Below are 144179 nucleotides of genomic sequence, written 5' to 3'. Positions count from 1 at the left end.
AGTGTTTCTGCATGATGTTCCCTGGGTGTCCCCAGACTGGCCAGGAGCTCCTCCGTGTGTGTGAGTGGGTGCTGGCTTGGTGGCCCACCACCTGTCCCACCTTGTTCTCTGGTGATTGCGGCGGCACGCTGTTTCGCGTGCCGTATTAGGTCTGTGCCGTGTCGGCGGATCTGCTGGTAGGTGCGGTTGTTGGCACCCACGTTGTTCACCCTCCAGTACATATCCTGCCACACGTCATCTCGCTGCTGTGCTTGCTGTGGCACATGGCTGAATAGTAGCTCGTAGTTGTCGTGGAGCAATGGTGTAATCACGTCATCCTCCTGGCGGCTGAAGGCTGGCAGCCGGGAACGTGGCATTATCTGTAAGACATAATGATGGTGACAGGTCACATTTACACTGATGTACTGGCATACTGCTGGACATACATTGCTATGACATGTATGACATCTGCACAGTAATCTCTGCGATGCATCATGGCAGTGACACAGCTGACGTGTTGCCGTCACACCATTAAGCAGTGGGTATCATATCATATCTGTGTGTCAACTCATCACACTGTACACACACCATGTTGATGGTAACCTGCTGTGGACATGTGTACCTGCCTGCACCTGTGTTCATACCAGTTGGCACATGTCCCAATGTGCACACAGTTCTACTGTTCACCTGGATGCTGTGTATATGTCACTAGGCATCACGTACGCAGCCATTATGAACGTCAGTGGTGGCACTGCACACATACACATGGACACCTGTAAATGCATGTGTTGTGCCATGTACATCTACACAGCACTGTACGGGTGTTGGACAACCTGCCACGGCTCACCTGTATTGCACATGTGATACACATGGGACATTGTGTAACCATGTGACATTAGCAGGGAAGGTCATGCATAGCATGTGCGCGTGCACATTGTGCACACCAACACACAGCACCTGTGACACCACAGGGTGCATCAGTGTCACATTACTGCTGTGGACGGTTGATAGTGCAAGTGCCATTTGTCCATCGCACCATGTATGACTGTGATAGCACGTGCAGCCTTGCTGGGCAGGGCTGCATGGTATGGCAGGGTATGTCACATACATGGCACAGGGATGTGTCCCACCTGGGGGGTACTGATATTGGCAGGGTGGCTGTCCATTCCATATGTCATTGCTATGTGTATATGGACATTACACATGTCTATCATCATAGGTTCATAGGTTCATAGGTTCATACTAGGCTATCTGCCCGAGGGCATTTATAAGCCTAGCCCATTGTTTTGTGGCTTACGCCACCCCTTTAGTATGGGGAACTATACCCATTATTTTGCTGTGCCTCTGTCGAGCAGTGACACTGAGGTAATTCCTGGGGTATATCTGCGATCTCCCATCCATAGGTCAAGATTTCTCTTGAACAAGGCCAGCGAGGTGCTCTGCCTCACATGTACCGGGATTTTGTTCCACAGCATAGGGAGTCTTTGGGTGATGAATCTATCTCTCCAGCACGTCCTATTAATAGCCGTGTCGAGGTTTAAGTCTCCGCCCTTGTGGCTCTGATGGATCTAGATTTTTGAGGTGAAGCATATTCATCAAATCTGGGTTTGACATGGCCTTGTATGTTAGGCAAAGGTCACCTCTGAGCAGCGGTGCGACTGAATAGAGCTGGAGTTCTTTCAGTCGGGCAGCATAGGACAGATTTTGAGACCCTTTATCCTTTTGGTGAGGAACTTTGTGGCCTCTCCAGCTGCTGCAAGTGTCGGGTCAGATACATTCCGAATGGGGCATTGTACTCAATCATTGGTCTGATGAGTGATGAGTAAAGGGAGACTATGACCTCCCTTGATCTAGATGAGAATCCCTTCATGATAAGGTGGGCAATGTAGAAGGACTTCCTAACTACTTTAGCTACATGGGTGTCGAATGACAGACTACTATCAACCTGGGTCCCCAGGTCCCTGATAACTTCTTCTGTGCTCAGTGGATTGCCACCTATTTGGTAGCTAGGGGTAACCTTGTTTTTCCGAAGGGTATGACTATGCATTTTTGGCATTTAACTTTAGGCCGTGGCTCTGGCACCAGTTATCCGTTTCTGTGAGACCCTTCTGAAGGATATCTGTGTCAGATGTGTTTTCTACTATGGCCCAGTTTGCAGTCATCTGCAAACTTTGTCAGCCATAACCCTCCTGTGTTTGCTTGTACTTGGAAAAGTAGATGCCAAACAAGAGTGGGCCCAGGACTGAGCCCTGTGGGACACCACTTGTGACAGGCTTTGAGTCTGACATGGCGCCAGCAACTCTGACCCTGTGGGTTCTGTCACTCAGCCAGTTTGCAACCCATCTTGTGATGTATGGGTTAACATTTAAGCTGATTAGTTTTTCAATGATACCCGAGTGGGGTATTGTATCGAAGGCCTTAGCCAGATCGAGGTAGGCTGTATGGACTGCCTTTCCCTCATCAATGGCTTTGGTGACTGTTTCAAAAGTCAACCAAGTTTAAAGGCATGATCTGCCTTTGACAAAGCCAAACTGGGTTGGATCCAAAGTCTGCAAATTCCCTATGTCTTTATTTATGAGGTCCATTATGATCCTCTCCATGGCTTTGCAGATAAGGCTTGTCAAGCTAATGGGCGGTAATTTCCAGGGTCTGTGGAGGCACCGCCTTTGTGAAGTGGGACCACAGTTGCAGTGCGCCACTCCTGGGTGCGTATCCAGAGGTAAGACTTTGATTAAACAGCTGTCCTAGCTGTGGGTTTAATTCCTCATTGAGTTCGTGGAGCACACAGCCAGGGACACCATCGGGTCCCATGGATGCTGTGTTTTTGCTTTGGAGAGAGCAGTTCTCACTTGGGCTGGAGATGTTTGGGGGCTGCACTCATTTGGTATAGATATCTCTCCTTTGGGGAGGGGAGAAGTTTGCACTGAACCTGTCAGCCAGTATGTTGGCAATGTCTGTAGGATCAGTAATCTTCACATCATTTTGAACTAGTTCTGAGCATATCTGGGAGTTTCCTCCTAGGTTTCTAACATAGCTAAAGAAGGCCTTATGATTGTCTTTTGAGTCTTTAGCTATTTTTCTCTCGAAATTTGCTTTGGATGATTTTATGAGAGCTCTTAGTTTTTACTTATAGTGATCAAGGGTGTCTTACCTTTTAAGGATTTTGCTCTATCTTGTAGTAGCTTCCTCCTTTTGTTGTAGAGTTTGTTTATGGCTGGGGTCCACCAGACTGGACGCTTGCCTTTGGTACAAAGAGTCTTTGTTTTGCTTGGGATTGCCTTATCCATGCAGTCCTGCAGGTGCTGGTAGAAGGCGTTTGTAAGTGATTCAGCGGCTTGAGTATTGTTTTCCGCCCGCTCGGGGGCCTGAAAGGAGACCACACTAGTCTTTAAAAGTGTGAAGTCGGCTTTTGAGAAGTTCTTTACTGTGGTCTTTTTTATTTCAGGTGGGGGTGGGATGAGGACCTCCAGCGAGATTAGTTTGTGATCTGATCTCACCAGTGAGGGGTATACTTCCGGTGTTGAACATTGTGCTCCCATGTTCGTGATGATGAGATCAAGTATGTTATCTCCTCTTGTGGGGATGGTGACTAGTTGTTCCATGGCATTTGAGTTTATGAATTCCAGGAACTTTTGGGCTAGGGTGTTTGGGCTTGAGTAGTGTTCCCAGTCTATATTAGGGTAATTGAAGTCACCTAGTATGATGGTGTTTGGTGATACATTTATCCCCTCTAGTGTTTTCAGGAAGGCCATGTGAGTTTCCTGAGTTTGTGAGGGTGGCCTGTAACATGCTACAATTTGCAGAGCAGTCTTGCCTATGGTTAATTGCACCTGGATGGTCTCCGATGCATCGTGCGTTGCCACCAGTCTTGAGGTGTGGGTGTCCTTGATGAATATGGATACCCCCTCCTTTCTTGGTATTGTCCGGATTTTGGGGCCGGAACGCATGATATGAGGTAAAACCTGATAGCGCTGGGGTGCTCTCAGGAGCCTTGAACCAGGTTTCTGTCACAGCACAGACATCGATGTTCTCCATACTGAGAAGGGCCTCGAGTGCGTGCATTTTGAGATTTAGACTTCTGGCATTGAGCAGCATTACCCTTAGTTTTTTCCTTTTTGTGTTCTAGGGTGGTAGGTTTAGAATTTGAGCCTTGCCTAAAAAGGCACTATGGGGTGGCAAGAGCCTTTGCCAATATCCGGAATCCCAGGGTGACAGGTGCAAGCCGTCCCTTGCGGCAGCGTGGCTTGTCCAGCATGTCATCCCAGGCAGACAGATACTGGATCCCCTTTGAATGACACCAGTGTTTAAGCCAATTGTTAAAGCTGATCATCTTATCTCTGTATTGTGGCATCATTCTTGGTGAAGGTAGGATACTGCTCAAGGTCAGGGTCATACCTGCCTGGGCTACATAATCAGAGAGCTCCTCAATGTCTCTTTTCATGTAGTCCAAGGAGGTGCGTCTCAGGTCGTTTACACCAGCGTGGACAATGACTGAGTCATATTTGTACCTGCTGTTGAGAGACCTGAGTGCTTGCGTTATGTGGCGGATTCTAGCGCCCGACAGGCAGCTTACTGTGACCTTCTCCTTACTCAGTCTGGTGAGCGGGACATCAGTGTGTCTGACTATGGAGTCACCAATGACTAGTGTGTCTGGCATTGTGTTTGGCCTTAAGGGCTGTGACTGTTTGACACTCTGACTGTGAGGTCTATGTGTTGCGGGTGTTGTGTTCTGAGGTGGTGGTTGTTTGGGTGTCTGCTTTGGTGGCCTCTGCTGTTTTGGTAGATTTTTGATCAGAGCCTCCAGTATGTCTTTGTGTGTTTATGTGTATGATTTGAGGTTGTAATGGTACTATGTGAGACTGGGTCTATAGTGTGTGTGGTAACCTTCTCCTCCTGACTGGTCTTGCCAGTCCTATGTTGAGAGCTCAGCCTCCAGTTTGGCCGTATAGTTGCATCTCTCGCATGTATTTGTGTTTTGTGGGAGGAGGAAAGGGTTGTCTGTGTACATGAGGCAATTGAAACATTGCCTCAATATTCCCAGGTTCACCAGCTGAGCAGGAGAGGACACTAGCAACTGATCCCTCGACATGCTAGAAGGGTAGACAAAACTTTAAAAAGATTCCAGGGGACGTGGGTGACCGAGAAATGGGGGGTTGCCTTTTTGGGGTACTATCTATGACAAGAGTGCTGTATCAAGGTAATAAGTACTGTAGGAGCAAGTGCTAGGTTTAATAGATAGAGAATAGTCTACTTGGAGTCAAGTAGAGTTGATCTTTTTAGTTATAGGATACGCTGATTTGATCAGTAGTATAGTTCGAGGAAGGTAGTTTTAAGGGAAAATTTGAAGAGTGGACTTTAGGTAGCCCGAATAGTTTAAACCTGCTTAATCGGCACTGCCCTAGTGTGCAACAGTGGCAGCTCCGCACTAAATCGCTCTAAATGGTGTGGACAATGGCCTTCTGCAAGGTAGGCAGCACGCTGCTTGGTGGGGGTGTGTATGGTGCATGCAGGTATCGCACATCCATGCATACACATTACCCCTGACAGGTGCTATGTGCTGCGATATCATTCAACACAGTGCTGTATGTGCCCACACACTGCTATCCCATGCACATGGATGGTTGCCTGGCCTGACATGGGTACCACATATGTCTACATCCAGTGCCTGCTGCCACCCCCATGTCAGCTGGTGCACCACACAGCGCCATCCCTCCCACAGGGAGCGTGGTGTTGGGCACAGCATAGGTATCCATGTATGGGGACAGGGATGTTCACATAGCAGGGGCACTGATGGTATCATCCATCGGACCATACACGTATGATGTACACCTCACACACACAGCCCATTCAGTATGTTGTTCGCAACACTGACACAGCTATACTGCTAGGCCAGGGACATTCCCAGACATACATACACAGATGCGTGAACATCTGTCTGTGGCATGGGCTACAATAATGGTGGGGTTCAACACATAACGTGTTTGAGTGTGGCTGGCGCAGACGTTCTGTGCACATGTCTACACAGTAAGCCTGTTCTACAGTAGCCAGCGGTGATGTGCTGTGCACATGTCAATGCTGCACATTGTGTTGGTGTCTGTCTGTCCACAGGCCAGTGGTGGGACACACAGTGGTATTAGTGAACATATATGCATGCCACACTGTACTGCTGTACTGCTAGCTTCTCGGGTGCTAATGTGTCATGGACATGCACACCTTACCCGAACAGGTGGTAGTGGGTTGCCACCCGTACCCATCTCCTCTTGTGGGTTGCTATGATCCAGCACCCTCTTTGTATTGTATGTTCAGGCTATGCACCTGTGTGGGGCATGTGGGCATGCAATGCACTACTGCGTACCTTTGCACCCATTGCAGAACATGTCACACAGGTACACTGGCAGCCATACACTTCACAGCTTGATGACGGTACAAAACGTGTTGTACACACATAACACATATCCTGTGGGACATGGTCATATGTACAGGCATGTCCAACAGTCACGTACCACTGCTACACCTACATGACGAATATGCAGTACATGTGGCGGTACAGCAACTGTTACATGTAGTCGTGCAATGCCCCCCTACCTACATGGCGTGGTACTGCCTGTGGGGGATATGCGTCTGCATCCATGCTATGGCCATAGCTGACAGTTGTACATCGATATGTGCAACATACCTCATTTGGTGTTCTCATGGGTGCATGTTCAACATGGCTCTGCATTGTTTGTGTCTGTCACACAGTCATTGTTGTACATGGTTTACATGCCAGCCATGGCGTACTGTGTGTGATTCCATGTACTTCATTGGGATACCAGCATTATACATTATAACAGCATATTCCAGCCATCACATAGCCTTCCTAGCTGACACTGTTAGCCAGCCAGTAGGAGGTGTTCCGCCATCTGCACATAGGTCACACAGTACGAGGCGGCTGACACCCATTCTGGGGACAGGGTTCTGACAGCTGTGGATGGGTGTGATGCTGTCGACAACCATGACTGCGCCTGATGGTCACATCTGGATGGGTAACATTCACAACACACACCTACCTTCACGTAGTAACACATCATCCACAACAATGGGCATTCCTGCCAGAACAATGTGTGCAGTATGTCTGTATGACCACTGCAGGCACCACTGGTGGCCCCAGCATGGCAGCCAACAGCACCAGTGTATATCCCGTGGAACCATGGGTTACACCATTCACAACACACCTGTCTCAGATGACCCTGTTGTGGATCACAGTGCAGTTCCACACATCATGTTACACTAGGCATCATGCACTGATATGTTGCGGATGTGTGAACGGCTGTGCAACTCAACATATGCACACATGACACATCACCTGGTACGACATGTCTGTCATACAACATGTTATTGTGACCGCCCTGTGATGGCATTATACAGGCTACGTGTACTGGGACATGTGATGGCTCACCGGTATATTCACCCTCTGGGTGTGTGTCTAGCCAAGTGTACAGTAGGCAGTGGTCTGAACACAGGGACACTGTACATTGACCTACTCTGTCACTGCAACTGTTGACTATGCTCATACTGTACTTATACAGGCATGTGGTATCTGACCACTATGACAGTCCTGGTCGACAACACTGCTGTGGCACACATGACCTGCGGACATCTGCCTGGGGTGTGGAGCACACATGTACATCTTCACATGCTATACTGCCTCTGTGGCGGTGTCACATGACTGTCTCCAGCAGGGCTGTAACAGGCAGGCACGGCATGGGGTCATGTGGGACAATGCTTGCACCTTCCACTGTGCTGCACACAAGCAAGGCACACACACTAGTGCACCACTCACATTTATCTGCAGTGCCTGGGACCTGCCTCCATGCTCTGCACAGCACACCTGCAAGTACAGATTGTGCACGAATCATACCTCCCAGGCACATACCTGGACTGCAACACACACAGGTGAGGGGATCCCACATCACACAGTGTTTTGCACACATACTGGATATTTGCCGAACACAATGCATCGTAGGTGCTCCATGTTCAGATACCCATGTTTGTGACCGCTAGACACATTGTAACACGCAACAGAGCTTACACTGTGCACCACAGGTTACATGCTGTCTGTGTTGTCATACTGTACATTGGGCCTCAGACAGCTGATACTGCCATGTGCTGACAGCAACCCACACTTCCCTAGAATGGACATCCATGTACCCACACATGCTTGAGGCATGCACTCCACCTAGCTGGGTGACACATTACACAACACATACCATACCTACACTACCCTCAGCATGCACGATACCTCCATGTGTCTGGTGTGTTAAACCTGGGGTTATCCCCCATTTGGTAGATGAACATATGTGCTTCACGGCCCTGCTAGCCACACCCTGGACACACACCCATCGCAGCATACATGGAACATGTGTTCTACAGCCAGTACTACTGACGTCTGCTGACAGGGGTTGTTAATGGCATGGCACCCCGGCAGATGGACAGTGTACATAACTATGCTGACACATACCACAGTGCACTTCCGTAGCATGTACGCAATGGTAGGGACCATGCTATTCCACACAGAGACATGGCGGTACTGGCCTTTTCACAGACGCCACGGTGGTGGTCATGTTCCATGCACATTTGCTGTATGGGCACATGTGCAGGCTGTTGCATGGTGGTGTATATTCACATGTGTGGGGTGCATCACTTGACAGCCATGGTGGGTCCTCATGGTCCATCACATGCTCCAAGGCTAGCTACCTACACATGACTGCCACACATTGCAGTGTGGGTCCTCAGGCAGTGTGGTGGTATGTCTGTGTTGTTTGGCTACATCCACATTTGATGTCGCGTACAACAGTCACCCAGGCATTGCAGACTGAGATAATGTTGGCAACATGCCAGGCAATGGTGTACTTACCAACAATACACACTCACACTCACTACAGGGTTGTAATCCATACATGGACATCGTAGTGTCCCTGTGGACACATACATGGTACTGCCATGCACACGTTATGTCCTAAGACACTGTCCCAATGTCACCTTCCAATCTCCCTAGCTGTTATGTCCCGCCAACCTGTTTGGTATGTGTCTCCACACCAGCCCACTGAATTCACTGCTAGCCTGTTGTCGGACATTGTGTACCTTGACCGTGACACTGCCACATCTATCTCACTACACATGGGTGGCACTGCATTGCACGTGTGGGACTGCATTCGTACACCCATGACTGGACCATTCTGTATGGCACTGGGACACATCCTCACAAACGTGCTTCACGCACTCATTGATGACCTCCATGCCTTTACTGGCACCCTTGTTGGGCTTCTGTGTGCCACAGCACACCACATACACATGCTGGCCACCTGTCATACCATTGCATGGGTGGTTGGTGTGGTACAGAGGGCAACAGATCAGACATTGTCCTCACATTGCCCTTCAGCACCATTCCACATTCTGGTATTGGCAACGTACACATCCACCTGCACATCATACCCTGTGTCTCAGGATGTTAGGCTATATGACTCCTGGACAGGACACACAGTGGTGCAAGCATATCATGCTACCTACTACATGTCAGGTACATATGGCATTACACAGTCCTCAGTCATGGGGCCCCTCATGTTCACTATTTGCTTACATACACAACATGCTGTCACAGAGTACTGTCCATGCCTAGATATCCCACATCTACATACCTGGCACCATTATAGCTCCACCAGCTCATACTGATGACAACCGTATGGGTGTTGGTGTGGCAGATACATCATGTGGGTGTCATGGCATCAGGATGCATGACACATGGTGCATGCACATCACCTTTGCATAGCAACATTCATCCACTGAGTATCACATGGATACTGTCCCCGTACATGCATATCAAATTGTACATGGTTGCTGTACACACAAATGCCCCACATGGTGCTGTGGTTACCGTATTCCACTGTGGCATGGGTACACATCTGCAGGGCCACACCTATCTGTACTGTGTGTGATGCTGGTACATAGGTAGCCATTGTACCTGTGGCATACACACATCTACACACGGGCAAGGTTACAATACCACATTCGTGGTGTACCTTCCACAACGGCTACGACTTTACATGGCACAGCATTGTCATGCCATGATGTGTACCAGGCTCAGACAGTTTACATATGCGGCTGACAGACGGAAAACACATCTGTACACATCTGCATACCGCATACACAGGGGTGTCTTCTGCTCTGACATGGACCATGTCCTCTGCATTACTGATGCATGTAGTACTCATACATGGCAATTGCAGTGGGCAGTGTGAACGGACCACTCATGGATATGTGCACACATGACACATTGCATGGGCTGGGCTTCTGTGTTACTTCCGCAGACACAACACACACCATGCTGTGGAACATAGGTCCTGTGCACATCCCACAGGGACGCACAGTGGCATTGTTCATGTGATAGCTCCCTTGCTGTTTGAGTGACACGTAGTCATGGTACCACCACAGCAGCAGTACTGTGTAGACATGCAGTTGACACCCACCTCTGCTGTTCACTGGACACTACCATGGGGAGGTGACACTACTGTGTACACTGCACATGTGTTTACACATGGACCTGCCGGACTTCATTGTTGCCCACATTGCACCTGCAACAGATCGTTTGGCCATGGTTACTTGGTGTTCCTTCCATTTCGGATGGCTATTATGCTACTACTCTGTCCCATATGTACAGGCCATACGTATTCTGTTATTGTACATACCAATAGGCAATAACTCCATTATGCATGATATGCCTGTGATACTGTGTATGATGTCTGTCATATCCACCATGACAGCTTTACATTACACATAGTTGACATAGTATCCCCTACTGCAAGGCATATGTGCACGTCGGGCACACATTACGTATGACATCAACGGTATATGCCCATACACATGTGTGCTGTGACAGTATACATACATGTCCTATCCCCTGCTATGGCACTTCCTTGTTGGACATTCACTGCCAGCATCAGCGTGTGGTGTGGCATTGTTCTCTGTTATGCCCCCCTGTGGCAGCCCTTGTGTTATCCCGGCTGTGTACATGATGTCCCACTGCTGTGCACACGGTGTCCACAGTCGTTGGTATGCTCAGCAGGATAGCACTACATAACCACCTTTCACCACTCTCTGCATTATGGACAAGTATCATTACTTACAAACACCATTCACATACAATACAGCTTCATCATACACATCATGCGTTACACACCCGCACATATCGTGCGTTCTACATACCTTGTCTTTGTTTCCTTCCGTTTTTCGTTGTGTGTATCACTATTCCGATTTCTTACTCTATCCGTTTTGGAGTACTACTTCGGTATGAGCATACGGTTTGAATATCCTGGGAGTCATCCTTATATCCGTCGATACCTGCGACATGTGGGTTCATCACACCAATAGCTGTTCCTCAGTGTGTACTTGTGCGCATATCACCTGTGCATCTACTCCATTCGTACATTACGCGTCGTAACTAGGGTATGGTTGCATTCCTCACCTGGGCGTTGGCTATTTGCCCTACCTTCGTGGAGATGGTCTGTATTGTGTTATGTTATGTGTAACTGCAGCCGCTATGTGTGGCGACAGGTACATTTCGCAGTGGTGTTAGCCGTGGATTGTGTGTGTTGGGTATGGTATTATGTTCGACATGTGGGTGTCCCTGTCCTGTCTGCGTCTGTTGATGGCGTTTTGCATTCGGATGTGTAACATAGCTGTTGTATTCCTTTAAACAACGGATGCAAGTATGCATCCACTGTTGATAGTGTTTCCCACGCGAGATGTTGCGGTTATGCAGCTGTCATTGACTGTCTGTATGTTTGTGCTGCTATTACGGCTTGTATCTCTTTGATATGTGCGATGGGGAATATCGGAGGTTGTAGGTGACGGATACGGGTTGTGGGCCTTGCATCTCTACATACACGGTATGCTTGTCTGTGTGCTCCATCCCTGCCTGGGGAGTTGACAGTTACTTGTCTGTTGTTCTGGGAGTGTAGGTTGTGTTGCTGTCATGTGGTGTTGGTATCGCCTGCGTGTGTGCTTCCTGCATGTATTCCTCCGTCACATCGGTGGTATATCTGCGGTTGTTTGTACGTGCCGACTATCCCTTGTCATTCTGTCCCGGATATTTACAGTCATTGTGGTCCTGTACTTGGGATAGCCTGTTTGCCAGTGGTTGCCACCTATTCAGGTGGCTATTGCTTGCTTGACACTTGTAGAACACACAGCGGTGTTTACGGGCCGATACGTGGCCACGATCAGTACCGGGGTAGCACATGCATATTTCCACGGTACATACCTATTGCTGTGTAACTTTGCCGACGTATCGTTTTGCAATTAGCATATCGGTGTCATACATACGGTCATGATTAGTACATACGTCCTTTCCATTTCATGTGGGGTATATTCCTGTGGTACATTCTGGGACATTTTCACTTTGCATTGTTATACGTCGCCACACGCCTAGCCAGGGTGGGGCTCTCAGTACTACTTTGGGACTACTGGTGTACATACGCCTGGGGTTACTGTACTGTATGCCTACACATGTTATTCCACTCCTCCTCTCACATGGCACCAACATACAATTTTACAGTGGCACACACATTACACTCGCACAGCGAAACACACGGCACCCTCACCGCACACATACACATACTGCGGCAGTCACAGGGACGGTTGCACACAGTACCTGCGTGGGCTGCATCACCAGCGGCAGTGTCTACCTCCCCCCTCATATCATCATAGTATTACCCGCGCATGTACTGTTACTGTACTGTGGCCTGGCGATCATTCCGACTCGCGGTTATGCATTTCGGTATGTTGACCTTTCCATGGGTGGCGGTTTCCTCTTCTGTTAAACCTCCCGGATGGTCAGGTTGTCTTTCACTATGTTTACTATGTACAGATATCGCGTGTTACTTCTCTGTCACCTTACATCCCTCTGATTCCCTGTCTTACCTGTTGTACTTCTATGTATATGTGTACATATATTTCTATGTATGTAATTATATCTATCTACATATCGGTATATGCACATATCTACATGTCTATATGTATACACCTTGCGTGACGTGGCAGCATACAGCAACGCCGTCTGCTGTAGGACCAGCGTCACGGTTCAGGTGTTGGCGTTCCATGCTCCGCTGGCTGTTGGGTGTGCAGTGTTTGGGTGCTGCCTATGTTGGAGTCACACATGGGGCCACCCATACGGTACACTTTATGGGTGGCCATGTTTGTGTGCCGTCCATTTCACTGTGTGTGCAGGTAGGGAGGTGTCAGTCCATGGGGCCTATGCTGTCAGAGTATGTGCTATCGTTCCCTCTTTGCCAGGGCATAGGCATATTGGGTGCGCCTCCGTCTGCCTACTGGGGCTGGCACAGTGTGTTCATGGTCCTGAACCCTCTGTGCCTGGACTGGCCTTGGCAGTTGTGGTGGGCTTTGTGGCCCTTCACCATTATGTCCCTGCAGCAGCTGCTTCCGCAGGATCATATTATGTAGCATGGCACATACTATGAATATGTGGGCACATGTGCCTGGAGAGTACTGCAGGGCTCCACCGGATGTATCCAAGCACCGGAACCGTGATTTCAGCATCCCAAACACACGCTCTATGATTATTCTGGTTTGTGCGTGTGCCTCATTATGGCGTTCTTGCATGTGTGTGTGTGCATTTCTGATGGGAGTCATCATCCACGGCTCCAGTGCTTAGCCAGCATCCCCCACAAGGTGGCCTTGTGGGATGTCCCCCCTGGCGAATACCTGGTACAGCTGTGAGGCATGCCAGATATGGGAGTCGTGGTAGCTTCCAGGGCTGCCAGCACACACATCCATGATAATGCCCTGCGCATTGCACACGACCTGGCAATTGATGGAGGGGAATCCCTTGCGGTTTATGTAGCATCTACCCTGCTCCCCAGGTGGTGACTTGATTTGTATGTGCGTACAGTCTATCGCACCCAGTACCTCTGGGTATTGTGCCACACGGTGGAAGCGGCACATATTGCTGGCCAACTCCTCCTGAGATCTGGGGAAGTATATATGCTCATTGGCATGTGGTAACATGGCATCCAGAAACTGGTGTAGTACCCTGGATGCTGATGCCTGTGAGATGCCCATTATATCCCCAGTTGGCCTTTGAAAGGTACCTGTGGCCAGTATTCGCAAGCTTACACATACCTTTGTGTCCACTGGGATTGGCTCCCCTCTGTTGTTTCTTGTTCTCAGGCGTGGCCGGCACAGCTCCACTATTTGCTATAAAGTGTCCCTATCCACCCTGTAACGCTCTACTATCTCCAGGTCTTGTAGCCCCTGGTAGGTTACCCTTGGTCTGAACACTCTCCTTCTCCTCTGAAGCCTACGGTAGTTGTCGGCACCCTTCTCCACAACTCCGTCTGTCTCTAACACATGCTGATGGATCATGGCCACGGCGGCACCCAACATGTACATTTTAAAAGTTCCCCGTGTGTTTACACCTATGGTGCGGCATTTGGGAATACACGGCTGTGTGTTGTGTGCATTCACACTTTATACTGTTGTGCTGTACACCCGGTGATGTCATAGGGTGTGTCTGTGCGGCCGTATCTGGGGATTATCTTCTCTGTTTTACCATCGGCACTGCAACGCTGTTGCCTTTGGTGTTGCATTACTCTTGCCTGCAATGGATTAGCTTTCAAACTTACCTTTCTGTTTCTGCACGTTGCACCTACTATTTCCTGGCATGCATCCTGCAGAGCCCTGTCATGTGTAGTTTCTAGGACATGGCATATCGTGCGTTTTGTGTGCCTCCGCCGTTATGCTGCCTGTCTACTTGGCTCTGCTGTGTCAGGTCTTCACTCTTTGCAATCTGCTACCTCCCCTACTTTCTTTGCATTCATATGCCTCCCCTATCCCGTTTTGCAGGTTTCTGCATGCAGAGTTGTCAGCTGCCGCCGATTGGCCTTCGTGGGTTGATTACTGTTGATTGCTCATTACTACTCCAATTACACTGCTTCCGCATTTCCTCATATTCTCAACATCACCTTCCTGTATCCGATGTTGTTTGCGGGGCGAGCGTCACATGACTGGGTTAAGGGAACGTAGTCATCCTCGTGCACATGCACCTCTGCGCGCATTGTGTGCTCTCAGCTCAACTATTTCCCCATACGCCTGTCCTGCAGCTGTGATGTGCAATGTACAGCCCAGGTTTGCTGGGCTCCAATGTGCTTCCTCCTACAGTGGCACACCCCTCTGCAGGTGACATGTATTCCCTCTGAGCCACTCCTCGGTGTATTACCGCTGCACCATTTGGTACAGCCTTACGCCGGCTGGGGGTTTGCGATTCAGTATTATCTGCCTCATTTGCATGGCATTGACTACTAATTCATAGTTACCGCGCCGAACACTGCCGCGACTCCTTGGCAACCCTTGCACCGTGGATGTGGCTTTCCATGCATACCATGGTGTATTGTGGCTGTGAAGCTGATGTGTATTACACTGCTCTTTTATTACATTGTCATATTATTTCATTGTTTAGCACCTTCCGCAGACATGTCCTGGGGTTCTGCTGTGAGTTTCTGTGGACATACCATTTATGTTATTATTTACATGTTGTGCATGTTTTCTTTTGACATTCTCTGTGTCTTTCGCCATTGGCATGTGGCAACAGTGTGATACCTGACATTGACAGCCTTCCGTTACTCCTATGTTATGTTTGGGTAAATGTAAACCGTTTTTTTTTGGTTTACATTGCCGTGCCCTTATGCTACGCCTGCGCCACTTCGTGGATCGCTATATGCCTTCATTTGCATGGTGCAACACCGCACATGGGGTGTTTAGCATACCTACTCCGGAGGCGGCGCAGATCCGGCGCACGCCGGTAGTGCACGTGGAATTGGATCATACCTGAATCGCTCGGCGGCCATATTTGGCGTTGTAACGCCTACGCTATGCGTCCGCCTGGTGCAGCGTTCATGAATCCCGGGGTAGATCATTCCTACACTGTCACAGAATGCAAGCAGGCTGGCAACAGAAGGGATAAGAGCAGACTGTGATTCAGTACTTTCTTGCAGGGGGCAAAAAACCCCCAAGGTAGTTATTGGAACTGTGTGAATTGCCATAGAACGGATACAGACTATACTAGATTGTCAGATTAAAATTTTACGAGCCGATATAATAGGAGCCTGAGAGGTATAACTCTGCTGAATAGTGAGAAGTGTGGTAAATTCTAACACCCAAAGTAACATCTAAGATACAATGGTTAAAAAGCTCTAGTATAGTGTTAAAAGGGAATGATAACATGAATGTATTCTGGTATGACAGTTATACATGCTATAGTACAAGACAAGAATTTCAAGAACAAGTGGGAAAGCAAAATGGGAGGCACAGTGGAGCAGTGGATAACTTTGTTACCTCACAACAGTAGGTTCTCCGGTTCAGTTCTCAAATGGGGTGCCTTCTGTGTGGAGTCTGCATTCCTCCCTGTGTATATCTGGGTTTTCCCCAGGTGTTCCAGTTTCCTCCCACATTCCAAAGATATGTAGTAAGTGGACTGGGTACTCAGTGGACTGGGTACTCTAAATTGACCATAGGTGTGAGTGTGCATGCATATTTGTGGTACAAAACAATAATTGTGGCAGGGCTAGCAATCTGGAGGTGTGAACATTGGCTCTAGATGATGACCACTGTTGATGTGACACTCCAATACCCATACACAAAAATGGGAAAATGGGGGTTATGGATGGATGGATAGGGAAATCTGAATTTAACTGTACAATACAGTATTAGGGAAAGCTATCTGCAACAGTAGGAAAGTAAGAATTTCTAAAAATAGAGAGAGAGAGCTAAATTTAACCTCCACAGTACAGGGGAAACCAAATTTAACCTTTACACCACACTATTAGGAACTAGTTAAAACAGAGTATAAGCCAGTTCTAGGCAATACCTAACTCCCTACAAGACTGTGCCAGCTTCAGGTTATAAGATACACACCAAATCCATAGACAAGTTCTACACAGTTAGCAGTAACCACCATTGTACAACTGACACTAATGAGTTGTACTTGTACCCAGTACTATAGTATTACTGGAGCAGTCACTGGTGCAGGATTGTTCTGTGAGTTGGAGCAAAGGTTAAGTTTGTGAGGTCTGACTCACTTAGCCTTCATTTGCCTACTGTGTGACCTTGGACAATTCACTTAACCAGACATTGCTCCCAGTTCGCCCCTAAAAAGGGACTGTGTGCTCACTGGGCCTACTTGGTTAATAAATAGGATTATTAAAGTAATAATCAGAAAACCATAATGGAGCTTTAGATAACAGCATTGTATAGCTTCACTGTAGAAATGATCACAACAAAATTAAACTGGTTTCAGCAATAACAGAGTAGCATATAACAGCAATAAATTTAATCAAGCTACAAAAACATAAAGAGAAACAAGGCTTATCTTACCTATTATACAGAACTCACATTTTCCCAAGTTTATGGCAGTTCAGATATGTGTTAATAATCCTTTGACATCACTGATGAAGAGTAGAGAAATTCTGCTGTTTGTCCTAGCCAAATTTCCCTCTGATCACTGTGTTGTCCTCATGCTGGGCCGGTAATCAAGGAGCCTGAATCCTCACCACTGATACTGCTGAGAGACGTTCACTTGGAATACAAATGGATGCACTCAAAATTTCCAGATGCAGGCCTCTCTGCATCAAGCACAATTTCCCTTAAGAGCACACAGGGAACACCCTTAGCCCAAGGTCTGGATTTCTCTATATCTGTCTCTTCCCAGGTCCCCAATAAGACTCCCCACTGGTACAGTTGTAGGGTTAGGTCTTCAACTGAGTGTCAAAGCCAAGCCCTCCAGCACCCCCTCTGTGAAACCAGTGCTTTGTGTCCTTGCCCCAAGTAGCTGACACACACACTCCTGGAGATTTAGTCACCCTCCCCCACACAAAACCATGAAAGGCTGGCACAGATTACCCACTCTACCAACTTTGCACAGACTATAAAGTAGATTCACTGCCACCAGTCAGTTACTATAAGGCTCTTAAAAGGGTAATCAGTTGTGACAAAAGGAGGTACTGCCAGCACAGCTAGCTGGAATTTTGTAAATAATTATATGTCATTTGTGAATGTCAAACTAATTTATATAAGATGCTTTTTTGTATTTGTAAAGTGCTTGTGCTTAAAATGTATTCACAGTGTACCATACTAGAAGAGAACAGAAATGTACATGCACTATTGTAACTGTTTAAATGTATATGTTAACAGAGGAAACTGGAGGGTAACCTCAGTCAAGCAAACTTTAGAAAAATATTTGAAATTAAATCACTTTATAGGCTAGGCCATAAAGAGACTATCTCACAGGTTTCAATGCAGCTAGAGACACAAAATCTGTACTAGGAAGCTTTCTGTATTGTCTTTGGGGTGAACTAATTGTTACTTTGGAAGCATAAAGGAATGCAATTGTTTGATGACTTTCAGCACCTGCCAAAGATCTGAGCAAAAGACCTTGTCTATGTATTTTTACAGGTAGATGCTAAATGCTACCACCTGCCAGCAATGGGGGTTTTGCCTGGGAACTAGAAGTCAGATGACCAGAAATGATGTCATTCTGCAAGCTATCTCAGCAATGATATTTTAGATATTATTTTGAGAAGTCTGTCAGTGAAAAAAAAACATTTTGCATTCTGTCTTGGAACTGACAACAACAAGAACCATTCAACACATCTGTTTTGCTCTTTTAGTAAGTTTGTAGGATATAGAAATTCTCTTGGGTACAGTCAGGAATATAGTGAAGCTTAATTTAGGTATTATTTTTATTTATTTATTTGAGACTGTCCTTGTCACTGTGGATATATATCTAGTATTGACTTGTTCTTTTATTATTTATTATTAAATATATTTAAACCATTCATTGTGGCTGATCTGTGTAGAGATATTTAAGTTTTGAGAGTACTTGCATATTTATTTGGTGACACTGTGTGGGCCACTCCTAACAGCCCTGCTCTTGCTGAAACTGCCATTTGTATTAATATTAATATTACACAGTAAGATGGGACACCCTTTGTTAAGGACCCTAAAGTAGCTGATAAGGAGTGACTGGTGGCAGTGGTAGCTACCATATAGTCTGGGCAGAAGGAGGCATAGCTAGTAAACCTGTTCCAAGCTTTACCAGGAGTGTGTGTGTGTGTGTGTGTAAATTAAACCTCAAAATAGTGTGTGTGTCAGTTACCTGAGCAGGGACACAAAGCACTGGTTGGACAGAGAGAGTGCTGGAGGTCTTGGCTTGGTCACTCAGCTGAGATCTCAACTCTATAGCTGTGCCAGTGGGGAATCTTACTGGGGATTAGGAGAAAGAGTGAGGAAACCAGCCCCAGACTGACTGTGGTCTCTATGTGTTCTTAAGTGAAATTGCACATGATGGAGAGAGCTGCATCTGGAAATGTGTGCACCTGTTATCCTCTCAGTGAACATCTCCCACTGTTGCCAGTAGTGAGGATTGAGCCTCCTTGATTACTGGTTAGCAGTGGTGGGTCATCACACCAATTATGCTGAGTGAAGTTAATATTAATAGATATGGTAATATTGACCAAACAACAGGGCTTTCAGGAGTGGCCAGAGTTATCAACAAATAAATATATGCAAATATTCTCAAAGCTTAAGTATTTTCTAAAAGGACCAGCTATAATGAAAAGTTTAAATATATTTAATAATAAATAATAAAAGATCATGAAAATACTGACTATATATTTGCAGCAAACCAGAGAGTTCAAATCAGATGAAATATTGAAAATAACATTGATGGACAGACTCTGGCAAATAAAGAAAAACAATATATAAACTAAGCTTTACTAGATTTTCCTGATTAAATTTAAGAGAATTAGTAAAAAGCCGCGGTGGTACAGCGGTAGCATTTTTGCCTCACAGCAAGAGGTTCGCCTGTTTGATTCTCGGCTGGAGTGCCATCTGTGTGGAGTCTGCATGTCCTCCCCATGGTCGAGTGGCTTCTGAAAGACATGCGTGAATGGGCATGCCTTCGCTGAAGGTTGGGCGTCGGGCTGGCAACTCACCACCATAAAAAATCAAATGCCAATCATTAGCGGACCAGAGTTCCGCTGTGGTGACCCCTAACTGGAAAAAGCCGAAAAGACAAACAAAAAGTATTCCCTACTTATTTAATATAGCAAGGCAGATGATGTGGTGAATGGTCCTTCTTGTTGTCATGCCCAAGGCAGAATACAGAATACTGAGCACTGAGATCAGTCTATCATATAAAATATCATCTTTAGGCTGGCTACCAGATGACATCACAGCTGTACATCTGACTCTTGTTCCCACACCACCCCCTTGAAGCTGAGACAGGAATTTAGGACAGACACACTACAATACACATCTAAATGTTTATGGCAGTGCCCTCATGCCATGAAACAATTACAGTGCATCTCCTCTTCTTTATAGAGGCTATTAAACAATGGCTTCTTCCAGACCTACCATCTCTGGTCCTATTCATCATTGTGGGGTGACATTTTAATGGTTTAACAGCTCATTTCAATTTCCATTATTTTTCTTAAAGTAAGCTAGCTGATTAACCTCTGCTCTTCCAGTGTTCTTGATTACAGTATATGCATTTAATCAGTTACTACCTGCATGTATATTTCCTTCCTGTCTAGCAGGATCCACTGTTGATATATTTTTCAACACTAGCAGCTTTACAAACACATTTTGATATTCAAATGCCATACAGTTCTAATACATTTGTAACATAAGCATCTGTACAATCAGTTTGATATTCAAATGCCATACAGATCTAATACATTTGTAACATAATCATTTATGCAAGTCAGTTTGATGTTCAAATGCCATACAGTTCTAATACATTTGTAACATTAACATTTTGTATAAACCAGTTTAATATTTAAAGGACATATCATTCTTTAAAAAACTCCAGCTGGCTATGCTGGCACTTGCCCATATCATCACAAACACTATGATACGATCATAGGTCTTCCCTAAGTCAACATGATCTACCCAGTCAGAAAATAGGATGGTAGATAGATGGATAGATAGATAGATTGCTAGATAGATAGATAGATAGATAGATAGATAGAAAGAACAAGAGATGGATGGATGCAGAGGCATAGCTAGGGTGGGGCAAAGGGGGCAACTGCTCCAGGTGCAAGGTATTTGGGAGAGAGACTGGCAGATGCAGATCATCTGTTAATTGTGCAGTACCGACATTAATTTCTTTATCAGCATTCAGAAATGAATGCTGATATTGCTTTTAAGGTCATGGCTACACGACAGGACATTTAATTTTGCTTCTCAACCTAAAGCTGTATTGGGCACCAGATTAGCTAGTTATACCTCTAGGTAGGTAGGTAAATGGATAGAAAGATATTCTGTTAGATGCTTTCTCTCACATTAACATCTAGTGCTCCTGTGAAATAAAAAAGAAACTGCAAATGCAGTAATAAACAAACAGACAAATAAATAAATAGCCCTCTGTGCAAATTTCTCATGCTTTAGAATGTACTTGGGTGTGCTCTCTTAGTCAAAACCCACATCTAACCATGTGATAATGCTTGCTTGCTTATATCTTTAAAGTAAAGTGTGTCAAGAATGAAGAGGAAGTCTCCAAGGAGTATACATTTCCTTAAATGGGTAACTGGAGATACTCCAGTATAGTAAATAAGTATCAGGCTGATAATAATGGGTTAAGCAGGCGCTTAAAGAAGCTGAATAATTAGAAATGTAACCAGTTAAGGCCATTAGTATGTTCCTGGGGAGAGTAGAGCTTTTATGCTAATCAAGGTGTCAGTATCAGCTGATTTTCAGCTGTTCACCAACTTTTTGTAATGACAGCTGTATCCTGTCCTAGTGTCTGCCAGCATGTTAAGTTGTTAAAGTCATGATAGTGTGGTGATCAAGCAGGATCAGATAGGAATAGGTAGGGGTTATAAAGGAGACACAACTTGTTCATTGCTCCACCTGGCATGCAGAAAGACAGAACCAGATAGAACTGTAAGCCTACTCTTCAAGGATGATGCATGGCTGAGAAGCTCATGATAGATGGCAGGCAGACGCATGTCACCTCATGGCGAGTAACCTAAGTAGAGAGATTAGAGGATAGGTTTGAGTCTGGTGTAGCTGGAAAGTTTTGAGACTAGATTGTAAACTGGTCTAAAAGAGTGGACAAAGAGTGGACTGGTAACTGGCTTAGGAGTGAACACAGATGACTGACTTGAAATCAGGCTTAAGTGGGAAAGGTTGAAGGGTGGAATAGGACCAGCCCATATGGATAGGGCAGATGACTGGTTAAGATCCAGGCTTGCTACCCAGGAGACAAATAATTGGACTGATTTTAACTGTTTGTCTATTGGCAATAAACACAATTACAGTCATTTCCTTCATTTGACCATTGTATGCGTCTTTGGGAAAACAGAGTGGAGGGGGTCATTCATCAAAGAGATCTGGCATTTTTTACAGTATGACCAACTCCAGTTTCCTGTAGAAAATCACTTGAGGGGTCACACATCAAAGAATATTGCATATTGCCAAGAAGAAGTAGTGAAGCAAAACTAAAGGGTTTGCAGGTACCTAAACAGGTGATTATTTCGAATTATTCAGTGGCCTTTGATTTGGTGGAAGGACATAACCAACTTTGTGGTTCCACAGATCATTTGTTCACAAAGCATAATTCCTGTTTTTGTTCACTGGTGAAAGTCGGGTCTATAGCCATATTGAGCATTGGTAAACAGCATTAAAGCTGCAGCAGTATTTTAGTTTCACAGCAGACAAAAGACTTATCTCTTCCTCAGATGAAGATAGCAGACAAGTTGATGGGTCCTTCTAGGTTAGTGCTAAAGATAAGGAAGGGATAAGTATGCTTGCAGATAACACCTGCTTTAGGATCTTCTGCCATATATTATAATTTTGATTGGCCTAGTGATGGACCTCACTGAGTCTTACTGCCAGGTAAGTAACCCTAAGGACAAGTACATCCAGATCTTTCACTTAATTTCTGACAACTGGTTTTGTTACGGCTACTGAAGATGTTTGGAGTTGTGAGGGGAAATGCCTGCACATTATAGACAATTGGGGATTATCATTCTTCTGATTATCCATTGTGAATGGTGACCATGCTTTAAGAAAATATCTACATGGAGATGTGCATTAAATTTAACTTCCACACTTTCTGTAATGAATTACTACCACCTATACTGAACTATCTAGCAAAGATGCTTTTCTTATCCATTGCACATAACTGCCATATCCATTATGAAGGTGTGTAGTTTGGAGTTACAAGGTTATATTCTGGCTCCTTAACTCTAAATCAAGTTACATTCCTGATCTCTTAACAAGATGAGCATTAACTGAAGATATTTCTGGTAATGGAGCCAATGACATCCTACTTTTGACAACCTGACTGGTTGCACTAAAGATTTCAAGTACATATTAAATGGGCATGGGAAAAGAAGGCATCCCTCTTGGGTTCCACTAGACAATCTGGAGGGAAGAGATAGCAACCAGAGGGTTGACCTCTACTCACACTCCTAGAAAAGGGTCTCTGATCATCTCTATGAAAAGATTTAAAATATAAACCAGGCCATAGTCCACAATGAAAGAAGTCCAGTTGTCTTATTAATTGCCTTCTCTGTATCAACATTGTTTGCCGATAGGGCAGAACATTAGTCTCTTCTAGCATTTTATTCTAATATATGAATTTTTTACTATTGTTTAAAGCTAGTTTGCCTTCTGTAAAGCCAAATCATTTCTCAGGCAAGTTTGACAAAAAAAGTATGAATGGCCTGATAAAACTGTAGTAAAGTGTTGCAGCCATTATTTAATACAGTTGTAGATCTGTAGATGCTTACTACACTAATGTCCCTCCCTGATTTGAAGTTGACTGTGGTTACAGTATTATTCCAAGAATCTGGGAACTCTTTTTTGCCATACCTTGATTTGTTACTTATCAGTAAAGAGGAAGGGATTGTGAATGAATTATTTATAGAGTTCTACCTTCACTCCATCAATGCCGTAGTTTTGCCACTAAACAGATTTATAATCCCAGTTGTACTCCGGGAGACCTGTCTGAAACTTTTAAGGTATATCTGTGAGATTACAGTAGTAGTAGAAGTCAGAGCTTCATCAATTGAACTTTCTTGTGTTTGGGCTTGTGAGGCACCTATCCTTGTAACACCATAAATATTTGAATAAATGGATAGAAAAATCAGATGTAACCCTTTAGGCATCTCTTTAGATCTTCTGGATTCTCCCAGCTTTACCTTTGTGATTAAGCTGTTTACATTTTTCTTCCTTTGCCTACTAGCCAATGACCTGAAGCCATTCAGAGTGGTATCAGATTTCCTGCCTTTAAGTCATATTGATGAACAGTCTGTTTTGTGAATTAGTATATTTTGGATTTGTGGTTTTGCTTGCTAGACTGGCCCTTCTACTCCTAGCATGTGCAAGGACTGTGGATATTACCAGGCAGTCACGCCAGTACATTAGCTCCTTCTTAGCATCTCATACACATGTAGTTTTCTGTGTGCTCCCTGGCTAAAATGTGAATGTTTAGTGTTCAACGCTCATATGTGTGATCACAAAGGACAGTACACAAGATAGTGAGCCAGATGTGAAAGCTGCAAAGCAGTTTAAACAATGATCTTGCAGGGGGACAAACTCCACCCTATGGCCACAATGTAGTGGGGGGGGGGGCTGTACCACCACTAATTATATATACCACCTCTGAGATATTTGTACCTCAGGGAAAAGAGAAATTCCCAATGTGCCACAATCACAATCTTTAAATGCAAACCCCTACAATTCTCACATTACTGATTGCATGGAAGAGTGCTGATCAGTAGTGTGTCAAATAAAAGACTATTCCTGATCCCCTTCTTTAGATGATCCTGAAGAATGTCCTTCATGTTGATCTACTGCAGTCTTTTTATTGGGGGGGGGGGGAGTGGTGTATCTCAAAATTGAAGGAATTATGACATATGATGGTGCCTGAATGCACAGCCTGTAGAATAATATACTTTAAGTTGTCACAGCCTTGGCCATTTCATTGTCCAGTCCATAAATGCAAAGCCTGTAAGACAGTAAATGTCATATTACAGGTCCCCTTCAGATAGTCTAACTTTTAAAAGCACGACTTTCATATGCCTGAGAGACCATATGATCAAGCTTTTAAAAGCTCGACCGGTCTGAATGGAGATCTCCATACAGCATGGAACGGGAAGATTTCCCATTTCTGCATTGTAGTGCGATGTCGGAGATGGTATATTTAAGTAGTGGGGGGTGTGGGGTTGCAGGGGGGCTTTCCCCCCTGCTAGACACATTTAGTTTTCTTTTGATTTTTTTTTTTTTTACATGGTCAATGTTTCAAATATTCGATCATATGGTCTCGGCCATATGAATGTCGAACTTTTGAGATGTCAATCATATAAAGTAGACCCCATATTACCAGAGCCTTGAAATTGCTAGTGGTTCACATTTAATTGTGGATAATATCCATAAAGAGTGAAATCTTCTGTGAATCTGTTTCTGTGGACAAAGCCTGGATATTATAGGACTGTCAGAAAGTTCACTGAAGGGTGTTGTATTAGGGTTTCCTAATCTCAATTGGAATTTCCTTTCGTGAAAACAGATATGGTCAAAGAAGGGGTGGTGGGGCACTCATATTGTTATAGAAACATTTTTGTGCTTATTATTTAAGGGAAAACACATCAGATTGAATACACCCCTGCTGGGTGGTCACAAATCTTACTTTGGGTGATGATACAAAACATCTTGTTATCAGTTGCATATATACTGCCTCTTGCATTCTTATATGCTTTTGAAAAAATTCTGCAAACTATACAAATATGTGGTGCTGCTGGGATATGCATTCCAGCTGTGAAATATTGTGCTCTGGTGAGTGCCCCAGTAAAGAAATACAAAGATTTTAAGAAAGTATTTTTATTTATTTTTTTTCTGTGATCATAGTAATAGATCATGGATAGTCAACCTGTGTGTGTTACTATGCAATGTAAATTCCTGCAGCTGGTTGCCCTTAGCAATTGACTGCATTGCTAACTAAAGAGGCAATCTCTAGTCAATTATTAATATGACAAGAGACTACCATTACATCTGCAGTCCAAGCACTTATGATCTGTTGCTAAGGTTAATTAATCACAGTGCTTTCCCTGCAATCTCTAGTCAATAGTCATATGATTAGAAACTGTTGGGAATTTTAGAACTTTAGGGACCATTTTTCCTTTGCAGGTACATTTTTTTATACTGAATAGTGGCAGAAAGGAAGGAAAACTGTGGGCAATAGTAACAGTAGACCCAAAACAAGTCCAAAATGGCACACATGCTCCCCAGATGTAAAACATATTATAAACCAAACCAAATCAAACTGAAATGTGAAATAAATAATAAAATCAGAGGGGCAGTAGTCAAATAAAACAAGAAATTTTAACACTAATATTTTATTAAATGTTCCGTATTTGTTTGAACATTGTTTCTTTCATTTTATTTTCCACATTTTTAGATGTTTTTATTTGGTAAGAGTCAGTACTGCCAACAGCAGAATATATATGTTTTTTTAAATTTGCTTTTACTGTGATTAACACCAGAGGAGTCCCTCCATATGTGCTCAAGAATTCTGAGCATAGTAAAAAATGATGGAGGAACAAGTTTTGTTCAGGGAAAATTTTTAAATATTGCTGTGATTTAAAAAAAAAAATAATAGTACAACAGGTTTTACATCAACATGATTCTGCTGAACAATAAGAATTATATAGGGGTAGGGAGGGTGGCCTAACGGCTAAGGTGTTTGCCTTCCAAACACAAGGTGCAGGGTTTGAGTTTCACAAGGGATGATTGGCTAGGCTTAAAATGGCTCACAAGGGCAGTTAGCTTAGTACTAATCTATGAATATATGAAACTCTAATGCCTGGCATTACTGAATTGTCTGAAATCCTTTGTGGTTTACCAGAGAATAAGAGAAGGGCAAACATATGAGGCCAAATCAAAGATGATCTGCAAAAGTAGGGACAGTTGAGAGGAATGGTTTAAGAGGTATCATTGTCTGCTGTATACTTCTCAACTTATTTACTCATGAGTTCTGGATATAACCAAAAATAATTTGGAGACAATTTTTAAATACTACCCTAATTCACAAAGAGCATTAATAGAACAACAGGTTTTGCATCACATGCATCTTCTGAACAGCAAGAATTACAAAATTGGAATATCTGACATTACTGTTGCTTCTGTGATCCTCAGTGAATTACCAGAAAATCAGGAACAGGGCAAAATATGATGCAAAATCAGGGATTTTCTGCAAAATCAAGGACAGCTGAGAGGTGTGGTTCACTTTAGTGGCACCTTCAGGCCTCTGTAGTAGCATTATTTATGTGACTATTTTTTGCCATGTTTGGTGATCAGCTGATCACCAGAAATGGCTGTCTGTTTGAGGAGAAGAGGAAGCACTGCTGTCAACTGTACCCTATTATTAGGAAATGTTCTTGTTCTGAATGTTTATTATACCATAGGTTCATAGGTTCATACTAGGCTATCTGCCCAAGGGCATTTATAAGCCTAGCCCATAGTTATGTGGCTTTCGCCACCCCTTTAGTTTGAAGAAAACTATGCCTATTATTTTGCTGTGCCTCTGTCAAGCAGTGACACTGAAGTAATCCCTGGGGTATATCTGCGATCTCCCATCCATTGGTCAAGATTCCTCTTGAACAAGGCCAGCGAGGTGCTCTGCCTCACATGTACCGGGATTTTGTTCCACAGTATAGGGAGTCTCTGGGTGATGAATCTGTCCCTCCAGCACGTTCTATTAATAACCGTGTCAAGGTTTAAGTATCCCGCCCTTGTGGTTCTGAGGGATCTAGATTTTTTGAGGTGAAGCATATTCATCAAATCTGGGTTTGACATGGCCTTATATGTCAGGCACAGGTCACCTCTGAGCAAGCGGTATGCAACTGAATAGAGCTGGAGTTCTTTCAGTCTGGCAGCATAAGACATATTTTTGAGACCCTTTATCCTTTTGGTGAGGAACTTTTGGGGCCTTTCCAGCTGCTGCAGGTGTCGGGTCAGATACATTCCGAATGGGGCATTGTACTCAATCATAGGTCTAATGAGTGATGAGTACAGGGGGGATGATGACCTCCCTAGATCTAGATGTGAATCCCTTCATGATCAGGTGGGCAATGTAGAAGGTTTTCCTAACTACTTTGGCAACATGAGTGTCAAACGAAAGGTTACTGTCAACCTGGGTCCCCAGATCCCTGATGACTTCTTCTGTGCTCAGTGGATTGCCACCTATATGGTAGCTAGGGGTAACCTTGTTTTTCTCGAAGGGTATGACTATGCATTTCTTGGCGTTTAACTTTAGGCCATGGCTCTGGCACCAGTTATCCGTTTCTGTGAGGCCCTTCTGAAGGATATCTGTGTCAGATGTGTTTTCGACTATGGCCCAGTTTGCAGTCATCTGCAAACTTTGTCAGCCATAACCCTCCTGTGTTTGCTTGTACTTCAGAAAAGTAGATGCCGAACAAGAGTGGTCCCAGGACTGAGCCCTGTGGGACACCACTTGTGACAGGCTTTGAGTCTGACATGGCGCCAGCAACTCTGACCCTGTGGGTTCTGTCACTTAGCCAGTTTGCAACCCATCTTGTGATGTATGGGTTTACATTTAAGCTGATGAGTTTTTCGATGATACCTGAGTGGGGTATTGTGTCGAAGGCCTTTGCCAGGTCGAGGTAGGCTGTATGGACTGCCTTGCCCTCATCAATGGCCTTGGTGACTGTTTCAAAAAGTCAACCAAGTTTAAGAGGCATGATCTGCCTTTGACAAAGCCAAACTGGGATGGATCCAAAGTCTGCAAGTTCCCTATGTCTTTATTTATGAGTTCCAATATGATCCTCTCCATGGCTTTGCAGATAAGGCTTGTCAAGCTAATGGGACGGTAATTTCCAGGGTCGGTGGAGGCACCGCCCTTATGAAGTGGGACCACAGTCGCCGTGCGCCACTCCTTGGGTACGTATCCTGAGGTGAGGCTAAGATTAAACAGCTGTCCTAACTGCGGGTTTAATTCCTCATTGAATTCGTGGAGCACACAGCTGGGGACACCATCCGGTCCCATGGATGCTGTGTTTTTTGCCTTGGAGAGAGCAGTTCTCACCTGGGCGTTGGAGATGTTTGGGGGGGCTACAATCCTCTGGTATAGATATCTCTCCTTTTGGGGGGGGGGAAGTTTGCACTGAACCTGTCAGCCAGTATGTTGGCAATGTGTGTAGGTTCAGCAATCTTCACATCATTTTGAACTAATTCTGAGCATATCTGGGAGTTTCCTCCTAGGTTTCTAACATAGCTAAAGTAGGCCTTATGATTGTCTTTTGAGTCCTTGGCGATTTTTCTCTCAAAATTTGCCTTGGATGATTTTATGAGAGCTCTTAGTTTTTTACTTATAATGATCAAAGGTGTCTTACCTTTCAAGGATTTTGCTCTATCTTGTAGTAGCTTCCTCCTTTTGTTGTAGAGCTTGTTTATGGCTGGGGTCCACCAGACTGGACGCTTGCCTTTGGTACAAAGAGTCTTAGTTTTGTTTGGGATTGCCTGATCCATGCAGTCCTGTAGGTGCTGGTAGAAGGCATTTGTAAGTGATTCAGCGGTTTGAGTAATGTTTACCACTGGCTCAAGGGCCTTAAAGGAGACCACACTAGTTTTTAGAAGTGTGAAGTCGGCTTTTGAGAAGTTTTTCACTGTGGTCTTTTTTATTTCAGGTGGGGGCGGCATGAGGACCTCCAGCGAGATTAGTTTATGATCTGATCTCACCAGTAAAGCCTAGCACTTGCTCCTACAGTTTTACAGTTCCACACTGAAGAGGTCTGCCACACTTTCATTGTGATTTTTTTAAAAAATAGCCATGGCTAATAATACTAAATCATATTACCTCATCAAAACAATCTTTTAATATGTATGAAAAAACTGTATTAACTATGCTGCAAATTGCCTAGCTGAATTTGTTAGTAAGTGTGCCTGTGTTCCACAGTCTGTCCATTTGCTCCACACAATGTGAGAGGTAGTGTTCCACAATTTGGAGGTAGAGAGTTTAGAGTTATTGGAGGCAGTTGATGAAAGAAAGCAAAAGGCAGGATACATTTGATCACTTTAAAGTGATAATTGTTATGCCATAGTGGGGACAGAGTTTAATGTCTGAAAGCTCCAAGTTGAAGTTCATTACTGTGAGCTGAAGTTCTTTCACTTTTTCTGGCAGAAAGATAGGTAATTTACACATTTATTATTTAATTTTTATGGCACTGAATGCAGATATTGTACTGGGTGGGAGATGATGTCATGGAGGAAACAGTATCTGACTGTGATGTCCCTCCTCTAGGCCAGGAGTCTTAATTCTCACCATAGATACCAGTGAGGGACATTCACTTAGAACAAAAATAGATACTTACAGTATTTCCAGATGTAGCTCTCTACACCAAGCACAATTTCCCTTAAGAGCACACAGGGAATGCAGTCTCATACTGGGGCTGGGTTTTCCTTTCTCTCAACAGGCCCCAAATAAGACTCCTCACTGACCACAGCTGTAGAGTTGAGTCCTCAGCCAAGTGTTGCAAGCAAAGTCCTCCACCACCCTCTCTGTGAAACCAGTGCTCTGTGTCCCTGCTCCAAGTGACTGACACACACACACACACACACACACACACACACACACACACACACGCACACATACTGTTTGAGATTTGCTTTTCACACACACACACACACACACACACACACACACACACACACACACACACACACACGCACACACACACACACACACCTGAGAAAGGCTGGCACAGACTCACCAGCTATGCCCCCTCTGCTCAGACTATAAGGTAAGTACTGCCACCAGAACACTCCAAAGCTAGCTACTTTAATGCTCTTACAAGGGTACCCAATTGTACTGAGTAAAATTAATACTAATACAAATTGTATTGTTTGACCAATGCAACAAGGCTTTCAGGAGTGGCCACAGTGTCACCAAATAAATAGAAGTACTCTCAAAGGTTAAACTATTCTCTAAAAGACCAGGACAATGACAATATTAAATATATTTAAAAATAATAAATAATAAAAGAACATGCAAATACTAAATATCTATTTACAATAAACACCAGAGTTTTAATCAGAGGAAATATTAAAAATAACACTGATGGATAAATTCACACAGATACAGAAAAAAACAGTACTTAACTAATCTCACTATATTTTTTTGACTGATCTAAAGAATTACTATTCCCTGGTTACTTACTAAAGCAAGGCAATATCAAGTAGGTGAGTGGTCCTTTTTTGTCAGGTTTCAAAAACAGACTGCTGTGAGACTTCTGTCTCATCGAGTATTAAAATATAATTTCAGTGCTGGATTGCAGAATGACATCACATATCTGGTCATCTGACTCTGGTTCCCACACTATCCCCTTTACTAGAAGCTGAACCAGAATCTAGCACATATGTGTTACCATATACACACATAGACCTTTCCTAAGATGTGTTATAGCATCTGGAAGCTACACAACCATTTCAAAACTTTCATTCTTCCAGGGTAGCAATTATTTCACCCCTAAGGACAATACAGTAGGATTCCTAGTCCTGGTGTTCACAGATATTTTGTCTCTGACTGCAATCAGAACTGTAAGATAAAATTTTTATGACCTAAAGCAGGCAATTTAATTTCAGACTGTTTTTCCAAAGTTAGTTGTACCAAGATTAACCTCTAAACTTCTAGTACCCTCTGTTATAATATATTCATTTCAACAGTTAAAATACAGTCTGACATACAGGTGTATTTCTTTTTTGTTCGTCAGGACCCACTGTTAGTACAGTTTTTAAAATGAGCAACTTTACAAATTCATTTTCAACACAGCACCTGTACAAATCAGTTTATTACACAAATGACATATAATTCTTTACAAAACTCCAGCTAGCTATGCTGGCGTATGTTGCACACATGCACTTCCCTAGTCTTTCTGGCATAGCTATCACTACTTCACATTGTCACACTGACAATGAGCAAAGTGGCTAGTATATTTGTGATTCAAAGTCAAATATACTATCTCAGAAGGAGTACATTTTAGTCAGTTACAATGCATGTTTTTTTTACATATGTTTATTAGACGTCCCTGAATGTTTTTATTGTGAACTGCCATCAATGAACTTTTTTACATAAAGCTAGTGAATTCAGCTTTTCAGAGAGCTATAGTTTTTACAGTCTATCAGTATTCTTTGCTTCAGCTTGGTGGCTGTTTGACCTCTGTGCTATGTTTAGTAAGTTCTCACTACATCAGAAGTAAACGTTCTATGTACTTCCCCACAAAAAAAAAGTAGAGAGAGAGAGAGAGAGATTTCCTTTCAGTGACAATATACCATAAATAAAGTGCCATGCTTTAATGTGGATAAAACTGTGGAGTCAGAGACATGCTGCACTGGAAACTGCAAGGTATGAACTGCAGTCTTATGTGTTTTTTTGTAGCTGAATACTTGTTGCTGTTAGTTGCAGGTTTTGTAATGATATCTTAAATTTTGTCAAAGACATAGCCTTTCAAAAACTCACAAAGCAGCCAAGGTGTTGGGAACAAATATCTTGAGAGTGAAAAGTAATAGAATGGGAAGAAGATAAGAAAACATTTGGACTGCAAGCTAGAGACTACCTTCCATAACAGGGACTGATACCTGAATATAGACATAGGGAAAGGGATAGGGGAGCCCTAAGTGAAACCTGCTCTGGTAGAGTTTTTAATTGAATCTAGAAGAGAAGCTGCTGTTAAAATAGGGATAATTAGTAGGGCATATACAATACTACATGATAAATATAGGAACAAGTCAGAGGAGATTAGAAAACATTGGGAAGAGAAAGACTGGATAAGCGGTTCAGAAGGAAACAGTGGGAGGATGTACATATGACTCCCAAATATGCAACAAGGTTGACAAGATTTTTTTTTTTTTTTTTTTTTTGCTTGGAAGTGATTGCATACGGTATTTTTATACCTCAAGTAGTCTCCAAAGACTTTTTCTCAGGTAGATGGCAAATGTTGGAGGTGTAATGGGGAAGAAAGAGATAACTAGAAACATATGATTTGGGAGTGTAATAAGTTGTAAGACTTTGAAAATTCCCTACAGAGTAATCAATCAGAAACACTGGGTAACCAAATGAATGTAGCTTAGGAAATTAAATTTTGAGCTGGGAACTGGGATCTGAATTGGTTAAACATTGTAAGACCTTGTTAAGTTTAATTCTGGTGACTACCAAAAAAGCAATTACTAGGAAATGGAAATCAAAGTCTAATCAAATTGTATTTGAAGTATTGAATACAGTAAAAGAGATAAAAGAACTAGAAGTGGGATCTTGGGAAAAGGATTGGAGCAAATTACATAGAAGAAAAATAGAAATTGTGGGAAAAAAACACATGCAGAATAATGTTTTGGAGGAGGAGGAGTGAGGTTTAAGAGAAGGCAGGAATTGATCAATTTATGTAATATTGAATTGATAATAAATATACAAAAGAATAATTATGATGTATCATGTTTGCAAATGGGAATATGTTAATATGGTTTGTTTTTGTTCATATACAGTGGATATAAAAAGTGTAGGCACACCCCTGTTAAAATGCCAGGTTTTTGTGATATAAAAAATGAGACCACAATAAATTATTTAAAACTATTTCCACCTTTAATCTGACCTATAACCTATATAATTCAATTGAAAAACAAACAAATCTGTTAGGGGAAAAATATAAAAAATGTACAATAAGCTGGTTGCATAAGTGTGCGCACCCTTAAAGTAATACTTTGTTGAAGCACCTTTTGATTTAATTACAACATTCAGTCTTTTTGGGTACACACCTGCCATCAATTAAAGAGACTCTGATTAATCCCAAATAAAGTTCAACTGTCCTAGTAGGATTTTCCTGACATTTACTCAGTTGCCTGCTACAGCAAAAGCCATGGTTCACAGAGAGCTTACAAAGCAAGAAAGGGATCTCATTGTTGAAAGTTATCAGTCAGGAGAAGGGTACAAAAACATTTCCACAGCATTGGATATACCATGGAACACAGTGAAGACAGTCATCAAAAAGTGGAGAAAATATCAGATAACAGTGACATTGCAAAGAAGTGGACATCCCACCAAAATTGATGAAAAGACAAGACAAAACTGGTTAGGGAGGCAGCCATTTCTTACACAGAAGAACATCCAGGTCCAGCTAAAATTTGCAAAACAATACAGCAAGTCTCCCAAAAGGATGTGGTAAAATGTGTTATGGTCTGATGAGACCAAGGTTGAACTTTCTGGCCACAATTCCAAAAGATACATTTGGCACAAAAACAACACTTTGCATCACCAAAAAAACACCATCCCCACAGTGAAGCATGGTGGTGGCAGTATCATACTTTGGGATTGCTTTTCTTCAGCTGGAACTGGGGCTTCAGTCAAGGTGGAGGGATTTATAAACAGCGCCAAATACCAGTCACTTTTGGCCCAAAACCTTCAGGTGTCTGTTAGAAAGCTGAAGATGAAGATGAATTTCATCTTTCAACATGACAATGACCCCAGGCATACATCCAAAATCAACAAAAGAATGGCTTCACCAGAAGAAAATTAAAGTTTTGGGATGGCCCAGCCAAAGCCCAGACCGAAATCCAACAGAAAATCTGTGGGGTGACCTGAAGAGGGCTGTGCAAAAGAGATGCCCTCGCAATCTGACAGATTTGGACCACTTTTGCAAGGAAGAGTGGGCAAATATTGCCAAGTCAGGATGTGCCATGCTGATAGACTCCTACCCAAGAAGACTGAATGCTGTAATTAAATCAAAAGGTGCTTCTACAAAGTATTAGTTTAAGGGTGTGCACACTTATGCAACCAGCTTATTGTATGTTTTTTATTTTTTATATTATTTCCCCTAACAGATTTGTTTGTTTTTCAATTGAATTGTACAGGTTATAGGTCACATTAAAGGTGGGAAAAGTTTTGAAATGATTTATTGTGGTCTCTTGTGGATTTACTGTGATTCTCTTACCTACATTTCATAAAAACTACTAAACTGTACAAAATAAAAACCAAATGAAAGTGGGATTGCCAAGGGGTCTTGTCTGGAAAATTTCATAAGAAATATCTTGAAATAGTAGAAATTCTGGGTCTACTTTAATTAAACGAAAGCGGAATCCATCGAATACGAATCCGTCGACACGTAAACAGTGAAACACGGAAATGTCGAACGCACTAAATAGCAAAATCTGAAATGTCGAATTGTCATAGTTGGCCCGTCTGCGGTATAGCTCCGTAAGGTAAGTGTGCGATAGTTATGGACCTTAGAGTTAGGGTGCAGGTTAAAGTAAGTGCATAGATAGGTAATGTATGTAAGGTTTAGTGTAGGGTTTTGTTAAGTGTATGTGTGTGGAATATTTACTTTGTGTAGGTATAGTTCTGTAGGGTAAGTGTGTGGTAGTTACGGACCTTAGGGTTAGGGAGGGGTTAAGGGTAGTGCATAGATAGTTGTGTATATGGGGTTTAGTGTAGGATTACAAGTGGGGTTTTGGTGCTTTAATTTAGGGTTAGTAGTAGGGTTTTGGTTAGTGTATGTATGTGTTTTTGTTGTTGTGTTTGAGTAGGTAGTATATTACGGGCAGTGGGGTTGGCCGACTATTGCGGTTTCGATGTTTAAATTCCACGGTTTTGCGTGTTCGATGTTATCGCATTTTGCTGTTTATGTGTCGACGTATTCGTATTCGATGGATTCTGCTTTCGTTTAATTAAAGTATACCCGAAATTCTCAATTGAAGTTAGGGTAGTATTTAGGCAAGAACTGCCTTTGTAAATTGACAGAGTAAAACTTTTACAAAATAGTCAACTGAAAACAAATAGCGCTGCTTTCAATTCTCTTCAAACTAAAATAAACAAAATCTACCAAAAACATAAATGTATTATGTTGGTGTGATTTCAGATCCAAAATGAGTATTTTCATATTTGTATATATTGAAGCAGAAAAAGACACTAAACAGCTGATATTTTTTCAGTAAATTTCAACATACATGCACATTTGACTTCTTTGATTGTAACAACCCAAGGCCAATAGTGTTTTACAGATACTTATGCAGTAACATTTCCTAAAACTTTCATGAAGAAATGATGAACCATTCTGGAGATACAGACTTTTAAATTAAAGAACTAAAATAGCCTAAAACAGGGACAGTATTATGGGGACAACTGTTCAGCAATTAAAAGGTTAAATATGCAACCGGTGGTTTGATGACATCTTAGTGTATATATTTAGTCCAAAGTTTTCCATGATTCAGCTGAAGCTGAAGTTGTTCAGACACCAATGAGTATTCTTCTATCTGTGAAGTAAGATATTTGTGTAATTTCTATTTATTCTGTGTTCTAAGTTCCACTGCTTATTTGGTAGTGCTTGGGAAACTGCAGAACTTACATTTCGTGTATTTTCTATGACGTAGACTAGGATTCAGAAACATTACTACCAGTGTGTAAGCCCTTTTTACCACTGGCAGTAACTGCTTCTGATTCTTAGATAGCCCTACCACAGTTTGTACCTCAAAGAGGTGCAGCAACATGGTGGACTGTCCCTCAAATCTACAGCAAATGTTAATGAGGCTTTCTGGAGAGAGGCTTATGATAATTAGCCATGAGTTCTCCTCCAGAAATGCAGATAAGTGCCTTATGTGACCAGGTGATTAATAGACCTCCTCAGCTGCATAAATTGCTACTACCAGTTAGTTACGCTAATCAACTTGGTCAAAAGCTCACTTTAACTCATTACTTTCAATGAGTGATCACATCAGAGGTAAGTGCAGGGGGAATTTTGTTGACAGGTAGTGTTGAGAGGAGTGCATGGCTATGTGCATGAGAATATGCACTGGTATGAGTGGTGTCAGGAGAGAGAGACAGAGTGTGTGTGTGTGTGTGTGTGTGTGTGTGTGTCTGTGTGTGTGTGTCTGTGTGTGTGTGTGTGTGTGTGTGTGTGCGTGTGTGTGTGTGTGTGTGTTTGCGTGCATCCATGCGTGCATGCGTGCATCCGTGTGTGTGTCTGTATGTGTGTGTATATGTATGTGCATGTGAGGGTGGAGGTGCATCCATGCCTTAACTCCCCTTAAACTAACAATCAGTAGATGTAGTACAGGAGGGACATTAAACACTTGGGAACTTTTATTAGTTCTTATTACTGAAAACCATAATAGATGAACAAGTTTGTTGTTGGCGCACTACACACCAGGGACATTCTTGAGTAATACTCTAATCCACTTACAATTTCAGTAAAACACAGGTGTTGGAACATGAACTGCATACTAAGAATTATAAAACTCTAATATTTTGCATTATAGACTTACTGTACTGGTCCGTGGTGTATAGGGCCATATTAAGCTGGGGGAACACTAGACAGCACCACAAGGTCTTTCTAAATATCACTCTAATCCACTTATAAACTTAATAGAGTGACATATCTTGCATCCTGATGTATTTTCTGAATAAGAAGAATGAAATTCTGATGTCTGGCATTACTGACTTGCTATGATAATTTATGATTTATGAGGCACAGTGACAACATCAGGGGCATTCTATAAACACTGGGACTGGTAAGATGTATAGTGTGTGTGTGTGTGTGTGTGTGTGTGTGTGTGTTTGTTTGTGTTTGTGTGTGTGTGTGTGTGTGTGTGTGTGTGTGTGTGTGTGTGTGTGTGTGTGTGCGTGTGTGTGTGTGTGTGTGTGTGTGCGTATCCACAACCACAATAACCAAAAGATAAAATCCAAAAACTACAAAAGCACAGTCCAGATAATCCAAAAAACTGTTAATTTCTCTTTGTGCCTCAGGTCTACAGCATTTGCAGAGTCTAAACACAAGCAGCAAAAAGCACCTTTATATAACAAAAATAATTACCTAATAATTAAACAATTACATAATTAAATAAATAAATCATCCAATAATTATTTAATTCACACAATAATCGAATAAAAGCTTTCCAACTGCATTCTAGATTCAAGCCTCTACAGGTCAACATATCAAATTTAAGTATAAAAACAGATTCTTTATATAATAACCGGCCACACCAAACTTGATCTAAAAATGTGGCATATATATATATATATATGGGTCTACTTTAAAAGCCCGAAACGCTACTTCACCGACACAAAAATCACCGACGCCAGATAACCGACAACGCACAAAACCGACAATGCAAAACACCGAACACCATAACACCGACACACCGAACGTAAACAACACACCACACTACATAACATACCCACTAGCCCTAACCCAAACCCTAACCCTAAGGTCCGACACTATTGCACACTCACCCTACCTGCACCCTAACCCTAACTCACTTAACCCACCCCTAACCCCAAGGTCCGACACTATCGCACACTTCACCTACCTGCACCCTAACCCTAACTCACTTAACCCACCCCTAGCCCAAGGTCCGACACTATCGCACACTTCACCTACCTGCACCCTAACTCACGTAACCCGTCCCTAAACTACAGTCCCTCACTATCACACACTTACCTTACACGAACCCTAACTCTGACACTTACACACACTCACCTTTCCCACAGCCTAACCCGAAATCCCACAATATCGCACACTTACCTCACCGCTCCTAATGCCGTCACTGTCGCACACTTACCGAGTCGCGATCGCACATTACCCTTGTCGGTCTTTCCGCTGTCGGCAAATCGCCCTGTCGGTAAACTTACCTGTCGGTCGTTTGGTCTTCGTTTTCCACGTGTCGGGGAATCGTCGGTTCGGTCTTTAGAAGTAGACCCATATATATATATATATATATAGAGAGAGAGAGAGAGATTTATAGATAGATAGATAGATAGATAGATAGATAGATAGGTATGTCAAGAAAAGCCAAGTGTAAGTTTCTGAAAATGTACTGGGTAGTCTTTTAAATAGAATGTTTGACTCATTATACCTGGCATTACTGTGTAAGTACATTGTGTAGCAGCTGAGAGTCTGGTTACAGTACTATATGTATGTCTCTTCTACACCTTCTACACACTTTACTTTTTCTTTCTTCCTTTTTTCCTTCATGTGACCTACTGGCTAGCTACTGTGCCCATATTGTGCCCCAGCAAGAAAAGGAACATGGAACCCCCACTACCTACATCTAGTGAATTCTAAAAAAAAAAAAAAAAACATCTGTGAGAAAACTTCAGCCAAATTTGAACAAGCTCATTCAATGACCTTATAATAAGTATTAATGCTACACAATTATACACAAGTAATTACAGAACTGATTAGCTCTAATGTAATAACAAGAAATCATACATTGCTGAATGTTCATAGGTTCATAGGTAGATACTAGGCTATCGGCTCTGAAGCCTATACAAGCCCAGCCAAAAAGGTACCCTGACTTTTGCCACCCAAGAAAATGATTTTCCTGTGCCACTGTCGAGCAGAGCCACAGATGTGATCCCCGGGGTGAATTTTCTTTTTCCCATCCAATCATCAAGATTTTTCTTGAAGAGTGCTAATGAGGAGCTTTGTTTGATATAGATAGGTTGTTTGTTCCAGAGTATGGGAAGTCTCTGGGACAGGAATCTATCCCTCTGGCATGTTCTGTTTATTGTGGTGACAAGATTTAGGTCCCTAAAGCGTGTAGCTTGGAGGGATTGGGATTTCTTTAAGTGGAGCATGTCCAACAGCTCTGGGTTTGACATAGCTTTGTATGTTAGGCAGAAATCACCTCTGAGAAGTAGATATGCAATGGAATAAAGCTGGTGTTTTTTGAGACGGTCTGTGTAGAGCATCTGCTTGAGGCCGGTAATCCTCTTTGTGAGGTATTTCTGTGGCCTTTCCAGTTGTTGTAGATGTCTTGTGAGGTACATACCAAAAGGGGCGTTGTACTCTATAATGGGTCTAATGAGTGATGAGAAGAGGGGAACAATGACCTCTTTTTTTCTGGATGAGAAACCTTTTGTGATGAGGTGTGCCACATAGAAGGATTTCCTGACTACTGTGGTGATGTGATTATCAAAGGAGAGACTACTGTCCACCTGTGTCCCAAGGTCTCATCGCATTTTCGGTGTTAAGTATACTACCGCCTATGGTGTAGTTCATAGGTACAGAGTTTTTACCAAAGGGGATGACAATGCACTTTTTGGCATTGAGCTTGAGGCCATGGCTTTGACATCAGGCATCTGTCTCAGTGAGGCCCTTTTGTATGATGTCCACATCGTTAGGAGTTTCGATTATGGCTCCTAGTTTGCAGTCATCTGCGAACTTCGTTAGCCAAAGACCTTCTGTGTTTGCCTGTACTTCAGAGAAGTAGATACCAAACAGGAGAGGACCCAGGACTGAACCCTGTGGTACTCCACTTGTCACTGGTCTGAAGTCGGATTTGGAGTCTGCTAAACATAATTTACTTTCTAGACAACAATGCCAGCCAGGTTTAACCCAACATTATTTAGCAAACATTTAAGAAACCCAGAAGTAGACCATTTCCTTTACTATAGAAACTAATTACTTCATCAAGGGCGAATATACTCCTAGCATGAAATTGTTTTTTAATGTTAAACAAACTATGAGGAAAAATACTTTAGTTTGTCCTTCAGATTTTAAGCGTAAAAGTACTTTTACGCCAGCGTTACCAGCTCAGGTAGAATGTTTCATTAAACTCTGTGAACAAGATTTTTATAAATATATTTTTTACATACTAGAAAGAAATGTATGTTTTTTAATACTTCTAGAGAGGAATGGTGTTCTCTACAAAGTTTAATTCACAATACGGAGCTTACGATTAAGCCAGCTGATAAGGGGGGTGGGGTTGTTATACTGAACACCGCTGACTACAACGCAACAATGTATTCTATGTTGAATGAAGTTACCACATATAGCGAGATAGATAATATAGCGCTAGCAAGAATTATTAAGCATATCCATGAGGGGATTTATGACTTGTTGATGTGTAGACAAATAAGCCAAGAATTGTATGATTATTTTTATGTGGAACAACCTGTGATTCCTTACATCAAAGGACTTCCAAAAGTACATAAGAAGGTGGTTCCGCTACCTATGCATCCCATAGTCTCTGGAGAGGGATGGGCTACGGAGACGATATCTGTATACATTGAGAAGACATTAAGTCCTATGGTTAGATTGGTTTCGACCATACTCAGGGATACTTACCAATTGATAGATATGTTTGAAAAATTTTCTGTTAATTGGAAAATAGACACTTGTCTTTTAGTTACAGTAGATGTAAAAAATCTATTTACATCGATCCCTAATGAATATGGTATAGAAGCCATTAGGGACTTATTGAATCACAATGTTAACTTTAAGCAGGATCAACAGATACTTATATGTGCCTTATTAGATGTAGTTTTAGCTAACAATGTCTTCATGTTTAGGGACAAGTTATATTTGCAGAAATGGGGTGTCGCTATGGGTACCCCATGTGCAAATACGTATGCTAACCTGGTAGTTTACTACTGGGAAAAGAACCACCTCTTTAATAGTAAATATTATGATAAAGTCCTGCTTTACAGAAGGTTTGTGGACGATATCCTTATTTTTTGGAATGGAACTGTAGATGAATTAAAGGATTTCATCTGTTATCTAGAGTCCACGACCAGTTTTCTGAGATTCACGATGGATTATTTTAGTGAAGTGATTAGTTTTCTAGATATCAACATAAGCATAGATAGACATGGTAAGGTTTTAACCTCTTTATACAGGAAACCATGCTGGAAAAATACTCTGCTTCAGTTTAGCAGCATGCATCTCCGCCATATATTCCCCAACATAGTTAGGAGCCAGTTCATGAGACTCATTAGGCTATGTAAAGTGAGCCACGAATTAGAGAAACAGGCTGATATAATGGAATGCCTCTTCGTTGAGAGAGGCTATGATAGAGACATGGTGAAAGATATTAGGAATTTGATATTAAATAAAAACAAAAATAACAATAATAACAATAATAACACTAATACAGGTAGAAAAGGGTACATTGGCTTCAAGAGTCTTACATCAGCTACCAAGGAGATGAATGATAAGAGATTAACTTTTATTACTAGATTCACTAACGATAATAAAGAAATAACAAGGATTATAAGAAAAAATTGGCATGTTTTAACAATAGAGCCACATATTGCAGATATTGTAGGTATAACACCCCGTTTTACTTATAGAAACAGTAAAAACCTGAAGCGGCTACTTTGTATTGAACATGAACAGAGTTCAGTAAAACAATACTCAAATAAAATGAGAATGGGCACATATCCTTGCAAGAAGTGCAATATGTGTGGTTTGATTACTGACACACAAGTATTCATGCATCCGGATATTGATTATGTTTTTGAACCTAGATTTTTTGCTTCTTGCAACAGTACTAACCTCATATATTTAGCTACATACGTACGATGTGAAGTGTTCTACGTTGGTTTAACAAAGAGAAGGCTTAAGGATAGGATGTATAATCATTCTTATGAAATCAAAAAGTCTAACCAACAGAATGCTTTAGCCAGACATATTATGTTAAATGAGGGACATGATTTTAGATTCAGAGTGTTACAATTAGTAACTCGTAGGAGAAGAGGGGGTAGTAATATGAATTATTTGGAGACTCTGGAGCTACAGTGGATTTTTAAACTGAGAGCACATTTATCATCTGGTCTTAATCAGTCCATAAATATTAAGCCCATACTTGAAGCACGTAGTAATAAATGAAGGTTTTTACACTCTATATAAATACATTTATTTATAATTAAAATATCAGTATTTGCCTTAGTAATAAGTATAATGTAGTGTTTCATTGAGTATGGGCATTTTGTCATATATTTATTTATTTAATCATTCATTTATTTATGCATATACATTTTCATATACACACATTCATCTTTATTTTTATGCATTTGGTATGTTTACAATTATATTTGTATCTACATAATATAATAGGCAGTATTTTATGGTAATTAATTAATGAAACTTTGCACATGAATTAATATAGTATATAAGGTATTTTTATTTTTTATTTTTCTCATGTCCTATATTCAACTATTTTTTATATGCGTATATATTATATATGTATTTCTGAAAAATATACGCTAGGAATGATGGGTGTTTGGTGATTTTAAAGTATTGTTATTTCATCATTTCCTTGTATCTATTTTATTTGATTCCACCATTCTGGGAACGCACAGTTACTTGGAGGAACAGGATTTTTAGGCATGTCTTATTCTTTTTGTGCTTTCTACTCGTAGAGCTCACAGAACTATCAGGAAGCTGGTATACTTTATTGTACTGCACTGATTATTTAATTATTTAATTGTTTAATTGTTAAATTGATTGGTTAATTGATCATTTTTGAGTATGAGCCTTTGTATAAAAGTGGTTTTATAAATTTAGATGTTAAGATCTGAAGAAGCGTACTGGTTGGTACGCGAAAGCGCTCATCTGTTCTTTTTTTAATAAATCAGTTGGACTTTTATACAGCAGTATTTTTTCGTGGTGGTTTCACTCGTGTATGTTTTTTGATTTGTTTTGATACTCCTAGCATAATAAGAATCTGTTAACTGTTAACTAATTATGTTGGAAACACAAGTCAGTTTAGCATTTGAAATCTTCATCTGCATTTTAACCAACATTTAATAAGATCCAGTTTCATTCAGAACACTTAAGGGAGATAAGTGCCCCTGGATTTCTACTTTGTGCAAGTGACAATGTGTGGAAAGAATTGAAGAAAAAATGACCTTGGCCTATATGATGCTTATCTTAAGTAGAAGACGGACTGTAAGCTGATAACAAAACAGAGAATACTATGAACTGTAGAAAACAGGCAATACTAGCAAGTCAACTAAAGTGTTACTGAAAAGTAATTAAGGTCATTACATATTCAGCTTTTGCATCCTCATCTAAAATATTTAAATAATTAGTATCAAATCATTGCAAAGGCTTTACATGGCTTAACCGTTTTTGAAACTATTTTGCTGAAGTAATTTTTCTTTGTAGGCACTGCAACTACTGTTTCTAACCTCAGACTACAGTGTTAAACACAAGGGTGTTAAATATCTTCCATTTCAGAGCTGCTTCTATTAAAAGCATCTCAAAGTTGCTCTAACAGCAGCAGGATAAATAAGGACAGTCTGCAGGGGAACTGCACCTGATTTTTCTAAAAATGGCTGTTCCAGTATTTGCAAACATCTGACCCACATTATTAATTGTTCACTTAATCAGGAACTTACACTGTACCTACAGAGCTTAAACATGCAACTGTCTTTCCAATACGCAAGGGAAACTGACCCATGAGGTTATTGTACTGTATCAGGCTGAAGACCTATTGTTAAAATACTCAGGCCCTAGATCTGTTGCAAAGATATTAATGGAAATTGTTTCTAACCAGTTACTAGAATATTATTCAAACTATGGCTTTCTTAACAATGCACAGTAAGGTTTCAGAAATGGTTGCAGCACAAAAAAAATACAATTTGCAGTGCTGCAGGTGTTATTTTTTCAAACATGAAAAGGGACTTCTTACTGCAACACTTAATTTTTAAAACAGCTTTCAAAACCATCAACTGTTTTCAATGTTGGCAAGTTAAAGGAAAAAGAAATAAGATGTTGCTATGGAGAAGAGCCATGCATACAGTTTGACAACTATTTGGAGGAGTGTGCATTCACTGTTAGGGTGGGAAACACTACTCAGATCAGAAAAATCTAAGGGCAGGTGTTACCCATGTATCAGTCTGACACGCTGTTTCCTTCATATTGTTCACCAATGAACTACTACTCATTCTAATTATACATCAGTGTATATGCATATTATCTGTCTATTCCATCTTTAAGAGTCCCAAACTACTGCACAAGTTTAAAAACATCCTCGGCAACATGATAATCTTCTTTGCACCTGTCATACCAGTAAATTAGAGGGTTATGATCAGGTCTCTTATCATAACTAGATTGCTTTGTGTTACAGATGTGTTAGCTAAGATATTCACATTGTGAGTGAAACTCAAGAGATGACTTTCTTGGTGTCCATTTGAGAACACTTAAAACTGGTTGTGATCAGAGACCCAATTATAACTCTGTAATATATGAAGAGTTTATATGCCAGCATTACAATGAATTAAATAACATTACATCACATTACATTAAATTATTTGATGGCAGAAAGTGACATTAAACCTATTTTGTCTACTCTTTTAAGTGCCTTGACATTCTCCATCCCTCTATCACTTCCTATGGATTCCTTTTCCACCACAGATTCTGGTAATCCAGAACATTCATGATGTAGTCTGTAAAAGCAGTGTTTTCACAGAGTTAGAAGTAATTAGTCCCTATAATAATCTGCTGCCTGTGCCCCCCTGTTTTTTTGCTCAATATGACTCCTTCACATCTCCCTCACAGGGTCTTGTGCCTCGATATCATGTCTCCCTGCCTCAAGTGTAAAGTATTCTAACTCTAGATTCTCTAACCTCTGATTATATTCCTTCCCTTTCATCCCATGAATTTTTCTGGTAGCTTTTCTCTGAACTCCCTCCAGCAGCCTGATATCCTTTTAGTTGTATGGCCACCAGAAATGCAAGCAAGCCTCAAGGTATGGTCAGACCAAGGCCCTGTAGATTTGAAGCATTACTTCTTTGCTTCTGGAATGTATCCCCCTAAGGATACACCACAGCATTCTGTTTGCTGCTACTACTGCACTCGCATTCTTTTGCAAGTGGTCTTATCTGGGTGTAATTAAAATGCTCAGTTTCTTTTCCTGCTCTGTTGCCATCAGTTCTTGCCCTCCTAGCTGATACTTTACACTGGGGTAGTTGTGGTCCGAGTATACTACAACATTGCATTTGTTTGTAATGTACCTCATCTGCCATCTTTTTGCCCACCTGTTCAGCCATTCTGAATCCATCATTAGATTCTCTTCCCATCCTCTACTGCTGCAGTTATCTTTGTGTCAGCAGCAAACAGGACAATTATGTTCTCTTTTTCCGTGGATGTGTCTGAATCTAACACATTGAAGAGTACTGGGCCCAGGACTGACCCCCTGCAGTACTCAATTACTCACTCTTCTTATTTCTGATACGGTCCCTATTACCACAGCTACCCTGAGGCAGTTCTTCCTACCACAGTAATCTGTGTCCTACCATTTAACAGCTTGATGAAGTCCAGGTAGGCTGCATTTACTGTTACTTGTGTGCCAAGCTTACCTCTAGCCCAATCATAAAACAAGACCAGTTCTGATTGACAGCTCCTTCTGGCCATGAACTCATGTTGGCTGCTGCCCTGCAGATTGTTGTAATTTAAAAATGAACTAGCCTCCCCTCAGGAATTTCTCCATGAGTTTCTTGCTATTGTTGTTAAAATAATAGGCCTGTAGTTCCACAGATTTTTTTTCTTCTCGGCCATTGTATAAAGGTAACACAATTGCAGTCCTTCTGTCCTCTAGCACTTCTACACTAGTCAATCTTCTGTTCAAGGTCTTTGCCGGGGGCCATCATCACACCAGCCACATTTCTGAGTACTCTGGGAGGTAGTTTACCTGGTCTTAGTGCTTTATCCTCCCTTACAGCAGACAGTTCCATCTGAGCCTCCTCCCGGTCTATCTGGTGACTGTCCACCATTATTCCTATTCAGTGCTGCTTCACTCCCAGCATGGTATTCTTCACTTACTTTCCTTTGTGAAGTTTGAAACAAAATGCTTATTCAGTACAACTGCTTTTTTTTGGTCTTCTGTAATCCCCCTTCTATCTTCGCTGAGCTCGGTCAGTTATGTTCCTCCTCCTCTTCCTTCTTTCTGCTATGTATCTAAAAAAGCCCTACTTATTTTCTTGATTCCTACTATTAACTACCTTTCAGCTTTGTTCTTGCTGCACTTAACCATCTCTATTGCTTTTTTGCTAGGCTTATTTTATTGTGACTCCTTCACCTCCTCACCCCTCCTTTTCACTCCTTGTAGGCCCTATATCTTGTGCTAGTTGTTAACCTCACATCCCCAGTTAGCCACATTAGTCTCTCTTTTTTTGACTTTTTGCCTATTCCTTATTAGTCTCTTTCTCTTTTTGACTTTTTGCCTGTCCCACATATCCTTGCCATATCCTGAGTACTGCATATCTGATCTCTTCCCATAAATTTACTCCGAAATCCAGCTGTTTATTTACCACCTCCACAGAACAATAATCCTTGTTTCTAAAATTCTATATAATTGTCTTTGCTTTTTTATTTTTTCACTTCATCCTTACTTTTAGCAACACAATGGCATGATTACTGTTGGATAACAGTGCCTTAACCTAGACATCCATGGCACTTTCTGCACAAGTACCATGTCCATGTGATATATATTGCAATGACCCCCTAAGGACATACTAGTGTTTCAGCTACATGGCTATTGAATACCCATAATGTTTTATTTTTTACTTTAGTCACCAGACCTTTACTGCAGGAGGTTTAAGGTATTATACAGAGAAGACTCTAGCTTAGCTGAGTCTTTTTTGGAAGATATTTAATAAACAGACATTGACTACATTTAAAACAATAAAATCAGGTTCAGCATCTGGACCTGATGGCTTAAAGGATTCTTCCTTTTTAAGATTATTAAACTAATTTGTCATTCTTCTTACCTTCATAATATTTTATTGTTATAAAGTTTCCTTCTGTGGTTTTGTCATAATTGTTTAATGGTTTACAATCATTTCATGCTTTTTTATGTTATTTTTCATTGTGTGATGCTCTGCCTCCATGTAATTCACTGTGGAATTCCCTTTGACCTTTGATGTCATTTAAGGGATTCTGCTAAGGCTGTCAGTTCAGCTTGTGAAAGTGATTATAAGGGATGATTTTTTTTTTCCTAGTGATAGCAGTGATGTTCAAGTTGTTTCTTTTGTTGCTGTTCTAAATCCTTACAAGGTTGACCCTTATTTAAGTTCATCAGGAAGTTCAGGTGGCAGTAATGTTGATGTTGACGAAGTTGTGTGGCCTCCTTCATACCGTAGTGAATGGTGTTTGAGAAATCAGGGTTGTGTCTCCTTATGCTCAGTCACTATCTTCCTTCATAGAGTGCAGTCACTCCATCTGATCTTGATGTTGCAGGAGCTCTGCCACAAGACCCTATACCTACACATTTACTGAGAATTTTGTCAATGTTTAATAGCCTGCAGTCACTACATCTGACCTCAATTTTGCAGGAGCTCTGCCACAAGGCCCTCCACCTACAAGTTTACTAAGAATTTTGTCAATGTTTAATAGCCTGAGGTCACTACATCTGACTTGCATCTCTTTGTTAATTGCTTTGTTCTGGCTATAAACTGATTGTTCTCATTTGTAAATTAAAAATCTATCTCTAGCCTAGGATGTCTCAACATCTAATCCCAACCCTGCTCAACAGCCACATATCACAACATCCACTTTCACCTTCAAACCTGTGCCCACATCCTATATAAAACTACTCTTAAACAACTTAGACCATTTTCTTTTTCAGCTGATGACCTTCCAAGCAAGTACATAAAAATAGCAGCCAATAGCATTGCCTATCCTTTCTCAGTCCTTATAAATAGATCAGTCTGGAAATTCCACGTTCACTCTCTCTCTGGAAAAAGTCACACATTATCCCTCTGCACAAAGAAGGAAATTCAGCAGACATTAATAACTTTAGACCTATAGCAGATTTTATCTCCCTTGCCAAAATACTTGAAAAATGTATTCAAAAACAATTGCTAGACTATCTTCTGCAAGAAGAACTCCTATCCCCTACATGACAGGTCTTCTATCCTTTCCATAGTACTAGGACTGCTCTTCTAACCTATATAGATGCTGCTAATAAAGCTAGAGATAATGGCAAACTTGTGCCTTTCTTATTTCTAAACTTGTTTAAAACCTTTGACATAGTTTGTCATAGCAAACTTCTACTTGAAATGTCCTCACTAGGTCTCTCTCAGCCTACCCTTCTGTGGTTCAAAAGCTACCTGTCGAAAGGGTATCAGTCAGTAAAATGGCACTTCATGCTCTGTCCTTACCTCACATTCACCACAGATGTACCACAAGTCTCTATACTTGGTCCCCTTCTCTTTAACATTTTCAACAACGGTCTCTATACTTCCACACTACAGGCCACACTAACACAATACACAGATGATTCCACTGTCATTTGCACATCTGACAACATGGTACACCTCCAAAAAATTGACTTGGGAAGCTTTAACAGCCACTGAAACATGGCTTCATGACTCACAAATCATGCTCAACCCAAAAAAGAGCAAACTGCTACTTTTTTCCCCAAATCCCTCTTTCATGAACAAACAACATTTAAAGTCCCCTCTCTCTTGATAATATAACCATTGAAGTCACTTCTCATAGCAAACTATTGGGAGTGAAAATGGATGGCAATCTTACATTTGAGCTGCATACACAAAATTCATCAAAAACTAGGGATGCTTTACAGAGCCAAAAACTTTCTAACAGATGCAACTAAAACTACACTTGCACTACTTATCTCCTCCTCACTCTTCTTTATGGTGCTCCCATCCTTACTAACCTCCAAGCTTCACAAAAATTAAAACTTGAACAATGCTATAACAAAGTTGCTAAATTTGCAGCACATACCCCTTTCAGAACCCACCACTGTATAGCACTGAAAAGTCTAATTTGGTTAGAACTGCCTCATCCTCTGACATATGCACAACTTCTTACCACCTATAAAATTATCCAGCATCCATCTGCCTGCCCAACACTAAAAAATATTCTACCCAACTATGTTCCCAGTTAGTTATTACATTCCAGTGACCAAAAACGCCTGTCTGTCTATAAACCTAGCAAACCTGCTGGGCATTGTCTGTACTTGTACAAGGTTGCTAAGGCCTGGAGCTCCTTACCTGCATCCATTAGGTCTATACCTTCCCTCCCATCTTTCAAAACTATTCTGAAAGACTTCCTAGCTAAAATCTGACTCTGTTCTTGCTCAAAACCAGGATAAACTATCTCCCTAAATGTGAACAAGTACCTTTTCATTCCTCATACCTCCTTACTTCCCCTTCTTCATTTACTTCCTTATTCTCTTCCCTTACTTTCTCTGTAAATATACCATAAGCCTGTTTTCCCCTTACTTCATAATTCCTATTTGTATTATACTACCTTATCTTTAATTTATCTATAAACTGTCTAAAATTTCTCTAAATATTAAATGATTGGTGTATACCTTGTATCAGTTCTTAACTAATGTTTTTATATTATGTCTAATTCGGTTATCATTATTTAAACTGTAGATGTTTTTGTTTTATTTTTGAAGAATGTAAAATTATTGCTCTTAAAATGTTTTGAGGCTTTTCTCCCCAGCCTCCACTGAAAATGGGCTTCCACTTTCCCAGTAATCAAATGCCAATAAATAAGTAAATACATAAATAATACATCATGAATAGTATGGATTCTGCTAGGATATAATGAATTTCTTTTCCCACTAATTTACTAAATTAAATTAAATTAAATTAATTGTTAAATTAAGTTCTGCTAGGATATAATGAATTTATTTTGCTGCTAATTATTATATAATACACATGGGTGAAAGCATTACTTTCGTTTTTTGGTCACACACTTACTGTTAACATGTGCAGAAAAGCAGAAGACAATCTAGTGAACATGATGAGAGACAGACAGGAAGAAGGTAAGAAGAAACGAGGGTGTCCAGCAAAGAGGTGGATGGACTGTGTGAGAGAAGATCTACAACAGTCAGGCATGAGTGTCAAAGAAGACAGGAGTGTGGCATTGAAAAGACAGAGAGAGAGAAATGACAACAGTTAACATGACACCCTGAACCCATGTAGAAAACAGGAAAAAAGGGGTTGATGATGATGATGGCTTACTATTAACACTGTTCATTCACAATTGTACCCTATTGTGTATGTTAGTGGCATCAGTATGTGTGCGGGTAACATGTTTTTCTTTGTTATGTAGGCAAAGAAGTTAGTGAATTGTATGGATCTGTTTGAAACTTAGGTATGAATATGAAATCACACATACTGTTAATACACACACACACACACACACACACACACACACACACACACACACACACACACACGTGTATACACACAGTTGCTCCTTGGCAAGGGAGTGAAAGTTGGTGCATAATTTAATTTTTTCTGTATGTAATATGAACATTTTTTTTAAAAAAATGTAGCATGAAACTGTAGGATAAGCATGTAGTGCAATTTATGAGTGAACAAAGCCATATTCCTGAAACTAGTGATAGATAGAGGGTGGAACAATAGTAGAGCTGGTATGCAGCAGTATTGAAATAAAGTTCTGTGTGTGTGTGTGTGTGTGTGTGTGTGTGTGTGTGTGTGTGTGTGTGTGTGTGTGTGTGTGTGAAAAGCCAGTCAGTCAGGGAATAGTGATAGCTTGTGAATTCAAAGCAAGGGGGGGCTGCAGGAAGCAACTGAATGAGTGGAGCCAAATATAGTGGGGCAGGGCTGTATTATTTATTTATTTATTTTATTTTACATTTGTTGACAGGGAGTGTCTGACTGAGCTAAAGCCCTTTTTCAGCAGAGACCTGGGGAGAAAAGCTCCAAGTGATACAAACAATTTACAATTCCAAAATAGTTTAAGATAACATGCAGTAGTGCATAATGCTTGAAAGACAAAGGACAAAGGAAAGACAGCAGTAGTGTGTTTACAATTAAAGATATACATGTATAAGAAGTTTCATGAAAGCCTAGGTAGTTTGATAAATTAGAGAATTTATTTGTAATACATGAAGTATACGAGTATTTTAGAGGGAATATACAGATAAAAAAGGGGAAGATAGTACAGAGATAGCTAAGTGGAAAGAAAGGGAGTAGATTAGTAAGGGTAGAGGAACATTATGAGAGGGACAAGTAAAGGGAGAAGAGAAAGACAGTATTATAGTAGGTCAATAACTGTTACCTGTGATCAAAGAGATGTGGTCATTCACAGACTGCTTCAGTGTAAACCCACACATTATAGCCAGTTTACTGACTATATACAACTTAGATGTCAAGCTGCAGTCAATACTCCATGGGTCCTTTGTTACCCACTAGTCTACATTCATTTGTTTCCCCCTCATCCTGTCCCCACACCATCCAGACAGATTACTTATTTCTTGCTTTTTCATAGTTTCTCTTATGTTTTACTCCCTCATGCTTTTAATACTGTGTAACTGGCCAAGACTCCATTGTAATTTAAGTCTGGAGGAAGTAATTGAATTAAGATGGGCAGTACATCCGTGTATATTCAGGCACCTCGCTCACATGAAAATAAAGCATTTCCCTTTCCCTTCAGTACTTAGTCCATGAATGCACAAGCACTCGAATTATACCAAATGAAACATTACCCCAATGATCCCTTCAGTAGTTTGTCTATGTATGACTAAGCATATCAATGAAATAAAAATCAATAACAATTATTTCTGTAGTTTGTCCATGTATGCACAAGCACTTCAATGTCACCTAAATTTAAAAAATTCCCCTAACGCCCTTTCAGTGGTTTATCCCACACACACACACACACACACACACACACACACACACACACACACACACACACACACACACACACACGCACACAATACTCTTACCCTACCTTTTTACTACATCCCGGCAGCAGCACACTGAATGCATGAAAAAAATATTTTAAAATAAATAGAAAAACGTTTTCTGTGCTCATACTTCCTCTTGCACATTAAGTACTTCCTACTTTTTCACTCTTGTCACCTGAGGCAGCCTGAGCCAATAGGAAGGGCTCCTCGCTGCATTTTACAGCAGCCTGGGGCTACATTTCTGTCGCTGCCAAATGCTGACAATCAAGCCTGACTGATGATTGGGAAAACTAATGTTGGTCTGTTTTCAAAACAGCCCACTAATTGTAATAAGCTGAATTTTCTTTTTTGGTTTGGTTCGCCTCAGAACTCCACGCATGCGCAGAGTTCTGAGGACTCAGAACACAACAGAAAGTTAGCTAGTTGACTTTCTGAGTAAGCACATTTCTTTTTTTCTCTCTCTTTTTAGCTGGGGGGCTGCAGCCCAGCAGCCAGTATCACAAGCTATCCCTGTCAGGGACACTCTACAATCTCCTGCTCATTTGAGAGGTATACATAGCATGACTAACATCATATTCTGGCTTACATGACTTTAAACAATGTGTAAATGAGTAACTATTTTGCACAGAAACAAAGCACACAAATTCATGCCATTTTTAAAAATGAACTGCATCAAGTATAAGGCTACCAGCAGCACAACACACACATACAATCTATTTCACCATTGTACCAGCTTAAATTAACTCCTTGAAAAGTATTGCTATGTAAGATAGTAAGACACACAGTGCAATGTTGATTAGATTACAAAACTGAATGTGAATGCATATCAGTTGTTTTTATCCTGTCATGGCTGAAGACCACAACAAATAAGAACAAGTGCCGGGGAAAATCCTGCCATGCTTCAGTATTTACATCGCTTCCCTAGCACCGTTTACCTAACATGACATCATGCTGGGGGATGAAGTTTCATAGAAAAATACTATTTAGAATGCCAGAGGAAACTTTGTATTGACAATTTTAGCTAGGAAATAAATAATTCCCCAAAGAAAACACACATAACAGTTACCACTATGGTAAGTAATACTGCTATTACAATGCATAAAAAACAAAACCAGAACACTTTAAAAGGTGTGACAAATCACTTTAAATATTTAGAACCTTATCTAATAAACCTTTATCAATGAATAGCTAGTAGTGAGTATGTACAGGAAGTATGGAAAGAAGCTGAAGTAATTCCTATACCCAAAAGTAGTGCTAGCACATCTGCAGGCAATTATTGCTCAGTTAGCCTAACTGGTATCATAGAGAGTAGTTTGTTTTGTGAATTGTTGCCATGAATGCTTAAACAAATATCTATCAGCATGGATTTATTTAAGGCTGGTCTTGTTTGACCAATTTAATAATTTTCTATCTGAATTTATGGGAGACAATTTATTGTGGCTTGTCGTCAGATGCAATGTACTTGGATTTTGCTAGGTCAGTTGATATATTACCACAAGAAATATGTAAGCAATAACTATTAGTGAACATATTTTAGATGGGTAGATAATTGATTAAAATGTAGAACTGTAGAGTAAGAATTGATGACTAGCAGTAAATGATTGAGTACCTCAGTTATCATTTCCTTGGAACAGACCTATTTACATTTATACATAAATTTCTACAAAGTAATGCTTGGGTGAGAACGTTTGCAGATAACACTAAAACTGGGTCAGCAGTGACTAATTTAAAAGATCAAGTGAAGTTGCAGGAATTTATGGATGTGCTTAATAACTGATGTGTATTTAAACAAATGTCATCTAATGCCAAAAAAGTTGAAAGTATTAAATTTTGGCACTAATAACTCAGGTTCTGATAAGTTGTTGTTTTTCTTTTGGCTTTTCCTGGTTAGGGGTCGCCACAGTGGAACTCCGGTCCACTAATGATTGGCAGTAGATTTTTATGGTGCCGAGGTGCCAGCTTGAAGCCCAACCTTCAACGAAGACATGCCCATTCACGCATGTCTTTCGAATGCTACTCGACCGCGGGGAGGACATGCAGACTCCACACAGAAGGCGCTCCAGCCAAGAATCGAATGGGAGAACCTCTTGCTATGAGGCAACAATGCTACTGCTGCACCACCAGGTTCTGTTAAGTATTAAACAATATCATTTTATCAAGTGATGACAAGCTAATGGGCTCAGGAATGTACATTGCCAGACATATTAAATGTAATGTAAATATCTTCCTTATTGCCAAGAAGCCTGTACTAATGGACAGAGGCGGCTCTTAAATGCTTTACCCATGCATTGGTCTCCTCAAATTATCTATGTTATAATCCCAGTTATTCTTATTAGAGGTAATATATAATTACCGTCTAGGGGGATGGGTAAAAACAATCTATAACTAGATGGGATAGGTTATTTTGAGCACAAAAACGGAAATTGTCTATGCTTAAAATGGCCTGCAAGGGCAGTAGCCTAGTTCTTACCTATGAAACTCATAAGGGTTATACTACATTGCATTTCAAGTAGAGATGAGAAGGTGCTAGTACCTCTGTATATGTCTGTGGCAAGACCTAATATTAAGCATTGATCAGCAGTTTACATATATAATTGCTCAGAATTTCAAAAGCTTGAAAGTATACAGAAGTTCGATGCTAGACAGGTTTCAAGAGTCATACATCTTAGATAGAAGGATAGGTTGGAGACATTGTCAATATTTTCTACAAACTATAGATTAGTCAGAGGAGGCCTAAAACTAATTTAGAAATGTATCAACACTGACATTTGTGCTTTGACTTTGGGGTTAGAATTTATACATTTATTTGATACAAGGAACAATAGTGCCTTTGCAAATGTTCCATTTTCAATAACTGTTTAGAGGAAAAGCTTATTCCATTGTAGAGAAAGAATAATATGGAATGCATTGTCAGTTACCATTAGGAAAGCAAATAGTCTTTCAGTTTTTAAAAAGCTTATGAATGAATAGCTTGTTATAAGGACATCTGACCTGCTTCAACTGGCTAAAAACTCCTTGAAGGGGTCAAATGAGGCTTTAAATTTCATACTCCAACACATTGAATGCTGAACATCTATTGCAGTAAAAATTCCAGACTGAGCACTGTGTATCTGTCACAGTAAAAACTTCAGTCCTATCTACACTCACACAAACCAGGTATGAAAGGAATCAGCTTTGCTCTGTCACAACTGACTGAAAGTTGCCATTTCAATGAGAAGGCAAAGGCAACTGACAGCTCCTTATGGATTTGTCATTGTGTTTAATTTTGTACTTAAATAAATAAGACCATCATTTTATTAGCGGACATGAGAGTATTTATTGGCTTGTTTATATAGCATTGCAGGATAATTCAACAGTGTACTTCATATAAAGATCTTTCCACAGTTAACATTTTGAAAAAAAAATAGCTTCACTTTAGCTATTTATAACCCTTTGTTGACCCCAGCAAGACAGTCTCATGAGATAAAATTTCTACTGTCTAGCCTAGGTCATGCAGGTTGAGACAAATTCCTTTCTGAATCAATGTGACATTTGAAAAGGGGAAAATGCTGAGACTTTCATTACCCATGCCAAGGAAACTGGTGGAAATGAAAAATATTTGAAATGCCTTGAAGGCTTTTTGAACCACTAGCAACATCTGTGTGGTATTATCAGGAGAAAATTAACTCTAGGATAAAGTTAACACTGATGTACATCTGAAGTTCAAGACTTTTTACAGTGTATTCATGTATATTACAATGTGGTGTCATGTATCAGTATTCAGTGTTCTGAAACTGTCCATAGACCTGAAAATCATTAAAGGCCTTACTCAATTTAGGTATGTACAATATGTTTTATCCCAGTACATTAATCTATTTTAAAGATTTATTAAGGCAGAATAAATATGTATCACCTTAACGGTTCTCATTCAATTGTTTTGGGTATTTTTTTAATGTTGCATTCGCCTTCTACACTTAGCTATGAAATGTGGACCTTATGTACTATGGCGCACTTAATTCTTTTTTGTTTTGAAGTTTAGCATGTATTTGGATGATTGTAAAGTGTTATTTTATAAACGTTTGGTGCTTTCTTTGCTATCATACTTTACTTCACCCATATATTTTATTGTTTTAAATTGTGCATTGGCTAATGGAAATTATTTGTTAACTGGATAATAATCAATGCACAAAAGGACTCTTTTCAGCCATGACCTGATCTATAAGGACAAAAATAAATGGAGTACATATATACAGTTTAAGTTAGTCAATTAATCAGCACACATTCTGGAAATGGGATCAAACTGAATTATTTTATTCAGATAAAACCCATGCAGATGGTCTGAGGAATATGTAGGTTCTAAATAGACAGTAACTAAGGGTCAGGACATAACCAGTTGGTAGTTCTTAAGTATATACACAGTGACTGCAGGATGTAACAGAACCCTTTGTGAGTTTTTAGGTCTATAACTGTACTTACATGAGTTCTTAGGTATATAGGCATAGAATTGAGATCAGAACAGAACACTTGTTAGTTCTTAATAATTTCTTATCTGTTTAACCATATAGTAGAATGTTGTAAATAACTTCATGGAAACTAATTTCTATCATATACCATGGTGGGAACCTGATAGTATTTCAGATTCATTATGATAGTATTTACTATTCTGTGTTGTGTATTGTTATGTTAGTCAAGAAGTCTAGTTGTCTCTTGATAGTTTACTGCAAATGGGTGATCTTTGACAAATTCTGCCCTTTTGCTTCCAGTACTGACAGAGTATGCATTGACCTTTTGACATTTGCAAAGATTAAAGGCATGTTGAAAGATCAAAGGAATGTTGTATAGTGCTTCAAGCTGCACACACATATAAGCATTGCATGTCGTTATTCTACATTTGTTTCTAGGTGTAATGTATGTAGCCTTTGTATGCCACTGATTGTCATTATGTCTATAATTACCCACTTTAATAGTTGTTAGATCTTGTTCTTAGATAAGTGCATATATTACACAGCTATCGACTGGAATTAGGATTCCTAACTCAGTTTAAATGATTAGGATGCTTTTGTGAAATGACAGCAGACATGCTTAGATTGAAATGCTCTCTCATGAATACCAAAAAGCTTCCTCTCAGACAGAGTTCACAACCAAAAAAAAGTCATCAGGCAAGCCAGTAGCTATTATATGCATAGACATCTCATTTTCTAAGCTGTAGCACAGGACTATAGCTATAGCTCTTTGCTGCATTACACTGATTGCATCTACCCCCAAACAAAATTCTTCAGGGTAGACAAATAACTATTATGTTTCTACATTGTACTTATTTGATAAGCACATCAAATCTCTCTCTCCCTTTCGACTTTTCCCGGTTAGGAGTCACCACAGTGGATCACATTGTCTGCTCATGATTGGCAATGGAGTTTTTATGGTGTCGAGTTGCTAGCCCGGCGCCCAACCTTCCACAGAAGGCACACACACGCACTCACGCCTAGGGCCAATTTTAGCATGTCCAATCCACTTGCAGCATATCTTTGGGGATGTGGGAGGAAACCAGAGCACCTGGAGGAAACCCACATGACTACAGGGAGGACATGCAGACTCCACACAGAAGACACCCCAGCCGAAGATCGAACCGGAGAGCCTCTTGCTGTGAGGCGACAAAGTTAACCACTGCACCACTGCAGCCATCCCTGATAAGCACATCAAATACCTTTCCTAAATGGTAGCAAAGAACTATACTAGCTCCTTGCTACTGACATAACTACCAACCTTCCATCTACAAAATGAGGATAACTAGCATTTATAATGTGGAACAATGGAGCAAAATGTGGAACACATAGTAACAGCTTACTAACAACTTCAGATAGGAAGATCATAGGATGGTTAAACTATGTTGGTTTTACTTTTAATGAATTAATATGATTTGTTGCTATTTATCATAGATATCAGTTACAAACTTCCTAATACTGAATATATGACAGACCCTTTCTAATGTGGAACTTTGAGGAACATGAACTTTTAAGACCTGAAATGAAGTACATTCCTCGTAATGAGGTACACTTGAGAGGTATGGCTACAGATCCTAATAGACAAACACTGACAGACTGTCATTTCACAGCTGCTAAAATGGTTGCTGATACTGCTCATAGGGACCAGTCGGCACTGAGTGCCAATCCACCCTGCCCTTACAACAGATTTGGCTTTGTCTCATTATTGCAAGACTCATTTAACAAGGAAACTTTCAAACCAAATTAAATATGTAAACTCTCGACTGATAAAAACATATCACTGGCATACTACAAGTCATCTCTTGCTTGATCCCTTACAGAGAAAAAATTATACAGCTGCCAATTGTTTGATTGTGTTTAGTAATGCACAGACAGAGAAGTCACCAGCTTTTTGGGATTTGAGATGTAAGCAAATAGTAAACTTTGCATACTACCTTCTATAGATACAGCATAGTCACTGTGCTTAACTACAGAGAGAGACATACAGAATCAAAAATATGCTCATCATAGTACAAAAGTATATCTGGGGATCAAAACTGCAGTCTTAGAATAGTGTTAGTTAAATACTGCTTCTGAACTATTTAAAAAGATCACATCAGTACAGAATGTCTAAGGTGATTAAATAAATAATACCAAAATATTATATGTAACTTGTGTAGCCCTTCTGGACCATTATCTTGTCATGGTGAAGGGGTTGTTTACCTCAAAGAAGCTATGGGCTATACTATGTTTGACCACCCAAGACAAGCTAGTTATGACAGAGAAATCTGTCTAAATACAGTTCACTCGAGAATGCAATGGTAATCCACTTCAATAGTTTTTGACAAGAAAATCCTAAAGACAAAACAACTAGAGACATGTCGAAATGGCTCTTGAAGATGAAACCATCAGGTCTGAAGGTACTACTGAGAAAGAACAGAGGACATATACAAGAAGTACTGCAGGGGTTATGATGTGAATGGGTTAAAGCCAAGAGTAGGTCCATCTGCTGAGGTGTTCAGAAATAAATGGAATTTCCAATGTTGCAAAGAATTATACACCACTAGAATTTGGAATGGAAGAACTATGAATCAAGGCAAAGGTGGTGTGATTAACAATACGATAAAAGAGTAAACATTGATATCTTGAGAATTAGTTAACCTAAATGGATTGGAATTGGCCAATTAACATAAGATAATCATCAGCTCTGCTATGGACAAGAATCTTATAAAAGTAATGGAATAACTTTTATAGTCAATAAGATGGGGTTAGAATCACTGATATGTTGCAATCTAAAAAATAGTAGAATTATCTGAATCAGACTTTAAGGTAAGGCTTTCAGTATTATAGCGATATAAATTTATGCTCCAACTGCGGATGCCGAAGAGGAGAAAGTCAACTAATTCAATGAGGCTGTTCATCACCTTCTGTATATAACAACCATTGGAAAACTACAGTTGGTATTCAAAGAAACACTGGAAATTAGTCAGGCCTGGTGTGTGAAACGAAGAAAGACACAGACTACTGCAATTCTGCCAGAGATGTAAAAAAGCATTATACAGACAGTAAAAGCAAGACCAGGAATGTACTGTGACTCAGACCACCAGTTTCATATTGCAAAATTTAGAATCAAACTAAAGAAGACAAGAAAAACATCCATGTCAACTAAATATGAGCTTTATAATATTCCATATGAATATGTACTGAGATGAATAACATATTTAAGAGCTCAGAGCTGGTGGATAGAATGCCTGAAAAAAACGATGAATAGAAATCTGGAATAGTGTTCAGAAGAAGGCAACAAAATTATTGCAAATAGAAAGAGGATTCTTAAAACAAAATGCTGTCTGTAGAGACTTTATAAATGACTGAGGAAAGAAGGAAACCAAAAAACAAGACAAAGAAAACTATATTTAACTTGAATGCACACCTCCAGATAAAAGCAAGAAGGGAAAAGGAGGCATATTTGAATGAGTAGTACAAAGAATTATTCTTCTAAAAAGACAATAGACTGGGAAAGACAAAATGTCTCTTCAAGAGGACTGGTGACATTAAGGGAAGCTTCCATTTAAAATGGCATAATAAAATATATCATTTGGGGAATGTAGCAGAATCTGGGTATTTTAAGGAAAGGTAGCAGGAACATATAGAATGGCTATGTATGAAGGACCCTAACATCACTGATGTATGCAATGATATGTTCCCTCTTCTCTGATCTAGTGCCATATATCTTTTAGTGTGAAATCAAATGGGTCTTTGAAAGCTGTATTAGCAAAAAGGGAACAGAAAGTTGATGGATTTTTTAAAGAGTACTGATTCTGTAATACTAGTGTTCTTTTTTGTCAGCAAATCTGGAAAACACAACAGTGGCCATTAGATTGGAAAAGTTCAATTTATATTCCAATGGCAAAAGGGGTCAATGTTAGAGTACACACTATTGAATAGTTGTATATAATTCACATTCTAGCAAGGTAGTGCTTAAGATTCTGCAAGCTGGACTCCAGTAATATATAGATCAAGTACTGTCAGAGGTAGAAGTTGGTTGTAGAAGATGTAGAGGCAACCAGAGATCAAGCTGCCAGCACTCACTGGATAATAGAGAAAGCAAGCGAATTCTTGAAAACATATACTTTACTAACTGCTCTAAAACGTTTGACTTTGTGGACCATAACAAACTGTGGCAATTATTTTTAGAGAAATGGGGATACTAGATCCATTTATTTGTTTCCTGTGGAATCTGTATGCAGACTAAGAAGCAACAGTTAGAGCTGCATTGTCAACTAAGGTCCATATAATCTAAGCTATGGCTTTTCCAGTAATAGCATGTGGCTATAAGAGTTGGAGTATAACTAAGGCTGTGTACTGGAAAACTGATGCTTCTGAACTGTAGTGTTGGAGAAAATGTTGCATGGCAAAAAGATCAAAGCAGTCAATACTGAAGGAAATAAACCCAGAATGTTCTCTGGAAGGTCTGATAGTAAAAACAGGGCACAGTACATTAGTCAGATATTGTGAAGTCAAAATTTACAGGAGAAAGCAGTGATGCTAGCAAAGACTGAAGATAAAGAAAAGGGTAGCAAAAACTAAGATGAAGAGACAGTATCACCGAAGAAGTGAATATAAATTTACAACTTAAAGAAACATTAAAAAATTGTAGACAGCCCTACTTAGCTAAAGTTCTTGAGGACATTATGAGTCAGAATCAACCCATTGATTAATTAACAGCAACATCATGTGTAGAGCTTTAAACTGTCTTCATATCCAGACAAGTTCACTGATCAAAAGAACATCTTCCTTATGAAAATGGGTGAGTAGATTCAGGAAAATGTAGGGGACTGGATTTCAGTGACTTGCTTGCCTACCACCTGTACAGGACAAAACACTCCAGATGATTCATCCTTTAGTCAGCTTGGGAGTCACTTTGTGCACCACAACATGTGACACTGGTGGGATTGTGAAGATCAAGTGAAAGCCAGTAGTCGCTGTTTGTCTAATATTGATGTTATTAAGTATGCAGGCTGCAGCCCTATAGTAAAGCCAGATCTGCTTCTCCAGAAATATAAAAAAATGCAAGACAAAAAGCACAGAAACAGTTGTTGCGCACTGATTAATTTTCAGTCATTGTGGGAACATAAATCAGGACATGCTAGTTGTAAATCATAATGTTGGTGTGGGGCGTGATGATGTGAGGTATTGCCAGCTATGCCAGGAGAAGTAGGGCACTGGATGTGTAACATATACCAGCATAGCTAGCTGGAATTTTGAAAAGAGTTATATGCCTTTTGTATATCAAACTTTGTACAGATGCTTGTGTTGAAAATGTATTTGTAAAGCTGCTTTTGTTAAAATGTATCAACAGTGTGCCCCGCTGGGCAGAAAAGAAATGCACATGCTTTATTGTAACTGTTTAAATGTATATATAGTAACAGAGGATACTGGAAGAGAAGAGGTTAATCTCAATCCACCTGAATTTGAGTACTAGTAAGAAAATTAAATTTCTGAGCCTAGGCCATAAACCTGTTATCTCACAGGTTTGAATGAAGCCTATACTGAGAAGCTTCCCACATTGTCATTAGGGTGAACTAATTACTACTATGAAAGGGTGGAGGTTTGAAATTGGTTTATGACGTCTAGGACCTGCAGCAGATCTTAGTAAGGCTCTGTGCATGTGTATTATTGACACCTATGTGATAAATCCTGACAGCTTCTAGCAATGGGGGCTTGCATGGGAACCAGAAGTCAGATGACCAGATGTATGTGATGTCATTCTCTAAAGAAATAATGTTTTAATATTAGAGGAGCTTAAAGTCTCAGGAGCACACTGTTTCTTGGATCCAGACATAGAAGGATCCTTCACCTACTTCATCTTGCCTTGCTCTAATAAGTGACCAGGGATAGTAATTCTCTAAATCAGTTAGGAAAATATAGTGAGAATAGTTAAGTATTGTTTTTCTGTGACTGTGTGACTCTTTCCAGCTGTGTTATTTTTAAGATTTCCTATGATTGAAACTCTGATGTTTACTGTAAATAGATATTTTATTTTTCATTGTTCTTTTATTATTTATTAAATATATTTAAACTTTTCATTGTGGCTGGTCCTTTAGAAAATATTTTAACCTTTGAGAGTACTCATATCTATTGGTGACACTTTGGCCACTCCTGAAAGTATTATTGCTTGTTCAACATTACCATTGGTATTAGTATTAACTTCACTCAGTATAATTGGATACCCTTTTAACAGCCTTATGGTAAATGACTGATGGCAGTGAATCTACCTTATAGTCTGGGTAAAGTTGGTAGAGCTGGTAATCTGTGCCAGCCTTTCCCAAGTATGTGTGTGTGAAAATCAAATCTCAAAGAGTGTTTGTGTCAGCTGCTTGGGGCAGGGACATGAAGCACTGGTTTCACAGAGAGGGTGCTGGAGGACTTGGCTTGGACACTTGGCCCAGGACTTAACTCAACAGCTGTGCCAGTGGGGAGCCTTACTGGGGACCTAGGGAGAGACAGAGAGAGAAACCCAGACCCCAGGCTGAGTGTGTTTCCTGTGTGCTCTTAAGGGAAATTTTGCTTGATGCAGACAGATGCATCTGGAAATACTGTGTGTATCCATTTGTATTCCAAGTGAATGTCCCTCTCCAGTGTCAGTGGTGAGAATTCAGGCTCTTTGATTACTGACCCAGACTGGGGGATTTACATGGAGGTTCTGCTTCAAAATCTAGACTTCCTGGGAAAAACAGGACACTTGAGGAGTGAGGAATATGATTTCATATGGAGCATGACAGTTGTCTTATAAGGCATCACTTTGTTCAGCTGTTTAGAACACAGGATTTATTCTGAAAATATGAATATGGTAACTTACTCTGCGCTCTGAAAATGCAAATGCTAATGTAGTTGGTGCAGAGGGTTACGACTATGAGCTGTAGTTCCTATGGTACAGGGTTTGATTCCCTCAACCCTCATTTGCCTTCTGTGTGACCCTGAGCAAGTAACTCAACTAGATAGTGCTCTTGGGTTGCCCCTGAAAAGGGACTGTGTACCCAGTGGGCCTACCTGGTTAACAAATGGTTATCATTATTATTTAAGATCTTCCCTTCAGGCATGCATATTTTTCCCGATGTGTAATGAAACAGTACAGCATTTACAGTTTCTTGAGGACTATTGCTGTTGTGGTTGTAACCAGACTGCGTATCTTTCTCACTTTTCATGATGCTCCCCTTAGTGTGTATCAGGGAGCATTTGCATGAAATACATCTTTTCCAGGTAGCATTTCTGGTAGCTCTAACTGTGCTCAGTGGTAAATTCATTAATTATACAAAATTGTGTGCCTTTTCAAAGTGCTACAGGAAAGTCCCATTCGGGTACAGAATTATGACTACTAAAGTCTGATGAAATATAAAGTAGCTCACTTATTCACTTCATTGCCACTTTAACTTTGATCCCTTTTAGAAGTAATTTTATGAAGTTCGCAACAAACGTTTCAGGCTTTGCCAATATTCCTCTTTACAAATGTGATATCTGCAATGTTTTATTACTCTCACATTGCCTTCTGCAGAATATGCCCGTTCTTTTATTTAATCAACATATATGTCTCTTTTTTATGGAAGCATTTTTTTTCATTCCTCAGCAATTCATTTAGGCTGGTCTGGCATTTTTCAAGTAGAAGTTGGCAAACATTTCAGTGAAGTTTTAATTAATTGATTGATTTATTTATTGATTGATTGGAGTCATTTATTTACTACTACTGGTCAGCTGCAATCCCTTTTTGTTGCACAGATTCACCTAAGTAATGATCTACAATATCATTGTGTCCTAATCGCTGTCTTTGTGCTATCTGGTTAAAAAGGTGTGTTAAAATAGTTTTAACTGTTTATTTCCTTTTTCTGTGCAGTTCAGCAGAATGAATCATGTTATTACAGAAAGGCTTAATGCACTATGGAAGCCTTTACTTGGAGTTTCCATAGTGCAGTAAGCCTGAGCAATTCAGTGACTTCTTTACTGCTACAGTGGTACACTGGCTCCAGCTGTAGACAGACAGAGGTCTTGCTGGAGCAGTCACATGGAAATGTAGCAGCCTGTAGAGGTATCTAATGCTAATTAGCCATATGTTCTCCCCCAGAAATGGCACTGGCACCAGATTACTGCAGTAGAGTGATTCAGAGTATTCTACTGCATTATTTTGAACATGAAGAAGAAAAAGTATTGTATATTTACTTACTCCTATGCATGCATCAGGGCTGTTAAAGTAATTGCAGATTGGTACTGAGAAGCTATCCATATATATATGTATGTGTGTGTGTGTCTGTCTGTAGGGGCATGAATGCAATTACCTGTGTGTGTGTGTGTGTGTGTGTGTGTGTGTGTGTGTGTGTGCCATGTGCATGTGAAAACAATGCATGGGCTAGTAGGAGGGGAACACTAGTGTGGTCAGATCTGACATTAAAGTGTTCATTTCAGTAACATAGTAATTAACTGCTAACAAGATGTTTCTCTGTGGGTCTTTCTGAGCTGGGGATTGTTGCAGTCACACCATTTGCCAGTTTCTGCATTGCCCAGTTAGCAATGGTGATGATTATCATTCTGAATTCTAGGGCAAGTCTGTCTGATCTTAGTGCAGAAAGCAGAACAGCAATATTGCTAGAAAGTAATCATTAGAAGTACTCAAGTATTTACATACTTGTTCTTCTTAAAGGCAGCAGCATTGTCCCGAAGTAACTACATGATGCCTCACAAGTACAGAATATTTTTATTTTTTTATTTCTGACCTCTTAATTTCTTTTTAAATTAATAAATGTGTAGTAACTCAAGTCACTATACCACGTATACCATTATGATTATCTCATAGTTCTTGTGGACGTACTTCACTGGATTATATAAAGAAAGACATTTCTGATCTCTCTGAATCTGTGTGTTAGGCAGGTATGTGCCTAGCACTGAGAAGCATTCTAGCATCACCAACATGATGCCACATAATGAACAAAAGATAACTGACTTCAATAATTGACTTAGTTTCCTGTGTATTTCTAGGGGGGATTCAATATTTATCAGCATAGGAGGACATGGATAGCACATCATGTTGCTTTGCAAAGGATGGTCTGCATCTATCTCTCTTAGGCTTCTGAATATTGGCTAAAACTTTATCCACCCTCCTTAGTGCCTTTTTAAGTCAATGCCAAATTGACAAATCTACAGACATTGCAAATAAACCCAAGGAAACCTAAAGGCATTATTGCTCAATGCTAGGAGCCTAAACAAGAAACTTCACATCCTACAAGCTCTCCTCACTCCAGAGAATATAGACATCTGTGCCATTACCAAAACTTGGTTTAAATCTGCAGAAAGTACTCCAGCAGTTCAAGGCTACAGTGCTTTCCACACATTTAGACCATCAGCTGTACAGACAGATACAAAAGGTGGAAGAGTCTAAGTCTATATTAGCAACAAGTATAACTCTAGGTTGGTAAAACAGGATGATACACTGCAATCTATCTACATGCATGTCACCATAGACAAAGTCCCATACCATATCCTAGCAAGCTATAGGTCACCCTCTCTGTCCCTAGAATCCCACAGCTGGTACCTAGATGTACTGGAGTCACTCGCCATTAAACCAAATACTCTATTCATGGGAGACTTCCCTCCCCCATAGAGTTGGAAACATATACTGCCTCAAACTGACAGGCACAATGATTCCTGTACTTTATTAACACAAATGCCCTTTATCAAATAGCGTGCACACTCCCCATAGGTTCAAACATATAAGACTTGGTACTCAGGAATATGGGAGAGTATTGACCCCCCCCCCCCCCGTGTCTCACCCTCACTAGTGAGGTTGGACCACAAAGCTGTCTACTTCAAAATAAAAATTTACTTGGTAACCCCACCCAGCAAACCCTGTAAAAGATGGGAACTATTCCAAAGAAAACCACATCCTATTATGCAATAGTCTGTCAAAATTCAATGTCCCTTCCAACCCCAAGTTTACAGCAATGCATAAGAAATTGCTCACAGAGACCTTGAGCAAACATGTAAATGGCTGTATAGCAGCTGCTGTACCTAGAAGAAACAAGCCCAAAACAAATTCTGGAAACAAACCACACTGCTGGAATCCTAACCTTAATAGGGTATATAACAAAGGAAAAAAGTAATGGCTAAAATTAGGAAGAGCAACTCCCATAATGATAGGAGTTCTCTAATTAAACTAAACAGGAAACTAAGAGGACTAATTAAGTCCACCAAGGCCAATTATGAGGTTAAGATAGCCTTACAGGCTACAGACAACCACAAAGCCTTCTACAATTATGTCAAAAACCTCAAAGGTAACACATAGTAGTGTGCTGAACTGGTGGTCAGTGGTACCACCTTCACTAAGCAAAGTACATAGTAAATTTGCTGGCTGACAAATTCGGCTCAAATTTCACCCCTACTCCCCCACTGCCTCTCCCCATGAAATACCTACTAAAATAACCCCCCAGCTGTTAACAAAGAGCAGGTCCTGGTGGCACTTGTTAAGGCCAAAAACATAGCCTCAGTGGCCTCAGACAATGTCCTGGGATGTCTCCTAAATAACTTGAGCCATGCCCTATCAGGACCACCTGAGTAACTTTTCAACTATAGTCTCAAAACAGGCTTTGTACTATGAGAATGGAGTACTGCAATGGTTACCCAACTTCATAAGAGTTGACCATCAACTGACCCTGGAAACTACAGACCTATTAGTCCAACTAATCTAATATACAAAGCCATGGAAGGGATTATCATGGAAATGATCAGTAAAGACATAGGCAACCTTCAGATATTGGACTCAACCCAGTTTGACTGTGTCAAGGGAAGGTCATACCTACTAAACCTGGTGGACTTCTTTGAGATGGTCATCAAGCAATGGATGAGGGGAAAACAGTGCATGCTGCCTACCTGGACCTGGGTAAGGTGTTTAATCCAATACCTCACTCAGGTATAGTTGACAGACTCAGCATATTGGGCATAATCACCTACATAACTCACTGGATTGCTAACTTTCTCACAGACAGGACCCAGGAAGTCAGGATTAGTGAGACCACCTCCACTAAATGACTGGTCACCAGCAGGGTACTGCAGAACTCTGTGCTGGGACACTGCTATTTTGGCATCTACTTCTTGGAGGTAAAGGCTAATGTCAAGGATCTTTGGCTGACTAGGTTTGCAGATGACTGCAAACTGGGAACTATCATAGATTCCTCCCATGACTCAAACATCTTAGAAGAGGGTCTAAATAGATTAAAACTCGGTGTCAAGAAATGCATTATACTGCCTTTTGGAAAAAATGCCACCCAAGCTAATTACTCCAATGATAAAACACCCCTAAGAGTACCCAGTAGTTAGGGATCTGGGAACATATATAGACAGTAATCTGGTCTTTGACCAAAATGTGGTCAAGGTAGTAAGAAAATCATTCTATGTTACCCACCTTATAAGTAAGGTCATGGCATCTAGGTTCAAGGAAATCATAGTGCCACTTAATTCAGCCCTTATCAGACTCATCATCAAGTATAATACCCCCTTCGTCATATACTTGACCAGACTTGTACAACAGTTGGAATGCCCACAAAGGTTCCTTACAAGGAGAATCCAGGATATAAACACATTGTCCTATATGGATTGCCTTATAGCCCTGTCTCTATATTTGGTCTCCTACAGGTTACTGTGAGGTAATCTATGCCTGGCATACAAGGCAAACTGGGATCAAGCTCTGATGGACCTTTTGCACATCTGCACAATGAACAGCATCAAAACCACTAGATCCAATTATTTAACTTTTACTTGTGACATAAATAAGACATGCTGGTGAGGCAGATAAGTGTCTCGGAGGATCCCCATGATCTGGAACAGGCTCCCCATCCACGTGAAGCAAAGTCCATCCCTAACTCTATTTAAGAATAACCTTGACTTATGGATGGGTGATTGGAAATTTACCCTGGGGCTGGCCCCTGTGTGTCTGACAGAGGCAGGCAGTAATACCCAAACTAACATACTCCCCACACACAACCTCTAGAACTTCCTAACCAACATACCCCTTCCTAATAAATGCTCATGATACATAAGGACACAGTTGGGTTGGTCTGCATGGCTAGGCTTATTTAAGGCCCTGGTGGTCATTAGCCTACTGTGTACATATGAGCCTGTGAACCTATGAACCTATATACTGTTTCAAAGGCCAAAATAAAGTACCAGTATGAAAGCTTATAAAAAAGTTAATTTTTTCTTGTAATTTCCAGTATGTCAGTGCATGCTTCAGCTTGCTAGAACTTAATGTAATCATTTTTTTAGCACTTATACCAGGTATTAATTAACTAGATACTTTTAATAGAAATATAGGCATGGCTATATCTGACAACACTAAATTTGAGCTGCAATGATCTTGCTCCTTTAGTAAGAGAAGTCCTCAGTTCCTGTAACACCTTAAAATGTAAAACTGAGTTTGGGGACATGGCTGGCCAGTGATCAAGTAGGACATCTATCTGTACAGCTCCTCAGTGACGATGTAGTTGAAGTTATATTCTCAGTCTCTTCTTTTACGATTTCAGTGAAAATTATTAAAATTGACCAGTTTGAAAGTGTCACTTCTCAAGATCAAAAAATGACGTTGCTTTCTGAGTACTTGTCTTTAGTTGTTTCTGAGATGGAAGCGTATCACAATGCCACTACTAAGCAGCAATATCAATACTGACAGTGGGAATTAAGCTAGCAACACTAAAAGGCAGACTGCCATTAATGCAGAACAACTGGAACAGCAATAAATTGGAGTCAAAAGATGTCCTTCTATATCACTATTGCAGTATCTAAAACAGAAGCAATCTCCTGCCCAAGGCAACCTGACGGTCGGCCAGTATACAAAAGCTTAATGATCTTGTATGTGCTGTATGTCACATTTATGTTCCCCCGCAACAGACCTCGCATGTAGGGCTGGTGCAACAGCCAAAAACACATCAATAATGTCCAAAAACAGCAGCCAGCACCATGGAACACAATTAAATTCTTTAATAGTGAAAAGTGTGAATCCAAAATCATACCGGTTTCGGCATATAGCCTTCTTCAGTGATAATAAAACGTTATATCCACTGACTATATATAGCCTTAAGCTAATTAGTTATACAAATTGGTGAGGATCAACTTAAAGATACAGTCTGTAATTTCAAATGTGGGTAATATATACCCAAAGTTATATATATAAGTATGTATTAATAAACAGACATCCAGTATATTAAATCACAAATTTCTGTTGCAACATTCATACAAAAACTTATAAATGTTCATTTAGACCTGGATGAAACAACCCACCAAGTCTAATGATCCATGCTTTTTCTTTATGGTTTAGCAAATCGTGCCAACCAGATCTGTTTTATTATCACTGAAGAAGGCTATATGCCGAAACCGGTATGATTTTGGATTCACACTTTTCACTATTAAAGAATTAAATTGCGTTCCATGCTGCTGTTTTTGGACAACATTTATGTTCCCCACACAAAACATAGGGCATAAGAGAGACATATGGATGCAACTACCCAGAACTTTGTAGACAATTTGAACTTACTTTGCTAGTTGGTCTGTACGCCTTGTGTTGCTGTACTGATTACTTAGCCACCAGATAAGTGCCCCATTGGGGTTGCTTTTTTTTTTTCTTTTCTTGGTCTTGTATTTTATTTTGCTATCTAGAGTTCATGTTATTCAAGAAGGGAAAATGTCAGTGTGCGAGGCAGATTCCCCATAAGGATCATCATGAACAGTGTCTTTTTTGTTTGGGAGCTTCCCACTACCATACCTGTTGAAATTTCTGTAAGGCATTTCTACCTAAGACACTCAGAAGCCATCTGTCTTCTCTGGCCATTTACCTTGAAAACCAATGGCTTAAACCATTAGCCCAGGGTACCATGGCAGAATCCTTTAACTCCAAGATACTTCTGCTAGGTAAGAAGAAGGCCAAGCTGTCTTAGGCTCTTTAGCTGTCCAGCTTATACCGGTTGTCTCTCTAGAAGTGGGTAGTAGCTCAGTAGGTCATTTGGTGCTTACTTCAGATTCCTCTCCTGCGACCCTGTCAGAGGCTGGCATAGATCTTTCCTTCTGCACATCCTCTGAGGCTTTACAGGCATTTGCTCTGGACATCAAAGGAGAACAGCGGTTGATTATCTTGGAGGGTCCTAGATGGATTCCACAGATATTGGTCAGGGATATGGTTATGGGTTCTCTTACTGAATCTCACCAAGGATCAGAACCTTCAGTATTTGTTAGGGCTGATATCTTTTCCAAGAAAAGACAAAAACTGAAGCATGTTTTGGTCTGTCCTAAGGATTCTCAAAGGAAATGGCAGGAGTTTACTCAGGGCTTGTCTTCTGCCTTGATGGCCCTAAAGCCTCCTCAAGGGGTTTTGGTACCTGCTCCTCCTTGAGCCTCTACCCTTTCTAAATGACTTATTGAACCAGATTCCTCAGATAAGGATTCCCTGTCTGGTGTGGGGTCTTTGTCCTATTCTTCACAGATGCCTTCACCTTTGGCTTATGGTTCTGATGAAGAGGAGTCGGTTAGCCCTGAGTCTCCTTTTGAGGAATTGTTCTCTGGGGGCACAATTTTTAGGATGATGGAATACTTTAAGTGGGATTCTTCTCAAGTGTCTGATATTCAGAGAAGATATTATGAGTTGCTTCAGGTAAATACTCCTAAATCATAGGTAGTTCCTCCTGTGTTGGTTGCCTTGTTAGATACTTTCATTGCTGCTTCCAAGTCTCCTGATTCTCAGCCTTCTATTCCTAAAAAACATGATAGATTCTATAAAGTTCCTTAGGATTGTCAATTTTTATTTAAAGGTCCTTCTGCTGATTCTGCTGTGGTGTCAGTCTCTTCTGACAAACCCTGTAAGCTTTTGCCCTCTTCCAAACTTTTGCCTTCTGATAAGGATAGTACAGCAATGAAGAGAATTGGTAAGAAAGTTTTTACTGTTTCTACTTTGGCCTTTAGGCTGTTAATTATCAGACCCACATGACCAAGTATGCTCTGGCCTTGATTGCTCAGGTTAGTCAGGTTATGTCTGACCTCTCTGATTCTGAAGGCAAATGCTCTGCCTTATCGTTTTTAGATTCTGCTTCTCAAGTGGCTCACCACTCTATTAAGTGAAGCTATGATTCTGCTGACACCTCTTCTAGGGCTGCAGCTTTTGGGTAGGTCATGAAGCATTATTCTTGCCTTTGTCTTCAGTCTCTGCCTAAGGATATTAAGGCCAAGCTATTGGATGCTCCATTGGATAATAAACAACCTTTTGTGCTGCCGCTGCTAACATGTTTAAGTCTCTTCAAGAGAAAAGCAATCCCTTGCAGGACCTTAAACATATTTTTGTTTCTCCTAACCGTAAGTTCCAGAAGAATTATCCTTCTAGATCTGCTTTTGTTCACAGGTAACCTTGCCAGGCCTCCAAAGGCAGGAAGAGTGGGAAGTAGGCCCCCTCTGCTAAGGATTCTCAGATTTCTGTGGGCCAGAAGCCTCCATTAGCTGATAAGCCTGCTTCTCTTTTGATAATTCATCCCTTCTTTTAGACCAGGTTCCTTTGTCCCTTTGGCTTTTCTTTTGTCTTTCAATTTGGCATCTCATCACTTCAGGCTCTTGGGTTCTTTCCATCACTTTTTTAATTTCTCCAAATCTTTTGGATTGTTAATACCATGATGGGAATGGACCCTATTCTTAAGTCAAAGTGTGATTAAAGTTCATGAAATTAGTATTGTTTCACTCTTTGATGTCAGCCAGTAGTGCTCTTCACAGCACCCACAATGTGTTCAGTAATGACTCCTTCTGCAATTCATACAGAGTTACATGTATTGGTAACATATCTAACTATGATTGTAGATTCTTTATTATAAGACCCGCTGCTCCTACTACTATTGGAACAGTCTGGGTATCTTTCTTCCACATTGCTCTTGTTATGCCTACAAATCCTGATATTTTATGACTTTGTGTCTCTCTGGATGCAAGAGACTGTAGTCACTGGATTTAGCGATTTCAATGATCAATGCTACTTTTGTCTTCTTTTAATGGACCACTATATCTGGTTTTCTCGCAACCATCTTTTGAACTGTTGATAATGGGTGATCCATGTAATGTAGACTTCATCATTTTCTATGATGCTTTGTAGTTCATGTTTCCAGTGTTTTTCAGCCACTTCAATACCATAATGTTTGCACAATTCCGAGTACACCAGTCTTGCCACATTATTATGTTTTCAGTATACAGTCCTTCTGCCATTACTATGTCACAACCAGCAAAGAGGTGTGCGACTGTTTCCAATTCTGTTTTACAAAACCTACATTTGTCTGTTTTTCCCACATGTTCAATGGACTCTGTAAACCAAAGTGAATGTAGCCCACTATCTTGGGCTGGCAATATTAACCTTTCATCTTTTGGTTTGAATTTGCCAATCCTTAACCATTCCTGTATTTGATCCTGATCAACATTAGGTTCTTCCAGTTGTTTTCTATACTTGCAATCATATTTATGCATTTTCCACACTTCTTGCCTTCTCATCTGATCCTTCACCTTATATTGTTTCTTTTGTTTTTTGGCACATTCAGTTGCTGCCTGATTTTATCTACTTCTGGTTTCATTTCCATTTCTGCTTGACGCCGATATGCTTCTGCAAGACTAAGAAGGGAAGTCATCTTGGACTTATTGCCCTCATGTTTCAAAACTTTCAGTATGCTCTTTACAACATTATTTCTTCAGTGAGCTCATGTCTTCCACCTTGTATATACACTAATTATTTCTTTCACTATGACTATAATTACTTCTTCATGTACATATATTTAATAATTTTCTTATTTCTCACTGTTATATTTTTTATAACCTATAGACATCTTTGTAAAGGTACGTTCCTACCCAATATACTTATGGTGAATATCAATCACTTTCCCATGGTAATAGTACTGTATTTTGCCTTGTTAAACTCAGTAGTCACAGTCTGTATAATTTTAGTTCTGTATAATTCAAGTTGTTGAAGAAAATCTTCATGTATATGTATTTTAGATATTTTTTGGACTTTTGTTCTGTCTTGATTTATTTAGTTTAAAGTGGAGCTTATCTCCGTGGGCCTCTACTGAAAATGGACATGTATCCAGTTAGACTAGCCCGGTCAACAAATGTAAAATAAAATAAATAAAATAAATGTTTGGGTCTTGTGAGGTCAGCAGATATGTGTGCAGTCCTGTAATTGGAGATTTATATATGTAATCAATTTCAAGGAGGCCCATACCTCCTTTGGAATGGGAAATATATAATCTTGGTATGCAGTGATCTTGTTTTCCTGTCTAATCTATCCAACATCTTTTGGGGCCAGTCAATCACTCACAAAACTGTAAGTTAGGACAGGAAGAGCAAACTGGTTTATAGCTTGAATTTTGTTCCTAGACATCAACGTTGTTTTCAGGATTAATTTAAGTCTGCTAAAATATTCCTCACTAAGTTTTATTCACATTTGTTCATGTTTTATTGTCGATACTTCATCAGTTCCCAAATATTTATACACTCCCTCTTTCTCAAGTTCTTTTATATGACCGTCTTTTCCTAATCTGATATTTTCTTGGTGATGTTTTCTTGGTGCTGCAGTTTTCCTGCTTTAAAGGTTGCTTTTGCATATTTATCAAGACTAAATGACATTCATATATCATCTGAAAAAGTTTTGACTACTTGCAGTTGTGCTTTCAGCTCCTCATGTGATGAGCTATACAATTTTAAATCATTGACAAAGAGAAGGTGAGAGGCCTTTACAGTTTGTTGTTTTCTAGGAGCCAAATTATAGACATGGCCTAATCTGTTAGACAGCTTAATGGGCTAAGAGCAAGATAGAATACCAGCGGTGACAGGGAGTCACCCTGGAATATTCCCCTTTGAATTTTTATCCCTGGAATAACCTATCAGTATTACTTCATGGTATGGAAGTCTTTCCCTCCTTTTTCAGGGATTCCTCAACCTTCTCTAGAGCAACTTCCTCATTTCCCAGTGGTTCTAGGGTCCCTGTTGAACCAAAGGACCATTCAACCTGCCCCCACTTCCCAAGCAGGATGTTTTTTTTTTATTCCAGGACATTGCTGATTCCTCGAAAGGAGGACACTTGGAAACCTATTCTGGATCTCTCACAGCTCAACACCTTTCTCAAGGTCCCTACGTTTTGTAATCTTAATCTTCAAACCCTGTTTACTCTTTTATTACCCCAGACTTTTCTGGTGTCCTTGGATCTGAAAGATGCTTACCTTCATATCCCTATTAACCCCTTTCAGGAAATGTTTACATTTCTTTGTGTCTTCCTTTCATTTTCAGCTCCCTGCTTTGACCTTTTGTCCTGTTTTCCACCCCAAGAGTATTCACAAAAAGCATAGTTCCTGTGATTGCTTTCTGCAGGTTCCAAGGCATTCAGATTTTTACCAATGTATATGATCTGTTGCTTCAGGCCATTTCTCCCATTCACCTGTTACAGGATCTGAAGTTCACCATCTCTCTTCTTCAAAGTCTGGGGTTTACTATCAACGTCCATCCTGACTCTTTCTCAGGTTCATGTGTAACTGGAATGCAGGATTCATACAGTGCCAATGTTGGCCTCTCTTCCACCTCCAAAAGTTTTATCATTGATAGCCTTCTTTTTCTTCTGACTGCTATGCCAACCAGGGAGTTTCTTTAGGCCATGGGATTCATGACCTCTTCTATTCCAGTACTTACCCTTGCCAAACTGCATATGCAGAAGCTTCAATGGTACCGCAAGTCAGCTTGGCTGCAGCATTGTCACTCTCTGGATTTCAGTATACCTCTCCCTCCTTGTCGAAAGAAGGAATTCAAGTGAAGGGTTCAACAGTTAGATCTCAACCCAGGCTGGTCCTTTCAGCCTCCAGTCCCTTCTCAAAAACTATTCACTGATGTCTCAGATGTGGGGCGTGGGGGTTCTTTTGGTCACCTGAAAGCTCAGTGTCTCTGGCCACCCCATCAGCAGTCAGATGATATCAACATCAAAGAGAGGAGAGCTCTGATTCTGGCCCTTCAACCTTTTCACCCCATGTTATCTCCAGACCCCTTGAAGGTGTACATAGACAACACTACAAGGATGTGGTATGTCAGCAGGCAGGGAGGTACAAATCATACTCCTCTGTAGGATGTGTCTTCCAGCTTGGGAGGTGGCTCTCAGTCATCAGTTAACTCTTCAGGCAGTATACATTCCTTCATAGCACAATCTAGCGTAAGACTCTCTGAGCAGGTCCAAAACACAGGCTCAGATATGGATGCTTTACAGTGACCTGTTTCTGGACATTGCCCATTGGTGAGGTATTCCTCAGGTAGATCTTTTTGCCTCCCATCTGAATAGGCAGCTTCCTCTCTTTTGTTCCAGAGTGCCATGCCATCTGGTCTGGAATGCGGATGCCATTTCTTTTCCTTGGAAGGGGAATTTTCTTTGTGCTTTCCCTCCTCTTCCTCTACTTCCAAGAGTCCTGCAGAAGATTCAGCTAGAGTCTCCAAAAAACTGGCTACTGACTCCCTTTTGGCCAAGACAGCACTGGTTCCCCCTCTTAATGCATCTGGACAGGGGAAATCACCACAGGTTACATTGCTGGTTGGATCTCCTCACATAGCACAATGGATCTGTCATCCATCCTCACTTGTCCACTCCTCAGTTGACACCCCGGGTGATAGGATTTTGATCCCTTTCAGGCACATGTTCCTGAGGACATGCTCAGGGTTTTACAGGAGGCAAGGAAATCATCAACCAGGAAATCTTATATGTCCAAGTGGAAAAAAATTTCTGTCTGGTGCCATGCTCATAGCCAGGAGCCTTTTTCAGTGGGGAACCCTCTGGTCCAGTCTTATTTGTGTGAGTTTCTCCAGTCTGGCCTGACATATTCTTCTGTGAAGGCCAATCTTTCAGCCATTTCTGCTTGTCTGTCCTTGAATCCTCCTTTGACTTTTTGTTTTGAGTTCAAACAGTTTCTCAAAGGTGCCCTGCATATTAGGCCTCCAAGGAAACCTATTCCTCCTCCTTGGAGCCTTAATTTTGTTTTGGAAAAATTGAATTAGGCTTCTTTTGAGCCTGCATATTCTGTTTCTTTGCAACTTTGTACCTGGAATATTGTTTTGTTGCTGGCTCTTACTTCTGCTCAGAGGGTTTCCGAGATCCAGTCTCTTATGGCCATTCCTCCTTTTTTGTTTTTTTCACAGGGACAGGGTGTCCCTTTGTACTAATCCTTCTTTTATGACCATAGTAGGAATTGAGTTGTCCTTGAATCAGTTGGTATAACTTCCTTCCTTTTTTCCCCTTCTCCTCAGTCTGCTAGTGAGAGGGTCCTGCATACCTTGAATGTGCACAGACAGCTCAGGCACTATTTGGATAAAACTATAGCCATTCAGAAGTCTGATTAGCGTTTTGTTTTCTTTCCTGTTTCTAAGCAAACCATCTCCTTCTGGATATCTAAGGCCATTTCCTTTTGTTATTCTTTTCATGGTAAATATCTGTGTACTTCTGTTAGAGATCATTCCAGAAGCTGTTGCCTTTTCTGGTGCCTTCTTCAAGTGGTTGGACACCACTTCCATCCTTGAAGCTGCTACTTGGTCTTTGATACATATGTTTACTAAGCATTATAAGTTGGATATGGTTTCTAGAGCCAGAGCAGGTTTTGCTGAAACCATTTTATAGGGGTTTGTTGAGGGCTCTTCTCAGCCTTTCACCTCCAGTTCTAGTTTTTGAGCTTTTTACTCTCCCTCTTGTTTTGAATACTGCATCAGTGATACAGAAGGAGATAGTATAGTTGTGTAAAATCTTACCATAATAGTAGATGTCCTTCTCTTCACTTTTGCAGTATTTGCTCTCTCCCTCCAACCCTGTCTTATGTTCTAGTCTTTGTTTTAGATTCCCTTCTTGCTGAGGGTTTCCTCTTTTTTTTTCTGCATTTTGCTCCTTCTGGATGTCCATAGACTCCTTTGTCCTATGGAGACTGTTCTCTTCTGGGACAATTCATTTCTGGGTAGTTGTGTCCATACGCCCATTTTATGCCCTACATTTTATGCAGGCAGCATAAATGTGACATAGGGAGCATACAAGATCATTAGGCTTTTGTATACTGTCCGAGCATCAGGCTACCTTGTGCAAGAGATCCCTTCTGTTTTGCATATTGCAACAGTGAAGAGAAGGCATCTACTGTTATGGTAAGTTTTATATAACTATACTTTTTTTAACACAAGCTGGTTCACTGAATTGAAAGAAAAGGAAGATTTAGAGAATCAGTCATAAGGGGATGAATATGAGAATCATTGGTTTTCCAAAAATAATTTCTGGCAGGGATCTCTGTGTCTTCTTCAAGAAATATTGTTGAGATAATGCATATTGCATCACTCCCCAGCCCTACCACAGAAAGTTCACAGAGTTGGTTCTAAAGGTAGTACCATAAGACATTGTCCTAACAAGTGTAAATGACTATGTAGTTGACACAGAGGCAGGACTGGGTAATAGCCACCAGTTGTAAATGTATAGGTATATGTTGGAACAGACAGCAACTGATTTTTATCATAGATTATTTTAAGACCTGCAAAAACAAAGGAAAACCATGTCCTGATTCAAAAAGGAGTTCATTCAAATGGAACTTAATTTCTGCTTATTTACCTTGAAATTCTTGGAATGGGGAGACAAGAATACAAACATTTTATAATCCGCTGAGACAGAGACTAAGGACATTCGCAGAAAAATTAGAAAACAATTTAATTTTCTACAATAACAATGCTCTGTGCATATAGTTTAAGAAAAGGGAATGGGATGGGAGCTGGTAAACAGCAAATGACAGCTCTCACATAAAATAACCTCAGGCCAAGTAAGAAGAATCAGCATGTAGTGAGCAGTCAATGCCGTTACCCTCTAATGACAGTGATAGTAGAAGAGTTCAAAATGTGTCCCCAAGAATAAGCAGAAACCTTGGAAGTACTCATAGCAATCAAGGATATGTCTTCAGAACTTACCAAAAAGAAATACCATCTGGAAATGAATGCATTTCAGGAGGCAAGGGGAGCACAGGATAACTGCTTCAAGAAAGGGAACTAGCATGTCATCTGAAAGAAATATGCAGACAAGCAGTAAAACGTAGTTCATAGGTTTATAGGCTCATACTAGGCTAACGACCCCCCTCAGGGTCTTTACAAACTGTGAAACCCGACCCAGTTTTGTCCCACAGTTCCTTGGATGCCTATATGGTGAGGTATGTTAGTAAGAAATTAGTTAAGGATTATGTGTGTGGGGGGTATGTTAGTTTGGGATTAATTCACTTAATGTCAACCTCTGTCCATCAGAGACACGGGAGCCAGGCTGATAATCAAGGTTTTTTTTAAACAGGGTCAGGGATAAACTCTGCTTCATGTAGATGGGGAGCTTATTTCATAGCACAGGGATTCTTGAGGCACATATTGATCCCTCCAGCAGGTTCTACTTATGTTGCAAAGATTTGCATCCTTGGATCTAGTTTTTCTGGTGTTGTTTGTCTTGCAGATGTGCAATAGATTCATCAGAGCTGGATCCAAGAACACTTTATGTGCTAGGTATAGATCACCTCTCAGTAAACTGCAGGACACTGAGTACAGAGCTAGTACCTTAAAGTGATCTGTATAGGGCAGAGTATTCATACCCTGCATTCTACTGGTGAGGAATGTTTGAGGGTGTCCTAATTGTTGCAAGTGCCTGGCTAGGGACATGCTAAAGGGAGGCACTGATCTCAATCATGGGTCTGATAAGGGCTGAATAGAGTGGTACAATTACTTCCTTGGACCTAGATACCATACCCTTGCTTATGAGTGGGGCAACATAGAATGATTTTTTTTACTATCTTGCCTGTTTGTTGGTCGAATGCCAGATTACTGTCTCCATATGTTCCCAGATCCCTAACTACTGGGTGAACTCTGGTGTAATTAGCTTGGGTGGATACTTTTCCAAAGGGCACTATAATTTTTTTTTTTGCATTGAGTTTTAATCTGTGGGTTTACACCAGTCATTTGTGTTAGACCTTGTTGTAGAATGTTGGTGTCATGGGGGAATCTTTGATAGCTCCCAATTTACAGTCAACTATGAACCTGGTAGGCCACAGACCTTTCACATTAGCCTTGACTTAGAAGAAGTAGATGCCAAACAAAAGCAGGTTCAACAGTGAGCCCTGGGATACTCCAAAGGTTGCTGGTCTCTTGGTGGAGGTGGTCTCATTGATCTTGCCTTCTTAGGTCTTCTCTGTGAGCCAACTGGCAATCCAGCGAGTTATGTAGGAATTTATGCCTAGTTCTAAGAATTTGTCAGCAATACCTGAGTGGGCAATTGTACTGAATGCCTTGGCCAGATCAAGGTAGGTGGTATGTATCATTTTTCTTGTTATCCATAGCCATGGTGACCCTCTTGAAGAAGTCTACCAGGTGAGGTAGGCAAGACTTTCAATTAACAAAGCCAAACTGGAAAGGGTTTAGTGACTGTAGGTTGCTAATATCCTTGTTGATAATTTCCATGATTGTTTATTCCATGGCTTTGCATATTAGAGTTGTCAGACTGATGGGACTGTAGTTCCAGTGGTCAGCTGAAGGTCCACACTTATGAGTAGGGATGACGATTGCAGCCCTCCATACACCTGGCATGTAATCAGTTTTGAGGCTGTAGCTGAAGAGTGCCTCAAGGGGTCCTACTAAGTCATGTTTTAGGCTATTTAGGAGGCAACTGGGGATATTGTCAGGGCCCATTGAAGTGGTGTTTTGGCCTTAGTGAGTACCTCCAAGAACTGCTCCGTATTGATAGTGGGGGGGGGGGGGTGATATACTGGAAGGGATTTCACTGGAGGTAGTGGGGATGAGGGTGAAGTTAGAGTTACCAGTAGATTTACTATGTTATCCTGGTTAGAGAAGGTTGTGCCATTTACCACCAATTCTGCACAATGTTGAGTATTACATTTAAGATTTCTGATACAGCTGAAGAAGGCCTTCTGATTGTCCTTAGACTAGGAGGCTATCCTGATCTCATAATTGCCCTTGCTGGACTTTATTAGACTTCTTAGTTTCTTATTTAGTTGAATCAGAAAGCTCTTTTTCTATGAGAGTTTCTCTTTCTGATTTTGGCCATTTGTTTATATAGCTTGTTAAGGCTAGGTTTCCACCAGTGTGAGAGTTTTTTTTTTTGTTACATCTGACATTACTTCTGGTAGGTACTGCAGCCTCAATGCAGCAATTTTCATGTTTGTACAGGGTTTCTGTAAATAATTCTGCATAGGTAGCTGTGTTCTTGGAATTTGGGGAAGTTGTGAATTTTGACAAACCATTGCTTAATAGGATGAAGTTTACTTTAGTATAGTTTCTGTTACTGGTTAAGTTGAGTTTTCTAGGTTGAATTTTATTTTGAGGGAGAGAGCTTTGTGGTCCAACATCACCAATGAGAATGTGATACGAGGGGGGTTGCAATGCTGAGGTCTTCTCAAGAAACTATGATTCATCCGATGAACATTCCCATCATAGCATTATCCCAGATGAGGACTTGGTGGACCTCTGCCCAAGGTAGTCCGGAATCAAAATTCCATTTCTAGGGCAGTAAACATACTTCAATACCTAAGCTACAGACTGAGTTGCACAGCCATGAGGCTGCCCTGTATAACTGCACCACCTATAGGATGGATGGGAGAATGCATGCATGACAGGTAGCACAGCCATCATGCATGATCTCTGTACATGGATTGAGATTGGGATGGGCATGCAGGGCCACTAGTCCACCAGGGAATACCTGGGCATAGGCGGGCTTCAGCATTACTTTTCATTAAGGGGTCTCTGCAAGTCATCACCACTGAGATTCAGGGATGACTTATACATAACTGTACTACATATGTGCACTGTCCTTGGTCTCCCCCAACATCTCCCCAGAGTAGCAGAATAGCTCAATTAGTATGATGGACTTAATATTTTCAGGCAACCTTAGAGTTGTTGCTTCTCTGAAACTGCTCAGAGAATTCTACAGACAACTGTGTTGCTTTGAGGATTTACATTGATGTCCGCTGTCAGTGTAGAGTTCTGAAGAATTTCAACATTGCAAGCCTAATTCCTCTTTTGAAATCAGGTGTAGAGAACTGTCAGTCTCCATCAATATGCACTGAATAAGGACTGGTAAAGCCCTTGGTCTTGGAATTGGGCATATGGTAACTCCTTAGCATAGCACAGCGTGTTACTTCATGCCCAAACCTAAAAAATGCTTGTTAGTGAATTATGATTTGAATTCACAATTTATTTTTCATAACTATTGGAATCAGTGTCCACTGCAAGTCTTGTAAATTAGCTGAAGATATTATACTCCTTTACTAAATGCTGTGAAATGAAAGGGTATTCAGTCCCTCATTGCAGATGGTAGTTATGCTGAGGGCTGAGATAACCAAATAGATAAAATTTGTTTCTTCCAGTGATAAACAACAAAAGACACAAGTCTGCATACATCACAGAGAAATGCTAAATAGCTAATTGTTAGAAAGCTAAGAGTATTTCTGGGGAATGTTGTTCTGAATGGGTAGAGATTCATGTATGTAACTAGATCACTTCATTATTTCAAGAGATAGCTGAATGCTTATAACATGCCCTTTATTGATCTGTCATGCATTTTAAATAAATCAGAGAACAGTAGAAGTTATGTTATTCACAGAATGAGGTTATGCTAATCATATGAGTGTCACTAGAATATTCATTTCACTATTTACACATTTGGGTTTTATTTGTACTTAGAAAGTAGGATAGTATTTATTCCTTGAAAGTATATAATCAAGGTGTTATGATTATTTAAGAAACACACAAGACTTCTGAATATTTGGTTATTAATGTTGTTTATTATTTTTTTTTTATTAAAGAGATGAATGCTCAGTTTGCATTTAAATGATGCTGAGTATAACATGTTAGATAAAAACTCTTGTCGAAAGTGGGGGTGGAATTTATGTTTATCTGATCTAGATTGCAGACAATAGCTTATCTAGGCATAGCCAGACTTCATCGTTGCCAGAGTATTGTATTATGGTGGACCCAGCACAAGGACCATCTCTAGTTCCTTCATGTGGGTAGGTGAGATGATTCAGCAATAAGACAGAAGCAAATATAGTAGTGCAGTGCAAAGGATGCCATCATGGAACATAGAATATGTTATCCAATTTGCAGAAAGAGGATGTTTCAAAAGTGTAATAGGGAATGATATAAAGCTATTTGTCTGAAGGACAAAATTTTGAAAATTGAAGATATACACAAGTTGCAAAACATTCAGTTACCAGTACTAATAGCAGATCATAAAGCAGGTGAGAGAAAGATGGGAGCAGCAGTATTATTCAGATGTGACTTGAAAATACAGATTCATATCTGCATTACTAATTGTGTAGGTGATAGGATTTTATGGGTGTGGAGGAAAGACTCTAAACAGGCTATCACTGCAAACATATCTACTCTGAATAGAAATGACTCAGCCATTTTTTAGTCTCTTTGCAATTTTGAAAAATTATTGTACACCGTTTCATCAGTGATTTTAGAAGGCTTCAACCTGACACTCAACCACTTTTGGAAGATTATGCGAAAAAAAAGAATATCATACTTAAGCACACGGGGCATTTGTTAACTCAGTAGAAGGTAATGGTTGGATGGAAGTGGGAAGATTTAAGCATAAGCTAGTGATAGCTTACATTTTTCAGTGATTTAGCTAAACAAGAACATAGAATTGATTTAACATTAGTCCCTTCTGTAGTCAATGATCAAGTAATAAACATCTAAATTAAAGTTAGTGTTTTTAGATAATGTCTTATTGTTCTAGATAGTTCAACAGGTAGTAAATACCAGACAACAATAGTCCGAGATGGGTGCACTATAAGTGGAAAGGTATACTTGATCAGATTAAATTAAAAACCATGGTTGAACATGTGTTTATAGATGACCAGTTAGACAAAGAAGATAATCAGCGTAACTTGTTGGGATGGCTATAAAACAGCAGTAAGAGCAGAGTTAATGATGGCTGAAGGAAGGAAGGAAAGAACAAAAAGGGAAAGATAAAGGCATTCACATAAACAAAATAAAAACGAACACTTATCCCAGTAATCTCTGACAGAAGATCTTCCTTCCTTCCCTATGTAAAGACATTTTTTTTAGAAAAGAATTTACAGTTGGGAGAAACTAAGTCAGTCATCAAGGCAATGAAATTTAATAAATAAGCTGGGCATGATGGGTCCCAGCTGAATGTTATAAATGGGAGGGCTAAGCATGAGCACACTATAGTTGTGTTATTTATATAACTGTATGCATAGTGAAGCAATTACTAACTCTTCATTGTCAAATGTCAAAACACAGGTTTTGTCCAAGGTAAAAAGGGATCTAGCAGATATGTATGGGAACTTTTGGCCCATATGTCTAATCAGCTTGAATGTAAATATTTTAGCCAAGTCTCTCACAAAACATTTGAGTAGTGAACTTAGGTGATCCTCTCTAGTACTTAAACACTAAAGCACTTATACTATGGACACAGTCATACAAAATATATTAAAAGATGGAAGCTGATTCCATTAGAGTTACACCAATGTATATATAGCCTTATTTTTGTACTCCCACCTCTGCTTTTTTATATCTTTAAGTCATTCTCCATGGAAGCCTTTTTCCTACTTTATTAATGATGTCAGATATGTTGTGAAGGATTTTGTCTGGGATGGAAAGAAACAAAGGGTTTCAGTGGAAAAGATGAATATTCAGGAGGACTTGGGGAGAGAATTTGGATGTATCAGAATCTCTTTTATAACTTGTGGAAGTTCACTTCAAGGTGACCCGAGGCCAAGAGATCTTGGATCATTTTTTTACTGCATTTTAAGAGGAATAATGACCCACACAAGTTTTTAGTCCCATTGTCAAAAAGATGGTGCATGAGGACATGCTTTTGTGTAAGGCTCAGAAACTATCCTTTGTGTTTACATCTTCCAGGACAATAGCAGAAACAACATTGTATATATTCTCTGATTAGTACCAGAAGCCACTGCTATGCTGACACAGACAAGCTAGAATGAGAGGGGAGCATTAGTACATGGCTTTTAGGTTGCCTAGTGGTATGGTGACAGAAGTTTAAGCAATAGATAAAGGTGATTTTTAACAAACTTATTCCTCTCCCCATTTGAGCTAACCCAAAGTTTTACTTAGGTATGGCAATTTATTTATTTATTCATTTGATATTTGTTAACCAGGGTAGTCCATCTGAGCAAAAGCCCTTTTTCAGTGGAGGCCCAGGGAGAAAAGCTCCACAGTACAAGTAAGCAAGAAAATTTACAAAATTGAAGATGAATACAGTGAAAAATTTACAATAAAACAGTTAAGCAAATATAGATAAAGCTCCATAGTACAATATAGTAAGAGGCATTATAACATTGAAGAAAAAACATAGCAAAGAAATATACAATAAAGCATTTGAATTAACTTACATAACACATTGGGTTATCTTCAGAGGGTAATTATACAATACAGAGCAGTTAAGTGAGTTATGGTAGTAGGGAAGGGAGGAATAGAAAGCATAGTGATATAGAAAGGAGCGTGATTACAGAGGCAAATCCATGTGCTATTAAGGTACCTTTTGAGAGTTTTCTTGAATTTGTGGATGTAGGAAATTTTTCTAAGGTTCATGAGGAGCTTGTTCCATGCAAGAGCAGGGAAGTAACTATAGAGATTCCGTCCAACAGATTTTTTAGGTTTGTGAATTTGTAAGAGACATTGGTCAGAGCTTCTGAGGGATTGAGGGGGCTTATAGAGGGAGACAACTGAGGAAATGCTAGGGCAAAAGGAGGGTTTATTCAAAAGAGTATGGTTAATGAGAAAGTGGGTAAATAAGAGTTGGTTAGGAAACTCTAGCTAGTGAGTGTCTGGAGAGTGAGACAGTGGTGTGATCTTGAGAGCAGATCAGCTGCAAATCTAGCAACTTTGTTGTAGGTGGTTTCAAGTTTGGAAAGTAGTGAAGACTATAAGTTGGTTAAAATTTGAGAGCTGTAAAAGAGGTTGGGGAGAAGATAAGCTTAGGCTAGAGAGATCCTGCAGCTGAGTGTGAGGAACCATTTGTTTCTATAGAGCAAATCAAGCTTTTGGTTGGTTTTCTTGATGCAGTTAAGTACATGAAGGTCAAATTTTAGTTGATCATCCACTATTACTCCAAGCAGTTTAGTGTAAGATTCAGCTATGGTTGTAGTGTTGTTGAGGGAAGAGACAGTGAATCAGGTTTTAAGATGGTAAAGGGATTTTGGGAGGAAGAGAAGTTTTGTCTTTTTAGGGTGTAGTATGAGTTGGTTGTTAGTAAGCCATGTTTCAATGAGGTTGAAAGATGTTTGTGTCAGGGTTAGCAGGTCAGTATGGCTGTCAGCGATAGAAATGATGGTGGAGTCATCTGCGTACTGTATGATGGAAGACTGAGGACAGGATGTGTGAAGTTGGTTAGTAAAAATGTTAAAAAGGAGGGGGCCTAAAATAGAGCCTTGAGGGATGCCCATTTTGATGGGAAGAAAATGAGAAAGAGCAGAGAGCCATTTAACAGATTGCCTGTGAGGGAGCTATTGAACCAAGAGATCGTTGCTGAGGAGAGGTTGAGTTGAGACAGTTTGGAGAGGAGGTTGGGGTGAGAGACAGTGTCAAAGGCTTTGGAGAGATCTAAAAAGATGCAGGACACTAGTTTACCACTGTCTCTAGCTAGGGAGATGGCATTAGTAAAGGAAATAAGTGCAGTAGTGGTGCTGTGGTGGGGGTGGAAGACATGTTGAGTAGGGGTAATTAAGTTTTCATGAGTAAGATAAGCTGAGATTTGTTTATAAATACAGTGCTCAAGAATTTTGGAGAGGGGAGAGAGTATGACAATAGGTCAATAATTAGAGAGCTCAACAAAATTTCCATATTTGTGGATTGGTATAGTGTGCAACTTTTTCCAGAGGGCAGGAACAGTGGATTCACTAATTGAGTAGTTTATGAGGATGGAGACAGGATATGCTATGGAGTCAGCAGCAGCTTTTAGGAAGATTAGGAAGAGAGGTGGCAGGTTGTCAGCTGAAGGGGAATCTGGTTTAAGTTTGATAAGAAGTTTTTTGATGTAGCTGGTTGGAATGGGTTTTAGTGAGAAAGAATTGTTTTGCAGTTGGGGGGTGGTAGAGGGTGTGGGGCTGGTTGGGTGGACAGTTTTCATAAGTTTGTTGGAGTGTTGGTGCCCCCACTTCGTTTAGACTGTTATAATCATCATCATCATCATTATTATTATCTTTATTACTGTTATTATTACTTAAGAATAACACAACTAAGTGATGAAAACAAAATGAGGCCCCTCAGATGGGGGAATTTAAGGAGATTACTGATGTTCCTTAAAAAGAGAGGATAAAGGTCTTAAGGAAAAGGTACTTGTGAGACAGCTTGGGAAAGGGAGTACCCTTCTGTCATACTGGAACAAAGATAATGCACAATACCACTGGAGAGGCCTTGATGTTAAGTTGTCCTGAGCTGCAGTGAGATGATAAACTAGAGTAAGGTCAGTTTGTAGAGTTAGACACAAAGATGACTAGAGCTGATGCATACATTGTTAATGTGGCAGTATGCACAAAGCTGTTTATTAAGGCTTCACTTTGCTTTGAAATAGCACTCAGTATATTCCTTTGTATATGGAATATGATGGGTTAAACTGAGGTTTGAAGTTGCTGCCCAATGACATGAAGCATGGACCTGAAGGGTATGAGGTAATATCTGTAGTATGTATACCCTCAAGTGCCTTACTGAACTTATAAAATAGGCATGCAAGTTTTTTGTGTGTATTAACATTTTAAATTAACTAGCTTAGGTAACAGAAACATTTATTTAATGTTGTATTTTGATAGTCCTTTCTCCATAGTTTACACCTGCTTTTGAGGTAGATAATACTTAGTTATGTCTGGAATTAAAAAGTTGAATACCGCTACGTCTGTGATATTGTCTAAGGAGTGGTTATTTTGTAGGTGTTACATGAAATTAGAAGAAATTGCTAACATTATATGTCATTTATTTATGGAGATTGAAAACAGTTTTTTTTCCATAAATGTTCATCATACTTCTGTTATGGCACCAGCTGATGGACTATGACACTATTATTAGGACATTCCATCAGAAAAGATCATTTTGCAATTACTGCAGTAATAATCCTGCTGTAACTAATGGCAGGTAGATTGTATAAATCAGTCAGTGAGATGTAGTATATTTACTGGGTAGCATGTATACAATAGCTTGTCACATGCTTGCTTACCTTGAGCATTCATGGCTACATGACAGAGTACCATTGTTAGAAGACAGACTACATAATCAATTTGACCGTGAATGATGGGAACAGACTTCACTGGAGTTAGCTGACTCAAGATAACTCATATTTCTTGATATGAATGGTGGAGTGGCTGGCCTTCCATGTTACTGGCTATTGTGATGTGACAGGAGTCATGTCGCAATGTAACAAAAGCTAAAAGACAGTGTGTACATGTGTGTCTATGTATGTGCGTGCATGTGTTATCTGTGACTGATGTATAAAGCAACTTGTATACAGTAACGTGTGTGTGTGTATATATATATATATATATATATATATATATATATATATATATATATATATATAAATATTTATATGGGTCTACTTCGACCCATCGAAAGCTCACTTGTGCAAATCGCAAGTGATAGAATCTACTTCATTGAAAGTGCATTTGTGCGAAAATGCATTTTTGTGACTTCTACTTCACCGAAGCACAGTACAGTGGGGTACCGGAATATACCCCCACTGTAGTGCGATCTCAGAGTTGGTATATTTAAGTAGCAGGGGTGTGTAGTGTGTTTTATTTCTGTTTTTTTTTTTTGTGGATCGGTAAAGTGAAATTTGCAAAAGTGCATTTTCACTGAAATGCACTTCCGCTGAAGTGGATTTGCTCACTTGCAATTCACATAAGTGAGCTTTTGATGGATTAAAGTAGATCCATTTATGTATGTGTATATTGAAGAACAAGATGTTCCATGCAGAAGGAAAGCATGACTCTATATTGGCTTAATATGGGAATAGCCTTGTTGAGTATCCAAACTGAAGGTTATTGATGGCCTTCAAATTGCAGTCTTTTACGCATGCAGGGTCTTGGACAGACAGACACAAACACTTGCACACACACATTCAAATATAGTCTTACATGTTTACATACATATGCCCACTATATAACAAACCATACTGAATGCAACAGGTAATACATTATACGTTATCATTGCCTTGTACTTTCTCGCCTTTTTGATTGTGTATCTTTAACTTCTGATGCTGCGTTTCATCTACATTACATGTTAAAGTTCAGCATTGACTAATGTCTGTCAAGCTCCAATTGTTCTCTTAATTAATATTTACATTTATTCTTCTTATACAACTGTCTTACATTATTTCCATTATGACAAATTACTGCAAACTACCACGAAAATGAAAGATGAAAAGTAAACTGCAAAACTGCAAATGCAGGCTCTTCAGTGCTAGCTTTGAGACTTACTTTGAAACTTTATTACTTTTCCATATCTTCCCAAAATTCTGTTTAAGCTGTTGCTGTAAATCTTTGACAAAACAAGCAGGCATGTTTCCAGAAGTAGTAAAAGTATTAAAAGCAGATCAAACAATTTATTTTGTATTTGGAGTAACTTTTCTTCACACTGTTCAGAAAGGGTATGATTGTTGCTCGGTGTGATTCCTTCAGTTTTAATCAGTTGCATAATGAATTAACAATATTCATTATTATTCATTGTTGCACTTTTCTGTCATTGTGCTATTATCCATGTCTTTGCTCAAAAAAAAAAAAAAAAAAATATATATATATATATATATATATATATATATATATATATATATATAAGTTAAAATTAGTTCATGAGCATAACTGTTGTCTTTATTAAAACTGTACTAAAGACAGTAGTTATGTTCCAGAACTGGTTTTAGCTCATGTTTTTGTTTCAAATTGATTGTTCAGTTTTTCTCAAGTACTGGGTATACTGATGTTTATTTCTTTGCTTGACTGTTGTCATCTCATTGCTGTTTGAACGCAGAAAAAGCAAACAGGATGGTGGCGACAAATGTTTGCAGTGTGCTGCAAAGAGTAATTATTAGTGATAATCCACATTAATACCCCAAGAGTTGTTACTTTGACAATACTGAACATTTCAACTAGTAGTGATGTAGCTACATTGCTTTAATCCACAGGAATCTTAAGAGTTCATAAAAAGCTTGAAACATTTATAAAAACACATAAAAATGTTTTTGTCTTATAGATACAAGAAGAGGAGAGAGAGAGAAAGATGTAGTGGGAGGAACTATTCTGCTTCAAGATGCAATACTCTGAATCAGCCCATATGAAAAAAACCCCACAGGAAATGTAATTAGAAAGGCTGGGAAATTCCTATTTGGATGAAAGAAACAGCTTTATACCTTATAACAAAACAACTAGTAAGAGAGTCCCTGAACATCGTCAGTGCTTAGTATGTACAGCCAGTTTCTTGGTTAAGGACAAGATCCGTTCATAAGTCTGCCCTTAATTCAAATTTGTATGTAAGTCGGAACATGTACATATGGTTCTTATTAAATGTCACTTAGTCAAATGTTTTCCTAAATCTAGTATTTGTTTTACTTTTCTTTGCATATAAAATACTTAAGAAACACTTCCAAATTAAAAAAATCTTAAACATGATAGTATATACTGTAGTAATAACAATAATAATAACTATACTGTAAGTACAGTAATACCAGTAATTGTGTTCATCCAGTAGAGTACTGTACGTACTGTAAAACATATTACAGAAACAGTTCTTAAAATAGTTTAGATGGAAAAAATGAAAAAGGATAAAAATTAAAGGTTAACACTCATTTGTGAGTTAACATTATGATAACTTTATTAATTGCGTATATGATGCAGAAAATGATGGACATGGAGGGAATGGGGCTGGTGGTGCAGAGTCAGGGTTTGATTTTGCTGCTGGAGAGAGTAGGTTTACTACTGGAGTCAGTTTCTTGAAGTAGGCATCAAGAGAGGCTTGTACAGAGCTTTTGTTTTTCTTGTCATAAATGTCCTTATAGCAACTGAGGCCCTAAGTAACTGTACGGTAAACTTGGGTGAACCTCTCTGTATTAGGATCTTGCCACAATCTTGCTGTAAATTTGCCATTCCTGCTTCAATGAGATGAAAGGCTTCAGTTAACTCTTTTGTTGAAAACATTTTTTGATTTTAGAGTTTCTAGGTTCCTGTTTTCTTCCTCAAGTGCTCGTCTGCTGTTCCAGTTCCATAAGGTCTTCAATGGTCAGTTCTTTGGCATGGGAGTCAAGTAACTCCATGACATCATCGTTCATAGGTTGGTACTCGGCTATTGGCCCTAGGGCCTATACAAGCCTAGCCATAACAATTTCCTGGATATTTCTTCCCACAATATTTACTTCCCTGGACCCCTGTCTAGCAGGGTGACTGACGTGATCCCCGGGGTGAATTTCCTATCTCCCATCCAATCGTCAAGGTTCCTTTTGAAGAGGGCCAAGGAGGTGCTCTACTTGACATGTATGGGCAGTCTATTCCAGAGTATGGGGAGTCTCTGGGTCAGGAACCTATCCCTCCAGCATGTTTTGTTCATTGTGATGAGAAGGTTTAGATCCCTGGAGCATGTGGCTCTGAGAGATTGGGATTTCCTTAAGTGTAGCATGTCCAACAGCTCAGGGTTTGACATGGCCTTGTATGTTAAGCAGAGATTGCCTCTGAGTAGACGATATGCCACAAAGTATAGCTGGAGTTTTTTTAGATGGTCAGCATAGGGCATCTGCTTTAGGCCTGTGATTCTTTTAGTGAGGTATTTCTGCAGCCTTTCCAGCTGTTGCAGATGTCTTGTGAGGTACATACCAAATGGGGCATTGTACTCTATAATGGGTCTAATGAGGGATGAGTACAGTGGGACAATGACCTCTTTTTTTCTGGATGAAAAGCCCTTAGTGATGAGGTGTGCCACATAGAAGGATTTCTTGACTGTTGTGGCGATGTGGTTATTGAAGGTGAGACCACTGTCCACCTGTGTCCCAAAGTCTCTCATCACACTTTCGGTGTTTAGTGTACTGCCACCTATGTGGTAATTCATGGGTACATGGTTCTTCCCAAAGGGGATAACTATACATTTCTTGGCATTAAGCTTGAGCCCATGGCTCTGGTACCAAGCATTTCTTTCTGTAAGGCCATTTTGTAGAATATCCACATCATTTGGGGATTCAATAATGGCTCCCAGTTTGCAGTCATCTGCGAACTTTGTTAGCCAGAGTCACTTAATGTTGGCCTGTACTTCAGAGAAGTAGATGCCAAACAAGACCACTCCTAGGACTGAACCCTGAGGTACTCCACTTGTCACTTGTCTGGAGCTGGATTTGGAGTAGGCTACTTTTACAGTCTGAGTTTTGTCAGTAAGCCGGTTGGCAACCCATCAAGTGACATAGGGATTTATGCCCAGCTTAGTAAGTTTATCTATGATTCCAGAGTGGGGGATGGTGTTGAAGGCCTTGGCAAGGTCCAGATAGGCTGTGTGGACTGCCTTACCCTCCTCTACAGCTCTGGAGTCTGATTCGAAGAAGTCAATCAGGTTCAGGAGACAAGATCGGCCCTTCACGAACACAAACCGGGTGGGGTCCAGTGTTTGAAGGTTGCCAATGTCTTTGTTTATAAGTTCCATGATAATGCATTCCACACCCTTGCAGATCAGGCTCGTCAGACTGATGGGACGGTAGTTCCCAGGATCCAAGGTAGATCACCCCTTGTGGAGTGGGATAACTATAGTTGTGCATCACTCAGTGGGCATGATGCCTGAGGTGAGGCTATGATTAAACAGGTGCAGTTTATTTTTTAGTTCATGTAGTACACAGCCCGGGATGTCATCTGGTCCCATGGATGCTGTATTCCTAGCTTTGGAGAGTGCGGTTTCTACTTGTGTGGCCGTGATTACCGGAATTTGGCAATCTTTTGGTATTGAGATGGGCCCTTTAGGGGGTGAGAGGGGGGTGAAGTTGGCACTAAATCGATCTGCCAGGATATTGGCAATATCCTTGGGATCAGTATATGCCATTTATATTCTTGACATAACTATAGAATGCCTTGTGGTTGTCTTTGGAATCTTTGGAAATTTTATTTTCGTAACTAACTTTGGAGGATTTTATATGGGATCTCAGCTTCTTACTGAGGCTGGTAAGGGAGATTTTTGCATCCTGGGATTTTCCTCTTTTCTGCAACAGTTTCTTTCTTCTGTTGTATAGTTTGTTTATGGCAGGGGACCACCAGATTGGCTTCCTTTTTTTGGAATTGTCACTGATGTTTAACTGCGGTTGATTACCAATATCAACCACAGCTTGCCTGGCTTCAGCAGTGTCATCATCTGTAAATGCCTGTAAAGCAGGAGCAAATTGTGGACACAAATTGTTCCACACTCCTTTCATATTTCAGTGCTTTACTTCATTCCAACAATCAGCAGTATTTTTGATGGCATCATAGATGTTATAATTCTTCCAGAAATCCCTTAGGGTCATCGCATTACCTTGGGTAGCCCTAACTGCTTGTGAGAAGGTCCAACGTAAATAATAGACCTTAAAAGACTCCCTCCCTGATCCATTGGCTGAAGTAGTGTTGTAATGTTTGGGGGTAAAAATATGATCTTTATTTTACAGTGTAAGTCATCTCAACTGTTTGGATGTCTAGGTGCATTGTCAAGCAGAAGGAGAATTTTGAAAAGATCATTTTGCCAAGCAATACTTTTGAAAAGCAGGAACAAAATGGTTCAAGAACCAGTTTTCATAGATGGCAATTGTAACCCAAGCCTTTGCATTTGCCTTCCAAATAACATGAAGAGATGCCTTAATAACATGTTGTATTGCCCTCAGATTTAAGGAGTGATACACAAGCAAGGGCTTCAACTTAAAATCACCAGAAGGGTTACCCCCAAGCAATAACGTTAGCCTATCCTTTGATGCCTTATGCCCTGGTGCACTTTTTTCCCTCTTTTAAAATGTAGGTCCTTTCAGGCATTTTTTTCCCAGAATAAGCCAGTCTCATCTACATTAAATATTTGGTCTTGCAAATAACCTCCTTCTTCAAAAATTGTTTCAAACATTTTATGAAAATCCCTTGCAGCACTTACATATGCACGCGCCAATTCACCTTGAGTTTTAATGTTATGTAAATTAGCCCTCAGTTTAAAGTGATTGAACCAGCCCCTACTCACAACAAAGTCTTCATCACAACTTCCTTCACTTGCTGCTTGAGCAGATTTTAAATCATCAGAAAAGCTTTGAGCCTTTTCTTGCACTAAAGAAAGGCTAATAGAGATATTATTCTGATTTTGGTCTTCTATCCAAATTAGCAATACCCTTTCCATCTCAATAATTAAACCACTGCATTGCTTTGCAATAATCATAGCTTTCATTGGGGCATGGCCTTTACATGATTCATTATTCTTGCTTTGTCTTTTAAAATTGTTCTGATCATTGACCGGCTGTAGCCTAATGCCTTTCCGATGTTAGATGGTGCTTCACCTCTCTCAGATCTCTTTATTATGTCCACTTTATTTTCCAGGGTGATTACTTTCCTTTTCTTTGGTATATCACCAGCATGTGCATCAGATTTACGTTTTGGAGGCATGGGTTGCAACGTCACCAATCTGGAAGTATACAAAAGTGTCTGGCCACAGACTCTAGTACAGTACTAAAGTGGAGCTCCATGGGAAACATATACAGTACAGTACTGGAGTCTGCAGCCAGACACTTCTCAGGTCTGATTTGTCAACTTTCTAAAGCTAATTAACATTTGAATTCATCTGATTCAGAGCAGTATTTTGCAGACTTTCCTTTGTTTTATGACAGATAATAATGGTGCATAAAAATGCAGTACTGTACAGAACTGTACAGTAAATTGTACTGTACAAACAGTATGTTAAACTTACTTCTTTTTAAGCTTCACTTCAGATTTCTGTACAGGCATCGCCCACAAATATTTTCTACTCTTTCCTGAACTTTGAGACTTCTGCCAGACCTCATACTGTCACCTACACCCTTAGTGAGCCACAATGTCATTCAGTTTTTCTACCGTACAGTACAGTAAACTGCTTGAATACTCTACTGTAGCCTTACTTTCAAGACAGCAGTCTTGACCAATCATATCTCTAACACAGTGATCTTAACCAATAGGATCTCTTCATCTTCTCCGTCAAGGTGGAAGTAGCTGCTGTGAAAGATGCAACCAACTTTAATGACAGGGGAAAGGACAGTATTCCTTTGCAAACTAAGATTTCTTCATTTGCAAGGTAAGATTTCGCTATAAGTGATATTTCTCATTTATTTTAAGGTGATTTCTGGAATTGCGGCAGTCTGTTTGTAATAACGGGTTGTCGGCATGTCAGATGTCCATAACCTGGGGATTAACTGTAAAGCAAAGGTACTGTTTCTGAATGAGTTAGAGAGTACAGTTATGTGAGATACTCATGATAAATACACATCCTCACATATTATAATCTCCTAACATCAGGTGGAAAAATTATTTGCTGCAGGGAATTGCTGTCAGCATCTCCCACTTCTCCCCAACCAGTTCCCAGAATGCCACTGCCTTCTTCTGCTTGTGCTGTTCCTCTAACATTCTGATCTTTGGATTGTTTTTAAAAAAACAGTACGTAATAAAGTTGCTCTCTTTGCTGTGATGAAAGATGCACAGGTCAAACATTATATAAAAGAAAATGTTAGTGACTACATAAGAACTGAATTATGACAGACTCTGAACCAAATGACTCCAGAAAGTAAGAGACAAACATCGATCACTACAGGAAAGTGAACAGACATATTTGAATATCTGGCAGCACCAAACAGCATAACACTGAGCATTAAAGCTATGAGCTGCTAGCAACCTTCATCTTATACTCCTGAGACTAATTCCTTCAGTTTCCAATTGCCTGCTGTACAGCTTTGAACACGTCATTTATCCTGAAAGTGCTACTAATTTGCCCCAAGAGAAATGTACTTGGTGCGATCAGGTTGGTCCAGTTAAGTGAAAAAATACCCTGCAGTGTCAGAAGGAAGGAAATTCAACTCCATTGCTGACAGATGTGCAATCTGTAAACAGAGTCACGCATCAGACATTATGTACTCAGTGTGCCACATAGTAAAATGAATGGTGCAGTAAGCTATATTGCTCATTTTAGTGATGCAATGAGCACTTTGTGGAGCAGTTAGCAGCTGGAAGATGGAGTGCTTCTGCAAAGTGTGGTGCACAGTACAGCAGATTGCACATCATGCAATTGAACTGTGTCAATTTAAATCAAAAACTGTTTAAGAGAATCCCAAAGCACAAAAGCTCTAATCCAAAACACCAAGCATACCTATAAAACTGTAGTGCAAATCATAAATCAAAGAAGCCTGAAAGCATGTTGTTTTGCTAGAAACATTTTGTATCTTTTGTACTTAGTCTGAAAATGTTTTTTGCAGTGTTAACTAATATCACAGATGTAGATCCTTTGAATATATACTATGAAATCCAGGAGCAATGAATTAGAAGTTGAAACAGCACATTATATTGCTCTTCGTGGTGGAGCAACTATTTACTTTATTTAAATAAATAGAATAGTGAAAGCAATGGTAATGTTGACAGCAGCTTCTCAGAATGGCAGCTCCCAGTGCCATGCCGCATTGAGAATTGTACCCTCAGACCTCTTCATCAAATAAATCCTGCTCTGAGGTCATTCAGCTTTGGAGGAAAATACATACATGGCATAGGAGTTTAGTGCAGAAGATCTGCATGTTTTCCCTATGCATGAGTGGATTTTCTCCAGGTACTACACTTTCCTTCAGTCTCCCATAAACATACAGACTGACTAGCTACTCTAAACTGCCCATAAATATATTGTATTTACCTCTTCAACTGTGTTCCAGGTTGTCATTGGAAATGGCCTAAGGACCTGATTAACAAAACAGCAAAGGTTATAAGCTGCTAGTGGGCTTCATCCTGTAATCTTTGAACTATTGTCCTTGATCTATATATGTCCACTGTTGTACTGCAAAAAAAAAAAAAAAACTGAACAAATTTTATTCCCAGGTATTGAATAAAACAGGCCTTAATCCCCTTTTGGATAACCCAGCCAAAATATGCAATAAAAGAGTAAGTAAATAAATAGATAAATGAATAATATTTTTACTTGAAAACCATGTATTTATTTTTCTATAAAGGTGAGTATAATTTAATAGTTAGAATGAGGGTTTGCCCACAACAAAAAAGCATGAATTATTACAATTTGTTTAGTTTATTAGAACATGATGCACTGCGTGAGGGGCCTTCCGTTGTCTATATTTTATTCTCTAGCTGCTATGTTCTTGTCTGCTAACCTGCAAATTGCATGGACAATGATGCCTAAAGCAATGCTGCTACCACTGTTACTTCACTCTGAAGACGTTATTCAGCAGTATTACTTTCCTTTAAGATGTTATTTAGACCTCATATGGATTTCTGGACCTAGCAATACTTTTACAGCTGGGCAGACCCCACCAATAATAAATGAGTTGTAATTTAACATAAGAATGTACAACTGCTGTGCATTTTATTTAAAGTGAATGCTTTCTGAGGGTTTCAGATTCAATAGTTGTCCTAACCCCTTAAAAATATAATGATCAGCCCAGCTGATGAGTTAGTACTGAACAGTGAGCAGGTGTTATTTTATTTTATTTATTTATTTACTGGCATTTGTTTACCAGGAAAGTCTGTCTGGGCACAGGTGCCCTTTTTCTGCGGAGGCCTGGGGAGAAAAGATTCATGGCAACAATTTAAAGTAATCAATAGTTGCAATAACAAATTTTATAATGTAGTTTTAGTGAATACAGAGTATAGTATTAAGTATAGTAAAATTTATATTGATGGTCACAAATGTTAATATATAAACATTGTATTGAGTGTGATAGTTTTAATGAGACTGTTAATTTTAAGATCACGAGTGAAACAATCAGGATGATTGTTTGAATTAGAAGACTGGCACAAGAAACTAGTGCATATTTTCCCAAATGTCTAATTCAGAAATAAAGACTGAAAAGCCAACATGTAAAAGCAAGCAATTACTGGGTAAACAGGCTACAAAAAAATGTTGACTCTGTGTACCGCAGATATTACAGAAACTACCAATAGGAAATCTCCTAGACTATTGTCCTCAGCCAAACAGTTAAGAAAATGGATAGAAATGTTTAAATTAAAAGATACCTTTAATGCTTTGGGACCAAATTCTTTACTATTCTCACACCAGGACTATAGACATGGTACCCAAACTAGAATAGATAAAATTTATATCTCACAAGATCTTTATTCTAAAATCTTGAATTTTTCAATACAGCCTTGTCTCTTTTCAGATCATAATTCCCCATTGTTAACAATACACTTGAATTTCAATCAATTAGTTATTACTTTAGGGATTCCTTCATATATCACAAAAATTAAAGACTTTAAATCTTGGATAACTTCTGAACTTCAGCTTTTCTTAGAGATTAATTATAAACCTGAAGCAAACACAATTATGGTTTGGGATTCTCTTAAGGCCAATCTATATGGTAAAACCATTAGCTGGTACAAAAATAAAATTAAAGAATGGGACTCACAGTTACAGCAACTCCAAAATCAAATATTATCTCTTAAATCTAATAAAAACTTAATTGCTATGGATAATAAGAACATAGAAGAAGCAAATAAGAAATGCAATGACATATTATCCCATAAAACTAATTTATCTATGGAAAAACTGAAATTAAATTCTTATGCTACCTCTCCTAAGCATCTTCATAACCTATCTATGAAAGTTAAGATACAATCAAAAATCAATAACATTGATAGTATCTTTCATGACGGGAAAAGGAAAAAAAGTCTTGGACATAGGGGACATTTTGGAGACTTTTAATTATCATTATGCAGAGCATCATAAAGATATAATAAGTACAAATGAATGTGAGAAGTTAGAGAATATATTTCCCAACATAACAAGAATTCCCGAAGAACTTAAGTTAGATCTACAAAAAACTATTTCTCATAAGGAAATTATATATGGGATTAAAGGAAGTAAGTCTAATAAAGCACCTGGAATAGATGGCTTAATTATCAACATTTATAGATTGTTCCCTTCTTCTATAATCTCTCTCCTACATAAAACCTTTTTTGAAGTTCAAACATTAGCAAATATTCCTCCTTCTTGGAGATATTCTCTAATTTCCCCTATATTAAAAGAGAATAAGGACCCTAATCATTGCAACTCATATAGACCAATTTCTTTGTTGAATAATGATTATAAACTATTTATGTCAATTATGGTCAACAGTGAAAATACCCATATCTAAAATAATTAATGAAGACCAAACTGGTTTCATACATAACAGGCATACACAGGTTAATACTAAAAGAGTATTAACTCTGATAGATTACCTCAACAGAGGAAGCCATGAAGCATTGCTAATAGGTCTAGATATTCAAAAGGCATTTGACTCCTTAAATTGGAGTTATTTATTTATAGTCTTACAGTTATTTAATCCCCCCCCTTTTATAACAATGATAAAGAAAATCTATGAAAATAATCTAGCATATGTCAAGTTAGGTCCCTTTACTTCCAAAGCAATCCAAATCACTAGAGGTACTAGACAAGGATGTCCCATGTCCCCAATCCTATTTGCTCTGGCCATAGAAATACTTGCCATTTTAATACATAATAACCCAAAGATAAGAGGTATAACTATATATGACCAATATATTTCTAAAATAATTATGTTTGCTGATGATGTCTTACTTACCTTACCCAACTCTAAGGAAATGTTAGGTGAAGTGGATATAGTAACAACAAATTTCCAAAAAATCTCGGGACTCTCTTTCAACAAATCTAAATCAAAATATTTATTATTAAATAAAAAAAAAGAACATACAGGTTCCAGTTAATCATATTATTGGAAACAAAGTTTCAACTCTAGACTATTTAGGAATAGTCCTAAGCAAGAATATAGAGGAAACCTTACAGCTTAACTATGCTAAAGCCATAAACTTAAATGGAATAATTTGTTTAAAACATTTGATGATACGTTACAACTGATAAAAATGGTTTTGTTACCTAAAATATTATATATAGTACAAGCCCTTATACTTCTACCAGGAAAGAAAATCCTTAAATAAATCACTTTGACTCTGATGAAATTCCTATGGTACCCCCAAAAAAATAGAGGGGCATATTTTCATCATATCAGAAAATGGGAACGAGGGGGTTAAAATTCCTAGAGATTAAAACTTATATAACGGCATCTATAATTAAAATAGTGGTGAATTGGATAAATCCTAGATACTCTTCCAACTGGCAACAGTTACACTCCATTATACTAATGAATGAAAATTATTTATCAAATAATGCTTTGGTAACTGACAAAGATAACAAGATGGCACTATTTAAGTTTAAATTTACAGTATAGTACAACAAAATTAACTAAACTAACACTAATAAACAATATTTTTGATGTGTTTAGAAAATTCATTAATACAAATTTAGATATAAAACTGTGGCATAGATTTTTAATACCATTTACTATTACAAGGGATTTCCCTGATAAAATACACAGAGATCTTTGGTTTATGGGAAAATAATAACCTATTTTTTGGTTGCAATGTACTGAAAACCAACAAGCTTTGAACACACAAAGTATATTGTCAACCTATGGCCTATCCCCTAATGACTGGTTGGTTCTTCAGAGTGTCACAGCATACACTAAGGATCTGTATAGAATAATACAGAACTCATCCTTCAAAACAGTACCAAAAATTATAAACTGGATTTTTTAAATTCTATATAATAATATCAATGTTAAAAATGAATTATCATATCTATATAACACTTTAATTGTCTATAAGACAGCTCCTAAAGATTCTTACTGGCAATACCTAACTAAAGGGTTTCAAGTATCATTATCAATGGAAGATAAAACAAACATTTTATTTTCACTTAAACTAACTTCTTACTCACAATTCTGGAGGATTTTTTATTGGAAATTTCTACACAGATCCTTTTTGACACCTGAAAAACTCTCAGAAATGAACCTTTTAAACAGCAAGTTATGTTGGAGATGTCATCTGTCCACTAATGCTGACTGGTCTCATATTTTTTATGACTGTACTAATATTAAACCATATTGGATGAGATTAACAAATTTCTTCAAGCTATCTATACTGATATATTTGTTTTGACAAAGTGTTTAATTTTATTGAATGTTGTTAATAGTAATAATATGAAGAAAGATGACCTGTATTTGTTGTGGACAATGTTAGCAATAGCCAGAGAATGTATAACTAGAAGATGGAACTCCAATGTAGCACCCACAATGGAGAAATTCCTATCATAACTGAAGAAATCCAAAGAAAAGGACAAACAACCTGCTCCAAAAGTAGAACATGAATCCCAGTTCTCCACACAAGTTTCTATTTAATGTAGAATTTAATTTCCTTTAAGTGCGTTAAAATATCGTACACTTTTCGTCAAAGCCAAATGCTCTAACTTCTTCAGAAACATTGAACAACATCCATTGGCCATTTTTATATAAAGTGGTCACAATTAACATTCATTATTCAATCAACTTTTTAAAAGCATATGCAATTAAAATAAAACACCAAAGGGCATCTTACCCTATAGGTACAATCATTTAATACAATCTAAACTACTTATAAATCCTTTTGAATATGCATGATAGTATTTGATATAAAAAATAAAAAATAATATATAATATAAAAATATATAAATATATTATATAGAAAATTAGAACTATATAACAAGTATAAATCAATATAACAATTGTCTATGTCGAAGGTAAAAATGATGTACTAATGTGTATATAAAATGTAAATATATATATATATATATATATATATATATATATATATGTATATATATATATATATATATATACACATAAATGTTAGTTTATGTATGTATACTCATACATATTTATGGCTACTAAGTGATACATACACTTTAAATAATACTTTAAAAACATTAAAAACATTAAAAACATTAACAACATTAAAAACGCAGTTAGTGCAATGGAATGCATCTCAATTAACTGAAGAAATGCATACTAATGGAGAAAAGAACTAAAGAGTTTAGAACTTTTAATAAGCCATTGGTTAATAGTCCGTGGAGGAAAGTTTTGAATTTGATTGATATCCTACAGATGGAACCAAACTTTTCCTAGCTATCATAGTTTATATATTAACTTATTATTTAATTACAAATGTTTTTATCTGAATCCTTTTTGTCAGGCTGAATGTAAATACTGTAATGAATATATTAAAGTATTGTGTTATTTCATCAAAATAAAAATCATTTGAGTAAAAAAAAAAAAAAACAATTTTAAAGCCATTTCTTAGAATACTGCATATGTGCCTAACTCTCATGTAGAATGTACAATATATGGTATTATTTTAGTTAAAGATGGATATTTTTGTGACCTACATGCTTACTTGTTGTCTATTTCTGTACTTTGAGTATATGCCCTTAGACTGCACAGAATGTTTAGAAAATGTTTTGTGTTTATATTATGCTGTTGTATATTCTACAATTATTTACAATGTAGGTTTTCCAGGTGTTTATTTGCTGTCCTATATAACTGCAAAGATAATAGACTAGTACAAATAAAAAAAAAGAAAACACTGGCTAATTAGCTTATTTCATTTGATTGACCATGCAGAGTTGTTTCTGGAGTAGCCCTTACTTGCCTTAGGTCTTAATCCTGATCAAAGCTCTTGCAATCATAATTCAGTAGTGCAGTCTGTTAACCTAAGAGCTGAAATGCAATTTGAAAACCCTCTTCTAGCTACTGTAAATATGTTTGTGCATTTGTGGGGATATGTTTGATTAGTGATGTGTACAGAATAATTAATTCCCAAAATCCTCCGAGGTAGTGCTACTTTGCTTTTAATTTATTCAGACTGGCGTGAACTGTTTCACATGAGACCACAGGAATTCTCAAGCATATACAAAGTTTTTTCCAGCAGTCTTAGTTACACTGAGCACTTGGAGTGTTTTTATTAAATGATATAACATAATGCATAACTGTGGGACAATTACACACTTATTCTAACTGATCATATGATACAAATAAGATATAGATACAGTTCTGTTTTCTAACACCAGCAACTTGCCATATTGTAGATTTAAAATGTGAAGCACTACCACTTATGATATTGTACTAGACTTTTATCCCCATCTGCTAGTATATTTTTAATATGTCTTGTACAATTTTTTCTAAGCTTCATAACTTAGGCATAGTATACTACTGTGAGATATATTCAAGTAGATAACCCTTTTGCTAATGTTTGTACTCACATCTTTAAATTTTGTCTTACAGACCTAGGTACACAGCAGAAATTGACCCTATAATTCGTTCAGTTCAAGCACATGTATTTAATATAAGACCCTAGTGCCTAACAAGTCAATATGAGGGTTTTATTAAACCACTATGTTTCCAGTGTCTGGTCCAATGACTGTTAGGTTGAAATTCTAAATACATAATTTACAAATGTGGACCAGCAGTTATGTTCCAAACTATTTGGCCTGTGTCTATATTAGAACACTAAGCCTTTGTTATCACCAAATATTGCATAATTCTGTCGTCCTCCAAGTGCACCTACATGCCTTTATAATTTCAGTTTGATCAATGCTAATAGGCTCTGTTGCAAAACAAGTAACAGAAATCCATCAAATTAATAATCAGAGTGTATCCCCACTGATAAGTCATATAGCTGAGTACTTCAGGGGTTTCATAGCATGTGGTATAATGTTCTCTGAATCAATTACCCATCTCTCAAACACACACGCACACACACACGCACACACACACGCATGCACACTGTGATAACAATGCTTTCTTTGTAAGCACTTAGGATACCCACCCAAAACATGTTTAAATTGATTTACTGTCACAACATTAAACAATGAAATGTCAAATCCAGCTATATCAAAAAGGAAACACCAGAAATCACATTGATGAAAGCCAACATTATTAATAAAAATTGAATTTCAAAACTCCCTACTGGTCTGGACCGAGGAACAAGCATTAACATGGATCCTGAAGGGGGGCAAATCTGGGATATCAATAGTGTTGGTTTTTGGCATTTCCATTTTTGGTGTTTTCTTTTCTTATCTTTTCTTTTCATCATTGCTGGATTTGTCTTTCCATCATTAAAGCTTGTAATGGCAAGCCACTTAAATCTCACTTATGTGGCTGTATATTAGCCAATGTCTAAAGCAGCATGACTATTTGAGGCTGTGTGAAAACCTGGCCATTAGTTTTGATGTTGTATCTTTCGGCTTACGGTTAGGGGTCGCCACAGCGGAACTCCGGTCCGCTAATGTTTGGTAGAGGATTTTTACGTGCCGAGTTACCAGCCCTGACGCACAACCTTCAATGAAGGCACGCACATTCACGTATGCCTCCACACAGAAGACGCTCAAGCTGAGAATCGAACAGGACGATGTCGTGCTGTGAGGCGACAATGCTACCTGGTCATTAGTTTTGATAATGTGAATAAAAAGGTTGTTATTTATTCCCCTAAGCATTAATAAAGTATCAGCTTAGCTCGTAGGCTTTGATTAATACTAAAGCTTAGGGCTAAAATTTATGATTTACATTTAGAAAATGCATTCTAGTATTTGTGACAATGACCCACTTAGCTGAACATTTTACATACACAGTTTTTGTCTTCTCATAAAAAAAATAAATAAATAATAATAATCAAAACACCATGTTATACACACCAGTGAATCTTACCTGAAAACGACTTTTGGTGCTAGGTGCCATTGTCCTCCCCATCAGACCCCATGTCATACCTTCTGTTATAGATCTGTCTAAACTAGGGAACAGCTTGAGGTAATGGCATCACATCTCATACAGTGTACCAATCATGGCTAAACATGCCCCAACAATACGGCAGAGGAGTGAGATGCTCATATACAGTAGCTGTAGAAGAAGTTGGTAACTTAGCCAAAAATGTAGAGTGAATTTTGTACCTTTTCTCAAGCAAAGTACCAGACATGCCTCAACATGCCTGACAAAGCCCCAAGAGAGGTCATAAGCTCCTAGTAGAAACCAGTATGAAATCAAAATGTGGGGTGAATACAAAATGCTGCATAGAGTAGTGGGCATTGTGATAAAAAAAATCAGAATATGAGTAATGGTACACAGACCTGTAAAAACAAAACGTGTGCAACATAGAAAATGTGTAAAAAAAACACAAATAAAGAAAAATGCAGAATCGTGAAAATGCAAATGCAAACTGTCAGAAAGTGAAAATGACCATGAAATATGGAGTTATGTCAAGAAGAATTATCAGATGGCACATCTGGGGCGGGGGCTGCACACCAGAAATTCAGGGATAGAAAATTAACACCACACAAGTTTTATGCAATGGACGTTTGTGGACAGGCCTTCTGCTAAAAATTATGTCACTATCGTAATTTTTGACATTTTGCATACACGGTTACTACTCACTGCTCAAAACGTGCAGAAGCAGAATACAAACAGGTATAGAAGTTATTTCCTTGAAATATAATGTTATATCAACCACAAGAGTCTAGGTAATGATATAGTAACCTAGGAACATTGAAGATTCAATCCATTTCCATTTTTCAGTTAGTTAAAATATTTCTTGGTAAAATTGAAATAATGAACTATCCTACTTCACTGCTAAATAAAGACTGGGGGAGGAGGGACTGAGAGGAATTAAGACCAACATAACAATTTATCCTTTACTAAGCTTAGTTAAGCTGGACAGCAGATATAGATGATGTAATACATTTTCCTAATCCTTTCTGGGGCTGAATACAGACTAGCTCCCTATTATCACAATATTAGAAGGTGAAGTGAAAAGAGCTGATAGACTGGATAGCCAACACTGCGCCAACAGAAAAAATACCAGGCCTCATTCTTGGTAAAATTGAAATAATGAACTATCCTACTTCACTGCTAAATAAAGACTGGGGGAGGAGGGACTGAGAGGAATTAAGACCAACATAACAATTTATCCTTTACTAAACTTAGTTAAGCTGGACTGCAGATATAGATGATGTAATACATTTTCCTAATCCTTTCTGGGGCTGAATACAGACTAGCTCCCTATTATCACAATATTAGAAGGTGAAGTGAAAAGAGCTGATAGACTGGATAGCCAACACTGCGCCAACAGAAAAAATACCAGGCCTCATCACAAAGCTGGAAAACCCATCCTGATAAGAATCTGGAGACAGTACATAATCCATAGTAAGAGTGTTCCTTTGAAGATTAATTTGACCAGCAAGGAATCACATTTTAGGCAGACATATTTTTTAATCTGGCATTCTTTAAAAAAGAGAAACTAACACTAAAAGAAGACTATATGCTCAGTTCTAACAGCTAATAACCTTGTCTCAGAAATATCTGTATGGTTTCAGCTGCTTTATTACAATAAACTGAAACACTAAATTGACTAATGCTGCATTTCTTTCTTGAGTTGAAAATAAACTGAATTTTATTTCATTACATTTATATCTATTAAAGTTTTGAAAAGTTCCTGTATAAAGTCTTGCCTCCCAACTTCCCAACAAACCAGCAAATTGATCACAACTGTTTTAATAATTAAGTGCAGAAATTGAAATTGAAAGTTTTTGGGGGAGGGCAAAACCCCCACCCCTGCTCTCCCCACACCCCACTTTATTTTTTTATAATAACTATACAAAAATGCAGCTGCAGGGGAAAGGAGGAAACACCAAGTAAAGCTGACAGAACTTAAATGGCACAACTGTACATCAAAAATGATACAATACAGTCAGGGAATAGTAAAATCAATAAGTTGAAACCCAACAAGTATTTGTCAGGTTACATTTCATTTATGTGTGGGGAAGCATTAAAACACTAAACCCTGTTTTGTGCAACATAACTTAAAGTCAACATAAAACACTATGAGCAGGATTCACAAAACCTCCGTGTAAGAGTTAATATGTCTCACACCGAGGCTGCAGTCTAACGGTATGACATCAGCATGTCATGCATATTCATGAGGGCATGCTGAATCATACCCTAGGCTAACACGGTCCATGTAGGAAAGTAGGGGGCATGTCCGAATGCCGAGTTCTGCAAAGGGACATGCCCCCAGAAGAGTCAGAGTCCTGAAAGTAAACTCCCATGAGCGAGTCCGCGAAAATGTCAGGGAACACAACACCACACATGCCCCCACAGACTATAAACCCAACTGTAATGTAAAACGGAAAAATAACAGTTTAATTTTTTTTTTTAATTTCCAAAATGTTTGCCCATAGTTGCGCTCATTTGCACGGGTATGCCCTCTGCTCAGCCACAGTTAGCAGACAGTGAAAAGCATATAAGATCTAAATATGCAAATTAAGCCAAGTAGCAATAGCGTAGCGGTAGAGACGTTTGCGAAAGAGGAGGTAGTCACGGTTAGAGCCCCCACAACATAATTCTCTATTTTTAGTTAAATAAGCATGAAACAATCCTCTGACATATATATATATATATATATATATATATATATATATATATATATATATATAAAAAACTATAATTTAAGTAAAATGTAATGAAATGGGCCATGTATTTTTGAAGAAATCCGACACAATAAAATATAAAAAAGAGATTATGTGCCCATAGCTGAGCAAGGCTTCAAGAAGCCTAATATGAGTGCCCATAGGTGAGCAGCACTGTAACAAGGTTAATATGACTGCCCTCAGGTGAGCAGCGGTTTAACAGGTGTAATATGAGTGCCCGGATTTGAGCAGTGCTTTAACACACTTAAAATGAGTGCCCGTAGTTGAGCAACACTTCACACAGCGTAATATGAGTGCTCATAGCCAAGTAACGCATTACCCAGCTTAAGCCATTTGCGCGGAGCTGCGCACCGCGCCAACCAGCTCACCGGTGGGCAACGTTAAGCAAGCTGTATCAAAGCCGCCTTTACACAGACACACCTCCTAGCCTGTTTAGACAGTAGTAAAATAAAAAAAAACAATGCCTAGGCTCGAACCCAGGATACTGTGCACCATAGTCAAAGTACTGAACCACTAAGCCATGACAGTTGTACTGAGAAATGCAGTATTAGCATATATATAGGAATGAATGGAAATAGAAGCATGACAAAGCAGGTTTTTTAAAGCTGATAAATATCCAAAATGGCCAATCACAGATACGTGCGGGAAAACAGGCATATATAAGCCCCATAGGCGGGAATACACAGCATAACTGATTGTGGTACCCATTTGCAGTCAGGACGGCAGGTGCAGGAGAGGGAAGTCGCTTTAGAGCACAGAGGTGGGGTGTTGAGGAGTCAAAATATATGGTTTGGCTCCTAGTCCATGATCATGAGGCACAACTCATGCAGGGCCAGGTTCACTGGGGTGCATACAAGGCAGAGGTGTGGAACCGGTTGGCACATGATCTCACCAGTGCCACAGGCATTCCAAGGACTGGTGAACAGGTCCGTCACTACCATGCGGACCTGAAGAGATGTAAGCAGGACCAACTGAACCATTGGATCCAGGAGGCCTGGCAAATGCCCAACGCCCCACTACTGAGTAAGTATCCATGTAATTAAGTATGTAAGAAATTATCCTAGCCTATAGTATGGAGATGTATGTTCCAATATTACATCATTTATATTACAGCTGCAGGTGTCCGTTCCATGAATCAGCGAGCCTATGCTGATAGGCTGGTGAGGTTGCCCCACGAGGCAAGTTAGTAATTATTTTGCTGCAATTGTTATAGAATATAAGTGAGACAGCTTGTAAAAGAGTTCAGTGTTGTTACATATTAATAAAGTTCAAATAAGCCTAGAAGAAAGATTCTGCTAGTACTGTAAGATTAGATAGGTGATGCAGCCTGTAATCCAGAAATAAACATTAAACAAGTCTCAAATAGAGAGTCTCCACCTGTATTGTAATATCAGATAACTGCTTCAGCCTGAAAATGAGTGGTAATCAATCAACAAAGGATAGACATGTGTCAAATACATCCCTTTTAAAATCTGCCATATGAAATAAGTGAGTCAGTTGGAAAGGATTGTTGTAACCCAGTAAGAAATGTTAATAATGCCTAGAATTAAGTACCATCCGAAATGTAAAAATAAAACAAGTGAGATGTGAGAAAGAGGGTATGAATCTACCAAGAAAGCTGTAATAAGTCTGGAATAAAGTTATACTGCAGTGAGTACATAAAGAAACGAATGACACAGCCACAACCAAAGAGTGAAATGTGTGTAATAAAGTACTGAACCTGGAATGTGTCTGTCCCACAATTTGGATATGATGCTGTACCCTTGCAATATGGAGATAGTATGGTTGTATGAAATACTGAACATCCACAGTTGTCTAGAGCCATATAAATCAAATGTAGCAGGATGCTGTACCTGACCACAGCCAGATATGAACATGTATAAATAAAAATGGAATGTATATTAATGTAGCAGTAACATTCCCATCACCAACATTCCTAAGGTTACATATAGGAAACTGTAGTAATACATGTAGGGGATATATACTAGGAATGTACAGCATATGTATAGGTAGTTTAAGTTGTTAATGTAATATTTCGTCACCCTACCCTATTTTCACAAATGATGCCATTCCACACCAAACTGGGTATGTGTATACACAATTAATTCCCATGGACATTTGTCCTGTTGGTTCATACATATCAGCATGTACGTTGATGCATGTGCCCTGTTCACATATCCAAACCTGATGGCCTGTTGCCACCAATCAACCCTGCATGCTGTTGGAATGTGTACTGTTGTTCTAAATATGCATGTGTTATGCTTGCTGTTCAATGTTCGGAATTCATGGGTGTTTGGTTAATGGGAATACTGGTGCATGCTGTTACAACTAATTTTGAATGGTGTTGTTTGTTACTAACCCAAAATGTCATGAAATACTGCTAAACATAGGACAACAGGGAAGGCGGGTTCCAGTGGACCCACATCTTCCACCTCAGCTGGCGAGGGCACCTGGCACCAGTGCCCAGGCCGGAACCTCCTCCGGTGGCCCTGTGCCACCTTCGGGTGGAAACGCTGCAGGGGATGGGGCTCGTCCCCCCTCTGCAAGCGTGGCCGGAGGAGAACGTCCACTCACCCTCCATAGTGTCCGGTCTGTGGTGCGTAGCGAGATCAGGCATTCTGTGCTTGATCCCCTATGCCAGCTTGAGGCGAGGGTGGTGCAACTCATGGGTGTGCCTGCCCATCCTATATAGCCCCCAGCACATCCCCGTCCTGGGCAGTGAAGGCGCAGTGGTAACTGCCCATGGGTGGGGATCTCAGTTCCACTGTTGCCATCTGTGGGCTCATGGGCTAGCGATATCCAAACATCCGTCCCCGTCAATTGTGTTTCCCCCCCACATGTGTCATACTCCGCCCCTGTATGCATCTTGTTTGTCTTGTCTGTTAACCTCCCCAAACTACCTCCCCAAATATACCTACTTCCTGTACCTCACATTCCACTCTCACCTGAAAAAAAAATAAAAAAAAGGCACTCTGTTCCCACAAAAAAATTACACCCCATACATAGCTGCCTATTTTGCAGACATGTCTGCTGGACATGTCAACTGATAATTAAAATTGGCTGTACAACATATTTTGTTGTCCTCACCCCTCTCTCAGAGGTGGAAGGTTTCAAATTTCACACCAAATTACACACATATGCACAGCTGTTGCTGATAAAGAAATGGGCAGCTGTGGGCCTTCCCTACATCCTTCCTGCAAATCCCGAGCTTGTTTTCCTACTGTCCTACCCTCTTTGTGTCCCCTTTTTCACCACTTTACTATCTGCCCATTTTCTTTTCTTTAAAAGAAATTAGTGTGGGTGTTAGCGAGAGTAAGCACTTTTAAGCAGTAGTCAGCAGGTGTGCGCTTGTGTGCGCTTAGCTAAGCGAGTATGTGCGTAGCTAAGCGACTGTGCGCATGCGTGAGCATCGCGCAAACCAGCGCAAACCCGCTTACAACTGCTTAAAAGTGCCTTAGTCACTCTGTATGACAAGGCCTGTAGTCTGCTCATCAGCAAAATAAAATACCCCTGTCAGTCTCGAACCCCGGACCTTGGAAACACTAGTCTGCATGAATTACCACTGAGCCACATCAGATATACAAGAACATGGTGCTGAAAGAAATATATCATGAAATACAAGGAGTGAATGTAAAGGGAATATAGGAAGGCCATTACACAAAGCTTGTTCCCTGTATGTTTAGTGGCAATTCTTGTGGAATTGCATTACATGAGTGTGATAAGAGAAACAGCCATGCTAGTAGGTAATAATATTACAGTAGCACCTTACAAACCACACGGTATCAGAGCAGGATAAACACCACCATATTTGAATAGGTATGAGGCCAGACATCCCAACTGTGACTGATTTACAGGGATGTCCTTGATTTGTCAAAAAATGTTACCTGTGCCCCACTGACTCCCTGTGAAATGTACTAACAGTAGGCAGAAAGGTGGGGAATCCCACGTAATGTTCACCATCAATAAGTTAAAGTAGACACTACTTGCATGTCAGAAATGGTGTAGTAATACATATGCTCAAAACACACACAGCCCCCACAGTCACAACTGCAGAATATCTGAAATATAGCATGGGTGTATCCCACTGATATGTACCTTTCCCTGAGGCTGCTCAAATATATACCTGAGAGTATCTGAGGCCTGCAAGTGTCAGAAACACACCGGCATATCAGCCTGTCTGCTGTTACACACTCTGCAAATAGCTGTAGAATTACTTCCACAAGCACACCCTCATGTAGGAGTACAACACAGAAATATCAAAGGATGTAGCCATCTAACAAACTAAGGACAGTATAGCAGTTTACAAGCACTGCATGTGCCTGATATTCATAACTATTAGTACAAACTACAAGGCCCTACTACTGCTCAGCAGCAAAATAAGATGCCATTGGAAGTGTCAAACCCCAGATCTTGGCCTCACCAGACTGCATGCAGTGCCACCAAACCACAGCAAACATATTTTAATTTACTGCTGAAAGAAATATAACATGCATTACAAGGAGTGACTGTAAATGGAAAATAGGAAAGCCATAGCAACACATTCCAGTAAAGAGAAATATCAGGCCTTCAAGGAGTGAATGTAAAGGGAAAATAGGGAAGCCATAGCAACACATTGCAAGAGCTACAGTTGTATACCAGTTAATCCACAAGTCCCACAGGAAAGTACATACGCCCATGTAAACAGTGTTAGCATTAGCAGGTGTGAGTTAACATACACACTGAGAAAAATTAACTGGAAGAAGCAACAGTCAGGTTTCAGTACAACATGCAATTCAGTGGCTACAACACAACCTTAGATATGAGAGACATACCAACCTTCAGACTGACACAACAGTGTCCACAGCAAACCAGCATGGTCCCCACCTTGCAAAACTGAAAGGCCTACGCCTACCTAACCTAACATTTTATAGCAGTGTCCTGAAATCACAGTGAGAACTGCAATTACCACACAGCAGGCTGCATGCAATTAGTAAATGCTGGCCACCAATTGGTGCAGAGGCCATCACATGCACATGTGCAGATACTTACAAAAGCAGCCTGTACTGTCAGTCCACACATGCAATACTTTCATTGCAGTGACTGGAGGGAAAGAGAGAGAGAGAGAGAGAGAGAGAGAGAGACAGACAGACAGACAGAGACCCAAAGAAAAAAAAAGCAAGGCAGCAAGCAAGCAAGCAAGCCAGCAAGCAAGCCAGCCAGCCATCCAGGCAGCCCACCAGCCAGCCAACCAGGCAGCCTGGCATCCAGCCAGCCAGCCAAACTTAAAAAGCTGTTAGAGACAAAGGTAATGTAAACTACATAATCTAATAATCTACATACTGTGAACCCTCTATATGTATATGAAGATGTGCATAGGGCAAGGGACATACTGCAACCGTTAGCGAAGGCTGGACATACATATGTAGTTGAAGGTTGCTATGTGCACATATCAATGTAGGTTGTAGTGTGTGGCATTGAAAACAGCATGCAGTGCAGGTATATGTCATGTGGTGGTGAACTTCTGTGGGACTGAGCCAGTGAGGCCTGCTAAAGCTATATGGCCTGAGGACAGCATAATGCATTCTGCACAACACTGTGCAATATCATTACAGAATGGTATGTCTCACAACTGTTAGAACTTTTAGAACTGTAAATTTGTTACTGTGCCAAGATGTGCATATAGTTGTACAGCAATGGATGTTTATAAGTATGTGTGTATGTATGTGTATGTATATATATATATATATATATATATATATATATATATATATGTGTGTGTGTGTGTGTGTGTGTACATAGAGAGGTATGTATAGATAGATAGACATATATAGATAGATAGATAAATAGAATATGTATATACATATAGATGTAATAGACACATACACATATAGATATATATAGATACATACACATATACAGATAGATATGAATGTCTATAGATATGTATATATATATATATATGAATATATATATATATATATATATATATATATATATATATATATATATATATAGAGTGAGAGAGGGACATGGGGGCAGATGAATTTCAACAGCTGCCTGGTGACCAAGGCATGGACTGAACACCAGTGTGGATACAGGAGTACCATACCCCATTCCAAAATACTTTAACCACTAACTACCACATAGGTGGTTGCCTGCCCACTACTGGAGGTGTCAGAAGCGAACATGGGAAACAAGTGTACAATAGTCTCCCCTTTGATATCCACAAATATGCCATACCCTGGACTAAACCACCCAGCATTAACAAACAAGGCTCCTCATTAGTAGATGTCAGAGATACCCCTGATGAATGTTATGGAGATAGGTAATATGCTGTGTGAGTCACATCTGTGTAACTGTTTGACAGGAGCAAGTACAATCACATTACATGTGTCCCAAGGGGCAGGGTAGCATAAGGCTATGCTGCTATAGGCCCTGGCCCAATAGCATAGTACCTACCTATGACACAATGCACACACACACATGTACTCAGTGCAATACCAACTATGTGAAGTGGAATGAATGTGACACTGACTGTGTGCAAGGTCTGTAATGGTGTGATTGCTCAGCGTGACTTTGTGTCTGTCATGGTAGTCCGTGTCCTTGGTGTGAGGCCAGAGAAAGATGTGTCAGTTATTGGGATACTAACATACTAGATTGCCATATGTTGTGCAGTGGTTCCCTGTGTACGACTGCGGTGTAGGTAGGGGTATGGCAGCAAAGACTAGGGTGGATTACCAGTGAAACTGTTGATGTGCATTGCATGCATTGCATGGGATGACAATATTCTTCATCCAGTAGCTTGATACATACCCCCAGTGTGAGGTTGTGCAGCGAACCTCAAACAGTGTGCCGAGTGCTGGTGTATACTAGTTTGTTGTATGGAGTGTGGCAGGCACTGTCACACAGTTGCAGGCTGAGCACTGATATGTGGTAATGTACATGTGTATCCCCTGATAGACAGACAGATGCTATAAATGGCAGTTCAGTGATATCAGTACAGTAGAGTATTACATGTGCCATATGACTTGCTCACATATGTATCTTTTCCTTCCAGGGCAATGGTGCATCACCGCAACCTGTGTTATTCAGCTGCAGAGGATGAGGAGATACACCAGAGCCTGGTGCGGGATTTCAATACACTGTTTTCCAGGACCAGCCAGAACCAGCAGGAGAGGGCTGCACTGTTGCAAGACCTTGTCCGTCAGGTAAATGACATAGGCATGCATAACCGGACATATGAGCAGGTACGCCATCACTGCAGTGATTTAATTAGAAATGTCCGTCAGCGTGCGTCTGATATCCACAGACAACAGCTTGCCACAGGTGGTGGGGTACTTATCCACCCCCCCCTCACCAGAGTGGAGGAGCTACTCCTAAGTGTTGTGGCTCCAGGCCAACAACAACAACATCCACTGACATGTGTCATGATGGAGGCCGGAGCCACCCAGCATGTGGACATGGAGTTTGCAGGTAACATGCCATATCTGTAGTTGACCGTTCTCTGCACTGGTAGTTTATGCATGTGTGAGATGTGTACTGTGTGTGTAGCTGTTATCCTGCCTATTCTTGTGCAAGATTGATATTCTGAATAGCATTACTACACCTGTGAAAGCCAACTGTTGTACTACTGTACTGTAGCATACTCACAGTATCAATGGCACAGTTGTAGCCACTGACAATAACTCTCTTATTTGTGCAGGTCCCTCTGGAGTAACAGCAATGCAGCCAATCCATGCTGTAATAGTAATAATGATAATAATACTAATAATACCCTCAAACAGTATTGTGTATGTGTTGGATTGCAGGTGTGTGTGTGTTTGTATCTGCTGTACTGAGAAGTGTGCATGTGTGCCCGTGTGCCTGTGTGCCTGTGTGCATGTGTGCCCATGTGCATGTGTGCCTTTGTGCATGTGTGCCTTTGTGCATGTGTGCCCGTGTGCATGTGTGCCTTTGTGCATGTGTGCATGTGTGCATGTGTGCCCGTGTGCATGTGTGCCCGTGTGCCCGTGTGCATGTGTGCATGTGTGCCCGTGTGCATGTGTGCCTTTGTGCATGTGTGCCTGTGTGCATGTGTGCATGGGTGTCCATGTACATGTGTGCATGTGTGGTAACATTGTGTACACATTGTAAACTGTGTTTCCTGTCTTCCTCTCACAGGTTCTGGTGTTGCTCTGTTGGCGTGCAGCAGGGAACCTCAAGCCACTGCTGGTGATAGTGATAATGATGATACATGTGTAATGGCACAGGGAGGTGTAACAGGGTCTGTTGTTAGTCAGCCAATCGACAGTACACAGCAGTCAACCCCATCAATGCGCACAGTCATCCTGCCGATACATCCATTGTCACCAATGTCCTTAGCTGAGGGACAGCATACAGTGGGCATTGACCAGGGTAATGTGGTATCAGTGGCACATGCATCCCCCTCACAGCAGCCATGGCCAGAGTCCTGACATGGTACCACACAGGCAGATGTCCAGGGGTTCTCGTGGGAGCATCCGTGGTCGTACTGCCCCTGTCAGATGTGCCCACAGAGGTCTTTCAACCTCAGCTATGTTCCGGGCTGTAATGCAGGCACAGGCACATATGGAATGGTACACCAGACAGGGTCTGAGGGAGCTTAGAGCACATCACACTGCTATGAATGACACTATGCGTGATGTTGCGGCTGCCATCCGTACTGTCGGCGAGGTCATTGATAGACATTGGGGGGACACATTCGATCTGTTCCACAACTTCATGTCCATGAGCCAGGGTAATGCAGGACGGTTGAGGCGTCGACATGGATATATGCCAGCAACATCAGCAGCTGGCAGTTGTCGCGGATGACAACAAACCCGCAGCTGCTCCCACAGTGCCAGTACCAGCCCCAGCAATGCTGGGTCTGTGCTGTCATCAGACCGTCCTAGAAGACCACGTGCACATGGCTCTGGACAGTCCCAGCAGGGACATGTGTCTAGTCAGCAACCCACTGCTTCTGATGACAGTACCCAGTCTGGCTTAGTACCTGATACTGCCCGTAGCACCCCTGCCAGGCACAGGTACCGTGTCCGTGGCCAGAGACAGTGATCTGTATGACCTGGCAGGTACAGTCTGTGGCTGTCCACAAACACCTGTATATGGCAGCCATGTGGTGGAACTGTGTGCATGCATATACACATACATAATGCTAACACCTAGGGCTAACACATACACACACACACCGCATCAACATTGCCCCATGTTGTACTGTTGTCCCTCACTAACACACACACACATACATGTCGATTGGATGTGTCAATGGCAGACTCTGGCAAACCAAGTACACACCCTGTGCATATGATGAAACTGTGCCACCTCCTGCAATCTGTAACACTGATGCAGGAACAGGATAGCATGGTGCTGATGCACAGGGTGACTACATAGCACTGTAGTAATATTATCATGTTGTTCACAGTACAGTGTAATGATATCATTGTGGGTATATCTCAGCATGCCTGATGCATTAACACTATGATTGTCATTGTAGTTTTTTATACACCAGTGTTAATTCCAAAAGTGTAATGTCTGCACATGTGCCACATGGCAATTGTGTGTACCTGTGCCTGCATGTGTTGTGGACTGGTCAGTACATGTGTGATGTTTGCAGCACACAGTTGCAGGTGTACATTTGTGAACAAGGTGGAGTTGCATTCTCTGCATGTAGATGCGTAGTGCACACATGGCAAGGGTGACATGCACCATGTGACACAATAGTCATACATTGTAGTTCATATTGGTGGCCACTTTGTGTTGTACTACATATATGTCTCACCTGGGGTCACATGTATGTATGACATGATTTGACAGTATGCTGTAGGTCATACGGTTTACCAATGTCAATGGTTTGCATTCTGGTGGTAAGGCTCAAAACACAAACCCACCTATATAGGTACCACAAGGGATAAGTAATGATACTCACTGCCAGACATCTAAACCGCAAGATGCATGCAGTCCAAACTCTACTCAGCATGGAGAATGTTGATATCTGTGCAGTAACAGAAACATGGTTCAAGGCTCCCAAGAGCACCCTAGCACTACCAGGTTACACCTCATACCATGCTTTACAGCCCTAAAACATGGAACTAACTATGAAAGGGGGTGAGTATCAATAATTGTCAGGGATACCCACACCCCCAGGTTGGTGCCACAGCATGAAGCATCACAGACTATCCACATGCAACTAACGGTGGGTAAAACTGCCTTCCAATTCATAGCCTGCTACAGACCACCCTCCTAAACCCAGGAACCCCACCTGGCCTACTTAAGAACACATGAATATATGAAGGTCTCTCCAAACAACATTATATTGGGCAACTTCATCTACTCACACATAGACTGGGAGCATTACTGTAGCTCCAACACCCTAGGCCAAGGGTTCCTAGAATTCATAAACTCAAATGCTATGGAACAACTTGTTACCCCTCCCACAAGAGGGGAAAACATACTGCACCTGATCATCACCAACATGGGGACTCTATGCTCCAGACCAGAGGTGTATCCCTCACTGGTAAGATCAGACCATAGAGTAATCTCACTGTTTATTCACATAACAACCCCAGCCCCTGCCCAGAAAACCACAGTGAAAAAGTTGTCTAAAGCATATTCCACATACCTCAAAACCGAGACAGAGGTGGAATCCTTCAAAGCCCCCGGGCCTGTGGAAAATACAGCCCACACTGCTGAATCCTTTATAAACGCATTCTATGAACACCTTCAGGAATGCACAGATCATCAATTCAAATATAACCAAGACCCAATCCTCCAAAGACAGGCGTCCTTTCTGGTGGACCCCAGCCACATAACAGAAAACAATAGAAGGAGGTAGCTACTACATGATCGAGCAATATCCCACAAAGGGAAGGCATCTCTGAGCAGTATTTGGAACAAAATATGGGCACTCATAAAATTGTCTAAGGCCAGCTTCAAGAGAATAATTGCACAAGACACTAAGGATAATCACAAGGCTTTCTTTAGTTATGTTAGGAATCTGGGTGGGAATTTCCAGATATGCTCAGACGTAGTCCTAAATGACAAAGAATACACGTATGCCACAGAAATTGCCAACATCATTGCTGACAGGTTCAGCACAAACGTCTCACTTCTGTGTCACTGTTACACAGAGGCAGAGTATACTAACCTGGAAATAGGCCATAGCAAAATTCATTTAAAATGGGTGGCGAAAGCCAAACACAGTCTGGCTAGGCTTATAACTGCCCTAGGGCAGAACAGCCTGGCTAGGCTTATAACTGCCCTAGGGCAGATAGCCTAGTATGAACCTATTAACCAATTACATGATGTATCCTCAACTGATACACAGATGTAGGAAACCCAGTGTCAGTGATATCCCTGCAGTACTACACTATACCATGTAGCCATTCTTACTGAGCCCCACACATCCCTGGGAAGAATACTGTTTGCCATATAGCAGTCTCATGTACATGCCAACACACTAGGGATATGTTCATCCACGACTGGAAATGCATACAGTGGCCTACAATGCATTCTGCACATGACACACATGACCACCACAAGGGTATCATACAGACAGATACCTCTTGTCCAAGCCATGCTCTATTACTGTAACACAACTGTAACTTTGTCATCAGCATGTACGTAACATAGTATTCTAATAGTACCATGTAGGTGGCAGCACCCATTATGTAGAACGGGTAATGGTGTGTACATATGGACAAGTGTTTTCTTGTCTATCCTGTGATATTCACATTTCCAAAGGTATTGTGCAGTCTCTTGGTGTATCGCCTAAGCAAGCAGGTGTCTTTATGCATATCAGCAACAGTTGCCATACACCTACACTGGATGTCCATTACTCACAGACTTTGCTGTGTTATAACATGTGTGACATATACTCCAGACATGAACCCTCACCCACATTAATATATCACAGCTTTCATGACTGTGTGTCACCCAGTTGGCCTAGGACACAGATCACAGCAGTAGCCTGCATTGTCATCAACATACATGTATGGCGTACGGTCTGGGAATTTGCAGCACATGCTGGCAAAGGTAACAACTGTATTCATATGAGGCAGGCTTCACACATAGGAACTGTTGCAGGTCACAGGTACATATCTGTATGTGGCACACACATACCTGATGTGTGCATTGCAATTACTGTTATAATTATATGTCATACAATAATAAAAGCAAAACCCACCACACATTGACAAACACGCACATGGCTTTTGTAGGATTCAAACCCCTACCTAACTATGTTATGACATTTGAGAGAGATGCATTAGCGCAGCACGCTATTCACATTACTGGGTGGTTTTTCTTCTCCTGCTGTACTTATAGGGTGCTGACATCATCAGTCTTTACAAAGAGGAAAGTACATCATGTAGTGTGTTATTCCAGTTGTCAAAAGGGACATTTCTTTCAAAGAGAATTGCACACATCCTGCCCCCCCCAACACACACACACTGAGCATATGCAGGATTCAAACCCCTTCCTAACTATGTTATGACACTTGAGAGAGACGCATTAGCGCAGCGCGTTATTCGCATTACTGGGTGGTTTTTCTTCTCCTGCTGTACTTATAGGGTGCTGACATCATAAGTCTTTACAAAGAGGAATGTACATCATGTGGTGTGTTATTCCAGTTGTCAAAAGGGAGATTTCTTTCAAAGAGAATTGCACACATGCACACCCCCTGCCCCACCCCCCAACACACACACTGAGCATTTGCAGGATTCAAACCCCTACCTAACCATGTTATGATACATGAGAAAGACACATTAGCACAGCACGCTATTTGCATTACTGGGTGGCGTTTCTTCTCCTGCAGTATTTATAGGGTGCTGACATCAGTTTTTACAAAGAGGTATGTACATCTATTACTATCCCTCAGTATGGGGGATAACAATATATATGCATTAACAGACGCCTAGTTCAGGGTCACATATGCACATCAGCACTGCCTGGTTATGTTTTATACCATGCTTCATGAACACAGGACTTGTAACACACAACACAACCAGGGAGTTTATCCATATACATCACAGATACACACACCTCTGGGTTGTTACCACTGCACTAAGCATGACAGGCCATACATATACAACTACCATTGTGCAAAACTGCCTTTTGGTTTGGTGTGTAGTTCAGACCACCCCCCCCCCCCCCACACACACCATATCCAGGAACCACACTTGGCTTCCCTAGGAACAGTGTAGGATATGAAGGTGTTCACATATGCCATTACAGTGGTTAACTTCAGGTACAGGAATATTGACTGGGGTAACTACTCAGGCCTCAATAACATCACCCTACAGCCACTACAATTTGTGAATCCATGTGCTATGGCAGCACCAGTCACCACAGCCACAAGGGGGAATACATATTGGACCTGATCATCACCAACATGGGGACTCTATGTTCCACACCAGAGGTAGACCACCATTGTTAAGATATGACCATAACCAACTTTCCCTGGACGTCCATATCCCATCCCCACCCCCAGGCAAGGAAATCACTGCTAACAAAGTATTTCTCAAAAGCAGACTTTGCACTTGTGAAGACTGGGGTGGAATACTTCAAAGGCCCTGTGCTGGAGGATTATACAGCCCAATCTGCAGAATCCTTTACAAATGCATTCTATGAGCACCTGCAGGTTTTCATTGATCATGCTATCCCAAATAAAACCAAGACTCCTCCACAACAGGAGACCTGTCTGGTTGACACCAGCCATATATAAGCTGCACAACAGAAGGAGGGAGCTAATACATAACAGAGCAATATCCCACAGAGGGAGGACATCTCTGAACAGTATTGGCAGGACACTTCAATCCCTCAAAATCATCACTTGCAAGTTTTGACAGTGAAATTGCCCAGACACTACAGATAAGGCTCCCCTCAGTCTGGAATTGAATCCCAATTAATGTTAGACATAGCCCCTCGCCAACCCTCTTCCAGCAAACTCCAGCCACATGGATGTGACATTGCAAATTCAACCCCTGGGACCTCCACTGTGTCCCTGCTTGACGGTGGCACAGCAAACTAGCCTTAAACGGTGCCTTCTGTGACCTACTTTACAGAGGCACAGTAGGCTACTGTACTGGGGAGGCAGACGCCAAATACACTCTGGCTAGGCTTATGTATTCCCTAGGGCAAACAGCCTAGTATCGACCTCTGCACCCATATGTTTATGTTTGGGATGCACAATATTTGTGGCTGATAAACTGTTTGCAGGTCTTTATTGTCATAGCTTTCCCTGTTTCTATGAACAACTTGTGTATCTATGGAAGATGTTTGATCATGGCAGGGTTCCAGTATATTACTTATGTCTCTGTTGTCATTTAACTGTGTGCACTGGGCAGATTGCTGCATTGTGGGAGTTTCTTGGCTTAACACATACAAATGCCAGATATGTGTGGCCGACTGCTATACTGAGACATGGCCTTAAGTGTGTGAGCATGCCCAGTTCAGGCTTTCCATGGTTTGTTGCCTGACATATGTCTCATTTATCCAAGTGTGTGAGCATGCCCAGTGTGACCTTTCCATATGTTGAGATCTGAGGTCCACTACATTTGTGGTTGTGTGTGAACTTGAACAATATTTGACATTTATAGTGTGTGTGTTGGAAGTCATGTTGTGTTCTTACTGCCCAACTGCTTTGTGTCTGAACCCAACAGGGATTATGCTGTGCCTGCAGGGTTTCCATGGGACAGTTTGCATACACTTGTCAACATTCTTTCATACTAACCAAGCACTGTCATATTGTCATAGTATAGTGGTTCAGTCCTTTCACTCTGGTGCACAGTATCCTGGGTTTGAGTCCCATCACTGATTTAAATATTCATACTGAGCACACCAAACTAAGGTATGACGATGTTGCATTTTGTTCAGCTATGGCCTACTTAAACCAGGCTTGTCCAACATTACTAGTGTATTCCGCAACTTGGGTCGACATTGACTAACATTAGGCTATGTGCCCTAGGGCATTTCTAATCCTAGTCAGAGTGTGTTTGTCCTTCAACACACATTTTAACTGGAGTTTGCCATGACATTTTTCAAGGTTAGTATACTGTGCCTCTGTCTAACTGTGACATAAAAGTGATACCCAGGGTAAACCTACAATCTGCCATCCACTCATCAAGATTCCTCTTGAAGAGAGTCAATGAGGGACTCTCTGGCTAACCTGGACTGTGAATTTACTCAAGAGTGGAGGGAGTTTCTGGGTTATGGATCAATCACTACAGCATGTCCTAATTATTTCAGTGCTGAGGTTCAGGTCTCTCATGTGCATAGCTCAATGGGATTCAGATTTTACAAGGTGCAGCATGTGCATTGATTCCAGGTTGGACATGGCTTTATACATCAGGCACAGATCGCCTCTGGGCAGCCAGTATGCCACTGTGTGGAGCTGCGGTTTGTTTAATCAGGCAGATTTGGGGTCTTTCCAGTTGCTGGAGGTGTCTGCTAAGGTACATCCCACAAGGGGCATTGTACTCAATTGTGAGCCTGATGAAGGATGACTGAAGAGGCACGATGACCTCCCCTGATTTAGATGTGAATACCTTCATGCTTAGGTGGGTATATGAAATGTTTTTATAACCACTACGGCCACATGGTTGTCAAATGCGAGATTTCTATCAACTTGTGTCCCCAGGTCTCTTATTACTTCTTCTGTACTTAATGGGTTACCACCTATGTGGTAATTGGTGGACACTTACTGTTTTTCCAAAGGGGATGACTATACACTTTTTGTGTTTAGCTTGATGACATGGCTGTGGCACCAGTTGTCTGTTTCTATGAGGCCCTTTTGTAGGATGCTTGTGTCAGCTGGAGGATCAGATATGGCGCCCAGTTTGTAGTCATCTGCAAACTTGTTCAGACACAGTCCTTCCATGTTGGCCTGTACCTCCGAGAAATATATACCAAACAAGGGGGGTCCCAGGACCGAGCCTTCTGGGATGCCAGTTGTAGCTGGTTTGGACTCTGACATGGCTCCAGCATTTCTGACCATGTCAGTCCTGTCCTTGAGCTGGTTTGCAACTCATCTAGTGACATAGGGGTTTATATTTAAGCTGGTGAGCTTATCTATAATGACCAAGTGGGGTATTGTATGGAAGGTTTTTGCAAGGTCCAGGTAGGCTGTGTGGACCACCTTCCCCTCATCAATGGCCTTGGTGACTGTTTCAGATGACTCAACCAGGTTTAAGGGGCAGGATCTGCCCTTAAGAAAGCCACACTGGGTAGGGTCCAGTGTCTGTAGGTCCCCAATATCTTTATTTCTGAGGTCAATGATGATCCTTTCCATAGCTTTGCAGACCATGCTAGTCAGGATTCTGGGGTGATAGTTTGCATGATCCATTCAGGCACCACCTTTGTGGAGAGGGACCACTGTTGCTGTACACTGCTGTTTGGGTACATATCCTGTGGTAAGGCTGAGATTGAGCAGTAGTTTTATTTGGTGTTCAATTCTTCTTGGACTTCATGTTGGATGCAGCCCGGGACACAATCTGGTCCCATTGATGCTGTGTGTTTTGCTTTAGGGACGCTGGCTGTTACCTGAGCATCTGCATTGTCAGGGGGCCAGCACTCTGCTGGGATAGATATTTGGCCTTTTGGTGGGGGGGGGGGAGTTTGCACTGAACCTGTCAGGTCGGATGTTGGCAATGTCTGTGGGTTTGGTGTATTGTTTGTCATTTTGGACTAATTCTGAGCATATCTGGGAATTCCCACCCAGGTTCCTACCATCAGTACAGAACGCCTTGTGATTATCCTTAGTGTCCTGTACAATTTTTATCTCGTAGCTGGCCTTAGAGGATTTTATGTGTGGCCATAGTTTTTTGTCATAATACTGATCAGTGATGCCTTCCCTTTTTGAGTTTTGCTCTATCATGTAGTAGCTTCCTCCTTCTCTTGCATGGTTTGTTAATGGCTGGGGTCCACCAGACAGGATGCCTGCCTTTGGAGGATTGGGTCTTGGTTTTATTTGGGATTGCATAATCCATGCATTCCTGAAGGTGTTCATAGAATGCATTCATAAAGGGTTCTGAGGTCTGGGCCATATTTTCCACAGGCACAAGGGCTTTAATGGATTCCACCTCAGTTTGGAGGAGTGCATAATTTGCTTTACACATGTTTTTCACTGTGGTTTTCTGGCCAGGGACTGGGGTCAGGATGTGAATATCCAGTGAGATTACTCTATGGTCTGATCTTACCAGTGAGGGATACACTTCTCGTCTTGGCCATAGAGTCCCCATGTTGGTGATTATCAGGTCCAGTATGTTTACCCCTCTTGTGGGAGTGGTGACAAGTTGTTCCATAGCATTTCGGTTTATGAAGTCTAGGAACCTTTGGCCTAGGGTGTTGGAGCTAGAATAATGCTACCAGTCTATGTTTGGGTAGTTGCAGTCGCCTAATATAATGTTGCTTGGAGAGACCTTCATATTTTCATGTGTTCTCAAGTAGGCCAAGTGGGGTTCCTGGATTTAGGAGGGTGGTCTGTAGCAGACTACGAACTGGGAGGCAGTTTTAGCCACTGTTACTTGCACGTGGATAGTCTGTGCTGCTTCATGCTGTGGCACCAACCTTGACAATTATTGATACTCACCCTCCTTTTGTGGTTTGTTCCATGTTTTGGGGCTGTAAAGCATGGTATGAGGTGTAACCTGGCAGTGCTAGGGTGCTCTTGGGAGCCTTGAACCAGGTTTCTGTTACTGCACAGATATCAACATTCTCCATGCTCAGGAGAGTTTGGACTGCATGCATCTTGCAGTTTAGACTTCTGGCATTGGGTAGCATTACTTCTAGTTTCTTATCCCTTGTGATACCTATGGAGGTGGGTTTGTGTTTTGAGCCTTACCTATTCAAGGCACTATGGGGGTTACAACAGCCTTTGCCAGTATCCAAAAGGCCAGGGGTGATAGGTGTAAGCTATCCCTAGTGGAGCATCATGTCTTGCTCAGCATGTCATCCCAGGCTGACAGGCATTGGATCCCCTTTGACTAACAAAAATATTTAAGCCAATTGTTGTAATTGATCATCTTGTCTTCATATTGTGGCATCATGCTTGGTGAGGGTAGGATGTTACTCATGGGTCATCAAGTTTGCATATACTACATGGTGTTACATTGCTTAACACATGGCAATCATGCCTCAGGTGGTGCTGCAGGGCTGCCTATGTTGGATGCACATACTACACTCCCTGTACATGTTTGAAAGCAGGTTGTGTCAACTTAGGCATCCCTTTTACTATATGTGTGAGTCAGAGAGAGGTATCATTTCCAGGGTTCCTACTGAGCCAGTGTATGTGCTATGCATTGCCTCTTTGCCAAGGCCAAGGCATACTGGGCACCTCCTTCTGCCTACTGGGGCAGGCTCAGATTGTTCCTCCTCCAAGTCACGCTCTGCCTGTGATGGCCTTGGCAATGGTGGGGGGCTGTTTGGGCTGGGCCTATGCTGGTCCTGCTGCAGCTGTTTTCGCAGAATCATATTATGTAGCATAGCACATACCATGACAATTTGGGTACATGTAGTTGGTGAGTACTGCAAGGCTCCACCAGATGTGTCCAGGCACCGGAAACATGACTTGAGCAGCCCAAACACACGCTCTATTACATTACGTGTTTGTGCGTGTGTCTCATTATAGCATTCCTGTTCAGGTGTGTGTGCATTTCTGATGGGTGTCATCAGCCACGGCTCCATTGCATAGCCAGCATCCCCCAGTAGGTGACCATGTGGGATGTCCCCATTGGCAAATGTCTGGTACAGCTGCGTCAGATGCCAGATATGGGAATCATGGTAGCTTCCAGGGCAGCCAGCACACACATTCATTATTATGCCCTGGGCATCACACACAACCTGGCAGTTGATGGAGGGGAAGCCCTTGCGGTTAATGTAGGCCCTACCCCGCTCACTGGCTGGTGCTTTGATGCGTATATGCATGCAGTCTATTGCACCCACTACCTCAGGGTATTCCACTATTTGCTGGAAGAGACGCATATTGCTGGCCAATACCTCACGGGCATTGGGGAAATATACATGATCACCGACATGTGCTGACATGGCATCCAGGAACTGGTGCAGTACCCTGGATGCTGATGCCTGTGATATCCCCATTATATCACCAGTTGGTCTCTGGAAGGTACCTGTTGCTAGTATTCTTAGGCCAACACATACCTTGGTTTCCACTGGGATGGGTTCCCCTCTGTTGGTTCTGTGTGTGAGGTGTGGCCTGCACAGCTCAACAATTTGCTGCAGGAGGTCTCTGTCCACTCTATAGTGCTCCACTATCTCCAGCTCATATAACCCCTGGTAGGTGACCCTGGGCCTGTACACTCTTCTCCGTCTCCTCACTGTGGGTTGTCCGGCAGAATTTGCATTGTCACCACCCTCAGCATGTTGCATATGTCGCCTTATAACAGCTATGGCAGCCCCTAGCATTTTTTGTCTGAGTGAAGCTTTTTCAGTTTTCACTTCTAGTAGCTTACTCCAGTGTTGCAGTGTCTCTTGAGAGACACATACTGCACTGTTGTTTGCAGAGATTTCAGTGCTGGGCTGGGCTACTGTTCTGCCTGTGTAATTGCCTGATTCTGATTGTTTTCACCTGCTAGCTCTGATAGTATTCCCTGATAGCTTCCTACAATTTATTGTGCTTCCTTTTTCCTGTCTGTTTCCTCAGGGGGGGAGTGACGCACATACAGGGGCAAACACGTGCGCACACATGCTTAGATGGACTACAACTTGCTTTTTCGGGTTAAAACGCACGCACACCAGCGCAAACGTGCTTATAACTCTTTAAACAGCCTTATACATGCTTACTCTGGCTTAAACGGGCGCACTCACACTTACACGCGCGCACTCCATCTTACTCGGGCTTCCCAGCGCGCACACGCGCACATGTAAGTTCAGCAAGAAACTTTGGTGTTATCCACAGTGTACACCTTCCATTTCTTGGCTTTCCCTTGTCTACCTGTTGACACACCTCTTTCCATGATGTCTAACTGACAGCTTTCACATGCCACTCTGCTCCAATGAGCTTCACTTCTTTCATACATACCCCCCTTGTGATGTCACCTATCTCCTACTCTGTTACTCCCCTTATCCTACTCCTACACTCCAGGGAATGTGCTCATTTGCTATGTAAAAGTGCAATTCAGTATCCTAACACTCATTTACATAGGATTGCCTACTAATGCTTAGTTACATGTCTTACACTGAGCTTCCCCCCTTAGCAACCCCTACTCAGTGGCCATGTTGTTTTCAGCCTGCTATTCCCTTACATTGTAAATTGATGGGTTTTAATTTTTATTTTTCTGTTTTTTTGCAGCGCAGCCCGTTTATGTGGCGCTGCGCTATGTTTAAACATCGGCAATCGCTGAAAAAAAATAAACATTTTTATTTTAATTTTGCATGTGGGTACGTTGCCAGTGGCCACATATTTGGCCATTGGCATGCTTCCTGGAACATATGCAACCTTTATTTGGAGCTGACAAGGCTCCATTGTGGTATGTGCAGAACGGTACTCAGTTGTCAACTGAGTACATTTCTGCAGCTAACACAGCTCCCACACGGACAAGTTTGTGCTTCCTGGATCGCAAATTTACCTCATTTGCATGCCTTTTGGCTGCAAGTGAGGTAATTTGCATATCCAAACCCTGTCCGTGTAAGAGCCATTTTAGGAGCTCTCTTACATGCCCCTACAGGCTGTTCGTGGATCGCTCATTGGACATGATGGCTGCATGGAGTCTTACTCTACTCTTAGACTTCGTGCAAGCCATCGTGAATCCGGCCCTATGTCAGAATACAAGCATAAACAAAGTAAGAGAACAAGACCACTCAGAATTTATTTATTTGTTTATTTATTTATTTGACATTTGTTAACTGGGAAAGTCTAACTGGGTCAGGAACCCATTTTCAGTGGATGCCCAGGTAGAAAAGCTCCATAACAGTAAGCATAAAAATTTACAAAGTATTGAATTAACAATTATTATAAAAATTTGCAGAGACATACAAGACAGACAGCTGGTATACATTTACATATGGATTAATTTAGCAAAACTACTAGCTGATTTACAGACAGGATAAAATAATCTGGGATTAGCTTTATAATAATAATAATAATAATAATCTTGTAGTAGTGTGTGTGTGTGTGTGTGTGTGTGTGTGGTATGTATGTATGTATATATATATATATATATATATATATATATATATATATATATATATATATATATATACAATCTGTCTCCCACTGAAGAGTCAGAGAAAAAGAGATATAAAGGTATATATCAGGTTAAAAAGGAGGTATAACAAGAGCAAAATTGGACTTAGGTTGAAAGGTGGGTGTTAGAGTGAGGAAGAAAATCTTGTAGAAGTTCAGCAAGGTAAAGCAGAATGTAAGAATTTGTTAGAGGGGATGTAGACCTTAAGAGGGGGTATACTGAAGAAACCAAGGTGAAGGGAAGGGTGAGGTGGAATTGTGGGTGGAGTGAGGACGTACTGAAGAGGTAGGAGGGAAGTGAGAAAGAAATTGAAAGGATGGAAGGTAGTTAAAGTAGTGAGAAGAGAAGGGATAAGATGTGTGGACATGAAGTGAAGAAAGGGAAATACAGAGGTGGGGGGAAGTAAGGGGGTAGCTAAGTAGGTTTGGAACAGGAACAGATATTTATTTTTTGAGGGAACTGCTAGAGATAAAATCTTTTCATACACTGAATGTAAATTCTTCTGGAAATGTAGTCAGACCTTTTTAAAGTACTTGGAGGGCCTTGATAATGAGGCCTCATTTTCAGTGTCCCTAAGCAGGGAAGGTAGCTGATTCTACAAGTCTACAGCACAACAGACAAAATAATATACGCCTGCATTTTTTTCTGCCAGAACAAGTAGCAGCTCCTCACCTGATGACCTAAGTAGGAGAGCAGGAACATAGGTTTCCAAAAACTTTTTAACAACTGAGACTTAGGCTTTGGAAAGTAAGGACAAAACTATTAAAAACAGGCCAAACCAGTACTGGCAGCAATTCCATATTCTATAGCACATGGTTAATACACAGCAAGAACAGGAAGAGCTACTCAACACCTGAGCTGTGGAATTCTGGGCCTGATGCAGTTAAGGCAAATTTATGTCTGAAAGGCTCTGATAAAGAGTACTAAAGTATTTGGATGATATAATACCAGTGAATAAAAAAATGTTGTGTAGTCATGCAGATAGAATAAAGTATTAAATCTAAGTAGTAGTCATCAGATAGATGTAAAATGACCTAATGACTGCTGACGTCTGATAATCCAGTCTCAGCACATTATAAAATATTTCATCCAGATGCTTAACACTAGCAAAATACTGCAACTGATTGTACTAAGCTTAAGATGGCAAATATTCATCCAGCTGAGGATGGAATCCAAGCAGTCTTCTGATCTGATAATCAGACATCTGACCTAGATAAAAATAGGTGGCAGAGCTGCATTACACCTTCATATAATAATGACACCTGAGCCTTCAGACGTGCATGACAAATCTCAAAAGCATAATGTACTCTGTGGTCAATAAAGGAACTAAATGGAGCCATACAACATCTGGCACTCCAAGGGATAACTGCCTGTGAAAGTAGTCAAGATATGGCTGTCAAGGAATGACCAAATGGTAAAGTATTTGACAGAGAACAATAGATATGAAAGCACTGCAACAAGATCCCACAGTTTAGATTAGCAAAATCCAATTAGAGATCATGTATGACTAAAGCAGAATACAATCTTTGACTTCCTCTTTATAAGGAGGTCACCAACCTAACCAGGAAAATACCAGTTGAGTTTCTAGATCAAAAGACTGATTGACATAGATCAGAAAGGGCACAGCAGGTAAGGCAGAAACACAGGTGCACAGATTACCTCTTGATAACCTTCTCCAAAAATGAGACACCAGAGAGTGGATAACAATATTCCAGTTTGAGATAATTCAGGAGAGCTTTTTAGGAAATGGGGTTGTTAATGTTTCTTTTAAACTAGGTAACAAATCACAAACCTAAAGATGCCATCACAGGTCAGAGTATGATCAGACTATGTGCCTTCGAGCAGGATTTAGCTAACCATGTCTAGTCTAGGTCAAAGCTAGTGTAAGTTACACTTACAACTGAAATTGTATTGATGGCATTTTTGTAGCTAACATACTTAAACCCAATCCAAGAGAAATCAGGGCAGTCAACATTGAGACCACTTACAGGCTCAATACATGCTTTATAGAGAAGGTACTCTTAAGTGAGGAAGTTATCCTTAATGAAATAAGCAGTTTCCTTATGTCTAACAGAGGCTAATAGTTTCTAAATAGTGAGCCAGGCTGAGTAGCATGGCCTATTAGAATTCCGAAGAACTCAGCTGTATTACTCAGTGTGACAGAGATCTCATCGGATAAGATTATTGCCTTTCTATATGAGACCTCTGACTGGTACTTAGCATAATGATCATTCAGTCTAAGCTTGCCCTTATTCAGGTGTGTCCCATATCATATTCTTTTTACCATGTGCCCCGACATTCATAACACACTACACATCTGATATGAGAAACAGTATTAAAATAATAGACTGACATTAAATTCTGAAATCTTTTAAAATGAAATCATGTAAAGGGCACTGGACCAAGGTAGAGCACTGACAGTGCTGGTCAAAACTCCCCTCCAAACCATAAAGTTAAAATACAGAAAATAAAGCATTTCAAGTTGCCAGACAGATGTAGAATGAACTGAAGTGTAGCTCCTGAGTTCAGGCAAAGACTAAGGGCTGTAAACAATCATGTTGTGATAGAATCCAAACACCCAGATCACCAAGAAAAGCCTAAATTGTTTTGTTTCAAAGTCTTAGCTCTTCCATCATACAAGTCTTAATAGAATGCCACTAGAAAAGTAAAAAAAAAATGCATATATATTACCTCTTGCCCCAAGAAAATTAATCATATCTCATCTACATGTAGGAGTTTGTTTCATTCTGATGCTGTATATTTCCAAAAATCTTACTGCAGATCTCTCTAATTAAGAACATAGTCTAAGTCTCTCAAGACAATAAGCCCATCAAAACAAAAAATCATATAAACAAAATAGAAACAATGAGCCAGTCCATAAGGAAAGTGGAAGAAGTACCACAGCCACTACATGCTGTAACTCACACTAATGAAATCCTATAGTAAATCCCTCAAATGAATGACCTACGCCAGCTGTCACAAGGGCAGTAATTCAAAACTGGAGGTGGGGAGAGGGCGTAGGTTTGAATTCCCACAATCTTCACCACTCACTAGATTACAAAACCTCAGACTTCAACAATGAGTCTCAGTGGTATAATAATAAAATTCACAGCAGATAAGTAGGCGTCCAGAGAGTTCCATCAAGATGTTTTAGCATTCTAGGCAAGCTGGAATCTTAGAAAGAACTGCTTACTGAAATGCAAAATGAAAATTCCAGTCCATCCAATACAAATACTGTACCACAGCATATTTCAGATCCTCTGACACTTATTCCAGTACAGAAAACAATCTGATGCATACTCCAGAAGTCAGCATATAAAGCCTGTATAGCTCCTGAAATGTCATCCAAAAGACGAAGAAACAAAGCTGCCAACCTGTGAAGGAAGGGGTCAATCATCCAGTGCTGTGACAAAACATTGTAGTACTACAGATGTTAATGTCTAGCGCATATAAATTCTTTTTGTAAAATCTGTTATTATCTGTATATAATTTATTGTTGCTTTGGCTTTGTTTAATAGGTTTATCTAGTTTGGGTCTTAAAATTGTCCAATGGGATAAGTGCTCTACCCTGGTCAACAGAAAATGAAAATAAATAAACAACCATTATAAACATTTGGAACATTAAGCAAAACGTTTCAGTGATAAGAAGCAGCACCAAAATCTGCAGCAAATAATAAAAATGCTGTGGCCGTACAAGAAAGACATACTGGAATTATCATATAAACACGCAGTAGGCATCGATTTGCCACCATGTTTCTTATAGGTTACTTGGCAGATTATAAAAATCAGAAGAAAGGATAATCCTTCCACAAGTACACATAATATTTTTATATTTAGGAAGAGAGGACAGAGTATTCATAAGAAATACTAAATAAAGCCCATGGGGAAAGCTGCCAAGCAGAAAAGATTGCATGACAACCAGCAGAAGGATTAGGGCCTCAAACATCATCCATATACAGATAGGCTAAAAGCCCTATCCCTCTACTCAGTTTCATACAGAGTCCTCAGAGGTGACCTCTGTCTGGCATACAAGGAGATCACAGACCCCACCTTGATGGGACTGCTGCATATCGCAAGTCAAGCTCCACTTTACTAACCAGCACGTGCGGCCTCAACCTGGTCTGTGACATCAACAAGACTTGTTGGCGGGACAGATTTGTGTCCCAGAGATGCCCCTATCTATGGAATAGACTCCCTCTCCACATCAAGCAGAGTACCTCTTTACCCCTTTTTAAGCGCAACCTGGATAACTGGATGGGAAATAGAAAATATACCCCTGGGATTCCACCCGTGTCCCTGCTGGACAGGGGCATCAGGTGCTGACTTGGCTAAACATGGGCTAAACTCTAAGGCTAGCCTTATAAGGGCCTCAGGGCTAATAGCCTGATAACCTCTTATGATCCAATGACAATGTAATCATGAAAGTGCTAAAATATATATACAGCTCTTTAAACAAAATAATCTCCTTAAAAGGAGATCTGCTACAATGATTTGCAAGTAAGTATAACATTTACAAAATATAACAAATTCAGAGACTTCTTAAGATATTAAACCTGCAGAAGGATTAAGGCTTAGGAGAGGTTAAACATACATTTGGTTTCTTCTGAGGAGGAAAAGTTGACCTATGTCTGTTATAGTTTTAAGGATAGCATTTTGTGAGCCAGGATGTTAGGGTAACAGTAACAGTAGGCAGAGGTACTGGCTGATGTGGAACTTATCATTGGGGATTGGAGCACAGCAGACCCAGTTGTAAGGAACTGGTAAATCATCATTATAATAAATATTTGTTGGGAAATTAAAGAAAGCAACTACCAAGAAGGGGGTGGGGTGGGTAATGCACTTGAAAATTTAATAGCTATGTTAGAACAATAACAACTATACTATTGGATGTACATTATATGGGTGTAAAGATATAGCTGCTGTGTCTTGTTTCATTAAGTTGTAAGTACATGGCAATGTCTGTTGATAAAAATAAACTGGACAAATATTTGCCAGTTTTTACTGGTTGAAAGAGATCACTTTTCTATGAATTATACCCCTGTGTTTGCACAGTCACCTGTTCATTCTTAGCTTTACTCCTCCCTCAGAAGCTTCTCTACAGCAAATTTGTATATGTCGCAAATAACTTGAGAGTGTGTATTAAAAGATTTTATTGCACTTTTCAGGGAATATAAATATATGGCATTGATATTATACAGTGTCTTATCTTGAAGTTTGCATTAAAATTCTGCACCGTATGGGACACTGTTATCCAACAAAAATAAAAGGCTTTTTAAAATATGCAGTAAAAATGTAATGGAATGCTTTTCTGTTTCATGGAAGCATAATGTCATGTCTGAAATGTCCAGAGGGTGCTCAGTGTTACAGAGAACCAGCAAAGCTTTCAATATAATTTAGTACATAGTACACTTGGTTACCAGGCATAACTTCTTCAGCCAGATTGTTTAAACAAGAAATATACAGTGAACCTCAAAGGGTTAGTACATGTTTATATTTACTTAAACATAGAACAAGATTATGCTATACAATAGAAGACACACAGCTCAAAACACTATGCAAAACAGGAGTTTTGCCAGGTGAAAGTTTAGATTCCTAATAGCCTCGCAAGGTTTGCTGTTAAGGTTTTGGAAAGTCTACAGCTTTCTTTTGCAGAGCCATGTATCACCACATAGTTATCCGGCTGATATTCTTTATGCATTGTACTTCCTGCTGTTTTCAGTAACATTAGTAATCCATGAGTCATGCTTGTTATCACACACACCAGCCTGGTTCTGATTTTCCTCTAATTAGCTTTCGTGGTTACTGGCATCATATGCAATTCTGTTTTCTATGAACAGATTCTTTGCATATTTTTTTTTACCAGCAGAGACTTATCTTTAGATACTTAGAAACTTCTGAAATGCTATTAGACTGATGAACTATATCTCATTTGTGCAGTTATACAAATTTTAAACTGATAACCAGCAAAGAGAAGATAAATTAATAAGTCTACTCCTCTTCATTTTTTAGTGGTTTTGCTAAAGACTTTACTTCATATTTTTCCATTCTTCCTTCCTTCCTTCCTTCCTTCCTCCCTCCCTCCCTCCCTTCCTTCCTTGCTTTCTAGTAAAATTCCTCCTTATATAAATACATACAAATATTTCAAGCATGGCATTAATGCCCTTCTGACTTGCCAATATAACAAAACAGTTATTCCTATAATAAGTGTCCAGGCTGTTCTTGAAAATATCCAAACTAGTGATAGCTTTAATGTAATTTGGTAGTCTTGCAAAAGGACTTAGACAAAAAGCCCTGCTAGAGTGTGTGTGTGTGTGTGTGTGTGTGTGTGTGTGTGTGTGTGTGTGTGTGTGCACGTGTTGGAGGGATGTATGCTCACATATGTGTGAGGGAGTGAGCTAGTGGACGGCTGCTTTATTGACAGAAAACATTCAATTTCTGTACAATTTCTTTACATTTTGCTACATTTTTTGCAGTAAAACAATTTCACCATCACCCAGAATGATGTCTCAATATAAACAAAAAATGATTGACTTTAACAATTGGCTTAGTTTCTGGTGTCATTCTAAGAGGATCCAGTACCTGTTGGCCTGGGAAAACATGATTAACAGAGCACAATGCTCTGCCAGAGATGGCCTGCATCTGCCTGCCTTGGGCTTCAGGATCCTGGCAAAGGATCTTGCCTCCCTCATAGTACTTTTTTTAGGCAATGTCATGAGATCAAAGCCACCAATATGGGAATCTTATCTAAATGCAATTTAAAGGTCATACTGATGAATGCTAGGAGTTTCAACATGAAACTGCACTCATTGCAAGCATTCTTAACTCTGGAAGATGCTGACATTTGTGCAGTTACAGAAACCTAGTTCAAAGCTGTGGAGAGCACCCCAGCCTTACCTGGTTACTCATCCTATCATGCATACAGACCCCAAACTGAGGGCAGCAAAGCCAAAGGAGTTGGTGTTTCATTATATATATCTTAAAAATATTCACACCTCCAGACTGGTCAAACAGTATAATGCACAGGAGACACTCCAGGTGCAGTTAACAGTTGATAAGACCCCTATTCAAATCACAGTTAGGTACAGGCCCCCAACATTGACTCAAGGTGCCCGCACCACCTATTTGGAGCTCCTTGAGCCTATTAAGACTCAACCTATTACCCTGATACTGAGTGCTTTTAACTACCTAACCATTGACTGGAAGAGCTACTTGAGCCAGAACACAAATGCTCAAAGATTCCTTGACTTCGTCAGTGCTAATGCCTTGGACCAGCTGGCTGACACCCCCACAAGAGGTGACAACATCTTGGACTTGGTACTAACCAACATATTAAACCACTGCAGCATCCCTGCAGCACTATCATCCCTGGCAAGATCAGACCACAAAGCAGTCACCTTTGAAATCACCATCTCCCCTGCCCCCCCCCCCCCCCAGCTAGGGTTAAGCAAAAACACTTTTCAAACCTGATTACAACCTACTGAGGAATGTTTAAACACAGCCCCCCTCCCCCAACAGTAGGAACTGGCACTAATGTCCAAACCTACACCAAAGTACTATATGACCACTTATACAAATGCATGGATTCAGCAATACCTGACAAAACAAAATCCTCCTACTCAGGGAAGAGTAAACCTTCTGGTGGACATTGGCTATAAATAAACACCAGAACAAAAGGAATAAATTGCTGTTCAGGACCAAGAAAGAACAAATGCCAAATTGTAAGCAATCACTCCTTGGCCTAAACACACAAATAAGGGTATTATTAAAGTCCTCCAAAGCTATCTTTGAGTCCAAATTAACCACATCTACTAAAGACAATGCTAAGGCCTTCTTGACATACATCCACAATCTAAGGAGAAACACCCAAATTTTCTCACAACTGATGGTCAAGAACACCATGTACACAAATGCCATGGATATAGCCAACCTGCTGGCAGACAGGTTCAGTGAAAACTTCACACCTCTGTCCCCCCCAGCACCTGCCCCCACCCTTATCTCTAAGGAACAAGTCATTACCACCCTCTCAAATTCTAAAAACCCAGCTTCCATGGGACCCAATAACATCCCAGGCTGCATCCTGCATCAACTCAGGCAGGAACTTGCAGCACCACTAGGCACCCTATTCAACCTAAACCTGAATACCGGTTTCATCCCAGCCGAGTGGTGGATGGGCACTGTCATCCCTTTGCACAAAGGTGGAGCAACCACTGATCCAAGCAGTTATAGACCCATCAGCCTAACTAGCCTGATTTGAAAGGCCATGGAATGCATTATCATGGACTACATTAACAAGGACATTGGCAACGTCCAAATGCTTGATCCCACACAGTTTGGTTTTGTTAAATTTGGTAGACTTCTTTGAGTCAGTCACCAAAGCCATGGATGAGGGGAAGACAGTGCATGCTACCTACCTTAATTTAGCCAAGGTCTTCAACACTATTCCTCACTTGGGCATAATAGATAAACTATCCCAGCTTGGTGTAAATCTGTATGTGACCAAATGGGTAGCTAAATGGCTCACTGACAGAACTCACTCAGTCAAAATAGGGGAGGCTACCTCATGTAGTAGACCTATAACAAGCGACGTACCTCAGGGATCCGTCTTGGGGTCCCTGCTGTTTGGGATATACTTCTCCAAGGTGCAAGCCAAAACTAGAGGGCTATGGCTGACCAAGTTTGCAGATAACTGTAAACTGGGTGCTGTCATCAACTCTGCTAGTGATGTGGACATTCAACAAGAGGGTTTCCCCCAGACAAATGACTGGTGCCAGAAACATGGCCTCAAATTAAATGCCAAAAAATGCATCATCATCCCCTTTGGGGAGAGTGACATCTTCACAAATTATCACATTAATAATGGTGTCCTATGTACACAGGCAGTTGTGAAGGACCTGGGCACCTAAGTTGACAGCAATCTAACTTTTGACCACCACATTGCCTCCATTGCATGGAGAGCTTTCTACATGGCTCACCACATTACTAAGGGTATTTCTTCCAGGAACAAGGGAGTCATAGCTTTCCTGTGTTCCTCCCTTATCAAGCCAGTCTTCGAGTATAATGCCTCTTTCGGCATGTACCTTGTGAAGCACATGTAGCAGGTGGAGAGACCACAGAGGTTCCTGACCAGAAGAATCCAGGGCTTCAAAAATCTGTCCAACATGGATAGGCTAAAAGCCCTGTCCCTCTACTCCATCTCATACAGAGTCTTCAGAGATGATCTATGCCTGGCATACAGAGCAATCTTTGACTCCACCTTGATGAAATTGCTGCATATCTGCAAACCAAACTCTACTCACATGACCCACACACAAAACCTCAACTTGGTCTGCAACATCAATAGGACTTGCTGGTGGGACAGATTTGTCATCCAGAGACTCCCCCATCTGTGGAATAGACTCCCTCTCCACATCAAGCAGAGTACTTTGTTATCCGTCTTTAAGAGGAACCTGGATGACTGGATGGGAAATATAAAATACACCCCTGGGATTCCGCCTGTGTCCCTGCTGGATAGGGGCATTGGGTGCTGACTTGTGGGTACATGGGATAATTTATTGGCTAGGCTTATAAGGGCCTCAGGACCAGTAGACTAGTGACTTGCTATGATCCTATGATCCAATGTCGGGCTCAGTTTTCACATAGTTTTCTGCATTCATAGATTCATACTAGGCTAACTGCCCCTGCGAGCCATTTTAAGCCTAGCCATTTATCCCCCGTGAGACTCAAACCCTGTACCTTGTGTTTGTAAGGCAAACACCTTAACCATTAGGCCACCCTCCCAAACATTGTTTGTATTTTACATTTTTGGCAAATTTATACAGACAAAATTGCAGTGTTTTTTGTATACTTTTTTCCTATTACTCATTTGTGTTGTGTCTCTGCTGAAAAACAACAGCTACAGAGTTTGTACAGCATGTCATACTTTGCATAATTTTAAACAATATTATTTTATAATTTTGCACATCCTAAAATGGTCTGGTGGTGGATACTGTATTGATTTGATTCTGTTTTTTCAACTAAGTTTATTTCTGGCACAGTGCAGTAGATTTCCATACGGGCTCCCTTCATTTGATCAATGAACCAGATTGGCAAAACCCATATGGTTGAGACCATATGGTCGACAATTTAGTTCATCGATTCCGACTAAGGTTGTGGTACAGTAGGGATTGGGTCATTTGCCATTTTCTCCATTGTAATGCAATCTCTGAGTAGGTGTATATAATTAGCAGGGGTTGTAGGAGGCACAGGGGGCTTGCCAACCCCTGCAAAAACATTTTATTGTTTGTGGGTGTTGTTTGGCTTCTTTTAGTTGATCGGCAAACTAAATTGTTGACCATATGAGATTCAACAATCTAGCTAATTGATCAAATGAACAGCATTACATATTTTGCAATTTTTTTCTTCTAGTTTGTCTCCCCATTTACTTAGAATGAGATTACACTGCTTTTTTTAGATTCTTTTTATTTTTCAGTGAATATCTTTGATTTATGTTACTTGCCTTCTTCTAAAAATACTTATATGAGCCTTTTGTTTCAGCTAAGGACAGTTACACTAATTTATCTGTGAAGAGCAAATTGTTCTTAGCTAAAAGAATTATTACTATGTCAACCAAAGGTGCCACGTTTCCTATTTTTCTTGCCTAGCATGCTCATTAACTGTAAATTATAAACAATATTAACTGTGATTTCTCTGTTGATTGATATGACAAATATTTGGGTATAGCTGCCCTCCCAGCTACTAGGATTTGATGGAAAGGGAAGAAGGCAGGGCTACAAAGAACTGAACAGTGTGGTCTTTTCATAACCCAAAAATCTGATATAATGAGCAATAGAATATAACAGCCAGACAGGTAAATTCTCAATAAAGCAGTAGGATACTTCATGCAAACCTGATGTGGGGGGAATGAGAACTGACATGTTGCAATACAGATAATGTTTTGTAGGAAGGAGATATGTCCTAATATGAGGAAAAGTTGTGCTTAGCTAATAGCTACTTTAACCATATAGTTAATCTGCTGACTTTAAATAAAAGCTTCTATAGCATTTGAGATTTGTTGTAATATTGTCTTTACCCTGTTTCCTTTTGTAGTTCTGCAGATTTCATCTTTCTCGTTTACTTATTTATATCTGCCTCTTTTTCTGATCATTTGTATATTTATAGAGATAGATTTGTTTCTGAAGTTTAAACCTACCTTTGACTTATAGTGCTTGGGCAGTTGATCAACCACAGGTCATCTGGGCCATTGCCAGAGCTTTATCCCTCTATGCCAAAGAAAAAACAATAATGACTGTTATCATCCCAGTGTGTTTGCTACATGGTCTTGATTGCTGGTGATTTTTGTTTTAGCAACTACAAAACTGTCTGATGAAAATAATTACCTTTTAATCAAGCTGTGAATAAAAAAGGTAATATTTAGCAGTGTCTTATCAGATATTCCTTGTAGTCAGGAAATTCAGGATCACTATTAAGAAATCTAGCTTTGTAGTATGTTGAAGTAGTCTATGTGATGACATTAAATCTGATGGAAATGTGCCTGTTATTCATTGTTTTAGTTGCATTCCTGAATAGTCTCTGGCCTCTGTTTTTTGGCAGAGCTTCTTAAATTGTGAAATCAGTCAACCTGAGGGGTGTGGAAAGTGGTAATTTAGAACATTATCAGGTAGGTAAGCTTCACATTGACTCATGCACCTCAACAGCAGATATAGGAGATATATAAAAATCTGTCTGAAAAGACTGAATATACCCTTTATAGCAACAGATGTATTTACTATCTAGCCATATTTAGTGTTTACTGTAAAGAAAATACATTACATTGTTTGGTCCCAGTATAAGCATTATGAGTTCAAACAAGTAATGAATTTGTGAAAGTTCAATTTATACAGTATCAGAAACAAAGTAGTCCTGATTACTTGAATATTTCATTTTCTTAAGTCATACTTGTTTACCTAGTGCAATTATTTTAATAAGCATTTTGATTTAGCAACATTTAAAATGCTTAAACCAAATTTACTAGACAAAGTATGTTTATTGATTACTTTATGCACAATTTTGACTATTTCATTGGTGTTATTACTGCATGCCAGTTGGCTTTGGAAAGATGCATTATAAGTCTATTTATAGGAAGTACCACCCCAGGGGTATGGGGTGGCTTTTATAGGTTCATAGGTAGGTACTAGGCTATCAGCCCTGGGCTTATATAAGCCTAGCCAAAAAGGTTCCCTGGCTTTCGCCACCCAAGAAAATTATTTCCCTGTGCCCCTGTCAAGCAGTGCTGCAGAAGTGATTCCCGGGGGTGAATTTTCTATTTCCCATCCAGTCGTCAAGATTTTTCTTAAAGAGGGCCAATCAGGAGCTTTGCTTGACATGAATGGGTAGTTTGTTCTAGAGTATGGGAAGTCTGTGGGACAGGAATCTATCCCTCCAGCATGTTCTGGTTATTGTGGTGACAAGGTTTAGGTCCCTGAAACGTGTAGTTCAGAGAGATTGGGATTTCTTTAAGTGCAGCTTGTCCAACAGCTCTGGGTTTGACATAGTTTTGTATGTTAGGCAGAGACCGCTTCTGAGTAGGCAATATGTGACAGAGTACAGCTGGAGTTTTTTGAGACGGTCTGCGTATGGGATCTGTTTGAGGCTGGTAATCCTCTTAGTGAGGTATTTCTGTGGCCATTCCAGTTGTTGTAGGTGTCTTATGGGATATATGCCAAACGGGGCACTGTATTCTATAATGGGTCTGATGAGGGATGAGTAGAGAGGAACAATGGCCTTCTTTTTTCTAGAGGAGAACCTTTTTGTGATGCCACGTAGAAGGATTTCCTGACTATTGTGGTGATGTGGTTATCAAAGGAGAGACTATTGTCCACCTGTGTCCCGAGATCTCTTATCACACTTTCAGTGTTTAGTGAGCTACTGCCTATGTGGTAGTTCATGGGTACTGAGTTCTTCCCAAAGGGGATGACAATGCAGTTCTTGGCATTGAGCTGGAGGCCATGACTTCGACACCAAGCATCTGTCTCTGTGAGGCCCTTTTGTTGAATATCTACATCATTAGGTGATTTTATTATGGCTCCCAGTTTACAGTCATCTGTGAACTTTGTTAGCCAAAGACCTTCTATTTTGGCCTGCACTTCAGAGAAGTAGATGCCGAACAGGAGTGGACCCAGGACTGAACTCAGTGTTACTTCGCTCGTCACTGGTCTGGTCAGACTTGGAGTCAGCTACTTTTACTGTGTGGGTTCTGTCAGTGAGCCAGTTGGCCACCCATCTTGTGACATAGGAATTTATGCCCAGTTTAGTGAGTTTATCTATAATTCCAGAGTAGGGGATGGTATTGAAAGCCTTGGTGAGGTCAAGATAGGCTGTGTGCACTACATTACCCTCGTCTATGGCTCTAGTGACTGCTTCAAAGAAGTCAATCAGGTTTAGTAGACATGATCTACCTGTTACAAACCCAAACTGAGTGGGGTCCAGGGTTTGGAGGTTACCTATGTCTTTGTTTATAAGCTCCAAGATGATACGTTCCATGGCATTGCAGACCAGGCTCATCAGGCTAATGGGGCAGTAGTTTCCGGGGTCTGTGGTGGCACCCCCTTTGTGGAGTGGGATAACCATCGCTTTGTGCCATTCAGTAGGCAGATAGCCTGAGGTGAGGCTGTGACTCAACATGGTACTTAGGTGGGGTGCCAGTTCATTCTGTAGTTCGTGCAGTATGCAGCCTGGGATGTTGTCTGGTCCCATGGATGTTGTGTTCCTGGCTTTGGAAAGTGCAGTCTTTACTTGTTCAACTGTGATTACAGGGGCTTTGCATTCTTCTGGTATTAAGATAGGCCTTTTGGTGGGTGACAGGGGGGTAAAGTTAGCACTGAACTGATCTGCCAGGATTTTGGCAATATCGGTTGGTTCAGTATATTTAGTGCCATTGTGCTGTAGCTCAGAGCAGATCTGAGTGTTGCCATTGAGATTCTTGACATAGCTATAGAATGCTTTGTGGTTGGCTTTGGAATTAGTGGCAATTTTATTTTCATAACTGGCTTTGGAGGATTTTATGAGGGATCTCAGCTTCTTGCTGAGGCTGACTAGGGAGTTCCTCTAATTTTGGGATTTTACTCTTTTCTACAACAGCTTCTTCCTTCTGTTGCAGAGTTTGTTTATGGCAGGGGAACACCAGATTGGCTTCCTTTTTTGGATGATAGTGTCTTATTTCTGTTGGGGATGGTATGATCCATGCACTCATGTATGTGCTTATACAGTGCATTTGTGTAAGATTCAGCAGTCGTACCTCTATTTTCCGTCTGCATGGGTGTTGTGAAGTTTGCCACTTCTGTCTTAAGATGCATGAAGTTGGCTTTGAAGTAGTTTTTGACCGATTTCCTTAATGGGGGAGTGGGGGTGGGATATGGATGTCTATGGTGATTAGCTTGTGGTCGGATCTGACCAGCGAGGAGTTGACCTCTGGCGTGGAACACCAGTTACCCATATTGGTAATGATTAGGTCCAGGATATTGCTGCCCCTGGTGTGGGTGTGGACAAGCTGATTTAAGGCGTTGGAATTTATGAATTCCAGAAAACATTGAGCGAATGAGTTGGTACATGAGTAGTTTTCCCAGTTGATGGTAGGGTAGTTGAAATCGCCCATAATTAAGGTATTGGGTTGTACCTTAATATTTCCAGTATCTTAAGAAATGAAGAGTGGGAATCCTGTGGCATTGTGGGGGATCTGTAACAAGCTACAACCTGGATTGTAGTCTTGCCCAGTGTTAGTTGCACTTGGATAGCTTCAGATGCATTATGTTGAGCAACTAGCCTGGAGATGTGGCTGTCCTTAATGAATATGGACACGCCTCCGCCTTTAGTGTTTTGGTCCAGGTTAGGTGGCCGAAAGGTGTGGTATGAATTATAGCCTGGTAATGCAGGGGTGCTCTCTGGAGCCTTGAACCAGGTCTCTGTCACTGCACAGATGTCGATGTTCTCCATTTTAAGGAGTGCCTCGAGGGAGTGCATTCTGAGGTTTAGACTTCTAGCAGTGAGTAGCATTACCCTCAAAGTTTGCTTGCTTGTACCTGTTACGGTGGTGAATTTAGCATTTGAACCTTGCCTAAAAAAGGCACTATAGGGGTGGCAAGAGCCTTAGCCAGTATCCCGAAACCCAGGGGTGACAGGTGCAGGCCATCTCTGGCAAAGTATCGTGGTCTGTCGACCATGTTGTCCCAGGCATACTGGTTCCCCGTAAAATGACACCAGAAGCTTAGCTACTCAGGGCTAGGGTCATACCTGCCTGGGCTACAAGATTCGAGAGCTCCTCCATGTCTCTTTTCATGTAGTCCCGGGAGGTATGCCTCAGGTCATTCACACCAGAATGGACAATGACAGAGTCATATTTGCACTTGTGGAGTGACCTGAG

Source organism: Protopterus annectens, chromosome 5.part0 (genome assembly GCF_019279795.1).
Source record: "Protopterus annectens isolate FY-2018-M chromosome 5.part0, PAN1.0, whole genome shotgun sequence".
Classification (NCBI taxonomy): Eukaryota; Metazoa; Chordata; order Ceratodontiformes; family Protopteridae; genus Protopterus; species Protopterus annectens.
This window is presented reverse-complemented; position numbering follows the sequence as displayed.